Below are 111,825 nucleotides of genomic sequence, written 5' to 3' on the forward strand. Positions count from 1 at the left end.
CAGCCACTCTGCCTTGATTTCCCCGTCTTAAAACATGGACAGTGCTAAGTCCTACTCGCGGGGTTAGTGGGAGGTTAAAATCAGTTAATTTGTGTAAAGTGCCGAAAACGGGGCGTGGCGCCTTGATGTGTGTTTGCACTTGTTAGTGTTAGTCCCAGGGTTTTATTCTAAGAACTTCAGCTGGGACTAATACTAATAAGTGCAAAAACAGGCAGGGCCTGGGGATGTGTCCCTGCCTTCCAGGGACCCAGAGGCCCCTGGGCACCTCCCCTGGCCGCCGGGAGGTGCGTGTGGAATGAACTTGCGGGGAACCTGCCGCTGCGCAGGCTGAGGGCCAAGCAGCTCTTTCTTCCGTGACCCCGGACAGAGCAGGGCAGCCAGTGGAGCTTTTCGGAGGAACTGGTTTGGCAGGCCCAGAGTCCAGAACCTTCCGGGGAGGTGACCCCTCCCCACCCGGTCATAACATTAAAACAAGCAAAGGAGAGCGTCAGGCAGGGGGCAGTGCATTTGTCATCCACAGGACGGCCCCAGGGGGCTGAGGCCAACACAAGCTCACCCCCCCTGCTTTCGCATGCCCATCCGCTCACCCCAGACCTCCAGCCGCTCACAGAGGTCAGAGTAGGGGTGGTGGCCGACACTGCGGAGAGATAGGGGTCTCTGGGTGGGGTAGAGAGGGGATTGCAACCGGGACCCTGGTCTGGGAGGTACAGTGTCCTGGGACCTGGGGCGCTTTCTCTCTCTGGCCACGTTGAGGGAAAGCATTTGACCTGGCTGAGCTGTAACCAGATCTTTCTGTCAAGAGGCATCTGGAGGTGGAGAGTAGGTTTATTTGAACCTTGTGGATCCTGCGTCAGTTTCCAAGGAGGCCAGTGAGGCGGTAGATTTGAATTCAGACTGAACAATTGAATTGGACTTGAGGCAATGATAATAATAGAAACCACCGTGGGTCACTTACTCCCCTGCAGAAGGGGGCGGAACGTGCAAAGGCCCTGAGGCAGGAACGAGGTGTCGTGATTGAGGGGCAGCCCGAGGCCACAGTGGCGGGAGCAGAGAGAATGGGGCGAGTGGAGGTGGAATGAGATGAGTTCTGGAGGGTGGCAGAGCCAGGCTACAAGCAGTCTTTCAGGTGTTTGTAGGGGTTGGAGTTTTATTCTGAGAATTACAGGAAGCTGTTGGCCCTGAGAGGCTGCCATGGGAGGCGCGGAGTAGGCAGTTGGGACATTCAAGTCCAGAGTTTGAGGAGAGGTCTGTTCTGAGTTCTGAGATTTAACATCCCTTAGGCAGGAGAGGAGAGGGCTCAGGGTCCCCGCACCCCGACAGGTCTGAGCATGGGTGATGGAGGTTATGGCAGAGGCCCCGGCTGTGTCCTTTTTGGGGAGAGAGCAGCCTGGGCGGCAGAGAGTGGAGGGAGTGAGGGGGCACTGGGAGTGACCTGGGAATGTGGCATGGCCTTGAATGCCAGGCACTATCTTGTGCCTAACCTCTTATTTTTACTTTTTTTTTAAATCTTCACCCAAGGATATTTTTTCCATTGCTTTTCAGAAACAGTAGAAGGGAGAGAGAGAGAGAGAAACATTGGTGTGAGGGAGACGCATTGGTTGGTTGCCTTGCGAACGGGCCCTGACCAGGGCCAGGGATCGAGCCTGCAACTAAGGTACGTGACCTTGACTGGAATCGAACCCAGGACCCTTCAGTCCATGGGCCGGCGCTCTAACCACTGAGCAAAACTGTCCAGGGCTGTTCTCTCATTTAACAGCCCCCCCCATAAGCTCCTGCTCATGTCCCTGGCCTGGGTGAGTGCTGAGACTCAGGTGTGGGTCAGGAATGGCCCCGGCTGTCAGGGAGCACACAGTGATAGGTCAGGAGGACACACAGACACAGGCTGCAGGTGACGAAGGCTGTGATGGAGCCGGGGCTGCCAGAGCTCAGAGGAAGCCCCTCTCCTAGCCTGGGGTGGGTGAGGCATCTGGGGGCGACAGGACACTTGAGAATGTAATGAACAGAAAACCCAACTCTGAGCTGGCCCAAAAGTCAAGGCGGATACGTCGGCCATGTGGCTGAAACGGTCTGGGGATGGCATGGAGATCAGGTGTGGCTTGATCAGGGCTTAGCAACCGCTGCCTTTTTGGTGGGCCTCTGGATCTTCAAGGGGGCAGTGAGTGGTCCTCTCCTGACACACGGCTCTTCTTCCCCAGAAGCACCTGGAAGCTTTTCCTGGTGCCTCCCGGGCCTGAATGAGCTCATCACTATCCTGTGGCCAAGGAAATAGTCATGTCCCGATGGTCTCAACTCGGCTTCCCCACAGGCCTTTGAAGTGGGAGATGGGATTTCTCTTAGTAATGAGCGGGCTCTGGAGGCGGGGTGGGTCAGCTCCTGGCTGTGCAGGCGAGAGGTGCGCCCGGGTGAGCCCAGGAACCCCCTGCAGAGCGAGGCGGTGGGAGCAGCCCCCAGTCTTGCCGTCGGTGTCTGTAAGGACCACAGGGCGCAGGAGGGGGCCCCAGCGGCTCTTTACAGACCCCCTTGCCCTTTCTGAGTATCAAGAGTCCCTGGGACTTGGGGACAGGCCTCCAACAAGGTCATGTAGCGAGTCACAGCTCGTTTGGACCTTGCTTCAGCCACCTTGGGTATCTCACTCAAGTGTCATGCCCAAATTCCTGCGGCTTCTGGCCCCGCTATCCAGCACCTGCTGCTCGCGTGTCGGGGACCCAGTGGTGTTTGTGAGGAAGAGTGGGCAGTGGGGGTTGGAGCAATACATTTGTGACAGCTGAGACAAAGGGGTGAAAATTACTGTTTACGGGGTGCCCTAGGAGACCCTAGAATCCCAGCTCAGTGGAGACCCCTTCTCAGCCAAGAGCAGGAATCCCTGCCCCTCCCACCTGTTTCAGCCCTTTTCTCTCTGGGCTCGGTGCCCCCCCAGAAATAAGGCTCAGGCCAGGATGGTGGTCCCAGACCGGAGCCAGGCCGTGCAGGTGCCGTAGTGAGCTCTTCCCCTGTGTGCCCTGAGCCCCCCCAGCCTCTCAGATGAGATTTGGTGCTAATTTGCCCGAGGTAAGTCAGTGTTAATGTGTAGTTACTGCGTTTAGATAATTGCTGTGAGGGTCTATTTATGTGCAAATATATTTTTACAGCAACAAACCATTTTGCTGTGCGTTATAAATAGAATAGTCGCGTGATTTGAAATCCCTGTTGCATGACGGCCACGTGGTCCACGTCTCCGGCTGGCAGCGTCCCGCGCTGATGGCCCCTCCTCGGTGCCCCAGTCCCCATCCTGATGGCTCCTCGGGCCCCAGGCCGGGCTCAGAGGGAGAGGGCTTGACGGGCAGGCCGGGCAGGAGCCGAGGTGCGGACCCGGGTGGAGGGTGAGGTGGGGATAGAAACACCTCTCGGGCTGGGTGCCCAGAGCAGCTACATTAAAAGGTCATTTTCAGGGAAGGGGGAAATAGGATTGTCTTAAGATGTAAAAATGAACAAGTGTTAAAGATGTTCTTTGACTCAGGAGGGAACTGGCAGATGTTATCTCTGGTTGAAATAAGAATCTGAAGGACAGAGGCATTTGTAGGTCAGGAATATAGAAATGAAAGCGCAGTGGGGGCAAATTTGGGGCATTTGGGGGGAGGAAGGGAGAGAAGGGAATGGAACTTCTACTGAACAGGACAGAGGTGCTGCCTACAGACAAGAATGATTTGTGTCGCCTCCGTTATCTACAACTTGCAGGCTTGTAACTGCTCCCAGAGGACGTCAGATATCCGAGGGGTAGATAACCCAGGGGGCGTCCTCTCGTCTGGACAATGCACGCTTTCCGGGCACAGGCTGGTCCCACAGTCACAAGAAGGCCCCGGGGGGGACCCGTAGCGACCGCCGGGAAATTGATTGGTAGCCTGAGATTTAAGTAACAGCTCAGACGACCTTCCACGAAGAGGGGTGGGGTCCCCTTACAAAGATGGGCCACCAGACGGCCTGGAAACAAAGGTGGGAAAGAATTAACTGTGGGTGGCGGGGTATTGGATGTGGCTTTTCGCTTGCATTTTTTAAAAAAATGTTTGACATTTCCCATCAGGCCAGGAGTCCTTCTGGCTCTAGGCTGGAGTCGGAAGATCTGGTTTGGAGACAGTTCTCCACGAACTTACCATGTGGCTTTCGTTTGGGCGGGTCCCTTACCCCCTCTGGGCCTCAGTTTTCTGTACAGCGACAGTTGACGGCACACGATGTTCACGGGGATCCTTCCCGGCTCCGCTGTTCTGCGATTCCTGTGTTTCACGGGAAGGAGGGATCTGAGCGTGTAAGAGGCTTGTGTCAGATGGCCTGGTCCAGAGAAACAGAACTTATGGGAGATATTTGTCTACAGCCATCCACCTGTACCCACGGGGACTCGTCCCGGGGCCCTGCAGGGACCTGACGACGCGGGCGCTCAGGCCCGTGTATAAAATGGTGTGGTATTTGCACAGAACTAGCACACACTGCCGTGTGTATTAGGCACCTCTAGCTCACTTATAACTCCTAGTGCAGCCTAAGTGCCCGTGAAGACTTGTTACACTGTATTTCCAGGTAATAATCACTGGCTCAGTACAGATGCAGCCGCGGGGACTAACTGCGCAACAATGTAACACTGTAAAAAGGATGCTTTGGATCTGTGGTCGGTTGAAGCTGCTGACACAGAGGGCGGACTCTGTAGAGAGATGGGGGGGGGGGGCGCTGGTTCCTGCCACTGTGGGGACCAGGCTGGGAACTCGGCGGGAGCGCTGGTTGTGGTCTTCAGGCAGAATTCCTTCCCTGGAAAACCTGGGGTTCTGCCCTTGAGGCCTTTATCTGACTAGACAAGGCCCACCCACACCTGGGGACGGTCTGCTGTGCTCAGAGTCACTGACTGCAGGTGTCCACCGCGTCCATACGCACCTCGCAGCAGCACCTGGACGGGCGTCTGACCGAACGGCTGACACGTGGACATCCATCACAAGGCGGGAGGGACCAGCCGCACCCCTGTGGGGACGCACCGCTCCCGTGGGTGCCCTCCAGCTGCCCGGCGCCAGCTGAGGCTCCTGGGCCTGGAGAGCGTGGACTGACTGTGCGGGGCCCGTGGGAGCAGAGCGCTGGCCTCCCCGGGGAGTGCCCAGGGCCCTCCCCGCCGACCAGGCGCAGCAGGGGTGGGGAGTGGCCCCCAGGCTCTGGTGCAAGCCCATGGGGCACCCGAGCCAGTGGGCGGGCCATAGTTTATTCTCGGCTATAGGATTTCGGGCCGGTGGAGGCTCACAGGGCTCCCCAACCCCACAGATCCCCCCCCCCAACTAGCTGTTGTTGCCACGACAAAGCATGGATTATGGGTGACACGCGCCGAAGTGTGCAAACTTCAGAACAAATAATAGTGTCCATGCCTTTTGAGAAGTGATCAGGGGAGAGATTTCAAACCTGTACGGGGAAAAGGGACTTAAGTGCCCCTGTTTGGTGAAAGCGGAGTCTGGAGGCAAAACAGGCCCCCTGGCTTCAGAGGCTCCGAGGGTCCAAGCGCCCTCACCTCCTGCACCTGGCCCCAGGCCGGTTGCGTGGCCCACAGACAAATGACGGAGGTCTCAGCTCCCCAGCCCCCCCCCCAGCTCCCTGCAGCGCTGTCTTGGCTGCCGCCAGAGCTGTGGGTGGAGGCGATTGAGTTTCTTTTCTCACTTTCACTGCAGGTAGGGACTGGCTCCTGGCCAGGTGTGGGCACAGGGTCCCAGGCCTGGGTGTCTCCCCTGCACCCTCCCGGCTCCCCAGCGATCTGCTCCAGCTTGGAGAAGGCTGGACTTGGAGGGTGGTTGTGGGTTCCTTGTGAGGAGAAGGTGGGCAGCGGGGCCTGGGGGGGGGCCCAGGTGGGGCATTGCTGGGCTCCACTGCCTGGCGCTCTGTGCCCGCATCCTGCCAGGGAGCAAACCCGATCCTGTGTGTGCACCGGGCCCCGGCCAGCTGGCTGTCCGCTCCCATCTGCCTCCCTGCCCTCCAGGGTCAGGTGACCTCGGAAGAACCGGGGATGCAGGCCTGGGGGTGCTGTGGGCAGGAGGTGGTGGCAGGCCCAAGGTTGGTATGAAATGTGGGTTGTTGTGATGTAGAACTGTATGCGCAGGAGCGGGGTGGAGTGTCACAGTGAGGGGCTTGCTGGGGGTGACGGCTCAGGGCTGCCAGCAGAGAGGAGCCAGGACACGTGTGTACACGTGCGTGTCTGTGTGTGCCTGTGTGCCTGTGTGTGCATTGTCACCGCTTTCAAAAGGACCCTTGCTATCTAGCTGTCACCTCTCTAATCGCGCCTCCCCCAGCCCCTGGCAGCCGCTCGTCGACTTCCTGTCCCTATCAGCGGGATCGGACAGCATGTGGCCTTTTGTGTCTGGCTGCTTCCACGCAGCGTAATGTTTTCAAGGGTCATCCGCATCCTGGTGTGTGTCAGTACTTCATTCCTTTTATGGACGTATAATATTCTGTTGTTTGGATGCAAATGGATTTTTTTAGATTTACGCAGGTCAGTTGAAGTAGCGTCCCGGGCACAGGGTAACCCCCGGCTTTAGTTCTGGTTACTAGCTGTGCAGCCATGAGCAGTTCTGAATGGCCTTGGCCGGCCTCAGTTACCCGCTCTATACAATGGGTACAGGAATGAGTGTGCGTATCTCCGAGGGAGGTGGCGAGGCAGGCGCGATGGTGTCCTGGACACTCGTGGGCCCTGCGGGTGCTGTTCCCACCCCCACTGCCCTCCGCCCTGCTCTCCCGGGGACACGGGGCTGGCTGGTGAGAGGGAGCCCCGTCCAGGGACGCGTGTGAAATCCCCCCCCCCCCGCCGGGTTCCGTGTGCTTCTCCCTCAGGGCGTCGGAAGGACCCCATGCCCGGATCCCCAAGAGGTGGCATCGTGACAGTGAACCTGGGCCACTCCGCCCACCAGCAGAGCATGTCCCTGCCGGAGCTGGAGGAGCTGGCGGAAATAGGTATAAGTGTGTTCGCCCCTGGTGTCTCTGTGTCCTCTCTTTAAAAAAAAAAAACACATCTTTTTTGATTTTAGAGAGAGAGGAAGGGGAGGAGAGAGACAGAAGCATCAGTGAGAGAGAAACATCACCGATTGGCTGCCTCCTGCGCCCCTGCTGGGGATCCAGCCCGCAGCCCCGCCTGTGGCCTTGCGGGAATCGAGCCAGCGGCCTCCTGGTTCCTAGGCGGATGCCGGCCGGGCCCCCTCTTCTCACTGACAGCGTCATCGGGTTCAGCGCGACCTCATCTGACTCATTTCATCCCTAAGGTCACTGTTTCCAAATAAGGTCACGTCCCGAGGTTCCAGGCAGACGAGAGTGTTAGAGGGACCCTATTGAGCCCATGCACCCGGGACCGCAGTCCACCTGACCTGGGACTTGAAGTCCCCACCCTTTACCAGCAGAAAACATTTCCGAAAGACCCTCGGCTTGTTTTGGGAGAAGGAGCCGCCCCTTCCAAAACTCACCGTCGGAAGACTGCACGTTCTTTCTGCCTCGTAGCGCAGCGACCCGGGGTCCGCCCGCAACGCCCGCCCCGGCTGTGCGCCCGCCGCCGGGGCCGGCATCTCTCAGCAAGGGCCCGAGTCAGAATTTGGAGCTGGGAAACCGAGTTCAAGTCCACACCTGGTGCCAGTCAGCAGGGTGACCTTGGGGGAGTCATTCCCCTTCTCTGAGCCTCAGTCTCCATTCCCGTCGGTGTGGAGGCCAGTAGCCAGCCCTCGGGTCTCATTTTTCTTCTTCCATGGTGCTGCACACTGAGCGGCACATAGTGGGTGCACAGCAGAGGTGGGCCCATGGGTGCACAGGAGAGACGGGTGCATAGTGGGTGCACAGTAAAGGTGGGTGCATAGTGGGTGCACAGGAGAGACGGGTGCATAGTGGGTATACAGTAAAAGTGGGTGCATAGTGGGTGCACAGGAGAGACGGGTGCATAGTGGGTGCACAGTAAAAGTGGGTGCATAGTGGGTGCACAGGAGACGGGTGCATAGTGGGTGCACAGTAAAGGTGGGTGCATAGTGGGTGCACAGGAGAGACAGGTGCATAGTGGGTGCACAAGAGAGATGGGTGCATAGTGGGTGCACAGTAAAAGTGGGTGCATAGTGGGTGCACTGGAGAGACGGGCGCATAGTGGGTGCACAGTAAAGGTGGGTGCATAGTGGGTGCACAGTAAAGGTGGGTGCATAGTGGGTGCACAGGAGAGGTGGGCGCATAGTGGGTGCACAGCTGCAGCATGGTGACCTCCTATAGAAAGCCGTCAGGAGGGCCCCCTCCTTCCTGGAGAGCACAGCTGACTTCCTCTCACCCTCGTTGTCTCCGTAGAGCTGCAGAGAGATGAGGAGGAGGCGGCAGCCGTCCCGGGCGCCGTGAGGAGACCCTCGGCGGTGCCCACAGCCGGCCAGGACCCTGCACTGAGCGTGAGCCACCCCTTCTACGACGTGGCCAGACACGGCATCCTGCAGGTGGGAGGTGAGTCCCAGCTGGGTGGTCCCCGGAGCACCCACAGCGCAGCCTCCCTCCCCCCCGTGCCCTGCGCCAGCCGGGCTGTACCCGCGGAGCGAGAGCCACCCCAGGAACTCACGTGCCTGCCAGTGTTTTGAAAAAAGCAAATGACATACCTGTCGGCCTCCGGGGACAGTGAGGACCTGGAACTGTTGCCTCCTGTTCCTTTGGGAGGGCACGTGCCACTCCAGGACCCCAGCAAGGGCTCTACTCCAGGTGTAACCGCATGTCACTCCCACCAAGGGGGTCCCCAGGGTTTCCTCCCCCAGGTGCCACTTGCCCCGTACTGAGCATCGAAACCACACCCGGGAACCAAAGACTTGTCACAGCAACATTGAAACGACCTGTCGTTACTTACGGGATTCCACAGTGGGCCAAATGGAAGCTTTGTAGCATTTTCGCTCTCAAGATAGTGTTTTGTTTCTGTTTTTTGAAATTTTACTTATTGGTTTCGGAGAAAGAGAGAGAAGAAGGGAGAGAGAGAGAGAGAGAGAGAGAGAGACGCTGGTTTGCTGCTCCACTTATGCGGCCCTGATTGATTCTTGTATGTGCCCTGACTGGGGATCGAACCCGCAACCTCGGAGTATCGGGACGACACTCTAACCAACGGAGCTACCCGGCCAGGGCTTCAGATAGTGTTTTGTGAATAAAGTTGGTTTAAGTATTTCCAGAAGTGGTCACCCTCCGGGGCCGGGGCTACAAGCTCAGCGGGAGATTCGATGGCGGGAAGCGGTGTAAGCGGAGGGGAGGTTCTGGACCCCAGGGTCAGAGGCGGTGGGAGGTGTCATCTCAGACGCCGAAGGAGCGAGTGACAGAGGAGAGATGAGAGGGACACCCGGGATGTGGTCCTGCGGGATGACCGGTCACCCCCCCCACGCCCAGATCTTCCCTTTCAACCTGTTTGGACCCAGCGGGGCTTCCCTGCAGGTCGCAGGCTAAACCAGTCTTCAGATTTCCTTTTACTTCTGCAGAAATGTTAGCAGCCTTAGAACAACACCCCAAACACACCCCAGTCACGCCCAGTGGAGTCGCCGCTGCCTCCCTGGGGCCCCTGCTGTCTCCCTGGGGCCCCCGCTGCCTCCCTGGGGCCCCTGCTGTCTCCCTGGGTCCCCCGCTGTCTCCCTGGGGCCCCTGCTGTCTCCCTGGGTCCCCCGCTGCCTCCCTGGGGCCCCTGCTGTCTCCCTGGGTCCCCCGCTGTCTCCCTGGGGTCCCCGCTGCCTGGCTGGGGTCCCCGCTGCCTCCCTGGGGCCCCTGCTGTCTCCCTGGAGCCCCCGCTGCCTCCCTGGGGCCCCCGCTGCCTCCCTGGGGTCACCGCTGCCTCCCTGGGGTCACCGCTGCCTCCCTGGGGTCACCGCTGCCTGGCTGGGGTCCCCGCTGCCTCCCTGGGGCCCCCGCTGCCTCCCTGGGGCCCCCGCTGCCTCCCTGGGGCCCCCGCTGTCTCCCTGGGGTCCCCGCTGTCTCCCTGGGGCCCCCACTGTCTCCCTGGGGTCCCCGCTGCCTGGCTGGGGTCCCCGCTGCCTCCCTGGGGCCCCCGCTGCCTGGCTGGGGCCCCCGCTGCCGGGCTCTGCACTTAATCGCCCTCCCTCAGCCGTGATGGATCCCCTGGAGCAGGCGAGAGGCGCGGTGCCGGGAACCGTTTCTCCATCACAAACGGGGCTTCTCCCGCCTCCAGACCGTGAACGATGCTTGTTGTAAACACGGGGGAGAAACAGGGCCATGAATTAAACCAGCGCCTCGAGGAACCTGCCTGTTATCGATGGGTTTCATTTCCTTCCGTGGTACATCATTCTGAAGCCCGCCTTTGCGGCCCTGGCCTGTTAGTGGGTGACAGTGAAGGGTGTTCACTCATCGTGACTGATGTTGACACGGTCGCTGTGGCGACTGCTTAATACAGTGTAGGGGCTGGATGTCCCGGGGTCCCCGCAGCTGGGGAGGGCGGGGGGCCTCCCCGCTGGGATCGCAGGGTTCCCAGGGGCAGAGGAAGGGGGGGCTGGGCTGGGCTGCGCCCTCGGAGTCGGCCAGCTGGGAGCGTGAGCCCGGCTCTGCCTCCCTGGGCCTCAGTTTCCCCCCCGTGAACGAAGCAGCAGCCCCGGAAGCACCCAGCGCCCTGCCTGGCTCCTCACGGGTCACGTTTATTGAGCACTTACTGTGTGCGGGCACTATGCCAACTTTAAGTTACAGTTTTAGCCCTCCCTGTGCCCTCAGCGCCTGTGGTATCACTGCCTCCCTATCGCAGGTGGGCAGAGGCTGGGCCAGGCTGCCCGCTGGGGGCGGGCGGGATCCCGCCCCGTGGGCCGAGCGCCTGGCCTGGGCTCCCTCTCTGCCCCTCCCTCCTTTTCACTTGTTGCTATTTCACTTTTCAAACCCATCTGATGTCGAGAAAGGAACACAAGGAGCCCAGGTTACCCACCGCTGCCCCCCCGGAAGCTTTGTTGGATGTTGGTTGAATGTGAATAATGCCGTGACGTTACTTCGGCCGGACGTTTAGAAATTTGTTGCTATGGAAAGAAAATGCTGAGTCAGTGGCCCTCTGGGTCGTGAGGGGAGTGAAGGCTCCTGTGGCAGCCCACCCTCCCCGAGCGGAGCGGCCTGCTGTCGATGGGCCCCGGAGGGCAGGTGCTCTCCCGGGGCCGTGGGCAGGCGGGGCCGCGGCTGGTCATCCTCTCCAGAGCCGAGCGCACAGTGGGCCCTCAGCAAACGCTGTTTCACCTGATCTTTTACCCACCGAATTGTTTAGCGCATCCCCGAGACCCTCCACGAGGCCTGATTTCAGGAATGACATCGCTGCTCGATAGGAACTTTCCCAGCTTCACAGGCAAACTCTCTTTCCTGTCCGCCCCCCAGCGAGCACAGACTGGGGGGGGGGAGGGGGACCCCTGGCCTCCCAGGTGGTGGGACGGGGTTGAGAAAATAGTTTGTCCCCCCAGACACAGCCACCAATGTTTTGTGTGGAAAACGCCCATTGGGCAGGGGACGGGAGGAAACGGGTGGGCTCCCCGGCGGCCCTTTCAGACGGCGCTTTCCAGGCAAGTGGCAGGCAGGCCGGCGTCACAGGGGAGCGCGGTGGGCACTGCGCCGGCTCTGGATTCCGCCTTCAGAGGGCTGCCGGGCTCCCGTGCAGACCCGTGTGTGTGCGTGCACACGTGTGCACTGTGGGTGTGCACGTGTGCATGCGTGCACCATGGGTGTGCACATGTGTGTGCCTGCACCGTGGGTGTGCACGTGTGTGTGTGCGCATTTGTGTGCCTGTGTGTGTGCACGTGCGTGTGCCTGCACCGTGGGTGTGCACGTGTGTGTGTGCACATGTGTGTGCCTGCACCGTGGGTGTACACGTGTGTGTGTGTGCACTGTGTGTGTGCACGTGGGTGTGTGTGCACCGTGGGTGTGCACGTGCGTGTGCCTGCACTATGGGTATGCACGTGTGTGTGTGCATTTGTGTGTCTGTGTGTGTGCGGCCTGGATTCGATGCCTCCCAGAGCCGGAGGGGTGTGGGACCACTTTGCTGTCACTCACTCCAGGTGAGCATCTGAAAGCAGATGTAAGTACTTTATAAGGACTGTGAGTCGTGCACCTTTCTGGAAGGGCCGGGTGCCCTTCTTCAGGTTCCCGGTCATCTGTCTATAATCGGTCCTTCAGCCAGTCCGTAAATGGTTACTGGACAAAACCTGAGCAGCAGCCTGGAGCCTGGGGCACAGGTGGTTAGACGGGGGTCGGTCCTCAAGGGGCCCCCACCCAGCTGTCCCGAGCAGGGCGAGCACGGATGTGTCGAGACCATCACAGGGCGACCTGGGACATGATGGGGGCCGGGACCAAGCACCCGTGCTTCTGCGAGGGCTCCTGCACCCCGAGTGGTCACACCCTTAGCAGCTATCCCCCAGGCCGCCCAGCTTTCTCCAGGGCCGAGTCCTGGGGAGCCCTCGGGGGGGGGGAAGTGCTTTAATTTTGTGGGTGGAGGCAGCAGGCCGAGTGGCAGGCACTGGCTTTGAAGCCAGTCAGACCTAGATCTCAGTCCCAGGTGCCCTCGCATGCTGGGTGGCCTGGTGCTGACGACCACCCACTGGCCCCAGGTTTCCGTTTGTGGCGCCGGGGAGCTTGTTTGCAGCAGGCAGGCCGGCGGGGAAGACGGACTTGGCTGCTGCACCCGAGCGTCGCGTGGCAGACTCGGCTGTGTGCCGGCACCTGACCTCAGCTCGGTGCGCCGGTCAGGAGGCGGCTGTGCTCGTTCATGCCCGCGGGGCTCCGGGGAGGCCGCCCAGGGCGCTGGTGCCTCGGCGAGGCTCATGCCCACATCTTCCTACAGGGGAGGACCTCCTCGGGCGACGCATCATCACGTTCAGCTGCTGCCGGATGCCCCCCTCGCACGAGCTCAACCACAGGCGCCTGCTGGAGTAAGTCCCACCCTGTGGCTGCGCCCGTCCACGCGCCCCTCCCGGGCACGCGCCGGCCCGCACACGCCTCCCTGTGCTCACACCGGCCCGCACACGCCTCCCTGTGCTCGTGCCGGCCCGCACACGCCTCCCTGTGCACGCACCGGCCCTTGCACACGCCCCTCCATCACTCTGCGCAGAACTGTTGTTCAGGGTCAGAGGCTGACATACATACACTGACTAGGGTTTCCCCAGGCAGGTGTCATATCAACTGCCAGGTCCCCAGACCCGCCCAAGGGACTGCTCCCTCTCCAGCCCAAGGTGGCTTCAGGGCCAGTCCTGAGCTTTGACCTTAAGCCTCAGCGCCCTTTTGGGCCTCCCTGTCTGTCAGAGCCCTTTCCATATGTCTGTCCGTCCCCCGCCCCCCAGGCCCTCTGCATTTGCTGTTTCCTGCTCAGAAGGAAGCACCTTCCACTTACCTGTGTCTGGCCTCGGCCACCATCACCCCTGCCCCTTGCCACTGGCATCGGCACACTCTGTGCGAGGGCCACGCTGCTTCCAGTGCCCCCTCCTGGTGGGGCCAGTGAGCTGCAGGCGAGCAGGGCACCACTGGCACCTTTGTCTGGAGTCGCCTCTGGGTGAGCGGGAGACCTCAGCCCGGACACACTCCACTGGGGGGAGGAAGCCTCGCTCTGGGGACAGCTCCTGCTCCACACGTGGCCGCTGTTTCCACCACACGCTCTCCCTGTCCAGCAAGTTATGCTGCGAGGCAAGTCCCAGCCAGGTTGCCTGCAGTGGCCAGAAGGCCCAAGTGACTGTGTTTGGGGCACTTCTTGTGCCCACGGGGCTCACATAGCTGCTCCTGCCTTGGATCTGCTCCCTGACGACACTCTGCGGTTCACTCTCACGGCTGGACCCTGGCTCATTTCTGGGCATCTCTGGGAACATTTGTGTGCCCCTGTGTGGGACAGAGAGAAGTGTTGGCTGCCCGAGGAGCCTCGCTCATGACTGGGGACAGCTCAGAAGGCCGCAGTGGCAGGGAGGCTGTGCCAGCACTCCCAGATCCCGGGTCCCAGATCCCATGTCCCAGGTCCAAGGTCCCAGGTCCCAGGTCCCGGTCCCAGATCCTGGCCAGTAAGGCCCACCCACCTCCCACCCACAGCGTGGCTCAGAGCAGCCGCCGTCTGGAGGCCCAGCTCACAAAGGCAGGGTCAGGTCCAGACACACCTGGAAGCCTCTGGGCTGGTTGCTTCCCGAGAATTCCTGGACCCAAGCTTCCGATCACATCCGTTAGAGAACCTCCAACAGCAGCTCAAGATCCAGTAGTGACGGCAGAATCCCCCTGGGACCCCGTGCCCGGGACAGTCTCAGCCCATATTGCTGCCACCAGGAGGTGTTGGCCTCCCTGGGAGAGCTCACACCGTCTGCATCCCACTCTCAGGGCTCACGGGACCCCCCGGGAGAGAGGGACACCGGGTCCCAGGACACGCTTATCCCGGGGTCCTCTGAGATTAAACACACTCCCTTGTCAATCTGTCCCTTTTGTGGCATCAACTAGTCCATGACTGTGGGTGGGCCCACACTGAGAGTGCCACTGCTGGGCCAGGAGCGAGTCCAGGATTTGTCTTCTGGTAAAGACGGAAGTACCCCGGACAGACAAAGCAGGCTGGCGGTTGCTGGGGCAGGGGGCAGGGGACGTCACGGCCATGGGCTTTCTTTGGGGTGATGGAAATAACTGGAACTAGAGAGAGAGGTGTTGGCACAACACTGAACGTGCTAAATGCCACGGAATTGTTTACTTTAGTGTTATGAATTTCACCTCCATCCAAAAAAACCTGACCACAGTTGGTACGTTGTATTTTTGGGTGTTTTTTAAATTTATTTTTTATAGAGAGAGAGAAACATCAATCGGCTGCCTCCTCCACGCCCCCCTCCTGGGCATCGAACCCCCAACTCAGGCATGTGCCCTGACTGGGAGTCGAACCTGCAGCCTTTCAGGTGTGACGTCTGACCAGCGGAGCCACACCGGCCAGGGCCACGGTCAGTGCGCTGAGCTCTTAGTGCACCTGCCCGAGAGTGCGGCCGCTGTGAACAGCTGTGTGGGTCATTCACTGCCCAAGGGCCTCAAAACGAGGGGCTGCCACCCGCGGGTGCCCTTCTCCCAGTGTGGAGGCGGGAGCACCTCCTCCTAATTCAGACAGGGGTGCCCGTGGGCTTCTGGCCTTGTCCTCTGTCTCCCCTGTGCCTGGCCCGCCTCACACCTGCCGTATCAGGGTACCTGTGATGGCAGCCAGGGCCACTTGGAGAACCCAGGATTAGGGCCTCCCCTCGGGACCCCTAACTTAATCACGTCTGCTCAGACCCTTTCCCCAGCGAGGCCCCGTTCACGGCTCCCAGGGACCTGACCTGGATGTCTTTTGGGGGGCATTTTTGGCCTACCACATGCACTCCCTGGCTGTGTGACTTTAGAGAAATTCCTTAACATCTCTGAGCCTCAGCGGTCATCTAACAAACGAGGCCCGGGCCCCCCGGTGAGTAGATTCTCCGCATGGCCCTAGAGGTGATGCCGCCCGGCCCAGGGCTGGCGCCCGGCTTCCGTCCCGGGGGGGCCTGCCGGGAGGGGGGCTTTCGTGAGCGAGCCTGCGCTTCCTGCGCAGGTATCTGAAGTACACGCTGGACCAGTACGTGGAGAGCGACTATACCATCGTCTACTTCCACTGCGGGCTGACCAGCAGGAACAAGCCGTCCCTGCACTGGCTCCGGGGCGCCTACAAGGAGTTTGACAGGAGGTGGGTGCCCGTGAGCCCGCGGGTGTGGCCGGGGGCGGGAGTCGGGTGACGCGGTGGGGGGGGCACAGCTAGGGGTGGGCGAGGGCAGATGTAGGGGGCGAGCCTGGGGCGGCTGGGGCACCTCCCGCCGGAGCCCGGGTGGGCGGGCACGCGTGTTCTTGCGGGGCCCGCAGCCGGCATTCCAGCTCTGCCCACCTCCAGGCCTCGCCCCAGCTCCTCGGCTCTGCCGAACGGCTTGAGGGCAGCCAGACGGTAGGTGAGCAAACGGGCGGGGATGGGTTCGAGGAAAGCAGTTTCGGACGCTGAAATGTGAACTGCGCCCCATTCTCACGTGTCGTGTCATGAACTGTTACCTCTGAAATTTCTTTTCAACCCTGTAAAAACATAAAGCCCCTCTTAGCCTGTGGGCTGTAGAAAGCAGCGGGCAGGCCCGCTCTGACCCCCGATAGTGCCACGGCCACCCCGCTGGCCTCTGGCTGCCTCCCTGCCTGCCCTGGGTGCCTCTGGCCCTGGCCCGTGCATGCCAGCCGCCTTGGCTCGGCCTGGTGACTTCGAACTGAATTATTTAGGAAGGAGGGAGGCGGGCGAGCTAAGAAGCGCCTCGTTTTTAAGGGAGGTGCCCGGTGCCCGTCTGTGTGGCACGGTGTCGCCCGTCTCACAGCCTGTTGTGGCCCACACAGTGGACCCCCTGCTCCCCAGCATCGGTTCCTAGCAGAGAGGGGGTTGAAGGGTCTGTGCAGGTTTGGTTCTGAGAGCTATGGCCACGTTGCCCTCGGGGCGCACCCCCGCGGGCCTCTGTGTGAGAGGGCGCCCGTAATCTCACGGGCGCTAAGTGCTGGGGGCCTGCCCGGGGGCGGGGGGGCGCGGCCCTGGTTTCCCCAAGTCTGACCGCTGTCTGAGTTTGGTTCCACGTCCCTGGATTGGCTCTGGCAGAAGCGGGCTCCGCAGCTCGGGTGTCTCCGAGGGGCCTGCTCTGAAGTCCTGCCCCCTCCCCTCAGGTACAAGAAGAACCTGAAGGCTCTCTACGTGGTGCACCCCACCGGCTTCATCAAGGTCCTGTGGAACGTCTTCAAGCCCCTGATCAGGTGCCGGCCCCTGCTGGCCGCTGTCCACAGTCTCCGCCCCACCCTCCGGGGCCCAGGGACTCTTTTCTTAGTGAGCTGCTACACACATGCATGTGCTCACACGCGTGCACACACACCATCTGTGACCCCCAGATTGCTCTCGGGGCCTCAAGCCTGCCTTCTGAGCCCCCCTCCACTCTCTGGGCCACTCTGGATGTGAAGGAACTTCCCGGCGTGTCTCGTGGTACGAGGTGACTCTGGGGGAACCCTGCGCCCCACCCCCCCCACCACCACCTCGGTATACAGCGTCCCGAGCCCTGCTTGCCACCTGCAGAGCCTGGGGTTCGGCAAGTGTCCGGGCGGCTGGAGAGGGACACCGGGACGGAAAGATGCAGGGGTGCTCACGTTGGCCCGAGGAGCCTCCCCGCGGCTCTGAAGCTGACGCCTCGGTGCCCCCAGGTGGTTCCTGCAGAACTGAGAGGCCCCCTTGGCCCCTCAGTGCGGGTGCTGGGGGTCCCGGCACCCGCCTGATTCCCCCTCTCCCACTAGGGGGAGCCAGTGCACGAGGCGGGGCCTCCCGCCCGCCCTGGGCTCAGGCTGGGCTCCTGCAGTAACAGCTCAGATTCAGCTGTAAGAGGGGGGAGCCCCTGGTGACAACGGGGGTCACGCACTCGAAAGCTGGCTGAGAGGCTGCACCTCACTTGTGCGCTTCTCACACACACACGCACACACACATAAGCACAGGGACGCGAGAAGCTTCTTTGTGGGGCCGGCGTCCCGGGGACGCTGAGTCCGCGCCCGTCGGGCCGTGTGGTGAGCTCGCGCCGTCCAGTGCCAGCCACGCTTCGGGGGAGCTGTGACCCAGCAGCCGGCCTGGCTGGGGCGCGGTTGGTTGGAGAGTCGTCCGTGCGCCAGAAGGTTGCGGGTTCAATTCCCAGCCAGGGCACAGGTTGTGGGTTCGATCCCCAGTCGGGGTACGAACAGAAGGCACCCTGTCAGTGTTCCTCTCTCACATCGATGTCTCTCTCTCTCTCTCTCTCTCTCTCTCAAAGCAACGGAAAAAGTATCCTTCGGTGAGGATTGAAAGAAAAAGTTAAAAAATAAAATAGAAACAAGCGGGCCGGTCAGTAGCGGTCACTTGCCAGGAGTGGGCACTGGGCATGCACGGCTCCCACGTTCAGCCCTCCTGTCCTCTCCCCACTTTGCGGCTCAGGAAACCGAGGCTCACTGATAACAGTGGGCACAGGGCGTAATATTGCAGTGACTGTGTGGCGTCAGGTGGGCACCAGGTTTATCGGGACGTTTCGTACATCGCACACGTGTCCAGTCACTATGCTGTGCACCTGAAACTAATGACACTGTGTGTCAGCTGTAACTGAAAAAGTTAAAAATGAATTTAAAAAATAAAAAAATAGCGACGGACACAGGTGGTGGTCAGACAGTGGACTGGTTTACAGACAGCTACCCTTAGGAGGGAGAAGCCCCGTTTCCCAGGGGGACTGAGGCCCTGCGGATGGGTGAGTTGACTCGCCCAGGGCTTGCCCGGCCTCGTGGCTACGCGGGCTCCACTGTGGTCCACAGGGTGGCAACGCCCTGGAGAGAAACCGGAGAGGGCTCCGGTGTGGCCCCTGCCCTTGCGGGCCCCTCACGGCGAGAGGAGGTGGCCGGTGGGAAGCAAGCCGCCGCCGACTCCGGCAAATGCCGGCCCTGAGCCCCGCGCGGGCCGCCCTCCCGCACCCTCGGCCCGCAAGCGGTCCCCACGTCTGTCGATTCTCGGCAGATTCCAACGGGAGGCGGGTATTTAGTTTTATGCAGACGAGTCTCAGGCGTTTGGCGCAAAGGGAGCTTCTAAGGCGCAGCACCGCAGACGGCCGGCCTCTGCTGCGTCCTGGGTTTAGGCTGTGTCCGCAGTTGCTCTGTGAGGCTCTCCCAGGCCCCCCCCCCCCCCCCGGCCGCCCACAGCTCTGCAGCAGCCTCATTGCTTTCACTCTCTTGCTTCTGCTTTTTTAGCCACAAGTTTGGGAAAAAGGTCACCTACGTCAACTATCTGAGCGAGCTCCGTGAGCACCTCAAATGCGAGCAGCTGGCCATCCCCCCGGAGGTTGTGCGGTGAGTCGGACCCTGTCCCGAGCACGTGGACCGCAGCGGCCCGTTTCCGCGGGTCTCGGCCCCACCCCATCTGTGGGGGCATCTTAGTTTCCAGCGTGTGCCAGCCGGGCCTGGCTCGGACTCTGTGGATCCGTGAACGCGCAGTAAGGATGCTGACTGCCACTCAGAGGGACGGCCTGAGGGAGGCACGTGCGTGGACGCGGTGTTTTCCTCGCCCGCCACTGCAAAATGGGTTTTTAAGAATAGCCACAGGGGTGACTGCCGTTCACAGTCCCGGTGTTCAGCTTTTTTGCTTTAGAGCAGAGAATTAGGGGTATTTCTTGGGTGTGTGGGTAACTAGATGGACTGACATGTTCTCAGGCACATCAGGGCGCCCTCTGACCCCACCTGGGCGCCCTCTGACCCTACCTGCATGCCCTCTGACCCTGCCTGCATGCCCTCTAATGCTGCCTGGGCACCCTCTGACCCCACCTGGGCACCCTCTGCCCCCACCTGGGCACCCTCTGCCCTTTGCACCTCCCTCTCTGGGCGGCTCCTCTGAAGGAGCAGGGCCTTCACCGAGCTGCATGCAGGTGAGGTCAGCAGCCTTGCAGGGGGAGTGGAGATGTTGAGCTGCCCCTGGTACCAAGTCAGATGCCAGATGCTGGGGATGGAGCCACGCAGGGAGTATCTCTGCCCTCAGGACACGCCCAGGTCGTAGAGACCACAGGTCCCTGACGACAGGCTGCAGGAGGCCATGAGCCCAGCTGGGGAGGGGCCTCGTGGAGAGCGGATATCACAGAAGGCTTCCAGGAGGAGATGACTCCTGAGGGAGTTTCACAGGGACAGTTGACTGGATCAAGAAGCCGGGGAAGGCCCTAGCTGGAATGGTTAGAGCGTCAGCCTGTGGACTGAAGGGTCTTGGCTTTGATTCCGGCCAAGGGCATGTCCCTGGGCTGCAGGCTCGATCCCCGGCCCCAGTTGGGGGGGTGCAGGAAGCAACCAATCGATGTGTCTCTCCCACATCAGTGTTTCTCTCCCCCTTGCACTCTCTCTGAAAAAATATCCTCAGGTGAGGGTTATTGAAAAAGCCAGGGAAGGGTGTTTGCAGCAGGGGGGAAGTCCCTACGCAGACACGTGGGTGACTCGGCCAGGGGTTAGCAGGAGCGACTGGACGGTTGATGGGGTTGGACTTCCCTCCCTGCCTTTTGTGTGAACCCCCTGCTGCAGTGGGGGTGAGGGGGGGGCAGTGTTGTACATGGGCCCATGAGGGTGAGGCGTCCTATGTCCTGCGGACGTTCGGGGGCGGGGGGCTCCTGTGGTCCGAGCCTCTGCCCTGCGAGGTGAGAGCCGGCTCCGGCTATGCCCACAGATACGACGAGAGGCTCCGGAACCTGCGCAAGGGCCGGCCGCTCCCTCCCGCCAAGACGCCGCCTCCGCGGCCCCCTCTGCCCACCCAGCAGTTCGGCGTCAGCCTGCAGTAGTAAGTGAGCCAGGGCCAGGCCGGGGCCTGTTGCTCTGTGGGACCGGGGGACGCTCTGCTTGCGGGCCGGTTGTCCCCAGACCTTTGCCTCTGGCAGCCGAGCTCAACGCTGCAGGAACAGTGGAGGGTGAGCTGGTCACCGGGGCCGCGCGCGTGTGTGTGTCTGTGTGTCTGTGTGTCTGTGCACCTGTGCGCAGGGGACCGAGCAGTGAGCAGAGGACCGGGGACCCAGGGTTCTCACCCCAGCTTTCGTCACCGCTGCTCAGTTCTGACCCCAACCCCAGGCCACGGCCGGGACACTTCCCACCGCCTCGGACATGAAGCGTGGCCACGGGCCTTGCTCTGGCCAAGACAGGAGCAGCGGTGGGGAGGGTCATATCGGGAGGAACCTTTAGGAGCCAACGTGCGGTGACAGACCAGGTCGAGATGGCAGTTCACATCCCTGCGTGACCAGTGTGTCCCCTGGTGGCACCCATGCCGGACACAGAGCACAAGTGACAAGTAAACTTCTGTTGGGCTCAGTGCTGGGACTGAGGGTCTGTTGTTACTGTGCAATATCCTGTCCTTCCCGACTGCTCTTCCCCTTATTAGCCACCTGACCTTGAACTCAGCCCCCCTTCTCAGCTTGTTTCCTTATTTCTGAGATGAATGAGTTGGCTGATATGATCTTTAACCTTTAATGACTCCGTGTAAAGGATTCTGAGCCACTCGTCCTCGGTGTCCTGCGCCAGGCGCTGCGCAGAGAACATAGGATACTACCTGGGACGGCTGCGGGGTGGGGAACGGGCCGCCTTGGGCTCTGGTTCCAAGTCGTGTGCCAGCCTGACTTGCCAGGGCCTCCCTCCCGTTAGAATTTTGGGGACTGGTCTCGCTGATGATGCCAACCTGAAACCTGTCTCCACTGCCCATTCCCCTCCCAAAGAGGGTCAGCTGTGCAGGGTGGGTCTCAGCATTCCAGGGCCTGCTGCCACCTCGCAGCACCCACACAGCACAGCAAACCCCCACCTCAGGGCACAGGCCCTGGGCTGCTCCAGGTACAGGAGCCTGGGAATCAGATCTGATTTGAACCCCACGCTGTGTGATTTCAGACAAAACAATCAGCCTCTCTGAGTCTGTTTTGTTCTTTGTAGACACGGGGGACACCGGGCACTGCGAGGAAGCCGGTGGGCTTAGGAGCGCGCTGGGCACACAGTAGGTCCTCACGGCATGGTGCTTTCTGTGAGGCTCACGGGCACTGCCCAGTTCTGCCTGGGCCTGGGCCCTCCTGCCTGACTTTGTGGCTGAGACCTTCGCCCATCAGCGCTGTGAGCTGCAGCCATCCATCCGTCTCAGAAACTGGGAGGGGACATGGGACAAATGACCGGCCCAGAGGATGGGAACAGCCTAGGTGCCCAGTGAGGCAGACCTGCCCACCCTCCCTGTTATCACTGCAATTCCAGGTCACCCTCCCTCCCTTGCTGTTCCTCCTGTTTTTAAAAAGTCACAAACTCGCCTCATCCCCGCATTCCTTCTGTGCAAAACCAAGGAGAGAACGTGCTCTGAATTACTCAAAATGCGTCTCCCAAGGGGAGGGGTTACAAGCAAGAATCATGTGCCGAGAATCCCCATGCGCACCCCTCCCCGGCCCTGCAGACACTGGCCAGGAGCGCACTGTGCACCCCTGAGCTTTAGGGTGTGGGTTTAACACAGTCCAAGCATCCTGGCAGAGACCTGGCCCTGGCCCTGGCCCTGGCCCTCACACGCGGAGCTACTTGGGGAGGGACGCGGTGTGGGGTGGTCCCCGCTGCTGCTCTGGGTGCCCCCACCCAGCCTGGAGCACACGCGTCTTTAATCCAGAGTCCCCCCAGAGCAATTGCCATTCCCTGCACTGACTCTGCCAGTCCCTGGAGCAAGCCCCTCTCCGGGCCAGCAAGTCTGAGAGGGAGAGGAGGGGAGGAGAAATCCATACTGTGGTTTCTGCTCTACTGAGAGCAGTAATTTAATGCCAGGGCCCCGCTCTGCGGGCTGCTGTGGGAGGCGCGGGCCAGGCTGTCGGTGCTCCTTAAACCCACCGGGGAGGGAAGCATGCTCGGCTGGGAGCCCTGCGACTGTTGCAAACCCCCCCTTCTGGGACCTCGGTGTCTCATGATCCCACAGGCCCCTTCCCGCTCTGGAAGTCAGCTTTTAAAACACAAAATATTGGCTAAGCTGTAGCCAGAGTGTGTGTTCAGCGGCCGTGGCGATCCCAGCTCATCGGGGTCCGGCCTGTTCTGTGGGTCTCAGTTGAGCCCCTCCCAGGAGCGTTAACTAGCCTGGGCTTTGGAATCAATGGACCTAGGAAATTTGGATCCTCACAAAGGAATGAAGAGTGCCAGAGAGGGTAAATATATGAGTAAACAGGAATTACTTTCCTACTTTAAGAATAGCTTTGAGTCTGGCCGGGCGTGGCTCAGCAGCTGAACGTCGACCTGGGATCCAGGCGATCGGGGTTCGATTCCCGGTCAGGCACATGCCTGGGTTGTGATCAGTGACTCTCTCATCATTGATGTTTCTCTCTCTCTCTCTCCCTCTCCTTTCCTCTCTCTGAAATCAATAAAGATAGATTTTAAAAAAAAGAAAAAAGAATAGCTTTGAAAGTAAGTTGACTGTTTAAACAAAAATAACAAAAAAAAAGTAGTGTGGTGTTTCGAACACGTTGGAGTATTGTACAGTATGTGGCACAACACGGGGGGGGGTTGCAGAGTGGAAATGCACTGTTGTGAGGTGCTGACACTATAAGTAAAGTAGTATAGTAGTATTTAAAAGCAGACGATACGGTATTAAACATCGGTATTGTAAAAATAGGCCCACTACCAATAAAGAGATATGTCTAATATATTAATGGGGGATAAATGGGCTCCTAAAATATTACTGAACTAATCCTCAAAACAAAGTTTAGGACAGAGGGAACAGGAACAAAAAACAATTCACAAGACGGTGGCTTTAAACCTAGCCATATGGATAATTACATGAAATATAAGCAGCATAAACATTCTAATTAAAAGACAGAGATTCTCAGATTGTATTTTAATAAGGAAGAGCTTACTGATGTTTACAATATAAAAATATATAAGACTTTACAGGGTGAGAGTAAAGGGATGGAAAGAGACATACTGTGTAGTCACCGATCAAAAAGGAAGTGCGAGTGGAGTGGCTGTATTCATATCAGAGAAAGTAGGCTTCACAACAAGCGATAAGGCTGGGGCAAAGAGGAGGGACGTTTCACCATGATAAAGAGGACATCATAACCCTAAAAGTGTATGGACTAGTAACTGAGCTTTAAAATATATGCCACAGCCCTTTCGGGCGTGGCTCAGTGGTTGAGCGTTGACCTAGGATCCAGGCGATCAGGGTTCGATTCCCGGTCAGGGCACATGCCCGGGTTGCGGGCTCCATCCCCGGTTGGGGACGTGCAGGAGGCAGCCGATCACTGACTCTCATTGTTGATGTTTCTCTCTCTCTCTTTCCCTCACCTTTCCTCTCTCTGAAGTAAATAAAGATATATTTTAAAAATAAATAAATAAAATTAAAATAAAATAAAATAAAATATATCCTGCAAAACTTGGTAGAGTTGAAAGGAGAAACAGACACACAATTCTAATAGACTTTAATGCCCTTCTCTAAGTAGCTGATAGAATAAGTAGACTGAAAAGGAGTCTAGAAAACACAAACAACACAGTCAACCAAATTACCCTAATTGATGTTTAAGAAACACGCCTCCTAAGAATAGCAAAACATACATTCGTCTCTGCTAAAAAGTGACAGAGCAGGATCCCAGCCAGGTGTGTCTGACTTCAGAGTCCCTTTCCCTCCGCCCACAAGGTCTCTCAAAGATGCTGCCTTAGGAGCAAGAAAATCTAGCAGATGAAGAAAGAAAAAGTGTGAAGTGGGACCCGATGGGGGCAGTAGATCCTGATTCTGCTGGGGTGGGATGTATGTATGTGGGGGGTGGAGGACCTTTTATATTTGTACATAATATTTTAAAGTTTCTTTACGTGGATCTATATAAGATTAGCACAGAGACCGAGTGGTAACGGCCTGTCTGAGGCAACACTCTGGGTTTTCATTGAGGATGTTTTTTTGACTGATCAGCTTCTAGACCAAATCCTCTGGTTCTGCCCTCGCTCACGGCCAAATCTTCTCTCACCTCTGGGCCCTCCCCTCTGTGTTTCCCTCTTTCTTGAATGCCCTTCCCTCTTTTCTCCTCTGAGGCTCCTACCCATCCCTCAAAACCCAGCTCAGAAGTTGCCGCATGGGAATCCTTTCCCACTCCGGTCGCCCCTGTGTTGTATGTATCTCCGGTGGAGCCCTCAGGTACTGCCCTTTCTAGTTTCATTATTTATGCCACTCCTTGCTTCCTGAGCGCCGAGGCTGCATCTCTCTCTGCAGGGCTCCTCGGTCCTGTGTTTTCACCGGGGTACAGAGAGGACCAGAGCCCTGTGCTCTCCGTGACCGCCCATTCAGCCCAGGTAAAAACTTGCTGTCTTTCTCTCCCCTTAGCCTCAAAGACAAAAACCAAGGCGAACTCATCCCCCCTGTGCTGAAGTTCACAGTCACATACCTGAGAGAGAAAGGTGAGCGAGGGCTGGCCCCGGCTGGGGGCGCGAGGGCTGCCCGGGGCACCGCCCTGGGAGGTCCGTCTCGGGTCCTGAGCACCCCGGGCCAGGGAATTGGAGGAGTGGGCACCCATGCAGGGTGGGTGACCAGGATGGGACGGGCTCAGGCACAGTCGCTCCAGCTGTGGACTCTGGACCTGGACTGTCTGGACTTGAATCCTGGCTCTGCTGTGTACTAGCCGTGTGACCTTGGGCCGGTTACGTGCCTTCTCCAGGCCTTGGTTTCTTCATCTGCCCAATGGGTTAATAACAGTACCCGATTCACCGGGATCTTGTGGGGCCTAAATGAGGTGACACACGGGCCCTCCGTAGAAGGGACCCTTTGACAGGATAGACGAGCTTGGTACACAGACCCATCGGTGTCTTTGGAGGGCTGAGCCTGTGGCTGCTCCGACATCCCGGAGGCCAGAGCTCAGGTCCACAGGGAGGGTGCGCAGAGGCCGCCTTGACCCTAACAGGAGGAGCGGTGGTCACCTGCGGAGGCAGGGGCAGGTGCCGCAGGGGCGGAGGGGACCGCCACTGCCGCCCGGCGCTCCAGGAGCTGCCCATCCTACCCACACGAAGCCCTCGCCTCCGCAGCTGGAGGGCCTGAGTGTCACTTGAACCTGTCTCCACTTTGTCGTTTCTCCTACTTCCCTTTGCGTCACGTATGTCAGAAGGAGATGAAAGATAGAGCATAAATACCAGTCAGAAACTCTTTAATGCAGCTACTCCTTTATTCATTAAAAACAAAACAAAATATAAAAACGGCCCACAGTAGGTGTTCAGTAGGTATCTGCTGAATGAACAAATTGGACACCCCCTGTCCAGCCGCGGTCCAGGCCTGGGTTTCCGCGGTGACCGCACAGCCTCTCGGGCCCACGGTGGGTGACCTCCCCATTACCCTTCCCTCCGCAAAGCGGTGACTGTGACAGCCAGGGTCTCGCCTCGGCAGGGACGAGCTGGCCATGGAGTCAGGGAGGCCTGAGCTCTCCCGCTGGGAGGCCGCTGCTCCGGTTTCCTTGCTGTGTAATAAATCAGCACGAACGTAGTGGCCGGGAACAGCATGAGTGTTATTTCGTAGCGTCTCTGCTCAGGGTCTCACAAAGCGAAATTCAGGGTCTCAGCCACGCTGTGTTGCGTTCTGGGGAAGGATCCACTTCCACACTCATTCAGATCGTCCGCCAAATTCAGTTCTTTGCGATCGTGGCTCTGAGATGCCTGTTGCCCTGCTGGCTGTCGGCGCGGGCCTCTCGGCCTCGCTCTCCTCCTGCGGGGCCTGGGAGCCCGACGGGGCCTGGGAGCCCGCGTGCTGGGCCTGTGAGGCGCCTGGGGCTCTCTCCCTGCAGGGCTCCGCACGGAGGGCCTGTTCCGGAGATCGGCCAGCGTGCAGACGGTCCACGAGATCCAGCGGCTCTACAACCAAGGTGAGTCGGCTTCCGGGGACCCCCCCCCGAGCCTTCTGCCCTCTGGGGCCTCAGAGCCCCGATACCCAGGGCAGCGGAGCTCTGTCCGCCAGCCCCCAGAATAGCCCAGGGCCTGGACACCCCCCGAGGGAGTCCCGTGGCCAGCCTCCTGGGGTAGGTGGCCACACGATGCCGCTCTGCCCTTGGGGTTTCTCTTCCCAGACCGGGTGGTCGGGCAGTTTGAGTGCAGGGAATAGTTTCATGGGGGCTCCACTAGGCAGCAACTCTGCCCGGCTCGGCTGGGCTCCCTCAGCTGCCAGGTGTAACCTGCAGGCAGGGAGACTCGGTGTCAGAGCTGAGCCACCTCAGTGACATCGGTCAGCTCACAGGGAGGCTCCCCTCTACTCCCTGCACCCTCATCGTTGCCATAGTCACGCATTCACTCGTTAAGCAACAGGGCCAGCACCGGGCACCTGTGGGCCAGCCTTCTCAGCCCTGCACTGGGCACCGGGGGCGATGAGAGCCTGGGCCCTGACCTAGGCCAAGCCACACAGCAGAGACATCGGTAACCCGCCCAGCCTCGGCCAGGCGCCCTGGAGAAGCAGAGGGTGGGGTGACAGTACCCCCATTTCCAGAGGACATGTCACTCCAGCATAAGGCTCTTCTTCCCCTTGGGAGGTTTAGAGCCACTTTGCATCCGAGCCCGTTCTGAAGCGGGCACCCCTAGCCCGGGTCCGAGCTCAGACGGGCAGTGCTCTGTGTCCAGGGAAGCCTGTGAACTTCGATGACTATGGGGACGTGCACATCGCTGCCGTGATCCTGAAGACCTTCCTGCGGGAGCTGCCCCAACCGCTGTTGACCTTCAAGGCCTATGAGCAGATCCTGGGCATCACCAGTACGTACCTGCCCCAGGGTGCCAGCCAAGGGCCAGGAGAGGTGCTGTCCCCACCTGGACTCCTGCCCGCCTCAGCCAGGCCGCCCGTGTCCGTGGGAGGGGTCGGGGGTCGTCAGGGGCAGCTGGGCAGAGTAGCAGGGTGGCCAAGGACAGGCTCAGTGTGGTTCCTGGCACACAGTAGGTGCTCCATACACGGTGGCTTGTGACAGTCAGCAAGCGGGTCCCTGCTGCTCCCCTGGGTGCTCTTTCTGAAGGGACCACAGCGGGAGCTGGAGGTGGGCCCTGCACCAGGACCCACTCCGGGACCGTCACTCCCCGAAAGGTGAGGCTGGAAGCCGAGCTCCAGAGCGAGAGGGTGGATGCAGGCGCTGGTTCCTCCGAAAGTCCCACCTCGCGGGGACTCCGTGTCCATATGAATTGTCCAGGACAGCTTGTTTCCACGAAAGAATGGCTGTGATTAAAAAGCCAACCGGGGCGTTCACGGTGGGGGGCTGTGTCTTTCAGCCGCAGCTGTGTTTGTAGAACAGAGTGTGCAGGGGAGCCCTGCCCAAGGCGAGCGGGAGGTCAGCACGCCGAGGACTGGGGTGCGAGGGGGGGGTGAGCGTGTAAGGGAGTTTGTCGGTGAAAGTGTGTGTGAATGTGTGTGTGAATGCATGAGTGTGAATGTGTGAGTGTACATGTATGTAAGGGAATGTGTGTGTGAGCGTGTGTGGGGGGGGGTAAGTGTGTGGACGCGCCTCTGCGGCAGGAGCTTGGGGAGGGCTTGCTAATTTGGCCTGAAGCTCCCAGAGCTCAGTGAGGGCGTAGTTAAGAGGGAACTGGGGTCTCGGAACCTGGGGCAGCCCCATCCCGCCCCCTGAGACGTGTGGGCACCTGAGCTGCAGAGTCATAAACGGGTTCAGGTGGCCTAGAGCGAGGTCAGCATGTTTGTTCTGTAAAAGGGCCGGATGGTAAATAATTCAGGTTTTGGGGCCAGACTCAACTCTGCAGAAGCAGCCGGAGACAGTGTAAGCGAATGGGTGTGGCTGTGCCAATAAAGCATTATTGATAAAAGGAGGCCTTTTGGCCCCTGGCCCTCGGGCTGTCGTTTGCCAGCCCCTGGCCTGGACTCCCCTTTGTAAAGCGACCGGCTGCCCAGGGGAATGGAGCCGGAGGAGAGAGGGTTTGCTGGAAGGAAGAGCCCAGGCCCCACAGCGGGACACTGTCCTCCCCGCGCCCGCCCTGCCCTCGGGAGGGACTCAGGAAGGACCCTCGTGCGTTGCAGGCGTGGAGAGCAGCCTGCGGGTGACCCGCTGCCGCCAGATCCTGCGGGGCCTTCCGGAGCACAACTACGCCGTCCTCGGCTACCTCATGGGCTTCCTGCACGAGGTGGGCGAGCGGATGAACGGGGCTGGGGGGGCCTTGCCCTCCGCGTCAGCGCCCACACTGCCCAGGGCCCGGGGCCACCCCTCCTCAGCCTTGGAAGGCCACCCCCTGGCCCCAGAGGACTTGACCCAAGGCCCAGCGGGCAGTAACCCCACTGAGCAACCCTCGGTGTGGCTGGCCGGGGTCACCATGCCCACCCCTGCCACTCCTGCACCGCTGCCCTCGGTTATTGCCCATGACCTTTACTGGTCCCACCTCATCTCCTGAGTGGGGGGGCCCTGGAGGGAGGGGGGCTGTGTCCCAGGTCATCTGGCTGGGTGATGCCAGAGGCCATGCTCCTGGCCCCTGTGCTAGAGGCCACCACCCGAGGGGCCTGCGTCCTCTGGAGTAAAGAGGAGTCTTGGGGGGGCGGCTCTGAGGGGTCCCAGGAGGAGATCATAGAAGGTCAGAGCCGGAGGGTCCCTCGGGGCATCAAGGCTGATCCCTTCCTTTTTTAAAAAATGTTTTTATTTCAGAGAGAGGAAGGGAGAGGGGGAGAGAGAGAAACATCAATGGTGAGAGAGTCATTGGTCGGCTGCCTCCTGCACGCCCCCGACTGGGGATCGAGCCTGCAACCCGGGCATGTGCCCTGACCGGGAATCGAACCAGTGAACTCCTGGTTTATGGGTTGCTGCTCAACCCCTGAGCCACGCTGGCCGGGCAGATCCCTTCCTTTTACAGATGGGGAAACTGAGGCCTGGAGCAGGGAGGTGGCAGCCCAAGGTCACAGTACAGGCTCCCCACCCACTGCGCAGGTCCTAGGGTCACCCGTTTCCCTGTGTCCTTCAGGTGTCCCGGGAGAGCCTCTTTAACAAGATGACCAGCTCCAACCTGGCCTGCGTCTTCGGGCTGAATTTAATCTGGCCGTCCCAGGGGGCATCCTCCCTCAGTGCCTTGGTGCCCCTGAACCTGTTCACCGAGCTGCTGATTGAACACTACGGCAAGATCTTCAGCACCCCGGATGCCCGCGAGGAGCTGGGCACAGGCCCAGCTGGGGCGGGGGAGCAGGGTGGCCCCCCCGCCAGAGGCCTCGCGGCACCCACCGCACCTCCATCCCCTGGCAGCCGCCGGGAGACTCCGCTGGTGCTGGAAATGTCTCGTTGAGGTCTGTCTGTCTGCACTCGTGTGTTTTGTAAACTTGCCATTAAATGACCTTCTAGCGAACCTTCCAGTGACAGTGCCATGGTCCTGGTCCTTTGGCCCCTCCCCGAGTTCCCGGGCTGTGGGTGGAGACGAGATGATGGATCTGTCCGTCATAACTCGACGTGGTCTAACTAAAAATGGGTATTTATGCCCTGGCTGGGTGGCTCAGTTGGTTGGAGCATCGCCCACACACCAAAAAAGTGGGTTTGATTCCTGGTCAGGGCACATGACTAGGTGGCCGATTCGATCCCTGCTCGGGGCACGTCTGGGAGACAACCGATAAATGTTTCTCTCTCTCACATCAGTGTTTCTCTCTCTCTCTCTCTCTCCCCCCCTCCGCCTTCTTCTCTAAAAGCAATAAAAAACCATATCCTCCAGTGAGGATTTTTTATAAAGTGGGCCTTAGCTGGTTTTACTCAGTGGTTAGAGCGTCGGCCCTCAGACTGAAGGGTCCTGGGTTCGATCCCAGCCAGGGGCACGTACTTCGGTTGCAGACTCAGCCCCAGTCGCGGCACGTGGGAGGCAACCGATCAGTGTGTCTCTCTCACATCCGTGTTCCTCTCTCTCCCCCCCCCTTCCACTCTGAAAAGCAATGAAAAAAAATATCCTTGGGTGAGGGTTTGAAAAAAAGTGGGCATTTGTTGGCTAGGGCCTTGCATCCGGCGGCGACTGCTGCTGTGAGGCCGTGTGACAGAGCCGTCCCCTAAGACAGCCGCTGCCTGGCTGCTGCGAGCGGGTCCGCTGCGTGGCTCTGGTCTCGCCCGGCTTTAGGAGGCCACATGGGGCCGTCCCCGCAGCGCGGGGGGGGGGGGAAGCAGGTGCGCTTGCGCCCCATTGGCCCAAGCCGGTGTCATGGCCAAGGCGGGGTCGCCAAGGTATTTGTTAAAGGGGGTGACTGGGGAAGGGTCCCGGGACCTGTTCCCACCCTGGCCGCTGCGTTAGCTGGTCCCGGGGGCTGGGAAGGGAGACCGCTGCCCACGGAATATGGGAGAGGGCAGCTCGCGTCCTCGGCGTGGGCGTGGTTCGGGGCCCAGCTGGGTCCCGCCAGCGGGGTCAGAGGACAAAAACAATGACACAGGCGACCCAGGGCCACAGGCTGGCGAGGAAACTGCCGCCACCCTCTGCGGGGTCCCTGCTCTGTGCCCACCAGCCTGGAGGCCTCATGGGCACCCAGCTGGGTAGGTGTCATGGCTGGGACTTGACGGGGCTTAAGTGACAGCCCTCTTCCCTGCCCAAGCTCAGAACGTTTCTTTCTTTAATTTTTTTAAACACATCCCCCCAGCTCTGACCGACCAGCAGGGAGCCCAGGCCAGGGGCTCCCCAGGAGGGTTCAGCCTGGAGCCCCAGGAAAGCGGCGCCCACCGCGGCCTCTGGGAGGGCTGCCGGGCCCCGGCCCCGGCCCCGCCCCTCGGAAGGCATCCTGTACCCACGCAGCTCAGGACACCCCTGCGGCAGCCTCCAAGTCCTGCTGCAGGAAAGAAGCATCTGATATAAAAATGATGGCTCCCTCGCACGCTCGCCACCCCGAGCCCAGAATTAACGACATTAAATCAGGCCTCATGAATTATGCAGAAAGGTTTGTGGTGTGACACGCGACTGTGAAATATCTCTGATGCCAAGAGGTGGCCCGAGACGTTCTTCCATGGCTGCTGTGACAACGGTCTCCCCCTGACACACCGTAACCGTGGACCTGCGGCTTCAGCGTGGCGTGGCCTTACCCCCCCGCCCCCCGCAACAAAGCGCGATTTCCCGGTCGTTTGGCAGCGAGAGAACACGGTTACATGTTCACGTCTTGGAAAGACACTCGGCGCCTTTCAGCTAAAACAATGATTGTGATGTCGAGATGAGGCCTCTGGGGTGTCTCTGTTGACAGGACGTGTGGGATAAATTGTCCAAACATTCACTTTTGCAGAAATGATGGGGATTTTAGGTGACTCTGGAGAGTAGGCAGGCTGCGGAGACGGTGTCACTAATTCCACAACGAGTGACGGATTCCGTGCAGAACATAGAATCTGGAACAAAGCCTGAGGCTAGTGTACCCCGAAGAGAGCCGGGCTGGGCACCCCGCTTCTGGGGCCAGCTCAGAGGCACAGCTCTGTGACCCGAGGCAAGTCATTCCACCTGCTGGGGGGGGGTCCAAATGGGAGGGCTCGGCGTGGGCTGCTGGCCTCCCCGGGGGGCGTGACCGGGCTCACCTCTTCCAGCTTTCTCCCAGTCAGGTACCGGGAAGGGCAGTGTCCACTCTGCAACTCTGTGTGGTCAAGCACCTGCTCTATGCCAGGTGGTGCCCATCTCACAGTTACAAGGACAAGTAGGGTCCACCTCCTGCCCGCAAGGGGCGTGAGGAAGAGCTGCGGAGAAAACAAGCAAAGAAACGCACAAGATAGCCCCGGCCGGTGTGGCCCAGTTGGTCGAGTGTCGTCCGGCGTCCCAAGCCCTGAGAGGTCGCTGGTTCCGTCCAGGTCAGGGCACGTGCCCAAGCTGCAGGCTCGGTCCCCAGGAGGGGGCGTGCAGGAGGCAGCCGACGGACGTTTCTCTCTCTCTCCCTCTCCCTTTCTCTGTCTGAAATCAATAAAAACTTATTTTTTAAAAAAGAAAGAAATGCACAAGATACATGTTTTTAGGGCTAAAGCAGGGTGCGCGGGACCCGGGCAGGAGCAGGGAGGGAGGCGAGATGCAGGAGAGTCACGGCACCTCCCGTGTTCTCGCCTGAGCTGGGTGGGCAGCTGAGGGTGGTTTTCTTCCCCCAGATGGGAGGCAGGGTGGGAAGGAAGGGCAGCTCCTGCGTTGGTTTAACAACAAAAAGCTTTCCTGCTTGTTAAACAACAACAGCTGCTTAGGTGGGAGAGAGTCAGTGACAAACTGTCAGAAAGACGGAAGTGAAAGCGAGTCGAATGTTCGAGCAGCCCCAGGTGGCCGCTGTTACCTCGCTGAGGATGGAGCCTTCCTGTCCCGCGCGGGTCTATAAACTGCTACAGGCTCCCACGCGCTCCGAGCGCCCGCGGGCCGCCCCGGTTAAAGCCGGGCCGGCCGTGGAACCACCAGCTAAGTCGCCGGACAGGCCGGCGCCGAGCTGTCCGCACAAACTGCGTTCCCGTCGGACACGCGGTCGGAGGCGGCCCACGGGCCGGTCGGTGGGAGGGCGGCACGTAATCTGCGTCGGTCCCTGCGACTGAAAAGCGTCCCGTGGCTAAAGCGAAGGGGCTGGATCTGTAGGCTCAGCGTGGCTGCCGAGTGGGAAACGCACGTGTTCTCGCTTGTGTACAATTGGGAAACTCCCCAACCCTATATGTAGTTTATGAATTAACCAGTATTTTTACATTTTGACCAGTATACATAGAAAAAATAATTTTAATGTTAGCCCTGGCTGGTGTGGCTCAGCGGTGGAGCATCATCTCATGCACCCAGAGGTCGCCGGTTCGATTCCCCGTCAGGGCGCGTGTCCGGGTTTCCAGCTCGGCCCCCAGTAGGGGGCGTGCAGGAGGCAGCCAATCGACTCTCATCATTGATGTTTCTCTCTCTCTAAAAAGTAAATAAATAAAAACATTTTTTTAAAAAAGTGAGTAGGAAGCTGACATTCCTCGCAGAGGGGAGGAGCGATAGGGCCTTTAACTCCGTTTGTAATTTTTCTATCTGCACAAAGTATGTCTAAGTGTCCACCTCCAGCAGGGCTGAGCAACTCCCCCAGGACCTGGCCTTTCCACGGACACCGTCTGTGAACTCTGGACAAGACAGCAAAGACCCACCATAAGCAAATCAGCCATGACTTGGAGGCACTGGAGATGAGCACGGCGGCTCCTAGGGGGGAGGCAGCACATGAGGAAGCGCAGGGCACAGATGAGCTTCCGTGACGTGGCTCTGTCTCCAGTAAAAAATCGCCTCGAAGGACAGAGGGCCGAGTTTGGGACAGCCACAGTCCCTGGAAAGGGAGGGGCCGCAGAGGGGAGCCTAAGCTCTGTGCCTCAGCTGTTGGTTAATTGTCTTGCAGTATTTGGCCAGGCTCGTGTCTGTTGGTGCAGGAGGAGGTGCTAACACATATCAGCCCCCTCGTGAAGCTGCTGGTTTAGGGCCACACACGTGTGGTCAACTGCTAAGGCCAGAGAATGGGCGCCCGTCTGGGAATGGAAGGAATCATGGGTTGCATCTCAAACCCAGCAGCTATGGCTAATGCTGGACACAAGCTGACTTTGGAACCTCTGCTCTCATTTGCACGCATGCGCACACAGGCATGTGTGTGTACATAGAGATACACGTGCACATGCATGCGCAGTGTGCTGGTCAATGTTTAACCACTTACTGACTCCCTAGGAATATAAAGCCCTCATTTGTAGCACTTGCCAATTGCTGCGGTGTAAATACTCCCACGTGGCCAATCTCAGACCACCCATGTGAAGTCACGGAACGTGGATTTGGAAAGAGATGCACACAGGGACTCCCTGGGGCTGTTGGGAGCCAGCTCCAGCACCAGCACCAGGGGTGGCCCTTCCCTGGCCCAGCCTCCCCTCCACTTCCAGGCAGCGTCCCTGCCTTGCTGGAGCCTCACCGTGGAGACCCTGGGAAGGCTCCTCTCGCTGACTTACCCCAGGTGTGGGGGGAAGCTGGGGCAGAACTGTAACCACACGTTCCCTGCGGGAACCAGCCTTCCTTGGCCGTATTCTCCCACCGCAGGAAACCGCCTGCCACTACTGGAACCAGGAGATCTCTGCCACTTGGCATCAAAATCGTACCTGTTCGCAGCTGCGTTGCCCTGCAGCTGGGTGGGAGTCCCTCCCTTTTGTTTGGAAACCAGGGATCCTTCGGGGTTCAGGGCCCTCCCCATGCAGAAGGTAGCCAGAAAAAGTAACAGCAGTTTGGCCAGCACCCAGTGCTCTGTGGCCTGGTGCAGAATCCTCCCCGGGGGACTGGGGGGGAGGGTGAGGTGAGGGGCAGCTGCCCGAGGTGGGGTTGGATGCTGACGGCTTGGCCCAGTCAGATGGTCTCATGCTCTCAGGTCACAGCAACCTGCTCCAATGCCTGGGACGCGTCTGGGTTGGGGGGGGAATAGACACCGCCCAGCAGCATCACCGGGAAACCGCAGGCACCGTTCTCAGGAGCCAGGGGAGTTCTGAGAGGTGGGTTTGGAGCCAAAGCAGTTTGGTTTAAGAAGCAGTCTGGGCCGATGGGGGGCAGTGTGGTCAGGAGCCCTTAGCCTGTACCCCTTGTCTGTCCCCTCCTTCCTCTCTCACCCGGGGCCACGTGGCCATCTGCAGCCTCAGACTGGTGAGGTGGCTGGGTGAGGAGTGCATACGTATGTGGCTTGGTGGGGTGGCCTCCAGCGATCCACACGCACCGAGAGGTGACCGGTGTCCAGCGGTCAGAGTAGCAGGGCGGCTAGGAGTGCAGGCGTGCTGTGTGACCTGGGTGTTTCGCTTTAGGTTCCTGTGCTTCCGTCCCATGGGGGGCTGTGACACGCCAAGGCAGGTGCAAGGAAGGAGCCAGGTGGGCAGGCACAGAGCAGTATGGCACGGCGGGCTCCGCTGGTGGCTGCGCCAGGGCAGGTGAGGCAGAAGGGGCAGCGATGGGTGACCCCGGGGCAGAGGCCACAGGGAAGCAAATCCCACACAGCCTGGGGAGAGGGGCCGTTATGGTTGCCTCATGTCCCCCAGAAGATGTTAAAGCCCCGACCCTCCGTATCCTGAATGTGACCGTCTTTGGAAGTAGAATGACTTGAGTTTAAATGAGATCACCTGGGTGGCCCCTCATCCAATATGCCTGTGTCCTTATGAAAGCGGACATTTGGACGCACGCACACCCAGGAAGGACGCCTTGTGCAGGCAGAGGCCGAAGTAGGCCAGGGGAGCCAGAGATCGCCAGCAAACAGCACGGAGGGACACCGGTGAGAACGCCAGGGAAGAGACGGCCATCTACAGGCCAAGGACTCCTGGGGTCACCAGAAACGGGGCGGGAGGCCTGGAACAGTCTGTCCCCCGGTCTCAGAAGGACCCCGCCCTGCTGGCACCTGGATCTCGGACTACCAGCCTCCAGGACTGGCAGAAAATAAAGACATTTCTGTTGCTTAGCTGTGGGGTCTGGGGTGCTTTGTCACAGCTGGCCCCCAAACTAAGACTGTGCCAGCTGCACAGCCCTCTAGGAAGTGGGGAGTCCCCTATCACTGAAGTTATGTGAGCAGCTGCCACACAGAAGGTGGCCATCCTGACGCCCGGGTCCCTCCATCCCTGGAGGGCTCCAACCTGAGCATGGCCGGGGAAGCCCCCGGAGAGCTACGACCAGCCCTGCTCCAGGGGCCAGGTCAGATGGAGGTGGGGAAGGTGCTGGAGAGACAGCTGTCCTCACCCAGGGCCTCACCTGGGTGCTGGCTGGGCTGGCGAAGCTGCAGGAGGCAGGTGTCTGATCCTGGCGACCATCAATCCCGGCCCGAGCAGGTGCACCTGCCACCTCCTGGGGGGGATCAGCCTGCGGAGGGCGCCCCCTGAGCTCCCCTCCTCCCTCCCCCTCCGGGTGGGGGGCAGGGCCCGGGTTTTCAGTCTCTCCAATCCCCACCTCCCGCCCCTGTGCTCCCAGGGGCCTCTGCTGAAGGCAGCAAACAAAAACCACAGGGCTCCGCAGTCATCAATCGCGTTTAATGCGTCGCACAGAGGAACTACACAGGCGTATTTAAGACGAACACTTCTCTATCCTCGCTACCCACTGGACGGGCCTCCTCGGTCCAAAAAACTAAGTCTCAAGACACGTCAGCAGCTACCCCTCCCGGGTCCAACCTTTCACATCCTCACATTACGTTTTTTTTAAAAATTTAATTCAATCCATCCCAGAAGAAAACAAACCAACAGAAACGAACCTGAAGACGTTGACATCGCAAGCCGCGCGGAAATGCGCAATCCGCGCAAAGTAACCAATATATAAGACGTGTGTTTCACAGTTCGCTTTGTTCATCGATAAAAGAATATAAAAATCTTGTTCAACCCAGTGTTAAGTGTATTAAAATAGATCTGTATCGTACAGCACAGTTTCTCCCGGAGACGTGAAGGTGACAGGAGGGCCCGCGGCGGGCAGGGGGCTCCGGCCAGCTCCCTGCTCTGCGGCCCGGGCCGTGCGTGCGGGTCTGGGCCGTGCTCACGCACACACACACGTGTGCCCGATGCAACTCGGCGCTCACGGCGTGACATGCTGGGGGGGGGCCGAGGCTCCCGGGTGCTTATCTGTTTGTTGTGCTAAGTCCCTCGGGACTGGAGAAGCTGGTGGGTGTGAGGGGCGGGCACAGCCCACCCCGGGGTGCGGGAGCCCTTTAAGCCCACGCGCATACTCTCTGCTCTCAAGGCAAGAAGAGGGGCTCTGGAGTCTCCAAAGGCCGCCTCCCCCACCCCCACCCCCACCCCAAGGCCACCGCCCCCTCTTCCTTGCCCACCCTCTGGGTGCCTCGGGTCCCAGCTGCCCCCCGGGGGGCGGTTCCCATTCGTACATGCAGCAGAGACCACTGTGAGCAGAGAAAGACGCCAGCGAGTGCCCCCCCTTCACATTAAATATCTCACAATAAAAACGCCATACAAAAACGTAAGGTTATTTTTTGGCATAGTGTCTGTACTGGCAAGAAACGAGGAGTGGAATACTTCATCGGCTCTTCGAAAGGAGAAAGTAAAAGGCTTCAGTCGGAAGTTGGATTCAACCCAACGCAGAGCACCTGCCCAACGCCTCCCGCACACCGCAGCTCCGTGGCCGCGAAACTCCAGGAGAAAAACGCGCTGACGAGGCGGAGGCGCGGCACGGGCGGGACTTCGGGGCCTGGGACTTGGGCACTGGCAGGGAGCCTGGCAGCGTCCCCTCGGAGCGTGGGCTGGGCAGAGTTTCAAGTCAAATAGCTGCTATTCTTAATGCTAATAATACTGACGGGCGGGTCTGGGCGTTCTGGAAGGTACCTGAGCACCCAGGCCCCGGGCGGGCCCCCTGCGAGGGCAGGGCCTAGAGTCCTACCTAGATTCGCTACCCACTTCTGTCCCACTACCTGCACTACTCAGCTACCTCTGCGGTCCCGGCTCCCCCCCACAGGGCACTGGACAGGCGCTGGCCCTCGCTGCGGGGTGCCCTCACCGCCCCACGGGGCCTGGGGACGGCCGTGCTGGCAGCCAGAGCTGGGCAGTCCCACCACAGCCTGCCCACGGTGCGCCCCACCGGCTGCTGGGGTCCTGCGTGAGCCTGAAGGCCTAGGACTCTCACCCAGCTCCGCCTCCCTTCTTTCCTCTGTCTTTCTCTGTCTGGTTTCATTTCTGTCTGAAATTCATAGTGTTCATGAATTAAGGCTGACAGAACCCTCAGGTCTTGTGAGCAGGGTCCCAGTGACTTTCCATGGGGGTGAAGACGGGTCCCTCTGGGTCAGTTGTGCCCCTGGGGGTGCTGGAGGGCAGAGTGCACGGCTGCTGCTGAGGGCTTGGTCCAGGGCCCAGCCAGCAGCGGGGCGGGGCTGGTGGTCGTCATGGTGACCTGGAGCATCTGCTCTCCCTGAATCAGTCTCAGGAGGGCCCGCAGGCGGTCCAAGGAGGACTGGGTGCCCCTCTGCTGGGCCAGCAGGCTCGTCTTCAGCTCCAGGCATTTCTGTCCGGGGAGAGGGGGGCCAGAGAGAAGGGTCTCAGAATTCATCTGTGCAGGCATCCTGGGCAGCCACCCCTCGGCCCCCTCTCCCAAAGCTGCTCCCTCTTATTGCGGACGCCTGAAAGAAACCAGGCAGATGGCCTCGGAGAAACAAGGCAGGGGAGAAAAGTGGAATTTTTCTCCTGTGTGGCAGCCAGACACACAGGAGTTTATTTTAAATTTAGGGCTAGAAATAGTGCGCAGGAGCATGGGAACCTCTGCTCATGGCTGCCACCTACCTAGCCGCCCACCTGTTTCTCCTCCTGGACGCAGCTCAGAGCAGCTCTGTCAGCTACTGCGCTGCACAGACCTTTAGATCACCAGCCAGCTTTCTCTCTTTCTCTTGCAGGCTGTGTTCTTGTCTTTTTTAGCCTTTATATGTATCAGTCAACACAGTAAAGAGCTAAGGACTAATGCCTCGAGTTAGAGCTTAAACTCCCTGAGACTGTGTCCAAAACTCTAATATAGGAATAATCAGAGTCTCTTCATATTACATTTAAAGAGTTTTACTAGGGCATGGCACTGCTGTACCATCACTGTCACCACCTGCATCATCACCACCACTATGGTCACCATCACCACCACCATGGTCACCATCACCACCATCACCACCATCATCACCATCATCACCACCATCACCATCACCATCATCACCACCATCACCACCACCATCATCACCATCACCACCATCACCACCATTACCAGCACCACCACCACCACCACCACCATCACCACCACCACCATCACCATCACCATCATCACCATCACCACCATCACCATCACCACCACCATTACCACCATCATCACCACCACCATCACCACCATTACCAGCACCACCACCACCATCACCATCATCGCCATCACCATCACCATCACCATCACCACCACCACTACCATCATCACCACCATTACCACCACCATCACCACCATCACCATCATCGCCATCACCATCACCATCACCATTACCATCATCACTACCATCATCACAACCGTCACCATTGTCTTATCACCACCCTAGAGAGGGGAAATCATTATGTTCACTTTACACAAGAGGAAACCGGTTCAGAGACAGACAGGGCCTTGCTAAGCTCAGAGCTGAGAAGGAGCAGAGTCAGATGCTCAGTCTCTTGATAACTGTTTGTTAAATGAGTCACAGAGCTACACGCTCCGCCTTCTGCCACTGGGTGATGTTGGCCGGACAGTGATGCTCCGGACCTGCACCTTGTGGTTCTGGGACAGCCCCTCGCCCACACCGCACCTGACCCCAGCGCACCTTCACCGCCGAGGCCAGGCGCCGGTCGCGGTCCTCCAGCTGCTGGTGCTCGCTCTGCAGCTCGCTGCCCCTCTGCAGCAGCTTCCGCTTCTCCTCTTCTTTGACTAGGAAGAGGGCAGGTGAGCAGTGGGAACCCGAGGTCTATGCCTGCAGGTGCCCCTCCTGCAGGAGCCAGTGGCCCCGGCCGGATGCACAGGGACTGGAACGCCAGCCTCCCACAGTAACTGCGCTGCACACAGGACCAGTCCCAGGGCCCTCCTTCCAGAGTCCTGGCCCAGAACAGCCTCCAACAGGCCCAGAGTGCGCCCAGAGGCCTGGAGGTGGGCTGGAGAGAGGGAGTGGCGCCCCTGCCCATGGCCTACCTGTCTTGTGGGTGACGTAGGAGCGCACAATGGCCAGCATCCCGGTCCAGGGCACGCCTTCGCCTTTCTTCAGGGCCTGGCGGGCAGAGGGGAAGTGAGCAGGCAGACAGGCGGGGACCACCATGCCCTGTGCGTGACCCTGGGGGAGCCACGAGCTCCCTCGGCCGCAGCTCCTCAGCTGGGACAAAGGGACAGGGCCACACCTGTCTCAGGGTCCGGTTCACAGAGGCCGCTCAGCGAGGGCCGGACCTGCTTGTCACCCGGGCCTCAGACAGTGCCTCGCACGAGCAGCCCCGAACTCTTCTTGAACGAACGACTAAACAAATGAGCACTCTGTCTTGTTCCCATGTCCTGGGGACCTGAGAGCCGCAGGGGACAACTCAAGGACCCAGGGAGGCCCCATCATCATGCCAAAGCGGGAAACAACCCCATTCCCTCTCTACATCCCTTCAGAGAGCGGTCACCCCCCCAGGCAGTCTCAGTGCAGGAGCTGCCAGCGCCACAGGGGACAGCCCCACAGTGACATACAGCCCCCCTGGGAAGACGGGCCGCAGAGGGAGTGCTTTTAAAATATATATATATGTTTTTATTGGTTTTTAGAGAGTGAGGAAGGGAGAGGGAGAGACAGATAGAAACACTGAGCGGCTGCCTCCTGCACGCCCCCCACTGAGGGTCGAGCCTGCAACCTGAGCTCGCGCCCTGACTGGGACTCAAACCGGCGACCTCTTGGCACATTGTCAGATGCTCAACCCACCGAGCCACACCGGCCAGGCTAGAGGTAGTGCTTCTGGAAATAGGGATAACTCCCCTATGATTTTGGAAGCAGGACATTCGGTAGGAAAGCAGGCTTTGTAAAAGCAACGGACACTGCCCTCACCACCAGCCACACACACGCTGAACACTTGGGAGAGCTTCTCCCAGGTTCTTATTCTGTACACAGGTTTATATTCTACACAGCTTTCCTCAGACAGCTGACGGTCAAACTATACAGCAGCTATAAAGGCTTTTTAAAAAAAACAAACAACTTAATTCCATATAGTGAACAAGTCCCAAAGAATCGCAAGATCTTTATAAAAAAAATCATTTTCAATGATCACATACATCACTGAGTTCATTTCACCACCTCACTGCTAGGAGGTCAGGCTGGTCCCATCTTTTCCATTTTATAAATGGGGGGGGGGGCTTCTTTGTGCACAGGATTTTTATCTGTATTTGGATTATATCCTTAGACTACATTCCCCCAAGCAAGATTCTGGGTGTTAAAGGCACACACATTTTTAAGTTTCTTTGTAAACTGCTGCAATGTGTTGGAGTGCCCGTCTCCCCGCATTGTCACCTGAAGGGCACGTTATTGTTTTTGCTAATTTGATAGCTTTTCATTTGTGCCATTACTAGTTTTTTTACCCTCACCTGAGGATGTTTTTTTAAATGGGTTTTCAGGGAGAGGAAGGGAGGGACAGAGAGAGAGAGGGACAGAGAGAGAAATCAATGAGAGACAGAAACATCGATCAGTTGCCTCCCACACTCGCCCTGACCGGGAATTGAACCCACAACCTTTTGGTGGACAGGACGACGCCTGAACTGAGCCACAGGCCAGGGCTGCATCCTGACTATTTTTGCAGTTTCCGTTCTACCTGGGGGGAGCCTGGAGCCCAGAGGAGTCCAGAGTCAGATAGGCGCAGCGGGGAACCCCAGCTGGGTCCAGACCAGGGCTCCCCACCCCGCAGTGTCTGCGAGGCCCTGGTGGGGGGCTGCGCCACAGGGCGGCCGGTGACGGGTGATCAGCGAGGCTGGGAAGGCAGGCTCTACGCCCAGCCCCTCCTCACCCCCCTCTGCCCTCCCCATCTCCACCCTGCAAGGGGGCCACCCGGGAAGCACAGGCCGGGGCAGGGGCTCACCCCCCCACGGGACCCTCACCCCATACCTTCTGCTGGCACTTGGGGCACACCCACACGCCCTTGGGCGCTGCCTTGAGGGGGGGGTCCAGGCAGCTGAGGTGGTAGGCCCCCGGGCAGGTGCCGCAGGGCTGCAGGTTGGCCCCTCTCTTGCAGGCGGCGCAGAGCTCGTCGTGGGTGATCTCACTCTGAAAGAGAAGGCCGGAGGGGGAGCAGGTCTCCAGGCAGCTGCCTCCCTACCCGTTTGTGTCCCAACCACGATTTTCAGTGGCTCTGGGAGAGAGGGATGAGCCTGAACGTGACCAGGAGGAACAGCGGGGTCCTAGGGCGCCCATGGGCGCATTTGCTGGGTGTTCGAGTTGGGCGTGGAGGGGCTCCAGTGTCCTGACTCTTCCACCGCGAGACAGGACTCCAGGTGTGGGGCAGTGTGGGGGTCCCGCTCTGAGGCTGAGGAAACAGCCTCCCTTGGGGTCTGCATTGTCCCGGGGCTCCTGTCTGGGCTGGGGCGGGCCGGTTGTCACAGGGCTCCCCCACGGGGTCCCTGTGTATGCACTGTGCGGGGAGGGGGCTGTGCGATTTGCGTGTTTCACGGTCCTCTCCAGTCCTCTCAGCAGCACCTCGATCTAACCTGGTGTCTCCAACATCCTGGTTGGTTACCGCACGTCCCGCCCGCCCCACGGGTTGCTGGGAGGACTCACGGATAAGGCGCAAAAGCACAACCAGGTAGGAACCCAGGGAAGGGTAGCTTCCCCTTTCCTCAGAATGATCATCTATAGTCATCATCATGTGGTCATTCAGCCTCTGCTTACACACCTCCAGGGACAGGGGGCTCACTACCTCTCAAGCCTTGGCTGCCCTGCACAGCCCTGAGAGTGAGGAGCCATTCATAGCCACGCCTCCCGTGACCTGCACGATCTCCCACCACCCAACAGAAACCTTTCTCCCTGCACTTTACATCTGTTCTCTATCCATGTGTCAGTATCTCCCACCTTCAGACTTGGAAGGGACCAGCAGGCTCTCATCTGGGATGACGAGTGCCACTGGGACACTAGATCCCAGGCCGTCCCTGAAGGAGGCCTCAGAGACCCTGCCCTCACTTCTAGTTTCAGTTCAAGGCCCCAGAGAGGGTGAGCCGCTTGCCCACAGTCACACAGTGAGCTGGAGGTGGAGCCAGGACCAGCATCTGGGTCTCCTACCTCTGCACCAATGCCCCTCCAGCACTGTGGGCTCTGCGGGAGCAGGGCTTGGGCTCGAGGTGTCTCCTGTCCCTATGCCAGCACGGGCTGGGCATGGGGTGGCTTCAGACAAAGGCTACCAGGTCACCAGCACCGATCATGGCAGTGCAGGCTCATTGTGGAGATAACACAGTGTGACTGGAGTCTACACCCATCACTTACTGCTTCTCAGCTGCTGGAACATTACAGGCATGTGGGGACCGGAAAACTCTTAGAATTAGATCTAAAACTTAGTACCTAAAGCCCTGAGTAAATTCTGAGCTGTGCCCTCAAATGAGGTCACAACCAGCCAGTGTCCTGGGGGGCAGGGACGTGCATATGCATGCGGGATTAGGGTCTCACAGGGTCACAGAAATGTGGATGAATGGGGCAAGGCCCTGGGGCCTGCCAAGTCAACCCTTCAAGGGGTGCACAGTGAGGACCAGAGAGGGGCAGCTCTGCCCAGGATCACACAGTGAGGCCAGGCAGAGTCTGGAAGAGTCCAACTGGCACCCAGGTCGTTGTGGCTCCCGGGGTCCCTGCGTCCTCAGCAGTGGGCAGGGAGGGCCCAGCTTGAACCTGCGGGCTGTCCCCGGCAGTGATGTCTGACTGCCGGGCAGGCTGGAGAGTGGACTGGGTGCAAAGCTCTCAGCGCCGAGGGCAGGGCCCAGAGGCCCTCTGCTCGGCTCCAAGGCAGCAGGACACTGGCCCCTCACCCTTGCCAGCAGTGACCCTACCTGGACTATTGAAAGCATGCCCCACCCCCAGGTATGAAGAGAGGGGACACATACCTTCCAGCAGGGGTCCTCATTGGCTAGCACAGGGAAGAAGGGCGGAGAGCATGTTAGTGGGCATCTGGGGAGCCAGCCGGGACTGGAGTCCAAGAGGCTCCGTGTGGCCAGGTTCTCACCCAGGGCGTGACGGGAGCGTCACAGGCCCCAGCAGCAGCTGGTTGCCACCCAGGGCACGGGGGGACTAAGAGTCTCTGTCCTCGTCACAGCCAGGGCCCAGCACGGCCCAGGCTCAGCACGGCCCAGGCTCACCACGGCCGGCCGGAGGTCCTGAGGAACGTGGCCGCTGCGAGCTGTCCAGCAGAGGGAACTATCGCGCCGGCGAAAATAAGTGGCTCCTTTGACTCTGTTTTTGCCCGTAACCCACTCTCACTCATCTTAGTGATCAGACCAGCCTGCAGGTAGTGCCAGCCAGCACCCCACAGTTGGCACAGTGCTGCCACGGGCTCATTTTATATCAGTAAACCGAGGCCCAAGCAGGCGACCGGCCATGTCAAAAGCCGGAGTCCCGAGAAGAGGACAGTCACTTCCTGCCCTTAAGACTATTTGCTGTTTTCTAATTGAAAATAAAAGGCAACCTCCCGGTGGATGTTATATTCGCGGATGTCGGTTTCTCGGACCCTGAGGCTGGCAGAGGAGGGAGGTGCCCATGCACCCGGGGGTGAGGGCCTCAGGTGAGGTCCCACCTGCCAGTGCTAGGGACCCAGTGTCTTATTGTGCAGGGGCCCGAGGCGCAGGGGAAGGTCTGGCCCTGGCCACACAGCTCTGACCACACAGAGTCAGAGGCGGGCGGGGCCGAGGCCCCAGGGTTCCCGTGTGCAGCCTGGGCCCCGTCGCTGCCCGGGGCAGGCACACCGGGTGAGTGAGGCCTGGGGAGCGCCATCCGCCCATGTGGGGGGGCGGGGAGGTTCTCTCCAGGGCTGTGTGGTGGCAGGTGGCGCCTGGGCAGGGCCACGGGGCAGAGGCCATGAAGCCAAGTCTGCAGATGCAGGTGCAGGGGGACGGGGTAAGGGGGTGAGTGCCCCTCCTGTCACACAGTCCTCACCCCCACCCGGGGCAGTTCTGTAGTGGGCAGGTCCTGCCGCAGTGGCCTTTGCCACCATGGGGCCTGGCTCTGCTCAGGGCCACACCCGGGGGTGGGACAGAGAGGCAGCCTGCAACCCGGGGTCTGGGCCCCAGCCCTGCGCCTGTCAGACGCGGGCACGCTCCACCTGCTCCCTCCCCGAGCAGCGTGAGGATGAAGGAGGCCTGGCCTGGGGGCCTGGGGGCCTGGGGGGCTGTAACCGCTGCCCACCAGAAAGCACCTGCATCGATGCCGAGGCCGGGTGCTCAGGCCAGGAGTGGAGGCCACCGAAGCCCTGGCCCCGGAGCAGCCCGGGCAGAAGCCGCGGGCCCCCCTGCTTACCTCGTGCTGTGAGAAACAGGGGGCTGTTCAGATAGTTGGACGCCAGCCGCTTCCTCTGCAGGGGACATAAAACGAAACAAAACCACCCGTTGTGTAGAGCCCTCCTCAGGCTACGATCCCTGCCCAGGACTCACCGGGACAGGCTCCCCACCCAGGCTCTGGGCTCTGCTAGACGCCCATGCCCGGGGGCAGGCACGGGGACAGGTGCCGGGGACGCAGGGCAGGGGAGAGGCACGTGCACGGGGCAGAGGCGGTCGGCAGGGGCAGGTCAGCAAAGGCCCTGCCCCTCACCAGGGCGGAGTGGTCTCCGCTCCCTGTGGGACCATCGGACACACCAGGAAGGACGGACTAGGACCCACATTGGGGCAACTCAGTAACGGAGCAGACATCTGGTCCCCCACCTGCCTGTCTCCGTATCTTCTCTCCCGGCTGGTTCGGGAGTCAGGTGGGGAAATGGGTGTGTCACGGATTAGCTCCCAAACCCCATATCGTTTTAAAAAAATTTTATTGATTTTTAGAGAGAGGAAGAGAGAGAGAGAGCAAGAGAGAAACATTGATGTGAGAGCAGAGCATGGATCAGCTGCCTCCTGCACACCCCCACCAGGGATTGAGCCCCAAACCTAGGAATCAGACCAGCAACTTTTCAGTGCACAGGATGATGCCCACACTGGCCGGGACCCTAAACTCCGCTTTTGGCATGTGGCCCAAGAACACTGGTTCCAGACAAGGTGTGGTCCTTGTGCGTCACGGGGAGATGGAAGTTTCCGGTGCCTTCCAGAAGGGGGGCTCTACCACTCACGGCCACGCTGGTCTGGGCCTTGGTGGTTCTCTGTGGCTCTGGCTGTGATTGCTCAGAAAGATTGTTCTAGAATTCTGTGTGTGGCTTTAAACCAGCCTCTCTGGATGTGGTCGGGCTGTGGTCAGGGCGTCAGGAGGAACCCGTGGAAGGGCTGCCCTTGACCCTACGCATGTGTCCAGGGCCCAAGGTCATAAGGCTCTGCTTTGGCTCCTGATTTGCTCACAGGTCATCTTTGGCCCCTGCCACAGACTCCAGAGACCAGGGTCTGGCTCTGCAGACCCAGGGCAGAGCAAAGGCTCATCCATAACCCAGCAAAGGGAACAGGGCTCTCGTCAAACAGAGAATCTGCCACTCTCTGGGCAAGGCCGAGAAAGCTCGGTGACACTCCTACGAACAGGCACAGTGCTCGAGACCCTGTCTCAGGGACAGGGCTGCCCTCCCACCAGCTGAGTTCCCGTTCATAAGATGCGGGTCAGGGACAAGTGGGCCAGGCTGACCGACACCCAGGGAGGCGAGCGGGACACCTTCCTGACCCCCCCCCAGGCCCCGCAGAGCCTCACGGCCTCGGGGGTTGTGGCTCTGTGTCAGAGAGCTGACCCCAGCTTTGGACTTCGGGGCCCTAAAAACACTGCTTCTAGTCTAGGGACAACTCCAGGTGTCACTCCCCGCGGCCTGTGACCGGGAGACATGCCCAATGATCGGGTGAAGGCTCAGGAAGCCACCATACTCTGCAGCCCCGCACCCAGGGCAGCCCATGTGAGGGACACAACCGGCATTTCCATCTCAATGGACCCTGAACTCAGGGGTGAGGAAGGACAGGGTTTATTTACTGTCCCCCCAGCTCCCAGCCCAGCAGGGGGGTGAGGGCGGCCAGCCCGGGAGCCCCTCCCCGCAGCACAGGGCGGGCGGCCTCACCTCTGTCTCCAGGAGGCCGCTGTACGCGGGGTTGGCGGTGCTTCTCCGCTTCCGCTCCTGGCGCTTGCTCTGGATCTCTGAAAGGCAGAGCCCGGTCACCCGCCCCGTCCTGCCGGGAGCCCCGAGCGCCTCCTCCGCGGGCCCGGCCACGGCGTCCCCGCCCGCCCCCCAGCCTCTGTCTGCACAGCAGCGGCCCCATGGTGCCTGGAACAGGTTGGGGTCACCCAGCATCGCTCCCTCTGAGGCGGGACCGCTCTGCTGGGCTCAGGCTGGAGGAGGGGTGGGCAGGGAGGTGGCAGGGACCTGGAATCCAGGTACCCACTCTTGGCTTGGGGACCCCTGTATGACCATCATCTAACCTGGGGCTGTCTCTCTTGGGACCCTCAGGACAACAGGTGCCCGTTGGTCAAATGCTGGCCTGGCTGAGCTGCAGAGCGAGGCCTAGGGATCCTGGGGGGACCAGGCGCAGACCTGCTGCTCGGGGAGCCGCGCCCCATGAAGCCCCAGGCATGGAGCCTCCCAGAGGACTGGTGTGGCACGTGCTGTGTGCAGGGACAATGGCCATGTGTGCTTCCTTCGCTCCGTCTCCCCCCCCCTCCTGCTTTGCCGCCAGGAGGGACCTCTGACCGGCTGCCCCGGGTGTAGCTGCTTCGGCCTCATTTTCTAACCCCCGTAGCTTGGCCCTGACTTATTTTCAAACCTTTTCAATATTATTCGTGCATTTCCCGCAGGCACCTCGGGAAATCAGGGTGCAAATATAGTAGCTATTTATAGTGCCATGGCCGGGGGAGAGTTTTCAAAACGAGAATTATTTATAAAAATCAAAGTAATAGCCGCGGTAGACTAGCAAAGCCCTTTGCTCTCGGTCCCCACAACAACCCTGCGAAGTTGGAAGAAGCCGTCGGTGAGGAGACTGAGTGGGGTTCAGAGCGGGGCAGGAGCTTGCCCGAGGTCACCCAGCTCTGAGCAGCACGTGCGGGACCCGAAGGCGGCACTTCCGACAGGCCACGGGCCCGACCCCTGCTGCCCCCAGGGCTCCAAAGTCAGAGCATAAGCAGCTCTCAAGGCCGCCGAGCCCGGCCGGGCCCCTGACACCCGATTCAACAGGAGCCTTCGGACACTCGGGTGGAAAGCTCAGGGGCGCCCAGCCCTCCCCGCAGGGCTGCTCGGCTGGGCTTCCCCCCGGAGCCAGGCCGCGGAGCCCAGGGTCCGGGAGGCTGAGCAGGTCCCTGCCCTTCCCTACCCCCCACCGGGACCGACCCAGCTGCCACGGAGAGCAAGTGTCCCGGGAACCAAAGGGGGTGGCCAGCCCCAGCCCATCCATGCCGCGGGACCCTTACCTTCCAAGTGCTCCGTGGTGACCAGGCCCAGCGCGACCATGAAGGCGATTTTCTGAGGGAAGGAAACGGGGACGGGTTAGTGTCACAGACGTTCCTTGTCGGGGTGCGCGTGCGGGTCTGGAGGGCGGGACGGGAGTCCTGGGGCAGCCCCGCCGCTGGGGTTTGTCTGGCGTTTCCTCGGGGGCGCAGCGGGCCGTGGGTTTGGGGCAGAAGACAGAGGGGAGGGGCCGCCTCACAATCCGGTCAGGGGACGAGCTGCCCACCGGCCAGGGCGACGCCGACCCGGCCGCCCGGCGAAGGCGTGCCTGTCCCGTTTCCCACGGGGACTTGCCCGTGGTCTCTGGGAGGAGGTCCCCACGCACAGCTCACATCACGGAGCCGGGCACCACTGGGGCTTTTGGCGGGCACCATGGACACTTAACAATTGTACGTAGTAGACTTTATCAGTTTTTCCCTCTGCAGTGTTTGGATTTTTGACTCTTGGCCAGAGGCTCTGGGGTTACAAAGCAAGCCGATTCTGTTCTCTTTGAGTACCTATGTTTCACGTTTTACATTTAGATTTTTTAAAATGTTTTTACTAGATTTTTAGAAAGAGAGGGAGGGAGGGAGAAAGAAACAGAAACATCGATGTGAGAGAAGCGCTGATCGGCCGCCTCCTGCACGCCTCCTACAGGGGATCGCGCCCGAAACCCAGGCGTGTGCCCGGCCGGGAATCGAACCCGCGACCTCTCTGTGCACAGGCCGCCGCTCAACCCCTGAGCCACACCAGCTGGGCTACATTTAGATTTTTTATCCATTTGGAGTTTATCTGAGAATAAATGGGAATCAGCGGGCATATTTATCAGGCTGACGTTAAATTTATAAATTAACTTAGGGCACACCGACAACTTTATAATAAACCCCTGCCCGAACCATCCTGTGCCTCTATTTTTTTGTCTTCAGGGGTTTTAAACTTTCAAGGGGGTGCTGAATCCTTTTATTGTAGCAGACAGGGCACCCAAGAGTCATCCCGACGGGGGGGGCTTGGATGGATCCCAAGAAGGGGGTGACCTGGTTCTTTCTGAATTCGGGAAGGTCCTCCCAGCCGCAGAGTGAAGAGCCAGGGAGGAGCCCATCTAGGGGCAGGGGGGCCAGAGCCTGGGGAGAGACAGGCAGGAACGGGGCCTGGCAAGGGGATGGCGTGGGGGGTGGGCTGCATCCGTGGGCACACGTGTGGCCCCCAGAGGCCGCGGGGCTGGGGGCGGGGAGCCAGCAGGACGGGATGCAAACTCAGGCAGCCGGTTCTAGAACCCGTGCCGACCCCCCCCGGCGCAGCGAGGAGACCCAGGAGACCCCTTGGCTGAGACCTGGGCCCACCGGGCCAGTCCCCACTCGCAGCCCCGACTGCACAGGGCGGCTGTGCCCGGGGCTCGTCCGCCTGCTCCCCGTGAGGCGTCCCCGCCCCTGCGCAGCGGTTCCCAGGCCACAGCCACCCTACCTCGGGGTTCTCCTGGCTCGGGGGCCGGTCTTCCTTCTTTTTGGTGGCCTGAGCTCCCTGAGATGGCTCCTCCGTGGGAGGCCGTGACTCTGCCGAGCGTGACTCCGCCGTGCTCTCGGGCTGGGTCTGCACTTGAGGCTGAATGATGATGACCTGGGAGATATGGCGGGGGGGGGGTGAAGGGGGCGGGGGTGAAGGGGTGGGGGAGGGTGAAGGGGTGAAGGGGGGTGAAGGGGTGGGGGAGGGTGAAGGGGTGAAGGGGGTAAAGGGGGCGGGGGTGAAGGGGTGGGGGAGGGTGAAGGGGTGAAGGGGGGTGAAGGGGTGGGGGAGGGTGAAGGGGTGAAGGGGGGTGAAGGGGGTGGGGTGAAGGGGTGGCAGGGAGGGTGAAGGGGGCGGGGGGTGAAGGGGGTGGGGGTGAAGGAGGTGGAGGTGAAGGGGGACAGGGGGTGAAGGGGGCGGGGGATGAAGGGGGGCAGGGGGTGAAGGAGGTGGGGGGTGAAGGGGGCGGGGGGGTGAAGGGGAGCGGGGATGACTATTTGTGAATCACAAAGGGAAGGAGCATCCATTTTCCTGCTGACTTGCCCCAGAATCCTCTGGATGGAACATAACGCCCCCATTTATATCCACGGGGGGAAAAACGTTAAGATCCCCAGTAGAAAGAAGGGCAAAGAATATCTTTAAACAAGTCCCACAAAAGAAGTCAGAATTCTTGAAAAGCACAGGGAAGACATTCAAGCTTAATCATAACCAAATAAAGTCAACTTTCAATAGCGAGTGTCTGTTCCCACCAATTGAACGAGCCAAAAGTGCTTAAAACGACAGCACCGAGGGCTGGGGAGGCGGCAGTGAGACAGGAACATTCATCCGACAAACACCAGCTGAGCCGCCCGCTGGACCAGCTCAGGCCGGTCCCTGGGACCCGCGGTCAGACCGGAGCCCGCGAAGAACTCTTCAGGCCGTTGGACGCCCTGGGGACACGGTCCCTGGGTGTGAGGCTCAAAAGCATAACACCACCCCGGCCGGCACGGCTCCGCGGTTCAGCATCGGCCCGGGAACCAGGAGGTCGCGGTTCGATTCCCGGTCAGGGCACAGGCCCGGGGTGCGGGCTCGATCCCCAGTCGGGGCGTGCGGGAGGCAGCCGATCAATGACTCTCATCACTGATGTTTCTCTCTCTCTCCCCCTCTCCCTTCCTCTCTCTCTAACATCAATAAAAACATATTTTAAAAAAAACACAACACTCCAGAAGGAAACTGTATGCAGTGACCAACGGTGCCGACATTCAGGCTGGGGAATGGAAGGGACACGGCCACAAACAAGAGGGGGCAGCCCGGCAGGCCCCAAACTGGGAACAGAAAAAGCCGCCAAAGAGAGGGCGCGGCCCCTTCCACACAGCCCCACAGGCCCCTCGAAGCACAGTCAGAAGGAGCTCGGAGGGGAACAGGGAGACGATCTTAGTTTGTTCTAAATCTTGGTAAGAAATCATAGATTTTTCCATTCAGACCCCTGGGGTCCAAGAAAGTCCGTGGCTACCCAAGCCCACCAGCAGAGGCTCTTCCAGGCCTCCCTTCCGCCCGGGTCTGATGGGTTAATTAATTGTCCCAAAGAATGAAATAACTCACCCACTGACCAGCGGTTCCCGTTGTGCTGGTATTAATGAGCTCAGCCCTATATTCTTTCAGCCGCACACCCCTCGGCTTGGCCCTCACGTATCCGCGGATCCACGCGATCCCTCCCGCAGTCACACCCATCCACCCGGCCGTCCCCCGGCCGTCCCCCGGCCCGGGCTCGTGCCCCAGGCCCCCCCCCCCCTGGGGCCGGCGCCTCCGGCGGGCGCAGCCTCACCTTGCTGTCGGCACTGATGAGGAGGGGCTGGACTTTGATGCTGTCGCTGACCACGGACACGGCGGTGCTGGGGGCGATGGCGGCATTGCTGGGGGCCGTGGAGATGATGGCGTAGGCCACCCCGGCGCTGCTCAGGGAGGAGGTGATGGCGGCCGGCTCGGCGAGGGCCTGGGGCTGGCTGCCGGGCGCCGGCACATGGCTCACGGTGTTGTTGGCGGTGGGGAGGGCTGGGCTGGGGTTCTTGATACTGACCACGGTGGCCTTCTGGAACGCTGGCGGCTGCTTGGGCGGCCGGTCCCGGCCCGGCGTGATGGGGAGGCTGTCAGGAATCAGAGTCTTTGGCCTAACCTGGGGGCAGACAGGCAGAAAGACAGGTGAGCGATGACAGGCATGGCCCAGGGGCAGCCCCGAGCAGAGCCAGGACGCGGGAGGACAGAGCGCGAGCGCCGACATGGCCTGGCTCGCGGACCGCCCGCATCAGAGGCGAGGGGACCAGCCGAGGCCGCCCACGTCCTGAGCTGGCACTGACCGGCCAGGGGGCTCAGGAGGAGCCACTCCGGGCCTGAGTCCCTCCCAGCCCAACGCAGAGAGAACAGTGTGACCAGAGCAGGACGGGGGGGGCGGGGGGGCGGGGGGGCAGCGGACGGATGAGTCAGAGGGACCGTGGGTGCAGTGGGAGCCTGTCCCCATCAAGGTGCAAGGCTGCAAAGCGCCCTGGCACCAACACAGACGCCGCGCGCGGAAGGCTGCAGGCAGGCTCCCGGCCCGTGCCTGCTCCGGGACGCAGCGACGGCTCTGGGACGGCGGTTCCGTCTCTGAGGAGGACCAGCAGCCAGGGGCCCAGCGGTGATCTCCAGTTCATGTCAAGGGAGGCTGCTCCGAGCTCTGCCCGCTCCTCCTGGTCACGGGGTTTGCCCACGTGCTCTGGTTCACACGGTGAACCAGGATCTGAAGGCGGGTGAGCCGGGCCCAGACCACACGGGCCGGACTTTGAATATTGGCTCAGCCAGGGGCTCAGGGTTCTGCTCAAATGCGTGGGTGGGAGGAAGAAGGTTGGGGGAGGCGCAGAGGCCAATGATGAGTGACTGTGAAGACAGCACAGGCCTGCATGTGTGTGTGTGTGTGTGTATGTGTGTGTGTGTGTGTGTGTGTGCACGCACGTGTGTGTGTGAACCCATGTTATGGTGGAGAGCGGGGTGGGGCCTCGGACTTTGACAAGTGAGAGGTGCACGTGGGAGTGAGAACTCCAAGGAAAGCAGCACCAGTCTTGATCAGAAGCACCGACCCAACCCTCCCTTGCTCCAAAGCCTTCACAGCTCCCTGTTGCCCTCAGGTCACTGACGGGCAAAACCCAGCTCCGTGGCCTGATACGTGAGGCCCCCAAAGGCCCCTGTTGACATCTCCGCCTCTCTGCCTGCTCTGACCGCCCCTCCCAGTGCTGTGAGGACTGTGATTCTGGCCCCCCCACTGCCCACGGCCTCCATTTCTCATCCTTGTAGCCTTGTGCCCGACGATCCTTTTGGGGGCTTGCTCCCTGGGGTTTGCCAAGACTTCCCACCCACGGAGGACTGCTTTGAGTGCCACCTCCTCCAGGAAGTCCTCCCTGAACCCCAGGTGGACTATGGGCCTCCTCAGGGCTCCTACTGCCCCTGTGTATCCTGTTGACTTAGCCCAGTCCCCCGGGGTTCAAAGCGTCCGTTTCCCTGTCTGTCCAGCCCCCGGACTCTGCGCCTCCTTTCAGGAGCAGGAACCTGTCAGATTCAGCGCAGGTGGCCACCTGGTGAAGGCTCCACAAAGACAGGAGACCCAAGGTGTGGTAGACACAACAGGGCTCAGCAAAGCCGAGACCGGCAGTAACCAGCAGGGGTCGGCTCTGTACCAGGCACGGCTACAAAGGCTTCGCACCACATGGCTCAGTTCTCGTGGCACCCAGAGGGCACCTGTGTCAGCCCCTTTGCAGGAGAGGAGACCAGCCCGGGAAGGTGAGAGGCCAAGTGACATGTGTGTCCAGAGCGCGGAGCCCGGCCAGGAACCCAGGGCACCTGGCCCCGTGTCTGCTGCCTCCCTAAAGGAGTCCTCCTGTCCAGTTTCTCACTCTTTTGACCATGACCCGTAGTTTAACATCTTCATGATGGCCCTGGCCAGTGTGGCTCAGTTGGTTGAGCATCACTCAAAAGGTTGTAGGTTCGATTCCTGGTCAGGGCACATGCCCAGGTTGCAGGTTCGGTCCCTGGTCAGAGGCAACCGATAAATGTGTCTCTCTCACACTGATGTTTCTCTCTCTCCCTCTCTGTCTGTCTCTGTCTCTCTCTCTCTCCCTTCCTCCCTCTCTAAAATCAATTAAAATAAAATCTTCGTTACTTTATGACCCAGCCCAGAAACGAGTTATTCAAGAAGCAACCCTACGATGCATCTTGACAGTCTCTGTTCTATTCTAGTCCAGCCTAGTTCATGCCATTTAAAAAAAATCCCGGTCATTACCCACTAAACTGATTTCCCAGTTCCTCACTGGGAATAACTGGGGCTGGTCCGAACGCCTCTGCAGGATGGGAGGAGACAGGCGAGGGAAGGGGCTCCCGCCCAGCTCAGCGCCCAACTGAACCTCAGTGCCAAGGGGCTGGGGTTAGAGACCACAGGGACGGACGGACAGGCGCACCCCAGGGCCACCCTCGGGCTGCTTACCTGAGGTAGCACTGCCGCTCCTTGCCCGGCCAACCTCTGCAAGGAGCTGACCTGAGGACCCGTGACAGGCACTGCAGTGATGGATCCCAAAGCCTGGAAGACAGGAGGGCGCAGCTGAGACGGGACGCGGCCGAGACGCACACGGCCTGCAGCCGGGGAGAGGGCCCTCGCCCGTCCGTGCTCGCACCCCGACCGCGGACTCAGCCTCCAGAACTGTGAGCAATACATTTCTGTGGTTTACGAGCCCCCCGGTCTGTGGGATTTTGTTATAGCAGCTCAAACGGGCTAAGGCAGCCTCCACCTGCAAACCAGGAAGGGGACCCTCACCAGGAACTGAGTCAGCTGGTCCACCTTGACCTTGGACCTCCCGGCCTCCGGCATTGCGAGAAGTAAATGCCTGTCGTGTGAGGCCCCCGGTCTGTGGGGGTTTTTGTAGCAGTTCAAACAAGGTCATTTGCCGTAAGGCCCAGCCATCCCACTCCCAAACTATACCCAAGAGAAATGAAAGCACGTGTCCACCCAGAGACTTGTAAATGTCTCAAATATCCAGAAACAGCCCAAACATCCACCAACCGGTCCTGGTATATGAACACCTGGTATATCCGCCCAGTGGAAACAGGCCCACAGATGAGCCCCCAGTGGAAACAGGCCCACAGATGAGCCCCCAGTGGAAACAGGCCCACAGATGAGCCCCCAGTGGAAACAGGCCCACAGATGAACACCTGGAATATCCACCCAGTGGAAACAGGTCTGCAGATAAGCCCTTGGTAGGTGCCCCCAATGGAAACAGGCCCTGACATATCTGCCTGCAGCTCTTCAGGGGCATCTTACAGGGTGTGGGTGCCCCGGTGCCCGGGCAGCGGGAAGAGCACAGAAAACGGGGGACGATCTCCTGAGTCACAGCCCAAAACCTTTTGAGGGAAATTTGCTACAAATGAGGGGGCTGAGCAGTGGCCCTGCCTCCCCGCCGCCCCCTCGGCAGGGTGGGTTTCCTCCCAGAACGCCCGTCACCTCCCACCCACCGTCCGTTCTCCTGCCAGGGCCCCCGACCTCCATCTCTTACCTTCTCTCGGCTCTGAGGCTCCCCGTATAGACCTTTAATTAACAAGCTGAGAGGACACTTTATCTGGCGGGGGCCGACCTCTGCTCCGCGTCGGAATTTATCGACAGCAGCGGAAGCCATCACGGAGGTCGTTTCACGAGCACCGGCTAGTTTATAGCCTCACTTTTGTTAAGATAAACGAGCTCCTTATGACTGCATTTACAGCCCGAGGCGCTTTAATAGGGAAAAACGGGGCCATAAAAGTCAACGATAACTTCAGATTCCCCCTGCATGGGGGAGTCCCCGGGGCAGCCCGAGGGGCCTCAGACACTGAGGCAGGTGGGAGGCGCAGAGGGGACAGGTGCTGTGCTCAGTCCCCAAATGTCCCTGCAGATGTGCCCCCTGGCTTCATCCGAGGCGGCCCCCAGCCCCTCCCTGGCACCACCCGCCGCCCAGGTGCCCACAGGCCTCCTAGTGACGCGAGGTGAGTCCTGGGCTGAGACTCAGCCAGAGGAGGGGATCAGGACTCAGGGAGCTCGGGGGAGGCGGAGAAAGGGGTGCGGGCTGTGCAGGGGGAGGGGGCCGGGCCACAGGCTGACGCCGAAGCTCAGGCTCCATCCCTGAGCAGTGGTCCCTGAAGGATGGGGCTACTGCACGTGGAGATGACATTTCTAAAGGGCACGGCCATCCCTCTCCTCACTTGACCTCCGGGGCTGGCCCGGGAGCCCAACCCGCTGCAGAAGGAGGCAGGGACCTTGTCCTGAACGCCCTTATCCGGGACATTCCCTGTGACCTTGGTCTGGGAGGCTGGTGTCCAGCAGGGGACACCGGGGGCTGGTCGGGGCAGCTGGGGCCTGGACTGCTCCCTGTGGGGCCTGCACGCCGGGCGTGGCTTCAAGGACAGCGGGGAAGGGGGCACCGCACCCCCCCACCGACTGGGAGCGTTTGCTGAGCTGACCAGGGCGGGGCTCCTGCCGCCTGCACCCCAGGAGGGCCGCGCCCCCACCAGCTGGGTGAGGGAGGTGGGACAGCTGCCCAGGCCTCGGGGACCCACGTGGGACAGCCCGGGAGCCGCGGCCTTGCCTCCGCGCCCCGCTGGCGGCGCCCAGCAGCTTCTCCAGCCGCAGTTTCCTCGCATCGTAACGGAATCCCTGGGGTGCGGGGCGAAGGTGACACCTAAGCTTCCACCTCCGTCGATGCCAATAAATATTAATATAACGTACACATCACTTTCACTGGCAGGTGAAGCCAGCTTAGTATTCACAGACGACACCCGCCCCCGCCTTCCTCTCTGCCCGGAGTGACAGGCAGCTCCACGTGCTGCGGGCCGCTCCTGCCGGGGGGCTGTCCCGCCAGCTCGGGCCCCACTCCCGCCTCCCCTGACCCCACGCCCACTCCCACCGACCCCACGCCCACTCCCACCGACCCCACGCCCACTCCCACGGACCCCACTCCTGCCTCCCCCGACCCCACGCCCACTCCCACGGACCCCACTCCTGCCTCCCCCGACCCCACGCCCACTCCCACGGACCCCACGCCCACTCCCACCGACCCCACGCCCACTCACACGGACCCATGCCCACTCCCACTGACCCCACGCCCACTCCCACTGACCCCACGCCCACTCCCACGGACCCATGCCCACTCCCACTGACCCCACGCCCACTCCCACTGACCCCACGCCCACTCCCACGGACCCCACGCTCACTCCCACGGACCCCACACTCACTCCCACGGACCCCACGCCCACTCCCACGGACCCCACGCCCACTCCCACCGACCCCACGCCCACTCCCATGGACCCCACGCTCACTCCCACGGACCCCACGCCCACTCCCACGGACCCCACGCCCACTCCCACTGACCCCACGCCTGTCCATACAGGCCTGCCAGGGGTGTGTGGGATGCGTGTGACAACCCACGGACGCGCACACGTGTCTGCTGCCCCGGAAGCCCCTGCTCCTCCCAGCCCACGTCCGTGTCCCCAGCCGTGACCGGCACGTACCCAGAGCGACGCCGACCAGCCTGCCCTCAGCTTTCATCCTCGCTGGCCTGGGCCACGCCAAGCGTCCCTGGCCTCACCTCCTTTCCCTGCTCCCAGGGCCGGCGGGGAGGGCAGAGGCGCCGGCAGAGCTGCTCCCGCAGATACCTCAGGGACCGAGCGTGGTCACAGTCGAGGGAGGGACGGGCCCAGGAGAGCGACACAGCTGGCACGCGAGGGTGAGCAGCCCCCTGTGGCGCCCCTTCTGGGCATATCGGGGCCACCCACGCCCACGTGCGTAGGGACACAGACCCGCAACAGTGCCACAGGGGGGAAACAGCATCCCGAGTGTCCATCGGGGTTGTTCCCATGATGGAAAAGCCCCCAGACGCCAGAGGCAATGGGCCACCGCACACACGTGCCACACGAGCATGAAGACGTGTCCCCACGAAACCCACGGGTGCACACGCCACCCGGCACCACTCACGGAAAGTTAGCACCGCAGGCTGCGTGGCCGGGGGCGTAAACAGGCAAAACCGATTAACGGCTGCGCTGCCCTAGGGAGGCAGGAGGGACGGAGGGACCTGAGACCCTGTGCACGGTGACTGTGGGCCAGGGAGGAGCTCTCCGGGGCAGGCCGGGGACAGGGATGGTCCTCACCTCTCTCCACGTGACGGGTTGAGGGCGGCTGTCTCCCCGCAGGGGCAGAGTGTCCGACTAGCCCGTGGCGGTGCAGAGGCCCCGCTCAGGTCTCCCCTCCCAGGACTGTCTGTGCCTCATGCCCACGGGCACCCGCCCCTGCCAGCCCCGGCCCTAGGCGTTCTGCTTTCTCCTGGGGCCTGGGGACGGTCCCCAGTGCATGGCCGCCGTGAGGAGAGGGGTGCACACCCAGGGTGCGCTCAGGAGACTTTAAAACCAGAGCCCTCTCCCCAAACCGGCTTCTTCAAGCCCCCGAGGGAAGTCATCCTCTGAAGCTCGGGCAGGGGTGCTGCACATGCCCCTCCCGTCCAGAGCGAACCTCGGGGAAACGCTGCGAGGCCGCTGCAGCGATGCCGGGCACAGGCGGCTCCAGCCTGGCTGGGTCCCGGTGACCCTGACCGCGAGGGCGAGGCGAGGCGAGGCGGACTGCCCGGCCACTTAACCACACGGAGGTCTGCGCCGGGGAGGCCGTCCTTCATCAGAAAGCCCCAGAAGACACAAGTGGCTCCTCCAAGCTGACATTTACCACATCCTTTCAGCAGCCCAGTGTGGCCAAGTGGCTTAATTAACTTGAAAGGGTGTAATTTTCTGCTATTTAGTAGGAAACACACACTCTAAATGGCATCATGGACTAAGAATCGGGCTGTGACCTCGAGGGTGTGCAGAACCGGGCCACGCGTGTCTGGCGACCACAGGTGTGGGGTGGGGGTGGGCCGTGCTGGAAACTTCCGCACAGATGGTGGCCTCGGAAGCCACGCTGGTTCTGTGGCGGGGTGTCCGTGGGACCAGCTAAAGCCCCACATCACATTGACTCAACTGAGAAACGTCACGTCTGAAAGAATTGGGCTTGGGGGGCCGTCGGGGCACCCCTGATCCCCAAGGGGGAGACACCGCCTTGCTGCCTGCTCTGTCTGCAGGGCTCGTCCAAAGTCATGGGGACGACGTGGTCCTGGGTGGTAGCCCCTGGCTAGAAGGCCGGAGAGCAGGCTGCCCCCCACCATGGGAGGGACCCCTCAGGAGGCCACGCAGCTGAGGACACAGCCTCAAAGCCTTGCAGAGGGATGGGGGAGGTGGGGTGCCCCCAGAGGACCCAGGGGCTGGAGCTGGAGCCTCCCAGGCCACAGGGAAGACCCTGGGGTGCTTGCCTCCCTCTGGTCTGTCCCTGGAAGGACGGGCCGGTACAGGGCTTATCTCCAGGGCAGCCTCCTGGGGGCTGGGGCAACAGGGAAACATGGCATGGTTGGTGCCTGCCCTTCCCCACCCCCGGTCCCCACAGACCGCCTGTCCCCCTCACCTCGTGCTCCCCAATATCCGAGACCGGGGAGCCTTTGTGTCTGCTCCTTGGCAGGCGGCCCCGGAGCCACAGCCTGGGCTCTGGGATCCCCGAGGCCCCCCGCTAGGCAGGCGTCGTCTAATCTAAACCAACCACAGCGAGGACGGAACTCGAGGGATGGGAGTGTTTCTACCAGCCTCCCCCCCACTGACCTCTGGGCCTCAGTCAAATAAACAGACACTCAGGAAATCTAATTTCCACTCCCACTGGCCTCGCCTTGTCATCCGCCACCTCGGTGCCCCGGGATCTAATTTAGAGGAAGCACAGCTGCACGGCGCCCGGGAACCCGCCAACAGCCGTGACGCGCTCCTCACGTTGGAGAGGCCTCCTGGGGTGCGGGCAGGGGCCCCAGGGGGCGGCCTGTCCCCTCAGAGTCCTGGCCGCCCAAAGGGGGCCCCACGGTGCAAAACTGAGACACAATCCAGTCACAGGGAAGGGTGCAGGGCCGAGTGCACAGCTCCATGGACTGTGACAAATGTCTACGGCCAAGCCAGCACCACCCAGACCGCAAGGTAGAACATTCCAGCAAACCCGGGGCCCCTGGCTTGACCCCTGAGCCACAGCTGTTAGGAAAACAGGACAAAATCCCCACGACTTTCTTAACCTGTTGGCACCAATTAAACTCAGCAACTGTTGGTGGAGCAGCTACACTGCGCCAGGCCCTACGGGGCAGACAGGGTAAGGCAGGGATCCCGCCCCGTCTGCCCGGCCAGGTGTGAACCCGGAGATCCGACGCCGCTGGGCCATTGGGGGGGGCGGGGGGCCGGAAGGGGGAGGGGTGTCCGACGCGGTGGAGCACGGCCGTGTCCGCGTGATTTCCACAGCTCTGGGGGGTGACTTCAGGACCCACGTGAGGATGGGGAAAATGAGGGGAGGGGAAATGACCTGCCCCAGGCAGGGGGCAGGTGAGAGGTGTGGGAGGGGGCCCGAGGGTGGGCCCTGGCCCTCAGGCTTTGGTGGACGGACCTCCTACCACCCGACCCCACCCACCCTTCCTCCGGGCCCTGTCCGCGGGATGAGACCGGGTCACGGGGAGGAACGGAGCACACGCAGAGGAGCTCAGTGTCCCCTGCAGGGTCAGCTTGGCCGTCTCAGACTTACAGGGGGCTGGAGAGAACAGTCACATTGTGTCCCAGCCTCCACGGCGCCCGGCGCAAAGGAGGCACTTGATAAACACACCACCTCCTCTGGGGTGAGTCCCTGCACCGGCCTGTCCCCAGCAGGGCAGAGGGGACCATGACACTTGGTGGCAGCACTTTGGGGACCAGGATGTGAGGGCTGTGGGGGAACCACACCGAGCTCAGGAGGGGAAGGGCCAGGGCTGGGCAACCCCCCACCCCAGTGCCGAATGAGCCAGGCAATTTCATTCCCAGGTATGGACATGAGAAATGAACACTTGTCCTCAGAGTGACCTGGGCGCCAACGTCCACAGCAGCTCCATCGTGATGGGCAGAGGGTGGAAACCATCCCGTGTCCGTCCACTGAGGCGCGTCCACGCCACGGCACTGCCCGCGGGCACAGGTGAGCGGGGGCACACCAGCGGCGCGGAGGAAGCCCGGGAGCACGATGCGGCTGAACAGGGAGGCAGAGGCCACCCGCTGAGGCCCCGGACCCGGCACAGCGCCCGAGGCGAGGGAGCTCAGCGCAGGGCCCCGGCGGGCGCTCGGAGCTTTCGGGGTGATGGGACGGTCCTCCGTCTGGACGGGGCGTAAGCTACTTGGGTCTATAATACAACTGTCAAAGCTCATCAACCAGCACAAAGATCCGTGAATGTCAATGTATGTAAATTATATATAAAGAAAAAAAGCACGTATTAAGAAGGCAAGCCCTGGCTGGTTTGGCTCAGTGGTTAGAGCGTCGGCCCGTAGACTGAAGGGTCCCGGGTTCGATTCTGGCCAAGGGCACGTACCTCATGCAGGCTCGATCCCCGGCCCCGGTCAGGGTGTGCGCGAGGCAACTGATCGATCGATGTGTCTCTCTCACATCGACGTTTCTCTCTCTCTCTGAAAAGCAATGGAAAAAAATATCCTGGGGTGCGGATTAACAAATTAAAAGAAAGGAGGCAAGAGCCGTAGCTCCAACCATCCTGGGGAGAAGGGGAAGCGGGCTCGGGAGGGGCGGCTGCTCTGTGTAGACCCAGGCCCACCGGGGACGCCACACGGGTTCCCCATCCCCAACCGTCGGCAGCCACACGGCTGTCCCGCTGCTCAGGGCTGGAGTCGGTATCCCCAGGATGTCAATCAGGCCTGAAAAGCAAGGTGCCGTCCGCAGGAGGGGATGGGGGACCCGGAACAGGGTCAGGATTTCTGGGTGGCGCCGAGTGAAGCAATGGGGCCAATCCGGCCGGTTTACACACATGAAACGCATACGGGCCTCACTGATTACCCACAGGGCTTCCCCGCCCCCAGGCCCGATGACGCAGCAGGGCTGCCCCGAGCAGGTGGGCACTGCAGGGGGCAAAGTGCCCCCCCCCACGCCCCGGGCCTAGAGAGAGGCTGAGATCCAGGCTCCCCTGGGAAGAGAGGCGAGGTCCTCAGCGGCACCTGGGGGAGGGGCTGAGAAGGGGTGACAAAGAGGGCTGTCACCAAATTTACGGGGCGCGGGCCTGACCCGGGGCGTCAGGACTTCCCACCCTGCCGAGTGCATCTTTTCCCCATCGCTCACTCCTAACGGGATGACAGCCGGGACTTGAGAGTAAGTCATCTGCAGCCCCGTTACAGCCCAGCAATGGCTCCAAATTAAATCTAACAGTCAATGAAATCGTCATTATTTAATTTACTCATTGCAGGTGGCAATTCAGCCCTCGCGACGCCACTGCTTAACGGCAGAGATACTGGGGCTTCTCTGGGGGGGAGACCCAGGGGACCTCCTGGAGATGCTTGGAGAGGACAGCGGCCCAAGGCAGGCTGGACCCCAGGGCTGCCGCTGGCCCGCCTGGGGCGGTGGTGCCCACTTTCAGAACCTACTTGCCCGTCTCTGGAAATGGGCAGGAGGAAGCGAGAGCTGGGTGGTCCTGCCAAGCGGTGGGTCTTCCCTCCTGATCCTCTCGCCTCCCTCCCCCGGCCTCCCCGGAGCTGGGACTGGAGGGAGGGCTCTGCTGAGCGGCACTGCGGTGCTTTCGATCAATCAAGAGTGTCATCCACACCCTCTTTCCACCAGTGGGAGCTGGACCAAGTGGCCGCTGTGCCCTACCCCCCCGCTGGGGGTCCCATAGTCACGGCTGAGCTCGGCCCCCCTCCCCTCTGAGCTCACCGCCTCCCTGGCCTGCCCCCAACCCGAGAGCCCAGCACCAAGGGTGCTTCCGCTGGCCCACAGCCACTGCCTGGCCCGGCCCCTGACCATCCGCAAAGGGACCAGTGTCCAACTGCCACGTAGAAAACGTGGCCAGGCAGCCCCTGTCGAGCCCTCTCGGGAGTCAGGAACCAGACTGTCCCGTGTGAGTCTTCACTGTCTCTGAAAAGCTGTCTCTCCCCCTTATGGGAGCGCGAAGGCCAGTTCACACGGCCCTGTGATTACGAGAAGGCTCCTGTTTCTGGTCTCGATCTGCCCATCTCCCCGTTTCACCTGAACTCTGGCCGTCAGGTGGAAACCCTCCAATGCCCTTAATTTCCCCTATCCACGTGCTCCCTCCCACGTGTCACTTTCCTTTCTGAGAGATCTCCGAGCCCTCCCTCTATTGAGTTCCACCATCTGTGTTCAATTTCCAGGGCCCCTACTTTTTAGCGATGAGAGTAACATCCCAGTCGGTACACGGGTCCGGTGGGCGGCCCTCCCCAGGGCGGCCGGCCCCGTCCACTCCACTGGAGGCCTGACCAGAACTTAAACGTCCAAGGAAGGGGGGCCTCCCCCTGCCTGGCAGCCTGAGCTGGGCATCCGTCTCGTCCGGCCTCCGGACTCGGTGAAACACGGGCCCTTGCAGCCCTGGCGCCTGCCGGCCTCCGGCGGCGCTGACATCTGCTCTCCCGCGCCTCCAGCTTGCTGGCCGCCGGGCTGGGGACCTCCCAGCCCCGTCGCTGCAGGAGTCGGGTTCTCAGGTAACTCTTGTATGTACCAGCGTGTGCATGTGTGTGCATGTGTCCCTGTGTGTGTGCAAATCTGCTTCCTGTCGGGTTTGTCTCTCTGGAGAACCCTAACACAAGCTGGGTAACATGTGGCCCGGGGTCTTGTGCGCAGGGGACACTGGACATCGGACGGACACACGAATAGATGGAGCCCTCCTCTCAGTTCCTCCCGGAACAGCCCTGGGGGCGGAGGCTGGGAGACAGAGACATGCCCTACTCCTGATGTGGCCAGAGGACGCAGGCATCCCCAGATCACTCCCTAGCACCGGGCACAACCTGCACACGGCAGGGATTTTCCTTCCAAGCACGGAGATGACCACGATGGTAACACGAATAGAGGTCCCTTGGAGCTGTGCAGCGTCCGTGGTTTACAGTGTTGGCTCATCCATTCTCACCTGGTCCTCCTGGCAGCCCCGGAAGCAGAAATGATCACGTCCACCTTGCAGGTGAGAAAACTGGGTGCTCTGGGGTGCAGGGGCTCACCCCAGGTCTCAGGGACAGGTGGCCTAGAGTGTCGCCCACTTTCGGGTTAGTGCCGTGACAAGATGCCAGGACGGCCTTCGCGGTCCACACCGGGCGCCAGGGCCCCCGCGCCCAGCACACTCCCCTGTGCGCACCGAGGGCACAGAATCCAAGGCGACCACGTCTCCACGCGCGCAAGGAAACGGGATTCCTGGCCCAGCCCTGTCCGCACGGTGGGAGCTGGAAACTTTTACTGGTCACTGAGTCCGCTGAAGTGGGAGTGTCCCCTGCGGCGGGGGGGGGGGGGGGTGCCATCCACACGCCTCCTGCTTGGGCCACACACAAAAAGCAAAATCGCTAGCTAGCTCCTGAATACTCTTTAAAACTTAATTTTAGAATAGTTTCAGGTTTAGGAGAAGCTGCAAAGCCAGGACAGAGTCCCCACGTGGCCTGCGCCCAGCTCCCCGCTGTGACCATCCCATCCACCCACCCTGGTCTCAGCCTGGCAGCAACAGGGATACGCTCCTGTCGACCGGAGCCCACTTTGTCCTCGGTCCCTGCGGCCGGACCTCACGTCCTTCTGCTGGCCCAGGACCCCTCCCAGGGCTCTCACGACCTTTAGTGCTCGTGTCCCAGCTCCTCTGAACTGCGAATTCCTCAGGGTTCCCATGAGGACTGGGCAGGAATCCTGCAGACTGTCCTTCAGCTAGGATTTGCCTGATGTTCACCCGTGATGGGGGGTCATGGGTTTGGGGAGGACCACAGGGGGAAACGCCTTCTCATCTCGCCACAGCGGGACCGACCCAGGCTGAGGTGCCAGCCAGACTCCTCCACCATGAAGTTCCTCTTGCCCGTCCACACAGGCACCCCGTCCACACTGTCTCTTTGACAGGAAGTCACCGATGTGCAACTCACACGTCTAAGGGCTGGGGTCACGCCTCCCTCCTGGCGGGCAGAGGACCTATGTCATTTATTTGGAATTCTTCTTTGTGGGAGACTTGTCTCCTCTCCCTTATTTATTTAATCGTGTATTTATGTCTGTGTAGACTAATTGACATTTGCTTTATACTTGGGTCAGAACCAGTAGTACATGTTGTTCAGACTGTCCCCGAGGTGGCCACAGGGAGCTCTGAGTTGGCTCCTGTGTCCTTTCGACATCGCCCCGTGGCTGTGATGTCCGTTAGTTTGTTTCTGGCACCACAAGATGCTCAGGGCCTGGATACCATAACCCGTCTCCCCCCTGGGCAGAGAGCCCCCTAAGGGCGTGTCCCACCTCATACACCTGCTACCCCCCTGGCCCAGTGCTGCCAGGCGGCAGCAAGTGCCCTAAGTCCTGCCACGTGGACACAGGCTCAGAGTTGCTGGCACTGGAGTCCCAGGTTCACGGGCTGGGGAGAGCAGGAGGTCACGTGGCTCCCCGTGGGCCGCCCACGCCGTGGGCACTGACCGCTGTCAATGAGCAAAGACGCCACGTGTGTTGATTCATGCGCATCCCTAATGGATGCCACGGCTGGGTCTTGGGGGAGCCCTCACAGCAGAAAACAGTCCTGAGAGAGAAAGGCCGGGCTTTGAAATGCAAATGTTTCCCCGTCTTCATCAGCTTCTGCAGCCGGGATGCGACGGGTTTTTCCAGACCTAGGGCTTTGATGTTGCTCAAGAAACTGTGAAAGGTGATTTTGGGGAACTTGTCATTTTTTTTTTTTTTACTCTGGAAAAATGCATCCTGAGTCTCAGGTTTGGGCATTTTGGGCCTATTGTGCATTTTCATCATTTTGTTGAAGAAACAAAAAACCCAAAGGAGCCTGGAACGTAGTCCTGGCCGGGACGACTTCCCAAGTGGACAGAGGACGTGGCCGTGGCTCTTGTGGCCCACACACGGTGGAGCCCAAACGCCACCATGGTGGGTGGCTCAGGGTGCGCCCGGGGCAGACCCTCCCTCAGTCAGCAAACACCGGAGCACTTCAGGGCGCGGGCTCGGGGGCTGACCTTTTCCCGGGGCCTCCCCACAGCAGCGGGCACCAGAGCTACGTGCGTGCCCCTCGGATGGGGGCTCCTCACGCAGGCAACTCGGCCCGGCACAGGCCCCGGGAGGGCAGGGAGGAGGCCACCCGGGGAGCCAGACACGTGGCCGCAGAGAATCACGGCTCCAAGAGCAGCAGCCGCTGGAACCGGCACTGGCAGGAACGCGCAGCGGTGCTTTCAGCGCGTCGCTCGAGACTGAGCGTGGACTAGCTTGAGTTAGACGCCCCGGGGCGCCCCAGGAGCCCATCAGGTTCTCACGGGGGGGCTGGAGGAGAAGCCTCTCGTGCGTGACCCAGGGAAGGGGGCAAGTACCAATGTGAAATACAACATGTCAGGCACCTGTCCGGGGCGGGGGCACCGCGGGAGGGGGCTGCATGGCTCCTGCTCCCCGAGCTGTGCAACCAGCTGAGGAAGGCCTAGCCTCGGGCTGCAAAATCAGGAGAGGCTTCTCAGAGGAGGAGGTGCCAGGTCAGTTCTGAAAGGATTAGCAGGAATAAGCCAGGAGGAGGCAAGAAAGGCAAAGATAGCATTAAACGCAGAAACAAAACCCCATGCATGTTTTGGGCAGTGATGAGCCATCCAAGTCTGGAGGACGGGGGCTGGGGCTTGTGTCCCTGGACCCTGGGGGAGGCTGACCCCTCCTCCTTGCTCAGAAGCACTAAAGCAGCGGGCTGGGGTCGCGGGAGGTGCGTGGACAGACAGGCGTAAAACATCAGTTCCGTTCTTGGCCCTGAAGTGTTGGTGTGCGATGCTGTGAGCACACGCGCGTGTAAGGACACGGGTCTGCACCCACGAGCCCTGATGTGACCCACGCTTGCAGTTTTTTAAATGTTTTTATTGATTTTTAGAGAGAGAGGAAGGGAGGGGGAGAGGGAGAGAGAGACATCAATGATTAGAAACATCGATCGGCTGCCTCCTGCTCGCCCCCAGCTGGGGATCGAGGAGCCTGCAGCTCAGGCCTGTGCCCTGACCGGGAATCGAACCGTGACCTCCTGGTTCACGGGTTGACGCTCAACCACTGAGCCACGCCGGCTGGGCCCACGCTTACATTTTCACGTACACAACCCACCCAGTCACATGATCTACCGCTACACAGCACCAAGTCCTGCATCTGCACAACTTACACCGAGCGGGTCACCCCCGGGCCCTGTCACCAGCGCTCACAGAGGTGACCGCACGTTGAACGGTGCACGTCCGAACGAGCCAGACGCAGAGGAGAAAGAGAGGCGGCCCTTCAATCAGCGGGCACCCTCCCGCCCACGCTGGTTTCCAGTTCAAACCGGAGCTGCCGAGTGACTGTGACTTAGGTTTAATAGGACCGGAGCGGGAGACAGAGACATAGGTGGCAGCCAATTCGTTTTAATTAACGGTATAGCCTTCTCCGCGTTACTGAAAGTTTTGATCGTATAATACTGCTCAGTGCCCAGGCGTTGAACAAATCAGAAAGAAATATGATTCAACCAATGGGTGTCACTGTGACTAGAAGCAGATGCCCCAGGATTTAAAGCTGGTCTCAGCCTGGTGGCCCTCCTGACCGATGACCCCCACCTTCCACCGCCTCCAGGGCGCCCCCGGCCTCATGCTCAGCTGAGGGCCTTGCTTATTTCACTGAGGAAAGAGAGAGAACTTCCAAGAAGCCATTGCCATCATTTCTCCACACACACCCCCAAAGTACATCAAGACACCTCTCTCTCCAGGGACTGAGGGCCAAGCGTCCAAGTCCCTGGCGGGCTCCTGCCTGACCTGGCTCCTCCTCTGGTCACCTCGGGGTGCGTGCAGGTGGTGGAGAGGCAGGTGCCTCGCTGAGCCACGGTGGGGCGTCTGTCCCGCGGGTGACCCACCCCATGCCAGCCACCTGACCACGCAGCTCCAACAAGCAGGACTGATCGGGTGCCTCCTGCCCTGCTCACCCTGCCCCCTTGACCACCCTTTCAGAGAACTGGACACTTGACAGAGACACCAGTGCCAGACCCACTGGTGTAAAGGAGCCCACAACAGCACAGAGGGTAATCTGACCGGACGGCCACTCCCGGAGCACCAAGCGCACCCTGGGCACCATCCAGCAGCTCCCCACCTCGTCCCCCCCTCCGAGGAACACTTCCAAGAAGGGACAGCGGCTCCAGGACCGCAGGAGACTTGCCCAGAGCCGCACAGCTAAGACATGCAAGAGGCAGGATTCCAGCCCCGGCCCCCGGGCTCCGGGGCCGCCCTCCGCCAAGCTGCCCGCTGGCGAGGCAGAGTGCCCGCAGGGCGAGGCCGAGGGGCGCTGCTGCGGTGCTGAGCCGAGGGCCGGCCGGCCTCCCGCCGCGCCCAGGAGGAGGCGCTCATCTGCTTTCCTTCATTTCCAGCACCTATCTCGGCGCAAACAGAACGCTGCTTTAGAAAACAAGTAAAGCAAGCTTAGGACTCACGCCTCCCAATTTCCATGGCTCGGGCGCTTTGGGCCGGTCCATTCTGGTTTGGAAAATTACACAATGTTTTTCTTCTGGGCGGCCAGAGGTGCCATGTGCCTGGAGGTCGTATGGCTGAGGACAGCCCTGACCCCTGACCCCTGTCCCCCTAACCTATGGCTGAGGACAGCCCTGACCCCTGACCCCTGACCCCTGTCCCCCTGCCCTGAAGCCTAGAATCTCACTGTGGGTTTGAGGCGGGACACGGGTCCTGTTTAAAATCGCTCGCGGGTCCTAAGCACGGACGCCCCTAGGAATGACCACACGTGTAACATTTAAAGAATCGCAAGTCATCTGTGCACACGGCACCCGGCTTAACAGGAAATCTGCATGGACTTGAAGCACCTGAGCGCTCCCCTCCCCTGCAGGTAACTGCAACTCTGTACACCACCCGTGACTTTTCTGTGCAGTTTACCAAGCATGTTTATCAGAAACACCTTGTTTTGTTTTGCGTGTATTTCAGCTTCACATACATGCAAGGCTACCAGAGTCTTCTGCAGCTTCCTCTTTGGACTCAGCCGCAGGTTGCTCAGGGTCATTGCGGCCCGTCCACGGCGCGGCCCTGCTTCCCACTCCCCGCGGTGGTGCCTCGGCCCTCGCCGCGTCCACCTGTTTGGTTTGGCTGCTGGGAATGCGCAGGCCTCCTGGCCCCCCTGTGTGGGAGCTTTTCTAGGGGAGATACCCACCTGGAAGTCGGGTTTCTTGTCACAGCTCCATCAGATGACCCCAGGTGGTCTCTGAGTACTCCAGCTCCCAGCCCACGGGCGCCTGGTAAGAGGCCCGGCCGGTCCTGTGCTCACCAGCCCTGGGCGCCGTCGGCGTATCCACGGGCGCTGATGGGCCACAGGTCGGGCTGGGCACCTTCTCACATGCTGACCAACTATTCTTCCCCTCTTCTAGGAAGACCTGCCCGACACCTACCCCACACCCACCAGCACCTCGTAGTGCTACCAGGCACCCCCCACGGGCCAGCAAATGTAGCCGAGGGCGTCCGGCTGAGCCTGGGACAGAGCGCCGGCCGGGAGGCGCTGAGCTGTGATGACGACCTGTAGAGAGAGGAGTAGGGACAAAGGACTCCACGGCTGCTGTCACCAACAGTGCCACCTCAGGGCAGCCTGGAAGGCCCGGCTCCCCAAGGCTAGCCCACTGCCCCCCAAACACCATGAGGTCTCTGCACAGCACCGGAGGGGTCGGGCGATTGTCTGCGAGGCGACTAATTAGCTGTTTCTCAGACTCGCCGACAACTGGGCCGGGCCCCCAGGGAGCCGTGTCCCCTCACGGGGGCAACTGCCCTCCCAGGCCGACCGGCCCCAGGAAGCACATCTGTTACCCGCACAGCCACCCCGCACAGCTAATTACCGCTAATTGTAATATCGTTTCTGTCTTGCTAATACATTTAGACTTGCTAATCAAATCAAACCCTCCGCCTGGCCGCGGCTTCCCAATAAACATTTCTGCAAAGCGTGAGATAAATAAATGACTCCCAGCTTTGCTCTCTCTTCTCTGGAGCTGCAGAGACATGGGGGGGGGGGGCATTTATTGTCTCTGGGACCAAAGGCAGAGAAGGAATCTGATGAGGAGCTGGCCGGTGCTGTCCAAAGTTCCCAAAGAGCGGGGGAAACAGAAATACCTGGGGACTGGGCCAGAGGGAGGGAGGGAGGGACGGAAGGAACTGTCACCATTGAACCTGTGCCATCTCTTAACCACTTTTCCTGGGTCGTGCCCACCCTCTCCGGGATGCGGTCTCCAGAAGACCCTGGCTGGACTGGGGGCTCCTTCTCAGCAACCTCGGACCCCTGAGCTCCCCCCTTCCACTCGGCAGGTTGGGGTGCTCTTATCTGTTCCCAGACGGGGCTGTGAGCTTGCTAAGGGCCGGGACCCCTTGTAGCTGGTCTGTTTCCCCAGCACGTCACCCGGGACCCAGCATGTGGCAGGTGCTCAGGAGCCCAGGCTGATGAACACGTGAGCACACAGCCTGGCTCGCAAAGCAGGAAACGGGGTGCTAAGAGACGCTAAGTGAGTGCCCCGCACTTGTGATCGGTAAGGAGGAGCCCGAGGCCCCAGTCCCTCCCTGGAAGGCCTGGCCCTGCCCCTGTGCCCCTCGGGAGGCGGGCAGGGAGAGGTGGCCCTAGACAGCGGCCACACGGACCAACGGGGAGCGAGACGCGCTCGGCGCTCGGGCTCCGCTCAAGGACACGCTGGAGTGTTTCTGAGAATTCTGGAGTGGAGACGGGGGAGGCTGCCCCTGAATGCGGCCTAATAGAAATGCCCCGGTTACTATAGCAATGCTGCTGAGGAATTTCCTCACCTCGCAGTTACCCCCTGCGGGGAAAGGGGCTCCCGTCGCCCCAGGGGCAGGGGACCCCAGAGCTCCCAGCCACAGCCCTCCAAGGGCTCCAATGCCAACCCCCCATCACCCCATCAGCCTTGACAGGACCGGAGGGTGCTAGGGGGAGACCCAGGTTCTCACCTGGTTCTGCCAGACCTGGCCCAGACCCAGTCGTTGCCCTCTTCTCAGAGTTTCTGTGCGGACGAGAGGAGCTCCGCCTGGGTCCCGGCCACCTCCGTTCTGTTCTCTCGTGGCAGGAGCGAGCGAGCGAGTGAATACAACTGCAACGGCGCTGTGCAGGCTGAGCCTGCCCAAGGTAGGTTTGCAGCAGGGAGAGTGCAGGGGGAGAGGGGTCAGCAGAAACACAGCATCGATGGGCTCTGAGCAGGAGCGTCCTCACGGTCACCTCGAGAGGTGCTCTCAGGCTGGACCCATTTCACAGATGGGGAGCCTGAGGCTCGGAAGGTCATTCAGTCCCTGTGAGAGGAGGCCGGGCTGCCAGCCCCGTCTGGGCAACTCCAGACCTGGGTTCTGCCCCCTCCTGCCCGGCACCTGGCAGCTCAGCCGGTCTCCAGTGACCCCCCTGTCCCCCGCCTGGCGTCTCACAGCCACTGCTTCTACTCGGGCGGGACCCACACGTCCATCACTAAGAGGTGAGAGGCACATCCCGCACCACACGAGGCCATCTGTTTTAATTAATTTCAGACTGTGTGTGTTTCGGGTAATTGCATGTAACCAGGTTTACACAGGGCATTTAAAATTAATTCTGATTTTTTTTTTTTTTTAACCCTCACCCGAGGATATTTTTTCCATCGCTTTTCACAGAGAGCGGAAGGGGGAGAGAGAGAGAGAAACATCGACGTGAGAGAAACACAGCAACTGGTTGCCTCCCCCACGTGCCCCAAGCGGGGCCAGGGATCGAGCCTGCAGCCGAGGTGGGCGCTCTGGACTGGAATCGAACCCGAGACCCTTCAGTCTGTGGGCCGACGCTCTATCTACTGAGCCAAACCGGCCGGGGCTAATTGTGATTTTTACCTAGAAATCAATGCTTACTTTTTAAGGAGCTCATTTGGGGCCAGTACCTATTACAAGAGCAGCAGGTTCGGGGTCAGGCCCCTGGGGGCCCGGGGAGACGCGGGCCGGGGAAGACGCCCAGACTGTGCCGGTAAGACCAGGGCCAGCAGTCACGAAACAGAGCTCCAGGGGACAAAACGAAATCCGATCAGGACGGAGCCAGGGCAAAACGGGGGAATCCATTTCACAGCCTAACATGGGCAAAGGGGGCTGGGCTCCTGCCGCCCCTCAGCCGTGGCCGGGGGGCGGGGGGGGCCAACTCAGGTGGAGGCTGTGAGGACAGACCCCATGTGGGCGCTGAAGGGGCCACCCCCCAGCATCGCCCGGCCACAGAGGGGCCTAGACATGGGACCCGGGACCCGGGACCCCGGCTTATCCCCAAACGCCACACCAAAGGGCAGGTAAGGAGGCTTGCGCGATTTCCTTCGTGCCTCCTGTGTTTGTCTGCTTTTAATTTTTTTTTTAAGAAATAAGTTTTAAAACGTAACCTAAGAAAAATCAATGCGGATGAACAGAAATGTCTACCAATCACATAAATTAAGCGAAAACTGTCTAACATCACCGACTGTTTCATACTGTTACCCTCTTTTTACCTTCCCATAAAGGTGCCGCGTGATTACACTGAGTTATGAGGATGAGACCGCTTATTCCGGCGCAGGCCTTCATGGCTTAGGGAGATCATTACTCCCATTCGACAGGCGGGGATACTGAGGTTCAGGGGTTTCCATGCCTTACGCAGGTGCGCACGGTGAATCATCTCAGGACCTGGAGCCGAGCCCCTCTCCCATGCCCCGGCCTCTCCAATCTTTCCCTGAGGTGAGCCAGGACCTACCACCATCTTCACAAGAAGCACCACCATCGCATTAGGACTCATGATGACACCCCACCCCCACCCCATCACTAACATCACCATCAGCATCACATCACAGTGATCACCGCCATCACATTAACAACCATGACGACCACACTGCCACCACCGTCACTAACATCACCATCACCATCACCGACATCATCACCGCCACAATCATCACCACCACCGTCGCAATCACCATCACCATCACATCACAGTGATCACCGCCATCACATTAACAACCATGACGACCACACTGCCACCACCATCACCGACATCACCATCACCGTCACCGACATCATCACCGACATCATCACAATCAGCATCATCGCCCCACAATCATCACCGACATCATCACCGACATCATCACAATCAGCATCATCGCCCCACAATCACCACCGCCACCGTCACGATCACCATCGCCAACGCCATCACCATCACGGAAGGGAAAGGCTCTGCTGAAGGCGGAGGCAGCGCTCTGTCCACACCGTTCCCCTGGGCCAGGCGGCCGGGGCCAGGCTCGTCCGCACCTGGAGGCCTGGCCCTCACACTCCGGGGCTCCACGATCTTGTGGGGAGCATGTCTTGGGACCCGAGGGGGAGCTTCTAGTTCCACGGGGCAGGGTGGCACCGGCGCCTGCTGGCAGGCGGAGCTCCCAGGAGGGTCGGGGGCAGACCCCGGGGAGGCTCCAGCCTGAAAACACTGCAGCTGAGGGTGAGGGGCCCCCTGGGCGTTAAAAACTAGTTCAGCGTGATGAGTGGCAATTACGTCAATGAAAGTACTCGGCGTATATGCTAGTTACACGTAAATCTTGCTCCGTAATTCATCAGTTAAAATGTGTAGGGTGGTGGGATTGTTTATTTTGGCTCTTTTTCTCTTAAAGTTTTAATTTCCTGCTCCTGCCATTTCCTTCCAGATCCTCGGCGTCGCCCGCTGGCAGCCTCTGGGACTGCGGCGCGGCCAGAGAGGGGCGGACGGCGTCCCCGGAGCAGACCCGGGATGTCTGACAGACCTACTAAGGGAGAGCAGGTGTCATAAAAATAACGCACAAGATACGCTGCCTGGGAAAGGCCGCTGGGCTCGGTCTTTAAAAGGAGCCCATGCGGTTCATGCTTCGCCTCAGTCCTGTCCTGAAGGACACAGTGTAACAGCAAAACATCCCCGCCCCACTTACGGTTTCTGAGTACATCCCGCCCCCTGCTCACTAATCAAAATGTAACTCTGGCCCGTTTATGTGTCAGACTCAGCGCCCCTCCCGCCTGCTGCACCCAGGAGTCCGATCGCCACAAAGTAGCAGAGCCGGGGCCAGCCCAGCACCTGAGCCTGTCTGTGCCCACCGCGGGGGGGGGGGGGGGGGGGGGGGGGGGGGGTGTCACACCCCCTCACCCGGGGCCCACGGGGGGATCACACCCCCTCACCCGGGGCCCACGGGGGGATCACACCCCCTCACCCGGGGCCCACGGGGGGATCACACCCCCTCACCCGGGGCCCACGGGGAGATCACACCCCCTCACCCAGAGCCCAGAGCCCACGGGGGGATCACACCCCCTCACCCGGAGCCCACGGGGGGATCACACCCCCTCACCCCGACGCGCTATGATGCTGGGAAAGGTAACCTGGAAATCACACCTACAGCAAAATCACCCCGAACAAAAGACGGGCAGGAGTCCTCCCGAGTCTCCAAAAGAATCACCACCAACTATAAACTAGTGTCTGCTTCCTGCGGCGTCTGTCACCCGCGAGAGCCCAACAGGGGAGGTTCAGGGACTATGGGTGCCAGGAAAAGACGTGAATGGGAGAGTCTGCAGGCGGCCCCACTGCAGGCCTCCGCCCGCGGTGGGAAAGACTGGCCTGAAGTTAGCGGTGGCGCCCGTCCGGGACGCGTCCCCAGAGCTCAGGGACTCGGCCTGCAGAACCAGCTGAAGAGCCGCGTCATCAGCGGACGCTGGGAAACCTTTCAACAATGACACTCCTGAACCCAGGACGCCAGGAGCGAGCGAGGAGCGGCCCTGGCGTGGGTGTGGAGCAGAGGCTCGGGGACCTGTGGCCAACCCCACCTGCACCCTCCTGGACCCTCACCCACAGGCGGCCGGGACCCGACCCTCCTGCCCTCAGGCCCCGGCTTCCCCACCCGCCCGACCTTCCCAAGTGTCAACGCAGCGCCTGGCCCGATGCGCCAAAACGCTGCGGACAACGCCAGCTGCTGTTAGCGAGCCAGAGGGCTGGGGGCCGGCCCCACGCCTGCGCCCACTGTCCGGAGAGCGGAAAGGAACAGCAGTCACTTACTACAAAGTCCGCACAAACCACCGCAGCCCTTTCTAATGTCCACGTGTTTCAGTCAACGCAGGTCTCTAGCGGGAGAAACAGGACACGCGCGGCCTTAATAAAGTGCGCGTTGAAGTGGCCGGCAGGCTTCACCCACGCCCACGCTCCCAGGGGCCCGGGGCTGGCGGGAGACACCCCAAGCCCCCAGGTCACAGTGGATTAGGATGGGCCCCTCGCCCAGCGACTGGGGTCCTGATGAAAGCCACACACAGAGGATGGAGACAAAGGCTGGGCGATGGGGCCACAGCCCCAGGCGCCCCTGGAGCCCTCGGGGGCGGGAAGGGCCCTCTCCTGGAGCCTCGGGAGGGGCTCCGCCAGCCGCCGGCTCGGTGCTGGGCGTCTAGCCTCCAGATGAGTGGGAGGGCAAACTTCGGCTGTTTGAAGCCACCGGGCGTGAGGTCGTCCGTCCCAGCAGGCTGGGGAAACTCACAGCGGGGCTGAGAGAGGAAGGACCGGGCGAGGTCCCCGCCCTCACCACGGGCAGGGGCTCGGCCCCTAGGCCCTCTTTTCTCTCCTGTGCGCCCCGGCCGTGCCCACCTCCTCTGGAGCACGCCCCCCACCCACCGCCACTCACAGGCTGCTGACTAGGACGACAGATTTGCAACCGTCCCTACTTCCGCCATCTCCAAATTAGTGTCACTGCAGGAAAGGAGTCCAGATAAAAATACCCAAACCCAGAAAGAACTGGGGGCAGTGTCAGCGCAGGGCAGGGCGGCCTGGGGCGCGGGGCGCGAACTCCGGGAAGGCGGCCGTCCTCAGGCCCCGGGCCGCGGGCCCCTTGCCCCAGCTCCGCTGGCCAGCAAGGTCCCCGCTCCCAGCGCCGTGTTTGTCTGTTTCATCAACGAAACAAAGCCGCGGAGATGCAAACGGCCTTGGGAAAGCGGCACATTCCTCCCCGCAGCCCGGGTGGGGAGCTGGGGGGGGATACATTACTGAGCACGAGCCCAGCTGCACCAGGATGTAATAAAATGTGTTGCTAAGATACAAGTGCCAAAGAAGTTCATTAAAGGACACTTTAAACGGCGCTGCCAGGCTCTTCTCCCTTCAACGGCGGCGGATTCGGTGCCGGCCTGTTTATAATTAGACCTGCAACGGGAGGGCGCCACCCCGCTCGAACCCACTGCTGATAAAATAACTCCAACGAGCCCGGGCCGGTTTGGCTCAGTGGTTAGAGCATCGGCCGGCGGACTGAAGGGTCCCAGGTTCGATTCCCGCCAAGGGCACCTACCTCGGTTGCAGGTTTGACCCCCCAGCCCCAGTCGGAGTGCTTGGGGGAGGCAACCGATCCATGTCTCCCTCTCCGACCCCCCTTCCCCTCCACTCTCTCTAACAAGGCAACGGAAATATATATATATATCCAGTGAGAATAGGATAAATAAGTTATTTAAAATAACTTCAACCAGACACCGACTCCACCGTCCAGCAGGCATGGGGGGCACTGGGGGGTGGGCGGCCGGACTGGTCTCTTTACGGAACTAGATTTGAGTTCCACGCACTTGTCCAAATGAGAGGAACAATCTCAAAGGGCCTCGACGGCCCTCCGGCCACACGCGCTCCTGTTTCTCCGCAGGAGCTGGGCCTCGGGCTCACTGTCAGCCACTCTGGTCGCGGTGGAGCCTTAAGGTTCTGGGCCCCGAGCCCCGAGGCTCGGCCTCGCTCAGCGGCTGTGTCTAGCGCCGTGTGGGGGCCTCAAGTGAGGTGGTGGGTGAATGGGGGACACGGAGGCGGGGAGGCGGGAAATTACTAGATTACAACCCATAGGATGGAGCCGTGAAGAAGCGTGAGCGGGGAGGAGGGACCCCGGACCTGTCGGGAAGACGGAGGAGCAGGTGACAGGTGGCCGGGGAGGGCCCACACGTGGGAGCTGGCCTGCAGGAGTTCCTTTGGCCCCAGCACTTAGCAAAGGCTTCGAGCACTGCCCACGTCGAAGCCCAGGAGCTGCCACACACGCATGGTTTCTGGCCGTGTGGGGGCCACGCCGCGTGACGACCGACTGGGGTGGGGCTTAGCGGGTCCAGGACCACGCCTCGGCCCACAGCCTCGGGGTTTGCGGCTCCGTCTGTCAGAGCGGCTCAGGCTGTGACTCGTCGGGGACAGAATTCTTGGCGTTGCTAAGCCACAGAACCTCAGCTCCGGGAGAACCCGCTGGTCTCCCCTCGACCACGGTCAGTGCTACCCCTCCTCACGGATGGGGCGGGTTTGACCGGCGAAGGTCCCAGAGCCGTCACCTCCAGCCCTGGACAGCTCTCTCTCTCAGAGAATCAATCCCTCAGGGCTTGGAGCTGAAGTCGGCCTTCTGGTAACTTCCAGCTGCCAGTCAAATTCTGCCCCCTCATCCGAGACGGCCAGTCGGCAGTTCAAAGGCAGGGTCAGTTATGCTCCCGCTGCCCCGGCCCACAGGCTCTCTGACCTCCTCCCTCACGCTCACCTGCCACTTACTCTGGAAATGCCAGGCCCACCCCAGGGCCTTTGCACAGGCTGGTCCCCCCGACCTGGAACACTCTTCCTGCAGAAGCCACCGGGCTCACTCCTCCAACCTCCGCAGGGTGGCCTTCTTGATGACGCCCCTCTCGCCCATCCTATTTTTATTTTTATTTTTTAAATATATCTTTATTGATTTCGGAGAGAGGAAAGGAGAGGGAGAGAGACAGAAACATCAATGATGAGAGAGTCACTGATCGAGCCCGCAACCTGGGCATGTGCCCTGACCGGGAATCGAACCCCGATCGCCTGGATCCCAGGTCGACGCTCAACCGCTGAGCCACCCCGGCCGGGCTCGCCCGTCCTATTTAAAAGGGCCACCTGCGCCCTGGTCGGTGTGGCTCAGGGCTTAGAGCGTCGGCCTGTGCACCAAGGGGCGTGGGTCCTCTCACATCGATCTCTCTCCCCCCCCTCCCACTCTCTCTGAAAAGCAATGGAAAAAACATCCTCAGGTGAGGATTTTAAAATTAAAAACATTACAGCATCACTCTTGGACAGCCGGTCAACGTCGTCCAAGGGGCCCCCGGACCCCGTCTGCCGTTCCCAGTAACTTTCTCCTGCCTCCACTCAGGAGACTAAGAAGTCTCATCACTTCCCCTAAAGGTGGCCCCCGATGACCATCTCTCAGCAGCTTTTGTATCTGGAAATGTGACTCGCCCACCCCATGGGTGGACTCTAAGGACAGAGCCTTGTGCCGGGGGTGGTGACAAGCAGCCCCACTTCTCCTGGGAGTCTCTGTGACCTGCCCCCCACTACACACCTACAGTCCCCGACTCAGCACGTCTCACAGGACAGACCGTCCTGGGATGCCCTGCACCCGGCACAGTCATCCGTCCCTCATGAACATCAGAAGTCACAGCCCCAAAGGCCTCCCAGCCGCCCTGGGGTCCTTTCTTGGTGGCCCTGTTGTCCCACAAGGACGGCATGTGCAGGACCTCAGCACGTCCCACGCAGGGGACGCCCCCTCGGGCAAGTAGAAAACTCCAGGGAACAGAACCTCACGACGTCAACCAACGCAACAGGTGTCTGAGCGGCTGTGTTGTGCGGTCAGAGGACCGAAGTCCCCAGGGCTCCTGGGCCTTCCCGGGTGCTGTCCCCACCCCCGCTCAGGCCCAGAACGTCCCACGCGTAAGAAGGGAGCTTGGTGACAAGACCCCCTGCCTCTCACGCCCTGTGCTTTAAGTCATCGGGTCGCGTCGGGGGGACGCATGCCCTTGCGTCCGCCGAATCCCAAGTTCAGGGCCCGGTCCCGGCCGTGGACAAACCAGTCCCCAGGGACCAAAAGCAACCAGAGGCTCTGTCCCGACAAAAACCGCAGGCGCCCGTCAACTTCTCCAGGCGGCACCTCCGGGCACCGTCAGCTTCCGCATCCCGGATTATTGTTCCTAAGTCAACACGCGCAGCAGCCTCCCCCCGGCTCGGCAGCCCGCCTGCTGTCGGGGTTCACGCCCGGCGCCCGCAGCCCCTCACGAGCCCTCGGGACAGCATGGCCCGGGACACGGCATTCTCCCACCAGCAAGGACCGGCCACTGCCCTCCCGCCTCCCGGGGGGAAAGGTTCCACTCGAACCGGGACGAGAAATTAACCCCCCCCATGACATGCTTCCCTCTGTTGTGTTTTATTTAAATGTTTTATTGATTTGAGAGAGAGAGGAAGGGAGAGGGAGAGAGAGAAACATCAATGGTGAGAGTCATGGATCCGCTGCCCCCTGCTGGGGATGGAGGACCCGCAACCCCGGCCTGCGCCCTGACGGGGAATCGAACCGGTGGCCTCTCGGGCAATGAGGTGACGCTCCACCGACTGAGCCATGCTGGCCGGCATCCTGCCGTGTTTTAACCAGACCAACCACACTGCCGAGCAAAAAACACAGTGCAGCCCGGCCGGCGAGGCTCAGCGGCTGAGCGTCAACCTGGGATCCAGGCGATCGGGGTTCGATTCCCGGTCAGGGCACATGCCCGGGTTGTGGGCTCGATCAATGACTCTCATCAATGATATTTCTATCTCTCTCTCTCTCTCTCTTTTCCTCTCTCTGAAATTGATAAAGATATATTTTAAAAAAACAAAAACAAAAACCCGGGACCCTTCAGTCCGCAGGCCGACGCTCTAACCACCGAGCCAAACGAGCCAGGGCCAGCAGGTGTCTTAAGAGGCTCAACTACCAACTTGAACTCCTAGGGCTGACGGAGAAGCCGGCACAGCCACCGTCCAGCTCCACCAGGATGCCCGACGGGACCAGCCACCGTGCAAAGCCTGCCGCTCCCCGGGCGCAGGGCAGGACTCCGCGGAGCTGCCTGTGGGCACAGGTGCTGTGGCCACAGTTCTCTCCACGCCAGCCGGCTCCACATCTATCACCCGGTGTCACCGGAATAACACGTTGAGGCGGGTCTTCTCCGCACACCTGCGAACCGGCGCTCCAGGAGGGGAGCGGACTCGCCCGGGCTCCCCAGCCGGGCGCAGGGAGCCGGGCATCGCCCTGGTGCTGCGCCGTCAGGGCCAGGCGAGGCGGGTGGGGAACCGGCTCACGCAGCAGCTCCCTGGGCCCCCCGGGACGGGGCCCTGTGGGAACCTGCCTCCCCACCGTGATGCGGCGACGTTTGCAGGCAGGGACCCGGCGAAGGCACCCGGCAAGTGTGAAGCTTGTAAAACGAGACGTCACCTCTACGCCCAATGCCTGTTCCGTGTTTATAGGGCTAAGCTGAGCTGTTCCCAAAAGCCAACCACAACCCAGGGCTAAGTGTAATTTTAGTTTATTTCTTTAATTCTCACTCAAGGATATGTTTACTGATCTTAGAGACAGAGAGAGCGACGGGAGAGAGACCTCAATCGGTTGCCTCTTGCACGCACCCCAACCGGGGACCAAGCCCACACTCGGGCGTCTGCCGGGACCAGGACTCAAACCCGCGGCCCTACAGGAAGACGCTCCAGCCACCTGAGCCACCTGGCCGGGGCTGGAATAAAAACGTAATACAAACTTTTTTGGGCTGTTAATCATCACCCGAGGGTATTTTTTTCCACTGATCTTTTAAGAGAGTCGGGGAGGGGGAGACACATCGATGTGAGAGAGACCCATGGACTGGCTGCCTCCCGAACACACCCCGACGGCCAGGGATCGAGCCTGCAACCGAGGTGCCTGCCTCGACCGGGAATTGAACCCGGGGCCCTTCCGCGGGCAGGCGACGCCCTGAGCCACACCCACCAGGGAATAATAAAAGCTGTTTAAAAGTAGAATTCTTCTCATGTCCTAAACAGAAATTATAGCAAGAACGGTGGTCACCGCCTTCCTCAGTAAGATTCTACTTTACCGAGAGAACGGTAATTATTTCCTACTTTAAAACAGATCCTCTCACTTCAGTAACAAGATCCTGGACAAATTATGTGATTTTATACATATATATACATATACACACACACACACGTATACAGACTTCATATGTATTATTATGTATTATGTTTATCGGTATATATTAATATATTACTATGGACTTTGTAATAAAAATAAAATCAATCATAAAAATACAGCCAATAAATGCAAATATGTGTATATAATATAGACACACACATGCTTTTCCTTAAACCAACTGAGCAGAGGTGCCCACTGGGTCACCTTCTGGAGGCCTCTGGAAGTGTCCCCACTAATTTCTCAGCTCTAAGAAGCTGTGGTGAAGGAGGAGGAGGGTCATGTGCGTGCCCCACCCCACAGCCTGTTACTGGTCACCCAGGGCAAGGGGTCCAGCAGTCTCCCCTCCCTGTCATGCCTGCCCCCCTCCCCCCACGCAGGTGACGAACATCTATGGAGCTCAGGGGGCCGGGCCAGGCCGGGAGGGAGTTCGGGCTTCCTTCACTCTCCTGCCTTCTAACCTGCGCTCTCACCCTGCCTCCTGCTGGTAAAACCGAGCCCCCCCCCACTCTGAGGCCTTCCTGCTCTGCCCCCCCCTTCCCTGCCGCCTGCCCCCCCTCACTCGTGATTCCACCGCAGACACTCGCCTTCAACTACAAGTTCCTGCAGCGTCTGCCCTCAGCGAGCTTGGCCACCGGCTCCTCCTGCCCAGGACCCCGGGTGCCCGGGACGCCCCTCTCCCCACCTCCTCCAGGCAGCCGCGGGAACTCCCGCCGAGAGCTCTCCCGGACCTGCCCCCAGTGCCCCTGAAACCTGGCGATCGGAGCCTCCCTCACTCTTCTGTGGCTTCTTGAGGGCAGGGAGCTGCTGGACTCACTCATCTCTCTTTCTGTCTTTTCAAACATACGGTTTTAAAAGCCTACCATTTGTCACAAGCCCGCGACAGGCTGGGGACTCTACTAGGACGGACACGTACATGGCTGCTGATCCTCACACCATCTTCCTGCAAGTCGCCCGCTGCCCGGTGAGGAAGCGCTCAGCCCCACCCCCGGGGGGCACTGCTCTGAGAGGGGAGCAGGCACAGCCCCGCGCGGAGCCTACAGCCCAGCGCGCTGACCCGGCGAGGCCAGGACAGGCATGGGGAGCCCCCTCCAGAGGCAGGAGAATGCTCGGGGTGCCAGGGGAGCTACTGGAAAGCCGGCAGGGGGGCCACGCTGCTGGGCGTCCGAGCAAGGCGGAGGGCGCCCCCGAGGAGCCAGGTGGAGGCTGCCCCGGCAGAGCCGAGCGAGCGGGGGAGCAGGGCTGTCCCTGCGGGCTCCGTGTCCCAACAGCAAGGGGCACCGTGATGGCCACCAGGTGTGAGGCCACTTGCTGGGTGGAGAAGGCAGGGGAAGGGGCCAAGGGTGGAAACAAGCATGTGTCCCCCAACTGGTGGATGGACAGACAGAACGTGGTCCATCCAGACAGCAGAGAGTGTTCAGCCACGAGGAGGAACGAAGCACTGACACAGGCTGCCGTTGGGATGAACCTCGGGCCACGGTGCTCGGTGCAAGGAGCTGGCCACGTGAGACCACACAGCATCACGAGACCACGCCTCGCGTGACTCCACTCATAGGGAAGTCCAAGGGGCCACTCCACGGGGACAGAAGGTAGAGGGGTGGTCGCTTAGGGCTGGGGGCTGGTAGCCGAAGAGTTTCCTTCTGAGATGAAAATGTTCTCAAGCTGATGGCAGCGGTGCCTGCAAACATCTGTGACTACACCACCACCACTTCGCTGTCCACTTTAAGTGGGCGGATTACGTGGTCTGTGAATCGCACCTCAATAGAGCCGGGTTTGGTCTTGTTAAGTGGACGCGGCGAGGAGGCGACTGCAGTCCTCCATCCGAGAGACGCTGCTGGGAGGGACCAGGGCGCTGGAAGGAGGGAGGGGAAGGATTCCAGAAACAAGGCTCAGGAGGGTGAGCCCAGGGCACTCAGCCGCGCGAGGGGCGGTGAGGGGTGCAGGGCACGCAGTGGGCGAAGCCAGGGCCGGGCCGCTGTCTCAAGCCCACGCTCTCCCCCGCAGAGCGTGAATGAAGGTGCCGGGAGAGGCATTCATTTTCTCCTTCACATGGAAGGACGCCGTTGGAAGAATGAAACCTCGAACTCTCCGTCAGGAGAATTAAAACGTAGCCTCCTGGGCAGGAGCAGACTGGGAGAGAGAACCTGGAAGACGGGGCTCCCCTGCTGCGGGGCCGAAAATGCTGGGGAGCTTTCGGAGGGAGGCTACCCCGCAGTGTCCCGGGGTGAGCATTTCCAGGGAGGAGCCCTGGTGTCCGGCGGGGCTCCTGAACCACAGTGAGGACGTGATGCAGCGCCGGGCGCACGCCACATGCACAATACCCTTCAAGAAGAGATATTTTTATTGCTGCACTTGAGGACAGCCCCTCGGAATCCAGAGTCCATCAAATCGACAGATGGAGCAGAGCGCAAGGCCCCACGTTGCCCTCCGGGGGCTCGGTCTCCCTCTCAGCCGCAGCAGCTCCTCTGTGGCGAAGCTGAACTTGCAAGAAGTTCAGGTGTGGAGGTGCCCGCGACACACGGCACCCCAATGTGGCGCTGAGAACACCAAAAAGGGAGGGGGGAAATCCCTGCAGTCCGCGTGATGGGTCTGTTATTTACACAGAAGTGCTTGTTGCTCGACAATTGAGATACAAATGTTACTGCCTCTCCGCATGTGCTGCAAATTCGTGGCGTAAAACTGCTGGAGCAACTAATGGAGCCTTCACACATCGCATCTCGTTACAGGAGAGGGGTCCTGGCTCCCCCACCGGAATCCCAGCCCAGCCACCGGGCGCAGCCACACCTGGGCCGCAGCCTGGCCACTCTCGTGGGCTGCAACTCTGCTCTCACAAACTCCCCACGCCTCCTTTTTTAAAGAAAAAAAATCTGAACACTGTTTTCAAATAGCAGGGTCCTATGGAGCTGGTTTCCTTTTTACCCAAGTCCACAAATAACGGGGGGAAAAACTCTGTGGAGTTATACAGGATTTGTCTCTCTCTACTGCTGATCAACAACCAACCTATTAACTTCTAGGATTCTTTGATAGACATCTTTAAACACGTGTGCATGTTTCTAGAAGTGAAAAAATCCCAGTGCCAAGGGCGTGCATGGGAAACTGATGGCGGCACACCCAGAGGTACTACTCAGCTGCTACCGTATTTCTAACAGACGTGGGTCCTGAGGTCATCCCCTCAGCTGCTACCCAGCTCACCAGCCACGTGTGCACTTTTCATTGAAACGTAACCTTCATCACCCATATTCCAGGCGGGAGCAGCACAAGACCGCACCTGTCTCCGCAGGCGCAGATGGTATGAGTTTCTCCCCCAGCACCTTTATAAATGAACGCCGCCTTCGAATGTATGCCGAGTCAAAGACAAACTCTGAAACACCGGCTTTTTCACCCCCCGCTGCCACATTTCAGCTGCCCCTGGGCAGGTTCGGGGTGACCAAGCAGAGCCGGGGTGCAGCCCTGAGCCACCTCCAAGAACGAGCTCATCGACCTCTCCCCAGCCAAACTGCCAGCCACCACCAAACGCTCCCGAGGAGAGAGAGCCGAATGGATGTTAAGTCTCCCCAACTCATTCCATAGGTGACCTCCGCGAGGCTTCGCCTGGGAGCCGGGAGAGCCTGGCGGCTTTATTAGCATGCCGCGCCACGGCCCCAGCGCCCTCCCCGCCCCTCCCCTCCTTTATGAGCCCTTGTTATATAAAATGCCACAAAGGGGAGAGGAAAAACAACACACTTGCAGTTACAAACACAAGTTCGCGCGGCCAGGCCAAACCCTGGCTGCTTCCCAGATGTTATTTTTAATGGTCATTTGAAAGAGAAACATTTTTAAAAGGCCAGAGAACAAAAGTTTTCGTTGTTGTCTTTCTTCTTACACACACACACACACACACACACACACAAAGATGGAGGTACACTCGGTTCACAAGCATCCTTCCCCATTCAAATTTAAAGGCGAAGGCAGCCTGGAGTCGGACGGCTCCTTCCGACAGGATTTCCCAATGTTCCTTCCACCCTCCTCTAAATTCCGGCCTGGCAGATAATAAATAGCTACTCATTGACGATCATCATAAAAATTTAAACACCTTGAAACAGTTGCTACAATACAGAAGAAATGGTTACATCGAAGCTCTCTGCAAAGCCACTCCGAAGAGTGCAACTATTGCCACGTAAAAAGCACACATAAGGCGACATTGTTGCAATACAAGCTGCCAGATTACTGGATCTTCTCTCTCTTTTAAATCGTCTTCTATCGGAGCCGAAGAGTCAACAACTTGCCGTTTTACCCAGTTAGGAAAAAAAAAAGGGGTGGGTGGGGGGTTTAGCCTCAGCTATCACACGGTGCCAGATTTGGTGGCGGCTTCTTTTTTTAAAGAAAGTATCTGATTTGATTCTACACGGTGATTAAACATCTTTGTGCTCAGCGGAGAAGGGTCTTCCAACCCCTCCCCCTCCAAAAATGGCATCAAAGCAATCAAAATGGTAATGCCGGGCCTGGGTCCCCTCCCCCCGCGAACTCCCCGACTCCGCCGGGGCCGCGCGCCGGGCCCCCCTCCGGCGGGAATGGAAGCTTCCGCTCCAGGCCGGGCGCGCGCCGCCGGGAGGGGGCCGCGGCACCGGCAGAAAGGGGTTAACGCGCTGGTCCCAACCCTCCGGTCCAGCCGGGAGCCCCCGACCAGGCGCGGACCCGCGGCGGCGAACAGCCATCTTTCTTCCCGCAACCCCCGGCCCCCGCCTCCTCCGCGCGCCCCCCTCCCACCACTTTTCAACTTTAAAGACTAGAAACGAGCGCCCGGCCTCGGAGTTCTCCCTCTCTGGAGTCGCCACCGCCCCCGCCCGTCTCCTCCACGCCTCCCGCTACCCCCGCCACCGAAAATTCCTCCGGGGAGGGGGTATCGGATCCGGCCGCCCGGGCCGGGATTGGGGGAGGGAGGAGGGGACCGCATCGGCGGCGGAACCCGGGCGGGGGCGGGCGCTGTCCAAGTTTGGTGCTGACGGCGGCCGACATTCCGAAAGAACGGCGATCGATGGCCAGGGGGCGCGGGCCCGCGGGGTGAGCGGCGGGAGGGGAGGGGCCGCGGGGAGGGGCGCCGGCGCCCCCGCCCCCCGCCCGCCTCGGAGCCCCGAGAGCGCCATTGGCTGCGCCGCTCAAAGTTCCCGGCTCCGGGCGGTGCGGGGAAGGGGCGGGAGCGCGTGTGCGGGGCGGGGAGGGCGGAGGGGGAGGGGCGCGCGGGGCGGGGCGGGGAGGGAGGGAGGGGGCGGGGGCGCGCGGCCGGCCGCGCTCAGGCGGCGGCATCTGTTCGTGGTGCTGAAACCCCGAGCGCTGAGCTCAGCGCAACTAAGTCACAATGGACAACTTTTCCTCCCCGAAGAGCCCGGCGGGGGTCGGGGGGGGGGTCGGCGGACGTGGCCCCCACCGTGAAGAGCTTCTCCTGGGTCCCAACCTACACCTGACCCCCTCAGACCAAAGTTGGGGCAGAAATGGGGGGGTCCCGGGGGCGCGTTTCTTTTGTTCCCCGGGAGCTGGCGTCAGGTTCCAAGAATAAAAAGTGATGCTGGAGAAGTGAGGGGAGGGGGCGCCCGGAGGAACGCTTCTGGAAATAAGATTTGCAGCGGAGCCCAGAAATCGCTTCCAAGTAGTTTGGTGTCCAGGCCCCAATCACCGCCCCCTCTCCCCCAACCCTCACACCAGCGTGAAGCGGGGGCCCGGGGCCCGGGGCCCGGAGAGATGCCCACATTCCAAAACCATGTCCACCAACTCAAAATGGACGCCGGGCTGCGCGCCGCCTTTTAAGTGCAGCTCCTGTCTTTCGGCCACTGCGCTCTCCCCCCTGGCCTCCAAGAACCCGGCTCTTTCATTCCAGAAAAGAGGGGACCCGGAAACTTTGAGGATAGCACGCTGACTCCTTTGGGAGTCTAAGCGAGCGGCGCAGAGGCCGCTACTTTTTAGGGTGCTACCAAAGTGCCCGGCGACCCCTCCTCCCCACCCTGGCGGGGGTGCGCGCGGGCTCCAGCTCGCTTACTTGTTTGTCGCTGAGCGCGGCGATCCGCGGCTGCCTCTCGTGGAGCTGCTTCTTGAGGTCGCCGTTCTGCGGAAACACGGAGGAGTGGGCTCAGGCTGGCAGCCCGGGGGGTGGGGGACGCCCGGAGCCCCACGGGCCTTAGCCCTCCCCGGCCCTGCAGCCCGCGGGCCGGGCCTCCCGCAGCGCACCCCCAAGTTCCCTGGCCGCGTCCCGCACGCGCGGCCGCGGGGCAGTGCGGTGCCGGGCCGCTTACCTGTGGCTGCCGCCTCATCGGGGCAGCTCGTGGGGCGGGGCGGGGGCCGAGGCCACCCGGCGGCGCGCCCCGAGCCTTGCAAGTTTGCAGGCCGGGGTGCGTGTGCAAGTGAGTGTGAGTGTGAGCGTGTGCCGGGGGAGGGGGGAGGAACAAAGAGCCAAGTAAACACGGCGAGTCCGTGTCGAGCAATGCTCATAAATATTCAAGTCGCGTCCTAATCTTCCCAACACACACACGCGCACGCCGCAAGACCGCTCGCGCTCCGGCCGCCACGCCGCTGCTCGCCCAGCAACAATCACCGAAACTACTTTTGCAAACTGTGCGGGGTCGCACGGGGGTGGGGACCGCAGGGGGTCGGCGCGCACACTCGCACAGGCCCAGGGACAGGCTCACGAAGGGTCCCGCCCGGCACCCTCAGTCCTGCAGACGCCGTGTCTGCACACCAGGCTCTGGTCCCACGGGCCCCCGATACCCGCAAAACTGTGCACGAAAGGGGATGGAGGGGGAAGCCAGCGGGGTCCTGCAGGTATCTACTTCCCTCACCTCCGGGGCAGGTTCAAAGAAGAGCCCCCTCCCCTGGCACCTCCAGTGGAGCAGACCCCGCGAGGAGGAACAGGACGCCAGGCTGGGGTCCCTGAAGCCCCCACCCTGGCCCAGGGTCCCCGGGCGCCTACCTGGTGGCGCGCGAGTTCCACCGCGAGCGCCTCGGGCCGGCTCTGCAGCTCCATCCCGGCAACTTGGGCAGCACTTTGCGCTCACTTTGGCCCAGGCTCCCGATAAGTTGCACGGCTCCGCGCGGACGGGGGCGGGGGCGGGCAGGCCGGGCCTCCGGGGAGGGGGGACACGAGCCCCCTCCCCCACGGCCGAAAAGGAGGGGGGGTTCTGGCGAAGGGGAAGAAAGGCGGCCGGGCGCCGCGGCGCCGATCCCGCGGTCCCCCCAACTCCTCAGGACGCCCGGCAAGTTGCGCCGGGTCCCCAGGCTGCCCGCGCCGCCCGGCGCATGGCCCCCCGGCGCCGGGAGCCCCGCGCAGCCCCGCGCAGCCCCGCGCAGCTCGGCGCGCGCCCGCCCCGCCGCCGCCGCCCGCAGGCAGGGACTATATTTCCTCCGGAGCGCGCTCGGATCTCGCTGGGTCTCGGCAAAGTTGTGCCTCGGCCCGATGCTAATTCGGCAGTGCCCGGATGGAGCGGGCCGGGGCGGCGGGGGCGGGGCGGGAGCGGGGCGGGAGCCCGCAGCTCGCCCCGCCCCCGCTCCGCCCCCGCTCCGCCCCTCCCGCGCATGCGCACTGCCTCCCCGCCGCGGCCCGGCGCCCCGAGCTGAGAACAAAAGTGGTGGCACCTAGGGGCGCAAACTCGCGGGCCCGGGGCTCGGGGCGCCTGCTCCGGGGCCGCTCTGGCGGCGCGCCCCGAATCGCCCGCGACGCCGTCTTCCTCTGGCCCACCCCAGCCAAGCCCGCGGATAACGGGGCGCCCCATCCCCTCCGCGCCAGCCTAAGGCCGGGGTTAAAGATACTTATCGGGGGGGGGGGGGGAGGAAAAATGTTCGCTTTTCGTGCCCCGTCTCCTCCGGCCTCGCCGCTCCCCCGCACCGGCCTCGCCCGCCTCCCTGCCGCGGGTCACCGCTCCCCGCCCCTCCCGCCTCCGTGCGCCCGAGCGCAGCGGCCTGGAGACGGAATCCGCCGTCGCCAGACTCCCCCGCCGCCCGATGGCCTCCGCGTTGTTTAAACAGGATGAAAATTGATCTCTTGACTGATCCTTTAATGATTTTTTTTTTATTTTACACCCACAATTAAACTCTCAACAGATGTCGCTGGACTTTTTACAGACTGTTGTTAAAAACCGTAAACGTTGCGCGGTCAATGGGACATAAAACAATTCTAACTGCGGCCGCGGAGATCGCATTTCCGAACTCCCAGGCCCGCACCCGGGAGGTTAATGTCCCCGAGTCGATATCACCGTCGAGGTGCAGTTTCCATCCCCGTCAATTAACGTGGGCGCGGTGGACAGGGTGCCCCGAAGGGATGCCTGGAAGGCGCTGGGGAGAAATGCTGCGATCCTACTTCAAAGCAAACGTTTAAACTGATAAATCATTATAACTTCCTATCTCTCCACTGCGCAAAAAATACTCAGGCAGGCACACAATCAACAAATAGATGCCCCTTTCCACATATGCCAGCCGGCCAGAAATTACGTCCGGGGTCCGCAGAATTCGTTGGCATTTTTTTTTCAGCTGGGAACCCCAATGTAGCTCTGGACTCTGTTAGTGCATTTGCCACAAGTGAGGGGGGGCTCCCCAAACACTGGGGGGCCTGTCATCCCTGCCCCCTTTAGGAAGGGCTCAGTAAGGGTCACCGGTTAATTCCTGAGCTTTGTTATCCCACCGAAACTAACACATGTTCTGTTGTTTTTTAATAAGTTTTTATTGATTTCAGAGAGAGGAAGGGAGAGGGAGAGAGAGAAACATCAATGAGGAGGGTCATTGACGGGCTGCCTCCTGCACGCCCCCTGCTGGGGATCCAGCCCACAACATGGGCATGTGCCCTGACCGGGAATCCAACCGAGACCTCCTGGTTCATGGGTGAGGCTCAGCTGCTGAGCCACACCAGCCGGGCACTGACCCCTGTTCTAAGTGGTCCTGTCCTGTTCCGCTGGGTCTAGGGCCAACCAGAGAGACGCAGAATCCACCAAATGCAAAATAAAAAAGCTCACTCTGGCTGCCCCGCGGAGGCTCTGGCTCCTGCCCTTCCGGGCTCAGCTCAGATGGTGTCCATCTCCTGGTGGCAGCCGCCCCTTTTAGTGCTTTGCTGGCCTGGATGCCAGCCTGGTAGACTGGACGGCCCCAGGGACCGGGGTTCAGGGAGCCAGAGAGAGGGAGCTCATGAGAGGAGTCCTACTGTAATCTCTGTAAATGTCGCTGGCTTTTCGGTAAAAATTTATAATAATTTTATTGGCTGCGCAGGGGTTGAAATCAACAGAGGGCGGACAGTCAGGTTGTTCACGACCTGCGCAGGCTCAGGCGGATGCTGGCTGGAGGAGAGCGGCGCCCACTGAAGAGACTTTAAAGTTCTGTTTGCAAAGTTTCCTTTCTCTTTCTTTGTTTTTGTGTGTGTGTGTGTGTTTCTGGTTAATCTTCACCGAGGTTATTTTTTTCCATTGATTTTTTTAGAGAGAGTGGAAGGGAGGGGGGGAGAGAGAGACATCAGTGTGAGAGAGACACATGGATGGGTTGCCTCCTGCAAGCGCCGGGCAGGGGCGGGAACCCTGCAACCCAGGCGCCCTAAACGGGGATTCAAACCCGTGACCCCTTGACCCACACGCCAGGCCAAGCTCTAACCACGGAGCCGAACCGGCCAGGGCCGTTTGCAAAGTTTCTGTTGATGAATTCGGATTACAGAAACGATCATCTGCTCGCCCCTCTGTAGTTTCCACAGCCCCCTAATTCCCGAGCAAGCCCGCGGCAGGCGCTCTCTGAGGATGGGGGCGTTGGTTACGCGGAGGGGAACCCACGCCGCAGTTGCGGTTTCCTAGGCAGACCCAGGAGGCGCCTGGGCAGACGCTTTCCCTGCCTGCGCCCCACAGGCCAGGCTGCCGGGCCTCGGCCCCTGAGTGCCCTCCCTCTGGGGAGCCCTTTCCCTCGGAGCCCACCGCTTACAAATCCTGTTCGTGCCCTGCACTGCCCCTCCTGGGGAACTTGCCCTGACGCCTGCACGTGGATTCTGCACCGTCCGCCTGCAGAGGCACCACCCTGGGCCTGTGAGTCGTGCTGAAGGTGGCGTTGTCTTCACCGTGGAGCTGGCTGAGCCTGGCCCGCGGGCACAGCATAAGCACGTCGAGGGACCGCGCGCCTGGAGCCACGTAGGTGCTTAATGGATGAATAAGTGATTGAGGGGATGAGCGAATGAATGAATGGACGAATGAATGATGCTGAGAGAGATGCATTCTGGTTTTGGAAAGATGGGCTCGTAATGATGGCCATAGAAATGAGATGTCTGCACTTCACTCCCGGGTCCACACGTCCCTTCCCCTCCGTTGCGGTCGGGTGGACAGGGGCCTGGATTGGAACTGCCTCTGGGTTTCAGACCTGGGTCCAGCCCTTAGCAGCCCCGTGACCTTGGGCCAGTTACTCAACAGCTCGGCCCCCGTCTCTTCTTGGGTGATGAATTATACGGTTCTCCAGCTGCAGAGAAATTCACCTTCAGTTTTCGTGACTCCGGAGCCCGCTGTCTTCTCAATACTCCGCGTTGTCTCACCCCGGGACAGTGTCCCCTGCAGCAGCGGCCAGAAGTCAGGAATGACACTGTCTGGAGCCTGGGACACAGGCGCAGGGGACTCGGGTGCCGCCAGGGTCCAGCCATATGGATAACTATTGTGTCACAGATTGTCGCTCTGCTTCCTACAAATTGGGTGGCCAGGCCCTGTCGTCAGTCACCCAGCAGCTCGGAGTCCGCGAGTGTACCTGGGAGACACCTGCGCACACGGTGGGGCAGGCTCCGGCCTGTGACCAGCTGCCCCTGCGCATCTCCTTGGATGTCGCCGGGCACCTTCGCTCCAGGCGTCCTCGCCTGAGCTTGATGACCTCTATAAACACCTGTTTCCAAGTGAGACCATGTTCTGAGGCGCTGGACGTCAGGACTCTGACATACGGATTTGGGGGTCGGATTTCCAGCGTAAGAGCCAATCAGGAGCTTGGCTGTCACTCACTCTGGGTCTCACGAGTATTTATTAAGCCCTGACGTCATGCCGGTCCCTGTGCCCGGCACCGTAACGCCCCTCGGTTTAGCTCTTAGTCCTTGTTTCTGCTTTGTGCATCTAGTCCCGTGGAGACAGGAGCTGCGGGTTCGAGGCCTGGCAGGTGCCCGCCTACCTAATGGCCTATGTAAGGAAGGAAAACTGGTGAGTAATGACATCCACCTGCAAGGAACCAGGCCCCAGCCTGGCGTGGTTCCCCCGGCCTCGCAGCCCTGACGCCCTGCAACGCCAGGGGCCTGACTGCGGGCCTGCGGGCAAGTTCAGCGGGAGGCCGGAGTACGGGCCAAGCCCCGGGTTTAGGTCTCTCTGGGGACCGCGCGGGTAAAAACCCTTTGACTGCCTCGCAGCAGCCCCTGGGGAGAACCGCAGTTACGCAGTTACGAGTTATGGATAACATAACAAGGAAACGGTCATTATTATAATCACGAGAGGCGCCACGAACGGGCCTTAACTGCAATAATTACGAATTTATTGGGGAAATTAGAAGCTGGTTCAAGGCTTGTGAATCAGGGAGGAGGGGGAGGGACGCGTGTGTGACCTTGGAAGTTCCGAACATCTGCCTGGCGCGGTGGGAGAAGCCTTTCAAAGAATTGCTGATCCAAGCCGTTCCCCCAGGGTGGCTCCTGGGGCACCAGACAGACAGACAGACAGAGGAGCCCACGACACCCGGGCCCCTGGGGCCGTTCGGAGGCTCCCAGCCAAGCCCCGAGCAGACCCGGAGGGCGGGGGCGTGAGTGCAGGGCGGGACATACAGCGCTGGCATTTGTAAATAGAGCCAAGGGGTAAAAATACACCCGAGAAGGACATGAGGCAGATAGAATGTAAAGAGTTCACCCGCTGGGGTGACCCAGGGTGGCTGACCTGAACTATGTCGCTCGGTCACCTGGAAGCCTGAGCCGCATTCAGCAGACACGCAGTCTGCCAAGTACCCCCAACGTACCCACCTGTGCCACGCGTGGCTCCCAGCGGGGCCGTGGCTGGGGATGAGGGGACCTGGCCCCGGGCTTGGCGATCTCTCCCATCCCGCGTCCACCTTGCTGAGTGACTTTAGACACACTCCTGTCCCCCCCAACTGAGGGTCCTCGTCTGTAAAATGCGGGGCCCGGGGGCTGGTCCTTGGCCACTGCCAGGGAGTCTGCATCACCCCTGCCTCTGGCATCACCAGCCCCACCAGTGCATATGGAGGGCTCCACGTCTCTGCTCGTGGTCTTCCCGGGCCCCCAGCTCACATGGACCATCCTTGAGGTTCCCACAGCCCCCCTCCCCCAGCTCCGCCCCCTCCAGCTGACCTGCCTCACCCTCTCCGGCCTGGGGCCCGGCTTACCCAGCCCCACCTTTCACTTTTCTCTCCTGTTTTCTTTCTGAAGAGCCCCTCTCTCCTCCCGTCCCCACGTTGGAAACTCCCAGCAGACGAACACCGGGAAGCCACCCGGCCAGGCTGGGTCTTCTCTCCTGAACCCTCCTGTGCCCACCGGGGCTCCGTGCAGCTAATGTGTAAGTCACCCCTTCCCTCCAGCTTTGGCCCAAGTTAGAGGAGAGATGGTTTTTCTCACTTCCACCGGCCCCACCCCGCCCCCTAGTTCCACACCTCGGTCCCCTGTCTGGTGCCACCTTGGAGACGATTTCTGAATCTGCCCCTCCCAGTGTCTGTGCCTCAGACGGCCCCAGGCTGCCTGATCCTTACCATCACCTGCACCCAGGACCAGGCTGGCCCAGCTCTGAGCTGTCCTACCAGGGCCGAAGTATTTCCTAGAACAGGCTCTGGGGTGACACGCCCCTCTCCCCACTGCCTCGTGGCCTCACCCCTCAGACCAGCACAAGGCCCCTGCTCTCTGCCACCAGCCAAGCCCATCCCCTCCTCTGGGGCCACAGCCTTCCCCACGTGGCCCGGCCTCCGCCCAGAGTCCCTCCCAGGAACCCCCATCCCTGCCTCCTGCCTGGCAAGCTCCAGGGCCGCCTGTCAGGCCCCATCTGCAGGCTCCCTGCTTTGGGAAACCTTCCGGGGTGACCCCTGTCCAGGCGACCTCCTCTGGGAGGGACCCGGCCTCCCTCTGCTCCCAGGCGGGCTGAGCCGGAGCCGGAGCCCAGCGCGCACCGGGTACGAGCAGGCCCGGGAAGACCGCGCGTAAATAACCGCTAATGTGTGAGGCGCATTAGCGCGGGTGAGGAAAGCGGGCTATTTCAGGAATTCCGCTGGGAACAGTTTTCCAACGGGAATAATCACTTCCTAATTCACATGCGGAGTCTCTACTGACGCTATTGCGTCGCTTAATAAAAAGAGCGTCGGACAAGGACATTCTGTTGCCAGAAACTGTTCCCGAGGCGGCGATCAGGCCGGTGAGTGGGGAGGCCAGGAAATGCACTGAGACGTCCCTGGAGTGTGTCAAGTGCCCAGGACCCTGAGAGTTTCACCTCTGGGTGTTTCCGCTGGAAGGAAGGGGTTAAGGCTGGGCCAGGACTGGCTACGTAACTTGCAGAGCTCAGTGCAAAATAAATGTGCAGCCCTGGCTGGTGTGGCTCAGTGGCTGGAGCATCGCCCTGCAGCCTGAAGGGTTGCGGGTTCGATTGCTGGTTAAGGGTGTGTACCTGGGTTTGGGGTTCAATCCCGGCTCCAGTCAGTGTGTGTGTGGGAGGCAACCGATCAATGTCTCTCTGTCTCTCTCCCCCTCCCTCCCTCCCACTCTCTCTAAAAATCAATGGGAAAAAATATCCTCCATTGAGCATTAACCCAAAAAAAGGGGGGGTTCTAGACTGGGGTGTCACAGTCTTCCTCTAGGCCTCACAGAGGGGGTGACCCGGCCTGGCCGGAGGCTGCCTGTAGGGGGCAGGACTCTGTGGCTCCTGGCACTGGACTGTGGGTGATGAAGGACGTCACTGGTGTTGAGATGAGAGAGGGTCTGAGTGGACCCAAGTACTTGGGGGAAGGTTGTGATGGATTCTGAATGATCCCCCAACCCAGCTTCGGTGTCACCTCCCCTGGTGTGGCACTGCCACCCCTCCGAACCATGCACGTCTGTCTTACCACAGCCCCTCCCTCACCTGTACCTGCTGGTGGGCACACGTGTGTGTGTGTGTGTGTGTGTGTTCCAATAAAACTTTATTTATAAAACAGGTGGCTGAATTTGGCCCAGATACTGTAGTTTGCCAACCCCTGCTCTAAATTTTTTTTTTAATTTATATTTATTGTTGAAAGTATTACAGATGTCCCCCTCTTTCCCCCATGGATCCCCTCCACCCCACCCCCAGGCCTGCCCCAGACCAATGTCTGTGTCTGTAGGTTACGCTTATAAACATGTAAGTTCTCTGATGAATCTCTCCCCACCCCGCCTTCCCTCTGACACCCCTCAGTCTGCTCCATGCTTCTGGGTCTCTGGATCTATTTTGTTCATCAGTTTATCTTGTGTCTTATATTCCAGCACACGGTCTTTCCCACCATCCAGAGGCTTCTGCAGAGGCCAGAGCCCTAGGCCCAATTCCTTCCTGGGGCCCTGGCCCTGGCCCTGGCCCACAGGGAGCCCAGTAGGTGGTCCTTGAGAGCGCAGATGTATGAACAAATGAAGGAAGGAGCAGAGTGGGAAAGTGGGGGGGGGGGGGGGCGGGAGGCCTGGGCCTCGGGCCAGCGGAACTCGGCAGGGAGGTGGGGCGCGGGGGGTGTTCTCCTGCTGGTTTGAGGAGCCGGTGAAGGGAAGGACCTCGGAGGAGAGGAGTGGGCCTCTGCAGAGTCTTCTTCCCTCCCGCCCACCCTGCCCACCTAACTGCTGCTGCTTCTGCCCTTTGACTTCTGACTGAAGGTGATTAGGCCACAGAACACGGAGACCTGGGAAACCCAGCAGGCACGGGGCGGGGGGGGGGGGGGCCGCCGCGGTTCCCCCCGCTGGAAGCGCCGTGTAGGCCTGCGACATCACGGGGTCGCTGGCCTGCCTGGGGCTAGCCTGTCCCCAGCTGGCCATCACCCCCCCTCCCTCCTCCCTGCCCCCATCCAGGAGCACAGACAGCCCCCTTCCCTCACTCACTCTGCACAGCCCCCCCCCAAGAATCCTGCCCCTGTCCTCAGGCCCCTTGGAGGGGTGTGTCTTCACCTGCAAAGTCAAGGGGTGGGGGCGACGATATTAAGGCACTTGGTTGTTTCCATGTGCTTGAACCGGAGCCTCACTGAGACTGAAAGAAGCGTGGGCAGGCCTGGTTCACACCCTGGGTCAAATTTGACCCACTGTGTGGCCTTAAGTTATTGGACCTTCCTGAAATACACACTTTAGTCAATCCCTCCCTCCCTCTCCCTCCCTCTCTCCCTCCCTCCCTCCCTCTCCCTCCCTCCCTCCCCCCCCCTCAGAGGGGACGGTAATTCCTGACTCGCAGAGGTTTCGGGGAAGCTGAGAGCGTGGGTGTGGAGTGTCCAGCACATCCCTGCTACGAACTAAGCAGCAGTGTAATTACAATCACTGTACGATCCCGAGTCCTGTGAGCTCCACAGTGAAAGGGGGGGAGCTTTGAAGTTCAAAGCCGTTCCAGGTAAATCAGGTGCAATTCCCACGGCCACGGTTCCCACCGTGAGTTATTCGCCCTGTAGGGGGTGACGGATAGAGATCATTAATCTGCGGAGGGAAGAAGTTTGAAAGAACAGCAAAACACACCGAGTCCCCACCTGGAGCCGCTCGGCTCTGCTTCCCTGCAGCGGGCGAGCTCCCGGGCAGGCGGGGGGACCGGGGGGACCGGGGGACGGCGGCTGGGATGAAGGAGAGGCTGTACACGGAAAAAGGCATGAGGAGAACGTAGGGTTCTGCTCCAGGGCTGGGTGTCTGGGGCCCGAATGTGCCAGCATCTTGCTCCCAAGTCGCCTGTGCTCAGAGCCTCCTCCCCATAGGACACGGTGGGGTTCAGACCCAATAAAAGGCTCTGTCTGCGCCTGGCCCGTGTGGCTCAGTTGGCTGTGCACCAAGAGGTGTCTCGGGTTCGATTCCCAGTCAGGGCACATGCCTGGGTTGCAGGCTCGACCCCCAGTAGGGGGCATGCAGGAGGCAGCTGGTGTTTCTCTCTTTCTCAAATCAATAAAAACATACTTTTTTTTAAAAAATTAAAAAATAAAGAATGCAAAAAAAAATCCCGTCGGGGGTGGGGCAACGTAAGGAGACTTGGCAGTTAGCGGACATGTACAACAGCAGGAATGGTGCACAGACTCATCCAGGCACGGCATGAGACGAGCAGACACAGGGGACTCCTGATCTCCTAAGGAAATGACTTGGAGGCCTGTCCCCCCCGGGAAACTCGGAAGAACAAATAAAAGAAAAACATTACAGAAGGCGAGCCGCTGAATTTGTCGTGGCATCGCCCTGGAAGCTGAGGGAAGTGCCATCTTTATGTGCCTGGTTTATAAACTGTGCCTTTTCATAACCAGAGAGAAACACACCGTGATCAGAAACGGCACCTACGAAACGATCCTTGCATATGGTCTCCCAAAATAACGTAATGAAATATAGAAACTCAAAGAAGCCGCTGGCGAAATCTGACGCGTATGTGAAACAACACGGTTAGAAATCCTTGCCAAAGAACAGTTTTTAAAAAAAAAAAAAATCAAAGGCGGTTTGTCTATTGGAATTTTTAACAAAGGAGATTCAGGAATGAAGGGAGGAGACGGGAGCCGACGCTGAGACTAGACGGAAATTATACAGGTCGGGCGAGGAGGTACTGAGGATGCAAAGGAGGTGCCTCGCCCAGTGGGCGGTCAACAGGTCCCTGGAGGCTGTAGGGTCTGCAGTGGGTTCAGCTCTGACGGGGGGTCCCGAGCCCCCAAGGCCTTGCGGGTGGGCCTGCACCCACCGCCAGGGGCCTGGGAGCTGCTCCGCTCCTCCTGGACCAGCAGCCGGCCCCTCGTGATGTCGCTGCCCAGCGGGACCAGGCCGATGGCCCCGCAGAGAAGGGCGCAGCCCAGGAGCCCAGAGGGGTGGCCCCGATCCTGGCCTGTGGGGCATCCTGTGAGCCCAAGTGCACTGCATATGGAGCTGTGCGGGCCTCAGTTTCCCAGTTTGTTCACTGCAGGTGATAGTAGCCCCGGCCTCGCAGGGGTGCAGAGAGAGTTGAAGGGGTTATTTCATATACGCTGCAAAAATCGTGCCTCAGTAACCCAGCTGCCTGAACCACCATCCATTCTTCACTTGTTCCTTTATTTGTTAATCTTCACCCGAGAATATTCTTCCCATTGATTTTTTTAGAGAGTGGAAGGGAAGGGGAGAGAGAGAGAGAGAGAGAGAGAGAAACACTGATGTGACAGAGACACATTGATCAGTTGCCTCCCACATATGCCCGACTGAACTTCGAACTCAAAACCTGGGTATGTGCCCTGACTGGGAATCGAACCCATAACCTTTTGGTGCGCAGGGCGGTGCTCCAACCAACCAAGCCACCCGGCCGGGGCTCTGGTGTTTCTTCTTACGGGGACACTAATCCTATCAGAGAAGGGCCCCAGCCTTACGACTTCATCTCCCAGCTGCCGCCTCCACCTGTCCCCTAAATCCCTCCAAAGTTCGCCTTTCCTGGGGTTTTCAGGGTTTATTACTATTGATCAGAACCTTAAAAAGACTGTTGACTGAACATGGAACAGCTGGCCATGCCGCGTGGTGCTTGGGGCCCAGCGGGGAGGCCAGGCAGCAGGGGGCGCCGGGGGGTCCCCGCGGGGCTCAGTGCGTCCTGTGTCGGGGCAACATCTCGGCTGTACAGGGTGGACCCCGGCTCAGCGCCCCACCCTGAGGTCCCCGGGCTCTCCGAGTCATTTCATTACAATCTTGCACTATCTTATTTTTTTAATAATTTAATAATATATTTTATTTAATCAAATATGTTCAAACTATCATCATGTTGGCACGTAATCAAATAGTAAAGTTATTAGCGAGATATTTTATATCTTTTTTTCACTAAATCTTCAAAATGCAGTGTGTATTTTCATCTACAACACCCCCCACGTCCCTTTCATCACTGAAGGCCTCGGCGGCCCAGGCCGGCGGCTCGGTTGGTTGGAGCACCGTCCACGCACCTCGCTCGGGGCGGCAGCCTGGGCGGGCCGAGCTCTCTGCAGAGGACCCGAGGCTGGCGGGTTCCAAGTGGCCTGTCCTCTTGGGGCAGCCGATCTGCCCCCCCCCCACTAACTCGGGCCACCCTGGTGTGGAGGAAGGGGCGCGGTCAGGGGAAGGGCTGGGCCGGGCCGCAGGCGCCCATTAGGGAGTCTGTTCGTCCGGGACGGCGAAGGCAGGCAGTCAGGGGCAGCGTTCCTGCAGGGACGCCGGGCTCCGGCTGCAGACACGCCGCTGCTCCTTCTCTGAGCTCGCAGCCAGCCACACGCCGCGTCAAGGTTTTGCTGTTTCCTTGGAAAGTTTTGGGGGCAGGTGGTGACGTTTTCAGCTGCTATTTCCATGCATCAGGCTTAGTCACTGTGGGCAGCTCAGGGGCCTTCCCACTGCCTGGTGCCGATTATCTGCCCCCCACGCGCCCCCACGGAGGAGTGACAAGTGCTTGTCCCCCCCCCCAGGGCCCCATGAGGACTCCATGAGGACTCGGGGACAGATCCTCCCAATATGAAGACGCAAACCCAGGCTCCTGCCAAGGCCAGCGCCGCGGTCTCCCCCCCGCCTCTTTGCAGCTCCACGGTCCTATCTGGAACATGCTCCAGAACAGTCACTAGCAGAGGCCGGCTCCTGGGCCTCCAGAAGCGATGCCCAGAATCCAAACCCTGAGGTTCCCGCCTATACACACGAGCGAGCCCTCAGACTCCCACTCTAAGCATTTATTTTTATTTTGTCTACAGCTGAACAGTCTGGATCTTCACATGGGGCGGACTCAAAAACCAAATTCCCAAGGCGGCCCCGGCAGCCTGCTGCGGAAGCAGTGAAGGCATCGCGGGGGGTCCCATCCGGTGCATTTTAAGGCCCCTTCCAACCCCAATATCCCGAATTCCCAGCATCCTCCTCATAGGTCATTGCGACCAGGTCACCCAGCTGGTGACAGCTACAGGCTCTCAGGGCCCCCCTCCCCAGGGGTCCTCCCCACCCTGCAGCACCCACCCCCACCCCCGCCCGGAGCCTCCCGAAGCTCTTTGGAGATCCTGACTCCACCGGCACCGATGCCTCTCCTGAGGGGGCCTCAGGCACCCCCAGGACGGAGAGCCACTCGCTAATCCAACCCTCAGATTTCGCAGGTGGGGAGAAACTGAGGCCGGGAGGGCCCAGGTGACGTGTCCCGGTCACACAGAGTTCTCAGGATGGGACTAGGCTTAAAATGTAAGATTTCTGACCCCCCCCCACCCGGTGTTCTTTCAAACATGCCCGTGTTTTCCCAACACCATTGCCCCTTTTTGAAAGGGGGGTGGTGCGGGCTTCCCCAACTAAGAACACTAGGGACTCAGAAGCGTCGCCAAGCTTCCTGGCAATGTCGCCCTGGGTGGGGAGCCCTGGAAAGCGGCCCCCCCAGCCTGGCAAGGGGAACCTGTACCCCAGCCCAGAAGAGCCCAGAGGGCTCCTCCCAGGCGGGCAGGAGAGGGGAAAGCCACACTGCGCTGCAGCGCCCCCTAGTGACTGGGAGAGGTTCGGCCGCGCGGGCGAGGCCGGCCCAGGACACTGGGGTGCGAGACACGGGTGGACAGCTGGCCAGGCCCGCCGACCAGAGGCTCCACCGTGAACCGGCTGCAGGATTGTCAGCCAGGCGGTGAGACGTGAGGGAAGCCAGGGATTTACATCAAGACTAAGCATTTTCCTGAGACAGGAAAAAGGGAGCTAGGTTGGGCGGTTCCTCGCGACGTTAGACGTAGGGTTACCCTACCACCCAGCAAACCCCTTTTCTGGGTAAACGCGAAACAGAATTGGAAGCGGGGAGATGGAACCGACGCTTGTCCGCCCTTGTTCATAGCAGACCTGGTTGCAGCAGCCAAAAAGGTGGAAGCAGCCGGTGTCCGCGGACAGATGGGCGGGCCAGCAGGATGGGAGCCGTCCCTACAACCGAGCGGGATGCAGCCAAAAAGGGCAGGGTCCTCTGCCCCGGCTGCCACAGGACGCTCCTTGGAAACGCCCCAGTGAAATGAGCCAGTCACAAAAGAACGCACCCCGTGGGACCCCACTCATATGAGGGGCCTAGAAGGTGGGACGGGGTCGGCCGGGGCTGGGGGAGGCGGGGGCTGGGGGGTTGGTGTTGGGTGGAGGCCCGGTTTCAGTTTGCGAAGACGGAAAATGCTGGGAACGAATGGACGGTGGGGACGGCTGGGCAACAATGTGAGTGTGCTTAACGCCCCTGAGCCGCTCGCTTAGAAAAGGGCGATCTTAGTGTTTTATGGTCTCTCTACTTTACCACAATTAGAAATAAAAGAGAGAGAGAGTTGGGTGCGAGGCCCACGGTGCTGGGTCAGGCCGGCTTGGGCAGCGCTCCCAGGACAGACAGCCACTCCTCCCGCACCCCCGTTCATTCATTCACCAGCAAAGGCCTACACCGCTGCGTGCCAAGAATTGCTGTAGGCGCTGGAGAGCCCCTATCAGACCACAGGGATGGAGCTCCCGCCGACGCAGGGCCCACAGTCCAGGTAAATACCTTGCGTGACAGGTGACAATCCCACCGAAAGAGAGCGTGGGGGCTGCTACTTTGATGGGGAGGGACGGAAAGGGCTTTCCGACAGAGGGCCCTGAAGACAGCGAGGTGCGTCCAGGCCAGTGACCCTCAGTGCACAGGCCCTGGGGTGGGGGTGGGGAGGAGCGGGGCCGACCGGGTGCAGAGGGGGCCAGGGCCTTGCCGGCCCCTGTGGGGACTGTGGCTTTCCCCACGAGTGATGTGGGAGCCGTGGGTGGGGGACTTTGGACAGAGGAGGGTCTCAGGATTTACAGGGTCACTGGGGCTGTTGTGAGAATCGACTAGAGGGGACACAGGTGGTGCAGAAAGACCAGCTGGGAGGCCACCGCAGAGACCCAGGCAGGGGACAATGAAAGCTCTGTAAGAGTGGCTTTGCCAGCCAATAAAAGAAAAGCGATGGCCCTGCCCGGCTGAGTGTCATCCCACGCACCAAGAGGTCACCGGTTCAATTCCCGGTCCGGGCACATGCCCTGGTTTTGGGCTCAATGCCCAGTACCAGTGTGCAGGAGGCAGCCGATCGATGTTTCTCTCTCCTTGATATTTCTCTCTCTCTCTTCTGTCTCTAAAATCAGTAAAAAACATATTTTTAAAAAATGACCTACAGAGTTTGGCCCTGGCTGGTGTGGCTCAGTTGGTTGAGCCTCAACCTGGGCACCCAAAGGTCATGGGTTCAATTCCCAGTGAGGGCACACACCCAGGTTTCAGGTTTGATCCCCGAGAGATGTTTCTCTCTCACATTGATGTTTCTCTCTCTCCCTCTCCCTTCCCTCTCTCTAAAAAATCAATTAAAAAATATATTTTAAAAATATCACCTACGGAGTTTAAAATGCAGATTCCGGGCCCCTCCCAGTGTTCAGATGCGGTCGGCCCATAGGTCACCCTTTGAGAAAGACCCGTGTGGACTCCAGGGTCTTACAGGCAACTGGCTGAGTGACCCCCGGAGAGCTCTCGCTTTCCTGTCCGCATGCTCAGGCTGACCGCGTGGGCTCGCTTAGAACAAGAACACGGGACTTCCGAAGGCCGTTCATTCAGCAAGTGCCCAGCACCTCCTGCTGCTTGCTGCGGCCCCTCAGAGGGCAGACAGGCAGAGCCACTCCCAGGAGCAGAGATGAGCTGACGGGGCCGGGGGGGGGGGGGTACAGAGTCTATAACATCCCGACAAGTTTGCACGGTGACAGGTGGTTACCTTACGATGTGGGACGATCACATCGTAAGGTGTATTAAATGTCGAATCACTATATTGTATACCTGAACGTAACACTGTATACCAACTGTGCTTAAAAAAAATAATTTCAATTTTTAAAAATATATTTTTATTGATTTCAGAGAGAGGAAGGGAGAGGGAGAGAGAGAGAAACATCAATGATGAGAGTCATCGATCGGCTGCCTCCCTTACGCCCCCGACTGGGGATCGAGCCCCAACCCGGGCCTGTGTCCTGACCGGGACTCGAACCCGACCCCCTGGATCCTAGGCCGATGCCCAGCCGCTGAGCCAGGCCCGGCCGGGCTAATTTAAATTTTTTAAAGAAAGAAAATCAATGACTTTACGTCGATCAACCTAATACTTACAGTGAAACAGAAACTCCTTGTCTAAAAAATACACGTAGAAAAGGAGTCCGTGATGTTGACGGGCCCGCTGAGCACAGTGCAGTTAGGGGCTGAAGTTCCAGGAGCGCTGGGAGCCGGCGTTTCTCTGCCGGCTCTGGGGGGAAGGACAGGATGCGCTCCCCTCCTGCCCCCCCGCCCCCGCCCCCCACCTCCCGAGCTCTCAGCGGACTCTTCAGGCCCTCACTACCCTGGAGAGCTATTATGACCTATCAGGTGAAAAAACTGTTTCTGTTACAACGTGGCCTGTGATTTTCACCGACTGCGGTGGCAACAGGGAGGGCATCGCTCAGCCGGCTGAGTGCCTAACCTGTGTGCCCAACGTCTCGAAGCACGATTTACACAATGCAGGGAGCAGCCCCCCCCCCCGGCACCCCTTGGCCCTGGAGGGAACAGCCCCCCGGGACCCCTTGGCCCTGGAGGGAACAGCCCCCCGGGACCCTTTGGCCCTGGAGGGAACAGCCCCCCGGGACCCCTTGGCCCTGGAGGGAACAGCCCCCCGGGACCCCTTGGCCCTGGAGGGAACAGCCCCCCGGGACCCTTTGGCCCTGGAGGGAACAGCCCCCCCGGACCCCTTGGCCCTGGAGGGAACAGCCCCCCCGGCACCCCTCTGCCCGGCGGAGCACAGGAGTGAACAGCGCGCTTCCTGACGGGCGGAGCGTGAGCCAGCTCGGCGGCTGGGGACTCGGGGTGGGGGCCTGGAAGGCCGGGCACACTCAGGAACCGTCCTCACAAATCCTTCGGTGGCAAGGCAGGGGGACCCCAGGGAGCACGAACCCACCAGCAAGGAGGCGGATACCCTGCTGGAGGCCGCCAGCCAGCGGAAGGGAAGCAGCCGAGAGCCGGCGGTGGATGTGCCCCGCTCCCTCCATCCCCGGGATGGCTGTGCCCGGTCTGAGCCATGAGGTCAGGCGGCGGCCGGGAGATGGCCGAGCCCCCTGCTTGCTGGCCTGTGCACGGGGCGGGGCCTTGAGGACCTGCTGGCGCTGCCGCGGTTGGGCCGGGAGTCAGGACCCGCTGGCTCCCCGCCCGTCTCTCCATTCCCCGGGGGCGCCCCTGGGTCCTCCGCCCCGGCCTGACATCCTGCCCCGGGGCCTGGGGCTCCATCAGGATGGAAACGCAGGTGCCAACTTACACAAACAGCACGAGCTCGTCCAAGTGAAAAGAAAGACACCAGCCTCTCAGCTACGGCATCCGACCTCTCAGACGGAGGTTTTTCCTAATTTTCTGCATTTTCTAAAATTGTCCATAATGAACACGTAAGAAACACTAAGAATAATAGAACAGGACTTGAGAAACCTCAAGGTCTCACCCTGATCTTATGTCCAAGTTCCGGTGACAAAACCCACGTGCGGGGAGCACAGGGACCGCCCCACGTCCGACTGGGAGGCACAGCGCCCAGAGCTCCTGTAAAGGGCAGAGAGAAGAGCCCAGGGCCCGGGGCCCGGGGACTTGCCGGCTTCCGTCCTCTGGGTAGGAGCTAAAATAAGTCACTGATGTCCACACGCCTTCCCTGCAGGCCCAAGCCGGCCTCCTCACCCCCCAACGCACACCCGGTCTTTGCCCCGCTCAGACTCCCCCTCCCTGCTTGTCCCCGAGGTCGATGCGAGGCAACCGCTGAGGATTCTCACATCATAACCGATCACCGTGGAGAGCAAACAGGCACTGCTCCCTGCTCCCTCTGTGCCGCTTTAGGACGCGTCCCGGCCCAGCCTCAGTGCACCCTCGGGCCCACTGCCTTTGCTCTGAGAGTCTCGGGGCTGGTGGCAAGGAGCCCTCGGGTAGAGACGCGGGCGGGGGAGGCAGGTGCCAACTGTGGTAGCCACGCACCTCCACAGCCTCAGCCTCATTCCATTCCGTGAAAATCAGAACAAAAGTATGAGAAATCTGAGCCGCTGAGGTTCCTCCCAAGGTTTTTTAACCCTTACCTATCAGCTCAGAATGCCCGTGAGGCCGTCCAAATGGGAGGAAGTCCCGACGCACCGACGCAGCGAGGCCCCGGCGCAGAAGCTGGCCCGCCCGTCCTAAGACGGCGCCCTCCGGGGTTTTGTTGGGGCGCGGCCAGCCGGCTGCCACCTACCCGCTTCCTTTCCTTAAATGAGCAATGCCTGAGTCAGGAGCTGGAAAGGGCGCGCAGGGGTCCTGCCACCCGCCCTATTTACCCACGTGCCAGCGTGCAGTCGGCACCCCCCTCCGCACACGAGGGAAAGGTGGGCCAGGCCTCAGCCCTCTCATTTCAAACACCCAATCCTACCCTCGGCTCTTTGCTTACGAACCCCCAGGTGCTAGAATTGCAATGTAACTCGCTTTCTTCAAAGTGATTAGAGCAGGCTGACTCACCAGAGGAAGGCGAGGAAGGGGCAGAAAACGGTCTAGATACCTTGGGCACGTCCCTCGAGACGTCATTAGTGCATCTCGGCCATCACTCATCCTCGGCTCTGTTGTAATTTCCAGCAGCAGCTTAAGCTGCTGAGTGTGAAGGAACAGCTATTAATTAGAGCACAGATTCATCAAGTGATGGCAAGGAGGAGGAAGAAGCCGGCTGGGGGACTGGAATCAATCACTCCCTCCGTCGATTCCTACCCTGACTGCGCCAGTTTGGCTGCGGGGCTTAGGGGGGTCAGCCGGCCGTCTTCTCTGACCAGCGGCCTGGTAGCGGCCCTGAGAGCCTGACCCCTGGTAGCAGGGCCAGGCTTCCCACCCTGGCTCAGCCCGGAGTCACCTCCCCGCCTCTGAATTCTGAAGCCTGCCATTTATAAGTTCATTATGTCCTGTCCCATGACATGACGTACGTGGTGCTGTGGCCACTGTCACTGTTAACCTCTTATTTAACTTCCAGTCATTTAAAAAATATTCCCAGGGAGAATGTGAGGGTAGAGACCACGCCATCCCCCACGTGTCCACAATTGAGCCCTGATTTCAATAAAGTTACTTAGGAAGTCATTACTACTTTAACTGAGAGATATCTTACTTTTCTGCAAAAACAAAACAAAAATGAGATAAAATGCAGCTCGTTGAGTGGGAACTTGTGTAGCATGAGCTTCAGGCCATTCGGAGCTGAGGCTTTGGGACAGCAACCTACCCATAAACAGCGATGAGGAGGGAGGTGGGACGCTTGAAACAAGCTCAAGGTCATTGGGACTCTGGAACCCCACAGTGACGCAATGAGAGGGACTGTGGTGATGGTGACAGGAGCCGGACGTTCCTTTTTTTAAAAAAAATATTGAGACCTGATCAATAAACAAAGTTGTGGGATTTGTTTGTTTTTTAATCTTTATTGATTTCAGAGAGAGGAAGAGTGAGGGAGAGATAGAAACATAATGATGAGTCATTGATGGGCTGCCTCCTGCGTGCCCCCAACTGGGGATCGAGCCCGAAACCCAGGCATGTGCCCTGACCGGGAATCAAACCTTAATCTCCTGGATCCTAGGTCGATGCTCAACTGCTGAGCCACACCCAGCTGGCCTGGATGTTCCTTGTTTGAATGAAATGTTTTCTCTCAAATGTTCCTACAATTTCACTAGTCTCATTGGGACTCTAGGGAAAGTAACTGCTTCGCCTTCAAGTTTTAGCCCTTTGGATACAACGTAAGTTCAGTGGAGAAATACTAGCCTCGTTTGGTCAATGGAGATGAGCCTGGTGTGTACACGGGTCTCTTCCAACAGGCAATGCCTTGGTGAGAGGCATGTTCATTCGTCCACCCATCAGGTATGTCCCGAGGCCTCACAATGGCAGGTATGGTGTTAGACACTGTCTGTTTGGGGGGAGATGAAATCGGCAATAAATAATTGCAGTTCACTAGGCAGTGATAAGGGACAGCAGGAGCTCAGAGAAAGTTCTTGGAAGCACTGAGAATGAATGAAATACATTGTGTCGACTCTGCTAGGAAAGTGCAGAAACGAAAGCATCCTCTGAAACCAGGGAAGTGTCCACTCAGGGTCCCTCTGTCATTGTATTCCTCGGTTTAAATACATTGTGTTGGTTTACTCTGTCCCCGGATACATTGTAGTATTTGGATACATTCTATTTATTGATTTAAATACATTCTATTTCTTGATTTAATGGTCACAGTGAGTACATACCGTGGACTGATCATGTAAAAATTGCTGTAGTGAGACAAAGAGAATTACTTAAAGTGCTTGCAAACAAATGTGCCGGTGCTTAAATGGCCAGATGGGGGAGGCTGATATTTAAGGACTGAGGCTCAGGCATCCACTAAACAAGATGTGGTGCTAGTCCCAGGACAGGCCTGGGGAGAGCTTACCGTGGCCCGGAGCGGGCTCTGAAGCCAGCAGCAGCTCAGCCAGCCTTGGATGCGCCCCAGCTCTGGGGCCCGGGCTGCCTGCTCAGCCTCTGGTGCCTTGGTCTCCTTCAGCTGGTGGGTTGCTCTGAGGATTGCATAGCTAGCACATATGGAGGCGGAGAGGGCTGCGTCAACGTTAGCTAGTCGTTATCACTGTCGCCGTCATCATATCATCAGGACTGGGTGACAGATTCCCCCCTCCCCCCTGGCAGCAAGAACTGCAGGCAGGTAAAGAGGGGAAAAGTCCAGACGCAGCCAATCTGACTTCCTGTTGAGTCCAAGCTGATTTTAAAATGCGGGTTGGGAAGTAATTTCCTATAATCCTGAACAAGAGGCATGTGAGACTGTCCTCTTACCTGGGAGAGAGTGAAGGCAGGAGACCGGGTGTCTGCAGTCTTCAGAGTAGGGGGTGGGCTGCCATGTGATGCAGGGAAAGGGGTGCTCAGGGCCAGGCTCCGCAGTGCTCTCGGTGGGTGACTCTCAATCCCCCAAGCCCTGGATGAAGGACTTTCCTTTCCTGGCCTCCTGCAGCCGGTAGCTAACCGGGCACCAGTGCTCAGCAGACTGGGTCTGGATTCAGAGGAGGGTCGACTGGATTTTTCTGGGAGACTGTGTGGGCTCTGATTGGCTCGGAAGGGAAGGCAGTGGGAAAAGAAAAAAGGGGGGGAATCTGGTGGTAGTGTGAATGGAAAACAAATACTTTTGAATAAAATCTAAACCCCTGTTGTGGTCACAGAGAAAAGAAAAATGGCTGATGAAAGTCACATACATGTCTTTTCATGTTGATGATGTTGCCATGCATTTCGTTTGCAATGATTATTAAAGAGAAAATAGCCCATGACACTGGTTAAAGATGGTAAGGAAGACTTTACTTGGGACCATCAGGATGGGCACAGGGACCACAGCGGGGGATTGTGCAATGGGGGAGGGAGGGAGCCTGGGCTCGGCTTGGAATATAGGAGCAGGTGGGGGCCAAGGGATGGGAAATGACTGAGGGGAAACATGGGGGGGGGGATTCTGGCTAAACAGACCCAACAGGATTCTTTGCTGAAGACAGGTGTTATAGAAATAGATTTGTGTGTGTACTAGAGTCAGGAATATGTTTGATGTGTGTATTAAACTTGAAATAAGTAACTCCATGTTGTGTGACTGAGTGTCACTGTGACGCCTGTGTGCCACGATAAGATGAACACTTTGTAGCCCCGGCTTCCAGGCAGGCCCGCGCTCTGTAGGATGCTGATAAGACACACTGAAGATGCACCACACCTTCAGCTGAACTGTTAAAAGCAGGGGCTTTTCGGCCACATCCTTGGACGCTTGTCTGCCCTCCACAGACTTCGTCCCCAGCTCCGGGAAAGCTGACCCCGCCTTGCTTTGCCCTGCACCTCTCTAGGAGAACTTCCAGAGGGCTGCAGTGACCGACGCCGTGGGGCCGCACCCCCAGGCCTCGTGTGTGTCTTTCAGCGGATCCTCCGGGTGGCCTGCTGGTGCTGAGAACCATCGGGAACTGGAAAATAAACCTGTGTGATTTGCTTTATGTTTGTCTCTGTCTCCCTTCTTGAAACTTGAATTATTGGCTCGGTCTCATTGAACTAAAGTGTCTCTCGACCCTCACAGTGGTATAGCCACGTATCGGGAGTTAGACCACCTGCGTTTACGTCTCCAGAGAAACTGGGACAACGGTCAGCTCATCACACATCACCTGGGGGAGGGTGGGGGGTGAGGAACCTGGCCCAGTATCGACAGTGATCAGATATCCAGGGTGGGGTCTGGTTAAACAACTTAGCAGGGTGCTTGTAGATTTTACAGGGAAGGGCACAGATGGGCCTAGGAGAAGATTCAGGAATCTGACTAAAGTTTGGTAAAGCAAAGAATCTTTGTCGCAATAAAGTGTCTTTTTTTAAAAATGTAGTATTAAGAGACCCCATGAGACAAACTACATTTTATAAGGAAGTAACCTACAGAAGAGACTAGATTAGAAGATAAACTAAAAGGATAAACTATAAAGATAGACTGGTTTCAAAAAGTATCTTCATCTCAGTGATGAAGGTTGAATATTAAACTGTGTGCTAGTTAAATGAAATTTTAACTTTCAAATGGGACTCTTCCAATAATGGAAAAATGGAAAAGTACATAGAAATACACTAGACACAAAGGGACAAATACTGTGTGAGTCTCCTTACATGGGTACCTATAATAGGCAACTTCGCAGGGATAGGAAGTTTAGCTGAGGCTACCAGGGCCGGCGGAGGGGAACGGGGCCTAGTGTTTAATGGGCGGTTTCTGTGCGGGCTGACTGAACAGTGGTGATGGTTACATGGTATCGTGAATGTACTTAACCCCCCTGCACCGTGCATTTACAAATAGCTAAAATGGGCCCTGGCGGGGTAGCTCAGTTGGTTGGAGAATCCTCCTGATACGCCAAGGTTGTGGGTTTGATCCCGGTCAGGATGTTATCAGAGAATTACACGGGTGGAATTTCTCCCTGGCTAGTGGGAGTGGGGTTCTTATGGTATCTTGAGAAAAAGGGTTTTCTAAGACTTGCACGGGAGAATGAGACTTGGTGGAACGGGCCCTGCGCCAGCACCTCGCCCTGGGTCTGGTCCTAAGACTTACCAGGAAGCATGCACACAGACTGCCCCCAAGGGGAGACAACCACCAGTGGTTACTGAAACAACTAACATCCTATTTACAAGGGGATCAGAAATGTACTTTGGGCTACACTCTGAGGCAAAATAAAATAAAAACTTACTTGCTCAGAACGCAGTCGGTACAGGGCTAACAGGAGAAAATCTCAGGTTACAGTAGACTTTTGAGGTATATTAATGAGAACAGTTATCTGAGAAGCCTGTGTATAAATAAATACATGAAACCCTGAATTCCTCTCACCCAGTGTTACGCTGTCCCTTCAGGACCACAGGCTTCCTGTCCTCTGGGTGGTGGGTATGACTCAGTTCTGGCATCACAAACTCATAGGTGTGTTTCTGAAAATATCTGTCTCCTGGGATTCAAGGGCCCTGAAAACGTTGACTAATTGGAAGACAGATGCGGAAAGAAATGCGTTAGATGCGCTGAGACACAGTGGCGTTCTGAGAACCCTCGGGAGTCTCGGGAACCCTGCGAGAACGTTTCCAGTGGAAGCAGGGCCGGCTGTCCCATGAAATAACAGTCCAGATGGCAGATGACTGTGCACCACACGCGGGCCTGTCACCTTCCAGCTGGATGGTGTGCCGGCTTCTTAACTCAGCTTCCTTTGTCACTCTCCCGACCTTGCCCTTCAAGGCTGTTCAGTCTGGCCTTTTAACTGGTACACGGGGCAACGGTTAGATGTGTTCCACTCAGGAACCCGGAGATGAGAGAAATGAGGCTGCTCCAGAATGCTTGGGCAGTGATGGCACTGACGATTTAATGTGATGGGGAATTTCTGTAAGCTTGAGATCCAAGAGTTTAAAATACCCCGAAAAGGCCAATGGGCAATTCCGGGCAGCGGTGTGCTGGTAAATGCTTAACGATGGGCTCTCTGGGGAAGTCCTGTCTTGTGGGGCTTGCCAATTCTATCGTGGAAATATTCCCTCCACCGCCAGCCTCACATCACTGGATGCAGGGGCAGGGAGAGTCGTGCAGTCGGTTCTCCCAGGCTGGTCCAGCCGGCTCCCGCACACCTGCGTTAGAAACAGGACCGGAATGGGAGCGGGAATTAGCAAGCAGGAACCACATTCATTATATTTTACTCTGGTTAAGGGAATTCTGTGCGAACTAAAGGAATGGTGACCATAGGAAAAAGAGGAAGGGGAGACCAAAACGTGGAACCAGCAGTGCCTGCCTGGGCACTGTCCTGGGACATGGTGCCCTGCTCCAGGGCTCCAGCCGCCACCTCCTGTCAGGCTGGCTACAGGCAGCTCTACCCCCCTGACCTGATTCCATGCTCGTCAAGAACTTTCTGGGTAGTTCCAGAGAATAGGCCTGGTCTGCTGGCCAAATACCTGACGCTCCCAGAGGGTTCTCTCGCCCACACGTTCCCTGCTGGATGGACCGCGAGCCTGGAGCCGCACTCCCCAGGCTTTTACGATGCCCTCACTGCTTTGGTAGCCTGAGCACCAGTGTGTGTCTCCCTGGCACCTTGAGAATGCCAACGGCTCTGGGCAGCGCGTGGGTCCTGCCTCTGGGCTCCATGCCGCACAGCAGCAGTGCCCCAAAGGGAACAGCAGTGGCCGCGTCCTGGCCGCCGTGGCTGCTCTCCTGCGCCTTCAAACGGGTCTGGGCGCCTTTTTTAGCTCTTCTGATTGCTCCGGGCGGGAAGGATGCTGTTACAATTACTCCCCCACTTTTAGTTGGCACTGAAATCCACCAAGTCAACTAACATGCCATTGTACGCATAAATGTTTTTTATTTGCATCAAAAAGGTATCCCTTACCTCCTGTTACAATATGTAATTAAGAAGTAAATGTGCTCTTTTGCTT

At 59.8% G+C, this 111,825-nt stretch overlaps 2 protein-coding genes across 2 annotated transcripts; one reads left to right on the forward strand and one right to left on the reverse strand.

Annotated features, from left to right (window-relative positions):
* The first annotated feature begins 6,836 nt into the window (after window positions 1-6,836).
* On the forward strand, window positions 6,837-29,748 carry ARHGAP8 (Rho GTPase activating protein 8). Its single transcript, XM_087814967.1, has 12 exons — window positions 6,837-6,939; window positions 8,296-8,442; window positions 12,776-12,863; window positions 15,500-15,631; window positions 16,630-16,716; window positions 18,706-18,804; window positions 20,156-20,266; window positions 24,785-24,858; window positions 26,229-26,306; window positions 27,052-27,180; window positions 28,445-28,548; window positions 29,374-29,748. Exons 1-12 carry the CDS (start codon window positions 6,837-6,839, stop codon window positions 29,686-29,688), a joined length of 1,467 nt encoding a protein of 488 aa, XP_087671093.1. The 3' UTR covers window positions 29,689-29,748.
* Window positions 29,749-37,855: 8,107 nt separating this feature from the next.
* Window positions 37,856-87,916, reverse strand: PHF21B (PHD finger protein 21B). Its single transcript, XM_087814022.1, has 13 exons — window positions 87,789-87,916; window positions 86,862-86,927; window positions 54,346-54,438; window positions 51,664-52,011; window positions 49,821-49,973; window positions 48,344-48,395; window positions 47,004-47,080; window positions 45,290-45,344; window positions 43,885-43,907; window positions 41,909-42,067; window positions 39,985-40,060; window positions 39,623-39,726; window positions 37,856-38,313 (listed from the first exon to the last, which is right to left on the reverse strand). Exons 1-13 carry the CDS (start codon window positions 87,840-87,842, stop codon window positions 38,095-38,097), a joined length of 1,479 nt encoding a protein of 492 aa, XP_087670148.1. The 5' UTR covers window positions 87,843-87,916; the 3' UTR covers window positions 37,856-38,094.
* Window positions 87,917-111,825: the final 23,909 nt, after the last annotated feature.

This window comes from Miniopterus natalensis, chromosome 2 (assembly GCF_054644295.1).
Source record: "Miniopterus natalensis isolate mMinNat1 chromosome 2, mMinNat1.hap1, whole genome shotgun sequence".
Lineage (NCBI taxonomy): Eukaryota > Metazoa > Chordata > Mammalia > Chiroptera > Miniopteridae > Miniopterus > Miniopterus natalensis.

Excerpts from the sequence above, each read along its gene's own strand:
- ARHGAP8 (XM_087814967.1), top strand. The coding sequence starts at position 6,837 with ATGCCCGGATCCCCAAGAGGTGGCATCGTGACAGTGAACCTGGGCCAC. Across the intron at positions 26,307-27,051 it reads CCAGCGGCTCTACAACCAAG|GGAAGCCTGTGAACTTCGAT; the intron begins GTGAGTCGGCTT and ends CTCTGTGTCCAG. Across the intron at positions 28,549-29,373 it reads TCATGGGCTTCCTGCACGAG|GTGTCCCGGGAGAGCCTCTT; the intron begins GTGGGCGAGCGG and ends TGTGTCCTTCAG.
- PHF21B (XM_087814022.1), bottom strand. The coding sequence starts at position 87,842 with ATGGAGCTGCAGAGCCGGCCCGAGGCGCTCGCGGTGGAACTCGCGCGC. Across the intron at positions 86,928-87,788 it reads TGGAACTCGCGCGCCACCAG|AACGGCGACCTCAAGAAGCA; the intron begins GTAGGCGCCCGG and ends GTGTTTCCGCAG. Across the intron at positions 47,081-48,343 it reads CACCACGGAGCACTTGGAAG|AGATCCAGAGCAAGCGCCAG; the intron begins GTAAGGGTCCCG and ends TCTGCCTTTCAG.